Below are 144,179 nucleotides of genomic sequence, written 5' to 3'. Positions count from 1 at the left end.
GAAACCCGCAAATACACGAAAAAGTGCCGTTCGAGGCGCTTTGCGTGCATTCGCGGGCTTCTTTCACGCTCGGAAAAACACTTCTATGTAGCACGTATTGAGCAATCGAAAGTTGTATGGGGAGTTTCTCATGTCGCTCTAGAATTTTCTCATTGACACTTTTCATCTAATTGTAATATTTGAGAGCGAGCGAGCGAGAGAGAGAGAGAGAGAGAGTAAATGATAAATGAAAGGCAGGGAGGTTAACCAGGACTGATCCCGGTTGGCTCCACTACACTGGAGAAAGGGAAAAGGTGAGGGAATGATTAAAAGTAGAAGAGAAAGTCCACTGGAAGTATCAATCGGTCACTCAGTCCGGATCACAGACGGTGACTCAATCCGGTACCTTTCAAATATCGCAACAGCGCTTTTGTGGCCTTTGATAGCTGCGATATGCGACGCCATGGTCCCAAGATCTTGTTCAAGGTGAACGGTTTTCTGACTGACTTAGAGCGGTGCAGAGGTCATGTCTTTCATTTTCAAAAGATGGGCAGCAGCACAGTAGATGTTCTATAGTCTCCTCGACACCGCAGTCATTGCATTCGGCACTATCAGCCATTCCAATCAAACACGTATATGCATTGGTGAATGCGGCGCCCAAGCGTAAGCGACACAGCATTGTTTCCTCATTTCGCGGAAACCCAGGTAACAGCCACAGTTGCATAGATGGGGCGAGGGAATGCAATCGATGTTGGGTGAATTCAGGTGTGTGCCACTTCTCCAATGTCATACGTACTGTGCGCTAGCTTGCTTAAGTGTTGCGCTACGTCAGTCCGCGATAAAGGTACAGAAGCAAGGTTTGCTCCTTCGTGTGCTTTCCTAGTAGCTTCGTCAGCGAGATCGTTGCCGGAGAGACCGCAATGGCCCAGCAGCCACTGAAACACGACGTCGTGTCCTTTCGCGATCATATGATGGTGCATAAGTTGAATAATTAAGTAAGGCTAATTATCTAACTAGTCGGAATGGAAAACAAAATCATTTGAGCATCTCCAAGCGACGGCAGACAAGGTTACCTTGGATCTGTCCAGCTACGTGACATTCGCATATGTTTAAACCCTGGCTAAAGTTGGCTGGGATGGCGATACTTCATTAGCCGTGGAACAACTTTCACTTGTCTCAAGGCGCTTTTCACGACAAATGTTTTGTACACCGTGCCATTTTTCATCCCTTTCATTCTATTCCAAAATTTCTGCTATATTTTGCAGTAAATAAGCGTATTCACTGATTCCGTTCGACTATCAGCCAACTTTCCCACACTGTGTATGTCCCCCCCCCTCTCCCCCGAATCAGTTAAAAGAAGAAAGAACCGAGCCAAACCAAACCAAAGCGTTGCGAGAACCAACAAAAGTTGCCCGAAGAGGACAGCTTTCCTCCACTGCACTTAACACCGAATGGTATACAGAGGGCCTCCGAGCATGGTTGTATACGGTGCTCACCATAACTCGCTTCTTCTCTATTACATAATGAAGTCTGACCTGGATTTCGCATTGTAAAATATGGAGTCGAAAGCCTGTCCTGAGGCACGCGGTATTTGAATAAAGGAAATTGCTTCGCACCAAGAGTATTGCAATAAATAAAACAAATATGTGTCTCTGCGGTGAAACAGACTTCGTCTCCGTGCTCCCCTCTACTTCTGCATTGCTCAGCAGGAGAAAACGATGAGCAATACACCTAACTAAATAAAGAGCTTCGAGCGATCGGAGCAGCAGGAGTGATGGTTAGACGAAAAAAAGAAAAAATAAACACTCAACTGGTGAAATCGGTGCTCTTTATATCTGTTCCTGCACGCCTTTTGTAGTTTGAAACAATGCCGGCGCTGGTTACTTTCCGACCGCATGAAGATGTCATCCAATTTTCGGGCTTGTAATCTCTGAAATGCGGAAGCTCGAGTGAGAAGGATTTCGGCGTAAACAGCGCGCACGAGAACCGAAACCGTCTCTGCTGGCCTTCGCAATTTTCGTGCACACTGCTTCCAAGTGAGGCTCGGATACACGCGAAATTGTTGCGCGACTGGCTGCTCGAAGCACTTTGCGTCCATTCGCAGGCTTCTTTCACGCTCGAAAAAACACTTTTATGTAGCACGCACTGAGCAACAGAGAGCTATGTCGTGAGTTTTTCATGTTGCTCTACAATTTTCTAATTGACAGTTGATTAATGAATTAAGACTAATTATGTAACTAGGCGGAATGCAACAAATAATCCGTGTATCTCCAAGCGACGGCAAACGACCTTACCTTGGTTCTGTCGAGCTACGTGGCATTTGCATCTTTTTTTTTTAAATCTTGGTGCGTGACAGTTGGGACACCCTGTATATATATAGCAGCGTGAAGTCGGCGTTTGGAACTTTTTAACGAAGACCGCGTTTGACATTTAGTTTCTCGCTCAGGTTGGCAGCATTATACAAAGCACGGGGGATCGATGGGACCATTCTTCTATGATGATGACGATAATCGTCAGTTTAATTACACACACACGAAGTAAAAATGAATCTCTTGACGCTGCGTTATGCCCTGTAACTCACGCATGTGCACACGCAATTAGTAAGATGTTTGGATGCATGCGATGGTCTCAATCTTGCAAGGGGGATCAGTTCATAATTTAATCTTCTTCATTACGTGTGCGTACTGGTTTTGGTGGGTTTCTTACATTCTGCGTTATCAGTCTTCAACTTTTACCACAGTTTCCTGTTTCTCAGCTCTTCCTCTACACTGTCCTAGCTCCTTTTTTTTTTAGGTCAACTCCGTTTCTTCTTGTCGACGGAGTCAATTTCTAGGGCTTTCTTTTCGGCATGACTGTCGTCTCTGCTCTTGAACCCTTGGCGAAGTTTCCGGCAGTTCGACCTTTCCCGTTCCAAGCTGTCTCTGCCTTCGTTGCTCTATACGCGCATCCATCTCAGCGTCCTCGTTTCGACCACTTCTGACCGACGCAAACCCGTTTATAATTTATGGAACACACCCAGGTAGGAACATCGGCCAGTCCATTGGCGATTTTCTTTTGATTTCATGACGCCATGTTTGTCCTGTCACACGAGGAATTTCTCAGTTTAAGTGGCAGCGGCATCAAATAATCACGGTCGTGAACCAGCCAGCGCATTCGCACAACCGTTTTCATACATTCGAATTGACTGTAAGTACCGCACACATTGGTGGTTACAGATAGAAAACGGCAGCGTTCGAATTCCAAGATGGCGACACACAAACGTTTGCGTAGTCTATATACAGCTGAGCAGCCGACTGAAGAGTTATGTACGTCTGCAAGCGTGCTGTCTGAAAGTTAAAGAAAGGTCACCCTAGAAAACCTTGGATATTCATCATGCATCCTTCCTTGTCTTGTCCTGCTTCGCAGCGCACTGTTCCACGGTGTCTCGGGTATACAACAGGAACACGAGAAGACATTATTGCTTCCTTTCTTTTTGTTGTCCTTGAGAAACGTTTTCCAGTCGAAAATTCCTCCGAGTCTGGAACAAAAGCCCTCCGACGGTGCGCGTTTCAACCGACGACCTGGTACTTTCGCTGCCCATCGCGCACGGCATCTCTCGAAGGCAGCGCAGACGCCAACGTTGACATGCACGAGTTCCCGTTGCGCGCTCTCGCTCGGCTGCCCATCACGGGGCTGAAAACTGCAGTGGCATGTGTTCTTCCCACGGTCGCCCTGTCACGAACCGTGCATTCGGGGGGAGCAGCGTCGCCGTTTTCGTATGCACCGAGTTGGCGTGCACAAAGGCTTCTTAACCTTTAGAGCTGACCGTCCATTCGCTGTCGTTTTCGAATGACCGACATATATGAAGAATTCGCTTCTTGACAAAATTATTCAGAACATAACTTTCTTTTTTGCTGCGATATTTGCATTTCGGTTCAGATGCAATATCTGAGGAAGAGTAAGTCCTATTTGCTGTCGCTTTACTTAGGTTCTGATGACAGCTTGTAAGTTCCAGGGGATCCGTATTCACAAAAAGACGTTACAATAAGATTATTCGCAAGATTAAATTTCAGTGAATCCTGCTTCCGGACATATCATCATCAAAGGCGGCCGACAAATAGCAAATAGCACTTACGAACGAAAATATATCTGAATTCGGGCCCAGTTTTCTGATGCAAACGTGCAAGGAGCGTGTTCATTATTCCTGCTTACTCGTTCATCAAGAGAGGCATGAGCAAGGGCAGTGTGACATCTTTGGCAAGAGCCCTAACATTGACGGTGGCTCGCGCAGCGATGACCGCCGAGCCAGGGTGTGTACTGCATCCGTACTCTCTTGAATATTTTGTGCGTATTTTATTTTCTGGTTGCCACGACGGTGACGATGATACATTTCTTTGGCACGGCGTATAAACGGTCAGAGAGTGAAATAAGCTATAGCAGCCGCCCTTGTGATGCGAAAAAAGAAAGGATAAAGGAGAAACAGTTATTATTTGAGAACTATAACGTTCAAGAGGAGAAAGAGCACCACTTGGAAATGGAAACAAAGATTAAACAAGTTAACGGCTCAGCACGTAAGAATTTATATTTGTTTACGTTAAACAGTTGCACTGTACAACGCTTAAGAATTTACAAAGCTTACTTCCCAATTTGTTCCTCAATAAAAAGAAAAAGGAAGAAATTTACTGAAGCACACGAACGCCTGTCTGCGGCAGGAACCTAGTACCACTCGCTCACTGTAAAATAATTTACACCCTAAAAAGTGAAAAAGGGTGTAAATGTGTGTATAACTCACACCCTTAGGGTGTCCGTCATATAGATAACACCCATAGGGTGTGAGTTATAGACACATTTACACCCTTTTTCACTTTTTAGGGTGTAAATTATTTTACAGTGCTCAGGGATGTCACCTCCTTGCTCGGCCCATCGTCTGCTTAATTTTCTGCATTTCGCTGCTAGACAAAATGTGAAAGTAGTGCTGTGACAACAAAGACGCAGGCAGAATAATGAAACGTGCTTTAGTGACAATAATTTCTTCCTGAGATTCGGTGAACGATGAAAAGTCTGTTTCAAAGCGCGTAGGGGCGATGGTCAAAATGAAACTGCGTACTTCGGCGTCCTTCTCAATTTTCTTTTTTTTTTTTTAGTTTTGTCGTAGACGTTCGCTGGCTAGAACGTGGCCTTGACTTCGTCACGGTCGTCTCACTTCTCTGAGACTTTTATTCTCTCAACTATCTTTATCCCCCATCCCTTCATTTTTTTCCCCTCTCCACGAAGGTCCTGTGAAATAGACAAGGCCTTCTCACTAATGAACAACTTAAACGAGCGGTCTGCCCAAACAGAGGCGTATCTCTGCGCTGGGGTTCTCAGCCAAAAGGACCCGAGCGTCTTACATGAGAAGAAGCGAGACTCACGACACAAATCGCAAAAGAAAAAACACAAGTCACGCGCAACAAAACAAGAGGAGCCATCAAGAGACGGCTTATACATGCGCTCAGTCTCTTAGAGTCCCGATGCACCGCAGCGCTTTCTCCCCTGCAGACGTCCAGCAATGGATCTACAGGGGGTCACAAAGCATTGCCCGGTTGGGCGTGCAGGGCTGAACCGTTGTAACTCTCGGACGCACGCGCATCTCTGCAGAGTGGGGGCACCCCGCCCGCGATGTTATTTTAAATAGAGACATTTGTTCGGTGGTAAAGGAATGGGTGTAGCTGTTGGGGTAGTCTCGGGCGGGAAGGGGTAGATGCGGCTGCTCGCAGGTACTCTCGGGCACTCGGTGTAGTTCGTATACGCGCAGAGTCTACCTGCGTGTACGCCTCGCAGGGCGATCGGCTCGCGCGGACGATCTCGCCGGAGGAGCGGGATGGCTAGCGAGTGGCCGAAATGGGACGGCGATCGCCGTCGTCGCCGTCAGCGGCGGGGGAAGGGTAGAGCAGCCGGGCCCCTGACCCAGATGAAGCGGCCCGCGCGCGGCTGACGCGTATAAAGAGCGTCGTCCGCGCCCGGCCACCCCCAAAAAGCGGCAAAGCAGCCGGCTGGCTTTCTCCCCTCGCTCCGGACTCGCACTGTGCGCCGCGCGCCAGCATGGGCCACGTGAGTATATGAGCGCCGCCAGCCTCTGCGAGCTCTGCTTCACCGCAGCATTCGTCGTCGCGCACTCTGGATATGTCTTCGGTGGACACGCGCGCGACTCTCGGGAGGCGTCGTGTTTGTCAGAGCGGGGAAAGTGTTCGATGGCGAAAGTGGCTCCGAGCTTGAGAGTGAGCTCCGTGGATCGTGGTTCCCGTCTCCGTGATGTGTGCGCGCGCGCATGCACACGCACACACACGCGCACACACACGCGCACACACACGCGCACACACACGCGCACACACACGCACACACACACACGCACACACCTACTTTCCAGCGATCCCCTTACGCTGAATACGCCGGCTCTCGATCGTCAGATCAATGAAACTAAACAGCGTCAAACTGTGATCGGTACTTCGGAAGGAAGGTCACCTATACATGAACTTGGAAGACGGATGGCTCCTCGTTTTGAGGCGGCCGAATAGTTCAGATGTCCGCACTGAGAGAGGAAGTTAACAGTTTCCTTGGCAGCTAAGAATTCCTCCTCCAACTCTTCTCGCTTTGTCCCACACTAAACCGCGATCGGTGATATCGTGCAGCTGTTATTGAATGTGGTGCTGGTGGGATAAACCGATGCGGAGGAGCAAGATGGAAACTGAACCTGGCGATGGCAATAACTGCGACAGACCACAGCGTACAGTGTCTGGAGAAAGTGTGCCTGTCACTTCACTTCCCATCGGCCGAAGCTGTCGCGTGGTGCACAGAGCTGGTGCTTTGGTGCCGCTATCGGCAATTTGGAGCAGTATCAGCGAGAAATGCTGTAATTTTAATGCCTGTTAGTGCAAGAGGTCGAGCGCACGTCCCGCTGGATTCTATACATCTGTGCTGCTCAGTTTTAACGAAAGGATGCAGCTTTCTAAACTGACCGTCCATTCGGTGTCGTTTTCGAATGACTGACCAATAATTCACCTCTTGACCAAATTGTACAGAACATCACTTTCTTTTCTGCGATATTTGCATTTCGCTTAAGATGCAATGTTTGAGGAAGAATAAGTCCTATTTGCTGTCGCTTTACTTAGGCTCTGATGACAGCTTGTAAATTCCAGGGGATCCGCCCGATACACAAAAAGACATCGCAATAAAATTCTTCGTAAGATTAAATTCCAGTCAGTCCTGCTTCCGGTCTTATTATCATCAAAGGTGGCCGGCAAATAGCGACAAGCACTTACGAACGATGATATTTGCGAATTCGGGCCCAGTTATATGGCGCAAATGTACAAAGCGCGTGCTCATTATTCCTGCTTATTCGATCATCAAGAGAGGCCTGAGCAATGACAGTGTGACATCTTTGGCAGGAGCGCTAACTTTGACGGTGCTTCGCGCAGCGTTACAGCCGTACTCTCTTGAATATTTTGTACTTATTCTATTTTCTGGTTGCCCCGACTGTGATGATGATATATTTCTTTGGCACGGTGTATAAAAGTCCACAAAGAGTGAAATAAGCTAGAGCAGCTGCCCTTGTGAAGCGAAAAAAAGTATAAAGGATAAATAACAATTATTTGAGAACCATAACGTTCAAGAGCGGAAAGAGCACCACTTCGACATGAAAACAAATATTCAACAATTAACTGCTCAGCACGTAAGAATTTATATTTCTTTACGTTAAACAGACGCACTGTCCAGCACGTAAGAATTTACAAGGCTTAATTTCCCAATTTGTTCCCCAATAAAAAGATAAAGGAAGAAATTTACTGAAGCACACGAACGCCATGTCTGCGGCAGGAACCTAGTACCACTCGCTCAGGGATGTCACCTAATTGCTCGGCCCATCGCCTGCCTAATTTTCTATATTTCCCTGCTAGACAAAATGTGAAAGTAGTGCTGTGACAACAAAGACGCAGGCAGAATAATGAAACGTGCTTTAGTGACAATAATTTCTTCCTGAGATTCGGTGAACGATGAAAAGTCTGTTTCAAAGCGCGTAGGGGCGATGGTCAAGATGAAACTGCGTACTTCGGCGTCCTTGCCAATTTTCTTTTCTTTTCTTTAGTTTTGTCATAGACGTTCGCTGGCTAGAACGTAGCCTTGACTTCGTCACGGTCGTCTCACTTCTCCGAGACTTTTATTCTCTCAACAATCATTATCCCCCATCCCTTTATTTTTTTTGGAGCAGTATCAGCGAGAAATGCTGTAATTTTAATGCCTGTTAGTGCAAGAGGTCGAGCGCACGCCCCGCTGGATTCTATACATCTGTGCTGATCAGTTTTAACGAAAGGATGCAGCTTTCTAAACTGCGGCCTTTCAACGCCGTAGCTTTTTTTTTTTCGGTTTAATTGAACGACAGCGGTGTTTTTCGAGTTATTGCCTTACACGCTTTAGTGCCTGGGATTAGTCTGGATTGTCAAATTTAATCGAAGCGTTCGTCTATGGCTGAAAGGATTAGCCAACGACGGCCTTCAACTTGGCCGTCAACGCACAGCTTGCTAGTTCCGCGCTTCGCCCTTTGCTTAAACAACGCCGTCGGGAACGGCAATCGAACTTTTATGAACTTAGACTTTTGATGCAGGCCATCTAGCCCTTATCACCATCGCCCCTGCGTTTTTCGAATGATGAAGTCGCTGAAGACGCAGCTAAGAACAGAGCAAGGCGTCGGGACACCTCGAAGCTATTCTCTCCGTTCGCCGTCGCCAGAACCGTGGAGTGAACGCGGGCAACTTCAGGCAGGCACGTGCTTCCTCTACACGCCGATCGGGGCAGAGCGTGGTGAACGGGTATGGCGCCCGCTACAATCAAGTACTGCGAGTCGTCCTTGCCCGTTAATAATGTATGCGCTGCCCACCGCATCTGGACAATCCAGCTTTAGGAGCATGCGCAGCGCAGTCACTTCGACGATGCTGCCCCTCGGTCCGTCTACAAAAGCGACTTCAGCGCATTGGCTGTGCTGGAAAAGATGCAGCCGCGTTTCGTTGACCCGTCTTGGATGAACGCGCTCGATGCTCTCGTTTTCGACGTCAGTTCGCGTTCCGCGATCAGTTCAGCATCGAGTAGGCATTTCTTAACGACGTCGCCAGCGGCCTTGCCTTGCTTCGCCTTGTCTTCTTCTTTTCTTCTTCTTATTTTTTTTTTAGTTGCTCAGGTGTCACTGACCGAGCTCCACCTATATGCAGACGTATCCTCTGGCAAGCGCGTGTTTGTAGCAAAGCGGGGAACCTATAATTAAGATGGTTTGCTGGAAGAGTCGAAAAAAAAAATAAATAAAGAGACCACCATTTGCAGTTGAGAAAAAATGCGGGGATGTTTGCGCTGTAACGAAAAATAATTACCCAAATGAGCTCTTTCACATTACGAATGCTCCAAATGCGTAAAACTTAATTTTTTCGACTCTGGTAGGGCGGCAGAACTTTTCCGTTGAGGGAGGGATTTAGTTCTCATTGTTTACCGTGGGACAGCGCGTAACTTACCAAACTATTATGAGGAAAACTAGAGCTGATTAACGCTATGCGGCGGTTTATCTAGTTAAAGGAAAACAGACGTGAAGAACTATCCGTGGTAGATACCGCGGTTCTGTCACGTCAGCATGCATTACTTCAGCAGGTGGACTTTACTTGCCAGACAAGTTCCAGAGTGATTATCGATCTAATTACCTATTTTTTCACTAATGAACTTTGTAATTAATCGATTAAGAGGGCATGTACCAAGTGCGACATTAAAGCCAAACATTAATGAAGCAAAATAATGTAGTAGAAAAGCTATCTTTAGCACAAATTTCGAGAACCACGCTCTCAGCGAAATGCACTGATGTTCCTGTTAACACTTAGCGGCACACAATCTTACACAGTGCCGGCGAGTGTTAGCTGGAACGCCAGTGCATTTCGCCGGAGACTTTGAGAGTCGCATTTCTTCAAACTAGCGCTGAGCACAGAATTTGTGCTAAATGAATATTATACTTCATTACCGCCCGATCTTCAATCCCCCAATAAGGACATGTGCTTTGAAGTGATTAATTACAAGGTTACTTTCTGAAATTTTGTTCATCAGCTAATCTCACTCTGCGATTTGTCTTGCAAGTGGCGTGCAACTCTTCAACCGCCGCGGTTGCCCAGCTGCTATGGCGTAATATTCTGCTACCACGCTCGAGGTCGTGGCTTCGACTCCCGGCTGTCGCGCCGCACGCTCATGTACTTGCTCGTTTAGACGCACGTTAAAGAACCCGAGGTGGTCGAAATTGTTGTGGAGTCCCCCGCAACGGCGTCCCTCACAGTACCAGAGTTGCTTTGCATGGGACATTAATCACCGTGAATCGATGAATAAGTACCCACCCCTTCAAGTAATCCAGGTGACGTGGCAGAATAGCGATATCTACCACCAGCAGACATTTCATTATTAGTTTCCATTAATCTAGGTAACCCGGTATATGGAAAATCTGACGAGAGAGACGCCACAAAGATGCGGCGACGCTGTCGCCACCTTTCGACAGCAAAAAAAAAAAAAAAAAAGAAAGAAAGAGAGAGAGAAAAAAACCATTCAAGACACCGATTAGCGAAAAAGGAGAAGAATCGAAGTTTCTGTGTATAGTCACCTGTTCGTTACTAATGCGTTATGCTTCGTCACGCCTCATTGTTCAAACACACGCATCCCGTCCGGCGACGTAAACCAAATCAACGATCTAAGCGAAACCTGCCACTCTCAGGCTGCGCCAGTCTGAGGAAGTTGAATTTCGCGCCTGCCCAGCCACTAGCGCATGTCACATCGACTGGCGAGTCTCATCTCGACCAGCCAGTGAAATCTCGCACATCTCGCATCTGAATGCGCACCGCAGGGTACGAACTCAAATCGGCGCTAAAAGCAGCGGTCGAGTGGCAGCTTTATAAAGCAGCACGAATAGAATGAGCCACACTTACGCACGATGGAACGGATAGAGTGCGACGCGTTCGACGCCCGCCTAGCCGCGACAATCGCGTAGCGTCGCTCTAGGTCACCACGCTCGTGTCCACTCCCCCCGCCCTCCTTTCTATTCTTTCGATTTTTTATTTTTTTTTACGGGAGCAGATTCTCCTAAATGGGCGACGGACGAGACGCACTGTCGACTATTGCCTCGTTGAGAGGGAAAAGCATTGCGCGGTGGCCGTGCGATGCGAGATAGGAGTGCAGGGGCTGCTGCTGCAGCTACTGGCGTACGCTCTTGCGCGTGACGCACGCTTTCGCCTTTCGCTTTCCGCGCTTTCCATATCGCGCGTCCGCGTCTTTTTTTTTCCGCGTGCCAGCTTTTCGAAGCCCGAGTCGCTGGCCGCCTACGGCGGCAGCCCTTGTCGTACTCGTCGTGCGTGCTCCCGTATACAGTGCGCGCAGCGGGTGTTTCGGTGTGAATTTAACTAACTGAGTTTAACTAACCAGTTATTAAATTAATTGCTTTGGTTAGCGGACAGTCCTCACTCACGGAGTAAGCCGGTCAGACGCGCATCTATATACTTGATAGGCATCTCTAGTTCGGCACAAGCATTGAAATGTCTGTTATTGCGCATAATGCACTAGTGTTACTGTTAATAACTTCTAGCCCTCTCCCCCCTCCTCATCCAAACAAAAAACAGCAGAGAGAGAGAAAGAAGAAAAGAGAAAGCTTTCCTTGCTTACTGCTGAAGTCAAAGGAAAAGAACGCTTTAAAAACGCCATTGTGTATCGTGGCCGATTTTGCTGTCGAATATTTCGATGCAGGTGCCATGGTCTCCGCATAGCTATGCGAACCTGCTTTAAATATTTGCAGAATTCTACTCCGCACTTGTAACATGCTCTCCGAAGTATTCAATTACAAAAGGTAATTAGCGATTTTTCTTAACTTACAATGTTAGGCAGTGATCATTGCACCGTTTCAGATTGCCCCTGGTTCGAATGATGTGTCAGCGAAATTAACTTCCATATCAGAAGAGAGAGAATAGAGAAACGAAAGTTGTAGAGGTCAACCTCACGCGCGTCCGGTTTGATATCCTATACGTATATAGTGAAGATGGTTAAGAGATGGTAAGAAAGAAGGGAAAGGGAGCACCCAGAGGGCCGCTTCATCAGGAGAGGTACATGCAGCTTACAATTAGTTAAAAATTAATGAAACAAATTCTGGCGTTTTACGTGCCAAAACCATGATCAGATTATGAGGCGCGCCGTAGTGGGGAACTCCGGATGAATTTGGACAACTTAGGGTTTTAACGCTTGGGGCATTAGCTCTCAACTTTAACGTGCGCCTAAATCTTATTAAATGAGTGATTTCGCCTTCGGCCACATCGAAACGAGGCGTCGGTATTGAAATGCGGTATCGAGCTAGCGGCTTCCGAGCAATCTGGCTCGATATGCCGCGTCGCCCCGTGCCCACATTCTTCACCCGAAGCACTGAAATAAATCTGCTAATATTTACCTTATCCACATGAAGTCCACATCGCCTAAGGAATTCAGGAACAGCCGAGACATCCTCCTCCCGAATGTCCCCTGTTCTCGCGGGAATACTATACGTTATAACATTTTTATGTGCTCTATGCTGATTTAGGGGATCAGTCCTTAAAGAAAAATAGTGTAATAAGTATTCGCGTACGTGCGGGCGTGCGTGGGCAACGTTAGTATTCAATGCGCTGACAGAAACAACGTTAATCTAAGCGCGCTCCGTGTCCACATACCTGAATCAGTGCAACTTGGCGTCTGCGAGTGGCTCTTAATTCTCATAATACGCGTCTGCATTCTGCTCACAGTTATTTGGAAAAACGCGCGCGAAGTCCGTTGGCCACGCGTTAACGGAAGATAGGAAGTTTGACGATTACCTATATGACAATAAAGGGCCCTATAACGTAAAACTATTCCAATTTGTTTTTATTCCACTCTCCTGACGTCAAATTTGCGTAACCGCCGACGCAAGCATCGGGCGGTCACCCGCAGGGTTGTCTGAACAGACCAATCAAACGCTCTCCTCGTTCATGGGAGGTCACTTTTGTTTGCTTGAAAAACGAGTAACATAGCCTACATTTAGCGGTTTTTCTTATCTAAGTGGCTGACAAGAGGCGAGGAGCATGATCAAGCGGAGAGGGATTCAATGAGGCGGAGCCACTGCACTGAAAATCGATAACCTCATGAAGAGGGTGGAGCCGGCGTCTGCGATCGGTCTGCTTTCCCTTACTTAGCTTGCGGTGGCTGGTCAAAAATCGCGGCGGCATGCAACGGAAGCATAAGAATGACGCTAAAACGGATCCTCAGCAAACAATAATTGGCAGAACGAGGTCGTGAACGTGCCGAAAGTGCTCAAAAATGTTGCACGGCCACGCAAAAAGCTTTATTATACGCAAATAAGCCCATGCTTTCCGGCCGATGCGAGTAGCCTGTACCTGAGCGATCGGTGGCAGCCATCTTTTATTCCTTTCGGAACGGGGCAACCTGCGGCTATTCAGAAGAAATTTCTGTTTTCTTTTTCAGCATATTAATGCATCGTTAAAGTGTACACGTCACCCTGACGCGGTGAATTTTTGAGGTTTTGTGATGTAGCGTGACAGGCAAGTGAAGTGGGTGCACCCCGAAAACTTTTGACCAATAGCCGAGGGCTAATGGCGAAAAGGTGTCGAATCAGAAATAACTATTTTTGTTTTATTTGGTCAAATAACGCATAATCAGTGTGTACACGTCATATCAGTAAGGGAGCTATCGCGGTTTTTATGACGTTGCGTGACCGACAGGTGAAGTGGGGGTGGTCCAAAAAAGTGTTTGACCAATAGCGGAGGGCTGATTGCAGAATTGGAATCGAAAAGTTTAGAATAGCTTTACGTTATAACGCCCCAACTTGATGGTTTCACCCGAAACAACGTGCACACAGGTACAATCGACATCAAAAAACCATCCTCGCGTTCTTGATTTTTCTTCCATGATAAGAAAAAAAAAAGAAGAAAAAAGAAAAACACTGCAACGCGACATTGACATTTGCTGAGTTTACCTAGTTCCGTCTCTCGTGGCGTCACGGTAGAAGCTTTCACGCACCTAGTTCAGCCCAAGCCTAAGTAACTTCTAAATGAGTGTCGCTGCTGTCAGACCCCGTTAACATGGTAGGCCTGCCTATGCGCTAGCCTGTCATGCCAGAGGGTGGTGCCCCTTTAACCGCTGCCATTTCCAGTACTTTTATGAGGAAACGACGCCAGCCTATAGCTGCATGCGGAACATTCCCTAATCTTGGTGGGCGAGGTTTGCAAACTTCGGCTGGAGGCGTGCAAGTGGAGAATTTGGAACGTATATGCACACCGCGGCGTCAAAGCAGTAAACAAATGAACATTGAGAGAGAGAGAGAGAGAGAGAGAGAGAGAGAGAGAGAGAGTGAGACGGCGGAGGTTATGAGTACGTTTACAGCGTGAACAAAAATGTGAATGCGATGCGCTACAGAATCATTGTTAAGCCGCTGTTTATGAAACGGTGGTCCACGGATGCACAGTGATCCTACGTTGAACGAGGAGAGAAGGGAAAAATGAAAGGGAAGGACTCCGCCACGCCCGCGTCCGGTTTGTTACCCTACGTGGGGGAAGGGGGCTAAAGGATGAAAAGAAAGAGGGGAAAAAAGGGGAAAGCAGTAGCACTGCGATCACGAGGGGTTCTTCATCACGGCAACAGTCTATCACTGAGGCTGGTAGGTTTCATAAGCTGTAGTAATGTCCGCGTATAGCTTTGTAACCCTACGACGCATGAGGTGACGATCCTAGAATCGTTGTCTCGCAAAATGGTCTGTGATCTAGCTGGTTTAATACATCCCGAAGAACACCGCTCTCGATGCCATAACAATGACAAAAGCACAATAAGTGTTCGGTCATCTCTTCACAGTTGAGCGAGTCGCACATAGGTGTCTCTGCCGCTTTAATAAATAATGAGTAGGCTTTCGTAATTGTCACCTCTAACAAGATGTGACACAGTATAAAGGGCCATCTGGGCAGGAAAGCTGTCATGGCATTTGCAGCTTCAATGAAGGGTCAGTCTGTAGAGTCGACAGTTCGAGACACTCGAGGTGTTCCAAGAAGTTTGGGTATTGATGCAAGCAAGTGAACGAAGACCCTTCGAAGAGTATGGGAACTGTCTGGGTTCCTTTATGGGCTGACCGGGCTGCATCATCAGCAAGGTCGTTACCGCCGATGCCGCAGTTACCCAGCAGCTATTGGAAGATGATGTCACGTCTAGAGACGGTTTGGTAGATAACTCCTTTCAGATACCAATTAGTCGTGAATCCTGCGTCGTAGAGCTGATTGCAAACATTGAAAGATAGCCTTAGACTCACAAAAATAAAAATAACAAAATAAAACACCTGCTTTCGAGGTTGTAGTTGCACGATGCAATTAATGGTAGCACGTAGGTCGGCAAGCTCCCTTGCTGCATACGTCATCATGTGGGACAATTTGAACTTGATTGTTACTAGTAAGGCCGGCATGACGGCAACACCTGTGTAGCTGGTACCGATCCGTCGGTGCATATGTGCATTATATGTCTATACGCCACGTTCGGTACTAACAATGTACCACAGGGGTAACAGAGGTCTTGCTATCGGTGTAAAAACCGACGGAAGGCAGTCTTGCTGACTTGCAAGAAGTTCTAAAAGAATGTTACTCGAAGTGTCGGTGATAGCAAAGCAGCAATGTAGTGAGTAGAGACTCGAGGAGTAGAACGTGTGCTCCGAGGCTGCCAATTTTGGCATATCTTGGGATGGGATGACGTCTATATCGCGATCAAGGTTGTTGCATGAGTTGACGTGCACAATGGTACTCCTGCACATACCCTAGCATGTCCTTGTAAACTCTCAAGGGTGAAAATATTCGTTTCGCATGTGTTTGCCGAAAGCAGCAAGGTGTAACGTAAGAAGCCTAGAAACACAGCTATGCAGAGCTGCAGCATGGACCACACCTATGCGCCCCAAATTTTCTCCGCACAGGAACTTCAGTATGGGAATAATCGAAGTTAGTCTCTTCTTGAGGTAGACGTAGTGAAGGCTCCACGAAAGATGCCTGTCAATGATCACACTTAAGGAGTGGTGAGTCTTCTGGCATGAAACAGCCTGGCCGCTGAAAAAGAGGGATTACGTTGTTTCGGGATTGCACGCAAACGCTATTAACGCGCATTTTCAGTGGATACATTAGGGCCTTGTCTGCGGAGAAAGAAACGTGTTAGGGTGGCTGCCCACTGAATCCTTACGCGCACTTTAAGACGGGTCACCGCAGAAGGCCAAAGAACGATATCGTCAGCTTATATTGATAAATGAACGGTCTCTAGGTTCCACGGGACAGTCACAGAGTCACACCTTTAACTTACAGTATCTGACGAAAGTCCGAGGGATAATACAGGTGGTATACTTTCGAATTACCCAGCCTATCTGTGTAGAAATGCGGTTTCTACAACCAGCCAAACCAAGTACGGAACACTAAACAAAATTTATATTGAACGAGATCCGCGTGTCTTACATGACGTGATGCTTAGCACCCTTGTTTTTGATATGCTAAATACTGTTAGTAATAGATCGCAGACTGCGAGTGAAAGCGTGTGAGTCGTAATGCTGCCCGCAGCCTAATTCCAATAAGACACTCTTCTACTGTGCACCTTTGACACTGTTATTTTCATTAGTCTTTTCTTTCCTAAGCATCGCCGTGCACTGCGTTTTTGTTTTGTGTTCACACAATAGAAGAGCGTCTCTCTTCTTGGGTTCATCTGCGCATGCTGCCTGGTGAGTGCGGATGACTTCGCCTGGGTGACCCACGAGCCGTTCGCCACGGAGAACCTGGTGTCCATCGCGCCGTCAGGGCCGCAGCAAGTGACCGCGGTGGCGCCCTGGCCACAGCAGTGGCACTCCTCTCCGATGCAGCAGCAGCAGCAACAGCAGCAGCAGCAAAACTTCAATCCAGTGAGGATGCTGTTCCATTCTTCCGGTCCGTGGAATAATCACGGCGGAGGTGGAGGTGGCGGCGGCAACGGAGGCGGAGTGAACGACATCACCACGGTTCACCTCCAAGGTCCGGGACCCGGTTCGTGGCAAGGAGGCAACGCTCCTTGGCAAACCAACAGTGTCGCATTCCCTTGGCAAATGCAGCAGCACCAACAGCAGTCTCAAAACCACCATCAAAACCACAATCAAAACCACGGCGGTCCGCCCGGAGATATCTCACTCCCGTGGTCCACCCAGCAACAGGGTCATATCGCCACTTTCACTTCCCTGCCAAGCCCTCCCGTTCAGCACCCACCCAACCCGTGGCAGAACACTGCTCCCATGGGCGGTGCTCCCTGGCAGTACCAGCAGAACCAGAACAACCACAACAACAATAACAATAACAACCATCCTCATCAACCGCACCAACAGCAGCAAAATCAGCAGCAGTCTAATCAGCAACACCATCCGCAACAGCCACAGCAGCCGCCGCCTCCTGAACCATCGCTGCCGAGGACCCAAGTGAAGCTCATCTACGTGCCGATACCCATCGTGAGGTCCGTGACGCAGCAGGCCGTGTCGTCGCAGCAGGGACAGTGGCAGCAGCAAGGTGGCGGCGGAAGTGGTGGCGGTGGAGGGGCTTCCGTGCAGGTCATCTGGCCGCAACAGCAGCAGCAGGGTGGCTCCCAGAGCGCGTGGCAGCCAGGCGTCAAGACAAGGGCATTCTCGGTGCCGGCCAAGACGATGGGCAGCGCGGGCGCTGTTATACCGATCGTCATCTCGCTCCAGACCACGAGTTCGCGGCCTTCACCTCCGGCCAAGTCCGAATTTTCACCTCGGGTGGCTACATCTCGCGCGGACACGCCCAGAAGTGCATGGTGGTGATGAACCGTTCGTTTGCAGGGTGTCACAAGTTTGGTCGATAGCCACCGACAGGCTCGAAATCGAAGGTGCGTTCATAAGTGACGATCGGCCACTGATTGGTGCAAGCGGCCCTTGCCACTGACAGAATGGTACTCCTAAATAAGGCTTATATGTACCTGTTTATTGTATTTCATCGCGAATCACTATGAGCGAATTGCGTGTGCCGATCTTTCACTGACGCTTCGCTTTGTAGATATACTTGCGGAAATTGGAGCGATATACGGTAGTCACACTTCGAGTGTGGAGGCCAAACATCCACAGACGTCATCAGAAAAAGAAGGGAAGTTATACATATTGCCCATGGTATATACGTTTGCTCAGCCAGCGCGCTTTTCGAAACACTCTAGGTGTAAAGGAAGAGACGTATTGTACCCGCGAGCCTTCTACCGTATCCCTACTTCCTATGTTCATTACCATAGACTACATGCAAAAATCTGAGATTATTGGGCGCTTCGGCACTACAAGACCTGAGTATTTGCATGAACAATCATTCTGCACGATGTATAGGGTTTCTGTCTTTTCCTCCCCCGACCTTACAGCCGTTTCGAAGCCATTGCATTTCCTTAATGCGCCAATTGCGACCAGTACGAAAGTTTACTTTCTGCCATGTCAGTGCATATGGGATAAAATGGTTGTCCTCATGCCTGCTGAATTCGTGACGTCGCAAAAACAAATGATGTGGCTGAGTGCCAGCTAAAATGAGCAGTGAGTACTAGTCAATGACGAATTTCTAAAAATACAATTTTTTTTTATCTAGAAAAAAAAAAGAACCTAGCGTGCATTGCCCACGAATTTATTAGCGTTCACTATATCTGCAAGAGGTAGTTGAGTTTCTGGTTGACCATCGAATCGACCCGTGCTACGCACAAAATAAAGCTACTCATCGTGATATCACGCTGGCATATGAAACCGTCGCCAAGGGACTGCCATGTTCCTACCCGGGTCAAATGCACGTCTCTGTGGCATCTCAGCTTTAGCCTTGGACAGCTTCTTTGTAGCCAAGAAGTACGGGAGGACGACACCACAGAATAAGTTTAAAAACAGCAGCTCGTTTGTATTATCCTGGCATTCTAAGAACGAAAGAAGTCGCGCGATTTCTTTCTTTTTTTGAGCAAGGGCGGTTGGGGGGGGGGGGGGGGGCAAGTAGATGTTTGTCCGAGAGCTGTCGCACTCGAGTGACCAGAGGAGTACATTTCCTCTGACCGGATAGAAGCGGAGTAAACTAACGTGATCTACTGAGGCGCATGAGGACGATCTAAAATGGAGTTCAATATGGAACGAGCACTTTCTCCCACATAAAGGAGCTGTCGACGCTCCATTGTTCTTAAAGTGTAGCGAGATAAAAAAAGCAGGACTGAAAGGCAGGGAGGTTAAGAAGGACTTGGACTGAATCCACTCGGCTACGCTACCATGGGGGGAAGGAGAAAGGGGAGGAAAATATTTAGGCAAGAAGAGACAGTCAACAGCAGTTAATGTTCATTGGAGTCACCGGCATAATGGAATACTCAGCGCTGCGTCGCAGACAGTTGACAGCAGCACTGAGGTCACGGGCTTCAGACTGTCTGTGTCTGACTTTATTGAGAGTAATCACAATCTCAGCGGAAGTTCACTGCGCACAATTAATATATTTGTCGAAAGGAATGAGACAACGCCACCGTAAGGGCCCCGAGAGAAGTTTCCGCGCAACTTTCATGCTTCGCACATAAAACGAATCGTTCTTGAAACTTTATGCTTGCAATGCAAGGCATTCACTTTGTTTTTGCACTTCTTTCGGGTATGCACATGGTGTACAGAGGTACTTTATAAAGAACGAAACCTATTTATATGTGACTATTTCTTTTTCATTCAAGCATCGCTTTTCGTTCATCCTCTTGAGGACGCCTTCATGAGCAAGTTTAGTTTGACTGTTACCAAATAAGCCCGCAAAAAAAAAAAAAAAAGATCGCACCGTAACAGAAACCTCCTAGGCTCTACTATGCAGAATTAAGTATTGCGTGCGCACGCCATGTATTGAAGCTCGTTTCTGCGTTTCTGCGTGAAAAATATGCTTTCGGGGTCAGATTGTGTTCTAGTGCGACCTTGGGAACTGAAGAGCCGTCTAGGTGTGCCTGCGTGAGTGCCGCGACACCGCATCAGCTTGCCCGGCGGCATTTGCCAGTTGGCTGCAGTTGGCCGCAGGGAAGCGTCGTTCTCTTTCTTGGTTAGTGAAGCTCCTATAAGCGCAGCCTCTGTCAACAAAATTTTGAAGCCATTGCGCGTGTGACGCGAGCTCTATCTCCGTTGCAAGGCTTCTGTAATGGACTTGGCACAGCGAACCTCAGTACTAGAACGAGAAGCGCAGTACATTTCATCATGTGGGTCTTCAGAGCCAGTTCAAATGGTGATACCAGCGTGCCCCTGAACGCCATGTCCGGTCACACATGAAGTTGTTCCCAAATATTTGACGAAGGCTCCACAACACAGCGTTGTCGTTTCTTTCTCTTCCGGGATATCGCATATTATTGCTCTCAATAAATTCGTGTGGCGGAACTGTCGGCAAGTATTTGCAATGCTAGCTGTGTCTGAAGCATATAATTTCCCGTTCTTCCTTCTCCCTTTGCTCTCGAACATTCATTTCAACCTCAATCCGACATACCCAGCATGTCGTAGACACTGCAGTATATTAAAGAAATTCAAGGTGCCGAAATAAGCAAGCCACGACATTTAATTTGCGTTTCTGTCGTTGACAGCACACCAAATTGAAAATTTATAAGGCTTGTTTTGAATTGAGAATGTCGTCTAATGTTACGCGACAGAAAGTTACTCTGGGTGTGGCAGAGATAAGGCGAAATAACCTCCTCGAAAAAATTCCGCTTATAGTTGCACTGACATAGAAAGTTACTGGTCCTGTGAAATGCATATATGTCAACTTCTTCCCCCTATTTGCTCACAGAAAACTAAATGACGTCCTCCTCTTTTGTAACAACATAAAAGCTCATCGACTTGCAACACCTGGCTATGTAAATAAGCGCTTATGCAAAAATTGTAATAAAGCACTTCATCCTGCATCACAACCGCCAACAAAACTACACAACAGTTGTATTACTTGGTCATCAGCATGAAGACTGTTGGTTAAAGTGTCCAGGTAAGTTCAGTGACGGAACGTAAATAGGAGTAGTTGCTGGTTAGTCGACGCGTTATTTTTCATCAAGGGTCTCTGGAGCGAACGACTTGTAAGCATTATAGTTAGCACACACTATTAAAGAAGTGGCGTTTATTTTCTGTACGGTTATTACTCTACCAAACGAGATACTTTTCCCATGAAGAAAGGAAAATAAAAGAACTGACTAATAAATGTACCAACTACACAAAAGTACCAACCACTAAATGTTTAACACTTCGGAAATACTGGTACCAGTTTCATGTGTCGTCAAGTATACTTGATTACATGGTACAGGCGATGCGGATCAGTCGCAAAGGTGAGTACTTCTTAAGCATATTTACATGACAGTGAAATTTGTAACACCACTGGTTGGACGCCGTGGTTTAAAGCTAACAAGCAGTGAGCTTTTGCTGGAACCTTTATGTTTGCACTAGTATACGTCACCGAAGAAACATGGAGAAGTTTTTAATAAGCAGTTACTTAGTTTTTCCTTTGGCCACTGAACTTGGCGAAAGTCCCAATTTATGCAGTGCTCCAATAATTTTACTTCATTAAAAGCGCAGCTTTGAAAAGTGTTACATTTACCGCCTGCTGCAGAATTCGCCTAACTGTGGATGATGGCGTGTCACATGGTCCAGGTGTCTACAAGCTGGGGCAACCATTACACTTCTTAGACAGTGTCAGCACTTTCTACCACACGTTCATTAAAGGTCAACTGCTTTGATGCCGGGAATTTAGAACCGAGACATTGTTCGCTGTGAACAAGACCCCCGTAGCAGGGCCGAAACGTCTTTCGTATTGAGCGATTGGGCGGCGCTCGATATTTGTCGTTAAGAAGTTTCCTGACCAGACGGATTTCCGTCGAACCCTGGATTTTGAATTCGATATTGTGATAGAGAAATTTTAGTCTGAACCTAAAAAAAATTGAAGAGATAACGCACTGATAGACAAAATCTGACTGTGCACAGCACTGTCGAAATAACCGATAACTTCTTTTCTCTCCTTGGTTTATTCTACAGTTGCAGTGGTACCTTTGTTATTACTGTTTGGCGCTAGCTAGTTCTATAGCCACGACAACCTAGGCCGTATGCAGCACCAAGCAAAGGCGGCCTTGCCAAAATAAAAATATAGAGCAACCTCCGGCGGAGCTTTCAGCACGGTACCGCGGCCATCAGTGAAAGCAATTTCATACGCACTGAGCCATCCTTCATTTCTATTGTCACATCAGTACCTCGAAGTCAGTATCAAAAAGAAAGGAAGAAGAAAGAAAGAAAAGATTGAGGATGCTTGAGATCAAGATGGAGCGAGTTTTGTCAGGAAACAGATTTTTTTTTTTGTTTTAGCGCATCAATGGCTTTAGAAATACTACGCTGAGACTCGGAAGATATCCGACGGTTGCTTCAGCCCGCGCAAGTGCAAGAACTTCTGACGGCAGGCGAGGATTATTGATGTAGGGGGTTTCAAGATCATAAACGTAGCTTTGATAACTAAACTTTGCCTTCAACAATATCAGGAAACGGTGCATAATCGCAGTCTCGGTGTGTGTTTCTTAGTACTTTTACACTGCAAAAGCGTACACAGCATATCCATTTAATCGACGAAGGCTGCGGGTCATTTTATCGACAGCTGTCACGGCGCTGCTCCGTCTCTAATGCGAACGGCCGTCGCCAAGTATACACGTAGTTTCGCTTTCGCCGTGCGTTGAACGGCCGATGTCAGAATGTTGCAGCTCATCCGCTTCGCACAAGATTGACGGAGAATGGTACAACCGAACCTTCTGATGCAGTCGTTCTTGTTCGTGACAGTTCACGGCGTAACAGTAGCGTCAACGACGGCGTCAATTGCGTCGCAGGGCGCGTCGCAGCAGCGCTCGTCTTTCGCTTTCTACGCGGGTCTGGCGAATGAGGCGATTAAATGTTCGAGGACGGTCTTGCGGGGCCTCTGACCAAGGAGACAAGTTGTTAGCTCGCCTTCTAAGTGCTACAGACGCAATAAACACGAAATACGCGCCAGGGACAAGTGAAATAGGGGCTTCGTGTTCGGTAGCTATACGCAGCCAACTGAGGCAGGGAGTCAGACCAGTCAGACTCCGCATACGACTCGATTCAGCGCCTCGCGCCTGCAGGAGGCGCCACGCTTCTTTCAAAGCTCCAGCGCAGGGGGCCTATACCCATCGTTCCCATGGTAACTGAACGATCGAAGCACCAGAGTCCCCTCTGGAATTTTTTTTAATAAACTTCATGGGTGGGAGAAATTCGTGCTGTAACTCTGGTTGTCCAGTTACGTGGTTCGATGTCGGAACTCTTGTATGTTAGCGTCCTGGGTCACGCGACCCCAACGGGACCGACCATTGTTTACCGGATGACGCAGGCAACGGCGATACTGGAGCACACAGAACAAACCTATCGTGGTCATTGGTACTGCGAGGAATATGAAATAATATCATGAGATATTGGTACACAAATTCTACGCTGAATCTAAAAAAATATTGACGACCCTGACTGTGCACTGCGCTAGCAAAATAACCGACAACATCTTTCTCTGCTTTGTTTGCTTCCCAGTTGCAGCGGCACCTTCGTTATATTATTGTTTAGCGCTGGCTAGTGCTAGCCACGCTTATCTAGATCATAAGTTCAGGTTGGGGCTCATGCGCACCAACCTGAACCCGTTGCGCCAGCGTCCTTTCAGAGTCAGAAGTAGACACGCTATTCAGATTTCACTGCAAGTCTAACGTTTTAGATAGAGATCAGTGCTTTGTAGGAAATTCTAGGGACAACGGTATATAAAGGGGAAGGGGGGGGGGGGGAGGGCCGGAGCACGGAGTTGACTTCCACTTATTATTCCAGTTAAACTTACCGGGGCTCGCGGCGGAACAAAGTCTTTGACTCGTCTGCTTAGGTCAGACGTGAGATACACGGGCAGCTTCTTTGAACGGACACGTCAAGCAGCACTGCATCGCTGTAAGTGCGGCCATTTACGTTCTTGTGAACTGGCCTTCTTCATCGGTAACAAAGAACTGATTTGAGATCAACGCCATGTCGTCTTGATTATCGTCTTTTAAGGAAAATGCACTTCGGTCTTGGAGGTGTATCCAGAAGCGCAGAAGAAGGTCCCGGCAATTTTCGTATCCACTGTTAAATGATAATCACTGACAATAACTAACATTTGACAATAACAGTGGATATGTCAATTTTTATATCCGCTTTCATTAATAGTCACTAACAATAACTTTGCTGTGTGCATTTCCTCGGCTTATTGTAGTGCTTATTATTTCTTCAATTCTTCGCGGTGCATATTGTTGTGCTCTTTCAGTCGCAATTACACACTTCAATTAAAGTGCTAGTTTTTTTTTCATGTTGTGTTTTAACACGTATGGATAGTGCAAGTTTAAGCGCTTCTTTTTGAGGCTCTCGTTAGACCACTTACAGCGAATTCTTCGTTGTTGTAGGGTGTGCTTGTTAAAATTGTTTGCCCCTGGAGGATGCGTAAAGGAACTCAGCAATGTATAGGATCAGCCCTTGGATCTTCGACATCAACGCGCGTGGCATTTGTTGACTGCAATCGCAAAATAAAGTGTGCTTCGTACGGACTGAATGACCAGCCCCGGTTTGTCATATTCTCTGCATTTTCGCTGTATAGCGCAATGAATATGCTGTGGTGCGGCGCGTAAATGTTGCCGCCTCATACTTAATTGTACAACTTCGCTCCGTGAATTGCAGGCCAATAGTCGAGACCAAGTAGAGCATTCTAAACCTAATGCGAATTTCTTGGGCACCGTGAATGCTGAAGGTTACAATGAAAAGACGTCCTGGGCTTCTAATCCCCGGATTAAAGAAACGAAATCGCCTGAAGTTACTTTGGAGCAGTTTCTCAAACTGTGAGTTCTGACCCCCGAATGGGTCATGAGGCTTTAACGCGATAGTGCTAAGAGCCTCGTGTAGCAGAAAATCCGGTGTCAGTGTCGGCGTCGGTGGAGTTGTCCGTGAGCGAAAATTTCCGCATATATTTAGGTATATGTATATGCCACACCTTGCTATATGACATGCGGTATATTTGCGAGTTATATTGCCACGCTATTCTATCGTTAAAATTGCTCAGACTTTGTCTTACATTCTTGACAAAGTTATTCCTCTAAATTTTGAGAATGACAGCCCACAAACAAATATCATGAAACAAAACACCGACAGCGCATGCCTTTTATGCTAAATCTTCCCATAGTTAAATACTTAAAGTGCGAAACAATAACAGAAATCTGAAAAATTAAGTTTTTTTTTGGCGCGGCTGTGCACTCCCTCCGGGATCGGTCCACGCAGGAGGCCGCATTTCTACTAGAAAGCTCGCCTTGGTGCATAGCGTTCGCCGCCAGTGTTCCCCGTAAGCATTACGGTTACATAAGCTGCAGTTTTCGGAATGCGTGAGAACCAGTCAGGGATACTTGAATGCTATTGCGTTCCACTCTTAAAGGCGAAGCTTAACCGTCCTCCATATTATTTTTCTGGAGGTCATGAAGGGTCAAACTATCACTATTACCAATGACATCAATGCATCTTTTAAACCTTTGAGGTGAAGCTTTGAACTATCCACTTCTCTCTTTGCATACTTTTGATTATCAGTGCGAGACGATGAAATGTTGCTTGGGAGGTAGCCAAAGAAATAATGTCGCATTTAAGGTCGAGGCTTCAAGGGCTAAAGTGCATCCTTCTCATTAAAGTACACGATTAAACCAATCCTTGTTAAAAATCATAACTAAGCATTTCGGTGGTTCTCTGATGTGGTTAATGTCTTTTAAATAAAATAGAATGTATATGTATACGTGTCACCTAACTTTTTTTTTCAGAAGGATTGCGCAGATGGCCATATATACAATCGCTCTGGAGACACTCTCTGCTGGAATGTCCGGTGTGCAAGATAGGTCACATTGAAATTTGAAACAGACCTGAAGATAGCTTCTATATATAGTTTCTTTGATAATACAACATTCCATACAGGTAGCTTCCGGGTGCAGCTGAACCTTCAAATCGGTAACCATCGCCTGTTGCTGCTATACAAAAAGCAACAAAACAGACAAGGACGGGCGCTACTATCAATTGTTTATTCACAGGCCTAATCTGTGAATAAACCGTTTGCATGTACAAACAATTTGCCCGATATATGCATGTGCTATTTGGTGCCTATGTACACAGTCACGTCGTCGCGTCGCAGAGAGAATAAGCCCTGACGTAAGTTCGCAGTTTCATCAAGAAGAATGCTGCTATTTGTATCAGCGAAGCTTCCATAAGCCTGCACTCTTCCGAGTACGATTTTATGCAATCCGCTCTGTGGCATGCGCGAACTTTATTTCTGTCCCGGTTTCTTCACCCGACGATGCTACGACGTGAAGGTGGTCATTTGCACCAAATAGTACATATATCGGGGGATGCTATGAATAAACAGTACTTTGCGTTAAGCTACCAAACTTTGTATGCGAGACAAGCTATAAGCCCAACAGTTAAAAATTAAATTGAATTATGGGGTTTTACGTGCCAAAACCACGATCTGATCATGAGGCACGCCGCAGTGGGAGACTCCGGAAATTTGGACCACCTGGGGTTCGCTAGCGTGCACCTAAATCTAAGTACACAAGTGTTTTCGCATTTCGCCCCCATGGAAATTAGGCTACCGAGGCGGGGATTCGATCCCGCGATCTCGCGCTTAGCAACCCACCACCATAGCCGCTATACGCAACCACGGCGGGTTAGCGTAACAGTCAGCGCTTCTGGACGATTCTCGTAGCCACGTAATGACGGGCGCAAATGAGCAGTCCGAACAGTGGATTCATGCTGCTGAGGATAATAGTAATGTAACTACAAATGGGAAGGGGGGGGGGGGGGGGCTACTGACTTGACGTTTCATACTTCAAACAATCTTCCTAGCAACAAGCATCCGCTTCCAGTGGTCGAAAAATGCTAGACATTGTTAAAGAGAGCAAGTTATTCCTCAACAATGGCTCCGCATCAGTAGCGTCCGCGTACTGTTTAGCAGCTGATAATCGAATTGATACCTTTTTCTCTGTCTGCACGCTCAATAATTTAGAAGCGAAAACTGCTCCAGCCATGGTTAACAAGTTCCTGACGTTTCGGGACCGGCTTGGTCCCTACTTCAGGGGGTGACTGAAGAGGCCGAAGAAACAGCGTTGGTGACGCCTCCACCTGTGTACGCACATGGCGCTCGTGATGTTACGGAGAGGAGGAAACACAACCCAAGGAAGACAGAAGTTTAAAGAGCGTTGTTTCTTCGACCGCTTCAGTCACCCCCTGAAGAAGGGACAGCGCCAGTCCCGAAACGGCGGGAACTTCTTAGCCTCCGCTGCAGCATTCCTTGCTTCTGTAGTATTTCTCACACAGCCAGACAGATCCCTGTCGTAAATGTTAACTTTTAATGCCCAATTGTTTAGTTATCGGCGCCAAAAAAAGAAAAAGGTGTAGTTGCACTTTTTTCATGTAACCGCTTTTGTACAAGGACACGAATAAATAAATCACCGCGAATACGTGCAACGACGATGATGAGTCATTGCTATCATAATCATTATTTTCTTCATCATGACGATGATTATCGTCATCATCTCCATCATCGCGGGGATCGTATTTTAATATGCAATGCCCCAGGGGACAAAGGCTTCCCCCCAAAATCTTGAATTACCTCTATCCTGTCTCAGCAGGATAGACGTAATTGGAGATTTAACACTCTAAACGAGGTACCACTCAAAACGGCAAACAGGCCACGTCCAGAGTAACAAGCTTTATTTGCGCAAGATTAGCACTGCAAGAAACGTTGCAAAAATCTCAGAATGCTTTATTTATGCAGCGTTCATTCCCTGCGAAAGACGGTGGGGAAAACTTGGCGCACGTAATTCTTCAGCAAAGTCCATGATCTCAACACATCCACATATATTTATATTCAAAGCTGTGGTATTGTGTACCTGAGATGTAGATGTACAAAAAGATACATATAATGCCGAAGTGATCCGCCGGATGGCAGATGTCACGTTACAAGCGACATCCGCGTTTCAGCTTGCTCGAGTATTATACATGCACGTGTAAAAAACACAGTTCCTCCACTTAAAATTTCTTAATAATGTGCTTGATGTTAAGAACGTGCAGTATTTATGAAGCCTTAAAAACGTGTTTATTAAAATGTGGCCCATACAAAAACAATATGGCTCATTTATGAAGCTAACTTAAAGAATGGTTCTCGTCTTCACGATTAAATTATTTGGAGAGCACAGCTGTGATTATTTAGTACTCTTGTATGGGGAGCCAGGTCTCCCCTTAAGTAAAAAGAAAGTGTTAGGAAAAAAATGCATAACAAGATTTTTTTAGAATTTTAAGTGTAGAAACATCAGCAGATTGGCTCGAATGCATTTTAGCTATCCCTAAACATTTCCTGATCCGTTGCTTCACTTTGACAGCACGTATATCTGCGCGCCTTGTGGCAGGTGCTGATTTGTTCGTTATACGTATCCCCTTCAGTCACGAATCATGATGTACTATCGATGAGAGTCCTTTTTTGTGTAAAGAGTAATTAAATTTCGATTAGTGTAAAGTAAGTCGCGTCGCGTCTTTTTTCATCTTTTTTTTTATCTTGTAAATATAGCTAAATTATTGGCACAAAACACACTCGCAAATCAACGATTGGCTGCAGACATTCTGCGAAAGGTTAAAAAAAATTATCTCTTTAGGCCAGCGTTGATAGAGGACGACACGAAGAATTTCCCGTAAAACATGCGTAGTGCCACAGAGAAGTTGTCGCATGTAGGAGCCCTTTGTTCACTGAACTGAAATGAATCCATGTTAGGTAAATAAAGGGTCCAGTTTACACGGAGCTCAATGTCTGTGTGTTTTTTTTTCGCTTGCCGGCAATGCGCGGAACTCCAAGAACAAGTCGCTTGAAATGATCACGGAAGACGGAAGAACTAAGAGTACGCGGTCAGCCTCCACTAGTCAACTCTCCACGAAGCTGTCTCCATAACTTCTGTTCTTTCCCATGCCTCCAAAACAAGGAGTTCTTTCTTTCCCTCCATGCTCTAAAAGTTGGCCAACACGTGACTCTGCGCTTGGCAGATTCGGGCGAGTGTTCTTGGTACACGGTAGGTTTTAATCTGTGCGCACTTGTTCCGATATGCTTGTGTAACTTCGTTCGCTTATTACAACGTATATATTTATTATCCTCCTTAGCAACGTGAGGCAGCTGCACGTTGCTGTCGCACTCGTTCTCTTTTTGAAAAGAGCATGCGCTGAGTGCCGTGGTGGAAGATGCTAAAACCTACCGCAACATGATGACATGCTGGGCCGACTTCCGTTTTCAGTTTTGTCGCGTGACACTGCCTCGTAGGTTATTCAGCCTCCGTGTAGGCAAATACGTACACCGCGACTGAAGGGGATATTGTTTGCATACGCATTTAAAGGAACGTTGCAGAGAAATTATGCTAACTTGGTTGAGTGATTTCTACAGTTGCAAATTGGTTAACCTTTTTTGGAGCATCGGTTTGGCACGCCAGAGAGGAAGCGAAATCAAAATACGCGTGACGACACCACCTCAATATTCTCGCTGAAGCGTCCCACGCCGTGACAGACTTCAGTAGGATTTGTTCGTATATATATATATATATAACAGCTTCCCAATGATGAAAAGAAAAAAAAAACTGAACAAAAGCTCAACTCAATAGTTCCTGCACAGTAAGGACACATATATGCGAAAGACATCGCAGTCACGCAGTAACAGCGTGGTTTCGGGAGAGAAATTCGAAATGTTTGTTTTTCTCTGGTGTTATGGGAACCATTCTTCCATAAAATAATTGTCGATAAGGTTCTGTCACAGACAACCTAGCAGCCCACTCTTTCACTCTATCTCTTTGGCGTCCTTAAAAAATATAAGAAAAGAAGGAAAGGGTGGGGCGCGTTCATGTCTTTAATGGTTCGCATTGTGGTGGAGGAGAAGGGTGAATGAAGAGTGTGTAAACCGACGCTGCTGCTCGAAAGGCTCCGCCTACCTCCACGGACTCCAGGCCGTGGGCCCGCGCACCGGCGGGGGCGCTGCGGGCACGTTGTAACCTCCGGAGTGATTCTGATGATGCGAGTGCTGCTGTCGACCGGCAGTCTGTAGTGTCTTCTGGATTATGATGACTGGGATCACTGCTCCCGCCCCTCCATGAGTGTTGCGAGTTGTCGAGTCGTGGCTGTGGTCGGTTGGGCGCTGGGCCACCTGTTGCTGATGTTGTTGCGGAGTCACTTGCTGCTGCTGCTGCTGCTGTTGCTGGTGGTGGTTTTGCTGCTCTTGGCGGTGGTGAGTTTGCTGGCGCTGGTGGTGTTCCTGGTGAATTCGTGGCTGATGTTGTTGTGTCTCTGTAGGCGCCCTGTTGCTTAGGCCATAACTCGGCTTGGGAAAGTCTCCGTTCGACGTCAAGCCCTGCTGGCTCTGGGAGCCCTGCTGGCTCTGAGAGCCCTGCGATGTCTGTGTCTGGAAGGAACCTGGCTGCACGCTCTTCGCGCCATGGTGGTGCTCCTTTTGAATGATTATAATTGGTATCGTGGCGTGGCCGCCATTCGTGTGACCATGGGGCTTGCCCGTTCCCACTGATTTGGCTCCGTAGGACCCAGTACCGGTGGCATACGACGATGGCTTGGTGACCTCTTGCTGAGACAGTCCCGACTGCCCGCCGCTGCCTGTGAAGTAGGAGCTGGTGCCGTCCTTCCCGTGAGCATTTTCACCAGTCAGTTTGCTGAGGCTAGAAGCCTTGATGCTTGTAGAGACCACAGGCACGTACACCACTTTCACACTCGCCGGCTGAATTGACACATGTGGGGCCTCGGGAGTGCGCGGAGGAGGAGAAGGACCTAACTGGCTGCGGAGTCCCAAGGCTCCACCGAGTCCGCCCTGAAAGCCTCGCTGAGCACCGGTAAAGCTGCCCTGGGGACCGCCAACTCCACCTTGTGGTTGGAAGTTGCCTTGTCCCTGGAAGTTAGACTGTCCCTGAAAGCTAGACTGCCTAGATTGCCCCTGGAAGTTGGACTGTCCCGGAAAGTTAGAGTGTCCCTGGAAGTTGGACTGTCCCGGGAAGTTGGACTGTCCCGGGAAGTTGGAGTGTCCCTGGAAGCTGGACTGTCCATGGAAGTTAGAGTGTCCTTGGAAGCCAGTTGGCCCTTGAAAGTTTCCGGGGCTTTGAAAATTTCCGGAGCCCTGGAAGTTTCCGGAGCCCTGGAAGTTTCCGGGGCTCTGGAAGTTCCCTAGCCCCTGAAAACTCCGAGGGCCCTGGAAGCTGTCAGCGTTCCTGGGGTAGTTTCCATTTCCGTGGAAACCACCTCCTGAGTCTCCGAACTTTCCATTGTTTCCTTCCTGGTTTCTGTTTCCGTTAAATCCTCCCTGGCCACCCTGGAAAGGCGTAGGTCCCGGAAAAGAGCCCGAAGGCATCTGGAACGGTGTCGCCGAAACCTGGTAAGGGCCGGACACTCGGAATCCGCCGCTTTCCTGGAGAGCTTCCATCAAGCTGTGGGGAGGCGCACCCGGGCCTGCAATCTGATTGCCATTGTTGTTGCCTCGATCGATGCCTCCACTCAGGAACCCTTGGTGGCTGCGCTGGACCAGGGTTCCAAGAAGGATTAAGAGAGCCGTTGTGAACTGCAAGAGATGCAAGGAACTTGCATAAGAACATTGCCACTTATTCCGAATTGACTATGTGGATCATTTTGTTAGAAGGTTCTTTAATTCTCAGGTTCCATACCTAAATAAAGAAATGGTGCTTGGTCTCCGCACCGAATCCTCGGAGAAAAACGTCGCGTTCTCGAAACTCAATTTCATACAAAGCGCTGATTGCAACGAATTGACCGAAGCACGGTGAAGAACAGGGGGATACAATTTTTCGTTGTCATTAGGAAACATTAAGTGGGGTAATATAACATTTTTGCCTTTTCTACTGTGTTTTCATATCCCACGTTAAATTTTCAGCGATCAAATACTCAAAGACATTGAACGACTTGACGAGATCAGGCCATCCTGAGCTGTGTGGTTACGATGATATGTCTTTATAATGTAAACTACTACTTCGCGAGTGGAATTCACGATTGGAAGCATACAGTACTGAACGTTTCCCGTTCAGTAGCATATGCGGAATGAAAGTGGCATTGCTGAAAGAGCTACAGGTACTTTACCACAAGAATGTGGGTCGGGAATATGAAACAGGCCACCTTTGTGCAGAACTTATTAGACACAGTATAGATAAAAATTAGTTCAGGCATAGCTTTGCAGCATTCAACCTAATCTATTATTCGCACTGCTCATAAACTATCGTGTACCAACAAGTATTATCAGCTAGACCACCGGCGGCATCTTCTAGCTATTACATTTCGCGAGCTTCGTTGTCGCTCATAAGTAAACTTATGAGTAGTAGGTGTGATGTGCCATTACGTGCGTATAATATGCAGAAAGGGTTTTTTGGGCACGCTTAAGGAAGTTCATCTGCACGGCTTACTTGAAAATAATTTATCAATGTTGCTATAGACGTGCACCTTACATTGAAATTTATGTGAGTTGTTTACAGGAAACAAAACTTAAGTACCAAATCAATAATGTCAGCCATAATAAATTAGGGCAAGATTGGCGTGGCGGTCTCCCGTAGTCCACAGAACGGCCTGCGTCTGCATTTTTTTAAAGTGATAGCGTTCTTTAGCTATACTTATGCCACATTGAATGGTTGGACGATCTTGGGAAATAATCAGCGCCACATACCTAGTGACTCAAATTGTGTACTACCTTGAGCCACTAGGTATGGGCTGGCTGCTGTCTGGCCTTGTAGACAACTTGGGTCAGTGGGTATGTACGCGTGCCTCCTTGTATGTGCCTGAACCGACAACGCCGGCACTGCATATGCGATGTTGGTATGTGCACATATTCTTGGTGAATCCTCCAGCGTGGAAGTGCCAAGGTGACACGAGGGGTATGTAGCCTTAAACGCATTAAGGCGATAGCGCGCCATCCGCAATAGAGACTTCGGTGTCAGGCATGACCGCTCGATGGCTATAGCCATCGCAAATGCACCAGGATATACCACGGATATGGTGGGGATTGTTACGAAGTTCCAATTGAGGTGCTCTTATTATTGCAAGGTATACTCCGTCGTAGTATCATTCGGCATTGTGGTTTGCAGCGACATTGCCACTTGTGTTTGCTGACGTGGCCATAACGTTTTGTGATTCACGGATGAAATGGCGATATGCAGCAGGTTACACGAGAAAGCTATCGCTGCCTTTGACGATCACCTTCGGTCGTTTCTGCCACGATTCCTTCGCTCTTTATTTAGCGATCACATTTTCGTACAATTGCAAAATGAGTTTCATCCGTGGTCCTGCAATCTATTGGCGTAGTTATGAGTTTAAGGCAAACTTAGCGCAGGGAGCGTGATGGCGGATAACCTCAGGACGCAGCCGCACAAACGAAGGACGCAGCCAAGCCCAGCTCGAACCGGAAGTTTTCCGAAGATCACGAGCGAGCGCTGCTCGCTTTGAGCATAGACATCTTTATGTGGGAAACGAACGTGGATATTTCGACCTCTATAGAAAAATGTTTTAGCCACTAAAACAGCCACAGTAAATGCGCTCCGCTGACGTAAAGATTATTAAACGCATCGGCAATTGCTTTATAGGCTATGAGGGAACGAGGAAGAAAAAGAAAACGCAAGGTCGCGTGTTGCCATCATAAACATTCAAAGAATGTTGCTGCCGTCAAGATTCGCGGCGTGGTTTGCCTCAGAAGGAAAGTGCGAGTTGGTCTTTGACTCGTAAGTATCTCGGGTTATTTTCGATCGGAACGCCGTTCGCGCGCGCTGCCTTTTTTAAAACTGCGCGAGAAGCCGTTGCCGACGGCACCTCGAGGCTGCATCGGGGTCCCGCTCTGCGCACCGAACGTATCTCTCTTCCTGGGCCAGCCGCTCCGGTGACCGGGTGGCGGGTGATCGCAGCGCGCGCTTTTTCATTCTAAATAAAGACGCGCGCTTCCTCCGTCTCTTCCTTCACGCGTCCCCGCGCGCCTCGTTCCTGCTTGGGCGGCGGACGTTCCTTCGTACTTCCGTTCCCGCTCGCCACGGGCCCGTTGTGTTTACTAACCGCAAACAAAGGGGGAAATGGGCTGCTATAGGAGTCGACTATCCTGACGCGTATAGTTATGAAGGTATAACACAACCTACGCCCCTTTACTAAATAATGAAACAAAATATGTCGGGAAGATAGCATGCCGAATAAGCCACTGAGGGATAAGAAGGGTAGCTTCAGGCTAGACCCGCTGTTCCTGACGAAAGCAAGTTCGCTGGTCGGAGCATTCCTGACGTAAACCAGTTTTCTTCTCGAAACATTCCTGAGAAAAACAAGTCCAAGTGTCGAAATATTCTTGACGAAAGCAAATCGCCTTGTCGAAACCTTGCTTACAGCTTGAGGCTCTGCTTGCTCACCCACTGTCGATCACGTCAATGTGTCGATCTTCCTGAGAACCTTTTATATTGTTTCAATAAACACCAAGTAGGCATTACAACCATATGCGGCATACACCGTATTTACCAAACACTCTATAAGAAGAAAGCTAGTGCAAGCATATCTTTTCGCTATAATAGCACTGCATTTCCCGCATTTGACTCCATATTCTACGAACTCGCATACTCCACGATCTAGGACATCTAAACTTCCGATTAAATATATTTACTCAGCCTGTGGCCAAGAAAACTTGTGGCTAAAGGGAGATGCTGATTTCAACGACGTTGTGTGCGTCAAACGCCCCACATGCTACACAGGATATATGATGAGGGTATAAACATGACACACAGTGAAAACAAATACCCAACGTACAAACGCGTTCACACCCATGCAGTTAAAGCTCGCTTGCAACGTTTCTTCATCTCCTGTACACTTTATTAAAAGGCAAAGACGCTTTTTTTTTTAGCCCGCGAAATGTTTCTCTCTATAGCTGGTAACTTCGAGGCACCACATGTGATGCAAATGTCGTGCAACTCTTAGAAATTAACTGTGTGCTATGCAGCGGTTGTCACGGATTGACACGCGTCAGGTTTCACTGCTCGCGACGACGTTCGCGTTCGCGGGAAAGCACGTGCCTGGGGGATGGGAAAGGAAGCTGTAGTGCCTTCACTAGTACTGCACATTTCTCACTCTGCGAACTTTGAAAGTTCACAAGACACAATTCATTACGCCTAAAAGCAGGTAGGGCAAGTGTGCATCCGCCTATATTTTATGTTTTCGTTATCTCTCACAGCTGACAGACCATAGGAAGTGGTTGCATCGTCATCAGTTGTCGACGTCGAAAGCACCACATCGTGACGCCAGCCTCTTGAATGCGGGCAGATTTGTCGCAAGGGCTGCCTTCGCAGTACGTCTGAGATGACAAGTCAGACGCTGTAAACTCTCAGTATGGCTCAAACAGGGTGTAATACCTAACCGATGTAGTGCTTTGCACTGGCCAAGTTCCTCCGAATACGTCGCACAGGGACCGAGAATAGGGAAGATTGATTAGTAGGGAAGATTGAGTTAGATTTTTTGTTAGGCACAATTCTACGAGGTCTACTTACAAGGAAGTCAAAAGATGGGACGCATCCGCCGCCATGGCTTTGAGTGGCGGCAGATGTGGCACATCCAGTGCCACGCACCCATGGCCAGGTTGAACAGATACACGAATGCCCAAGAAAGGGTACGGGACGGGAGCATAGCCGCCCCTTCGCACCCGCTAAATGCGGGAGATTTGGATTCTGCTACCAACGGCGGCAAGCTCTCATTTCGACCACTTTCATTTCCCTTATTACTTTTCCACGTCAGTGAAACTACAGTTAATTACCCCAATGCTTTCCTTGGCTTCGTTGTCCGTTGGCTTCATATGGTCGTACATAGTGCGAGTCATTTTTTCTGCCAGTTCTCCCTGCATACGCAACGGTACAGCGAAGCGCATCTTACCAAGCGTGATTTGTTATCTAAATGTCTACTTGTTAGCAGTGCAACATTCTCATGACTGCGGTCGCTAATATACTTTGCCAAAGCGCAGTGCATTGCAAGCTGTTTCGCTATCGCGTCTTGCACCATTTCTCCCCCTGATGGCCGGAGAGAGGCAGTACTTCCTACCCCCGAAGCGACCGCACGCTGTTCCTCTTGCTTTCGTTGGTCCCGTCCGCCTCTCCAATGGACCCGCAAATAGACCACCATCTCGCTCAAGCGCGCGCGCGTCGCGCGCATCGTTAATAAAGCACGCCGCGGTCACTGGGGCCCGCGTGAAAGAAGGCGTTCGCTTTCACCCGAAAAAAGAAGCGGCCACCGTGAAACGACGGTGACGGGAAGAGGACTGTCGCCGCAGCGTTTACATACGCGGACTCAACTTCCCCGTCTCCATCGCGAAGGAAGCGGTCTCCGCGAGCAAACTCTTCATCGCCGTCTTTCGTCTAGCCGCGCGCCGACGAGGAAGAAAAAAAAGAAAAGGGAAATAAAGACGGAGCTCGGCGAAAGCGAGCCCGCCGATCGCCACGGCACCGTGTGCAGCGCGCAGCGACGCCTTTCTCTCGTTCCCGCCTGTACGCACCAGCGAGTGCGCGCCGCGTACGCGCGCGCATACACGCTCGTGGAACACGCACACGCTTCTTGTCGAGACGTCGGGTGCGAAGACTCCGCCGCCACAGACAATGGCCTGGACTCCCTCTTCCCACCCCCACCGTTCTTTCTCGAAATAGCCGCGCCGTCCATGTTCGTGCGTACGCGCGCGCGTACGCGCGGGCGCGGACCGCCGTAGTTGAGGCGACGCGCCGGCGACCTTTGGAGGCGACCCTGACTGGAGCGGCGGCGGCGTGGACCACCAAGAGCCTCCCTCGGCGCCTCGAGAAGCGTAGCAGCGGCGGCGAGCGCCAGAGAACCGTCACTTGTCGTGTTTCGTCGTCGGCGGTGGTGCGCGCGCGGCGTTATGTGGAGAAGCGGTCCGGTTTTCCCCCGGCCTCGCGGTGGTGCCCCGCTCTTTGCTTCCGAAGCGCTGAATAGAGCGAGCTGCCGCCGCCGGTGTTCCTCTTTTCTTTTTATGTTATCACCTCCGCGAAGCACCAGAACGTTTTGTCCTCTGCCCCCCTTCCTTCGCTCTCTACTCGTTATTTCGGTCGCCGGCAGCTCCTTGATACGAACAACTCCATTCGCAGCGCCCGCCGCATTGAATTTACTCCTCGTTCGCACGTTATCATACTCGCTTGATTATTCTAATTGCCGAGGCAGCACCGCCCGCCGCCTCGTGGTGCTTCGCGTGCTGAGCTCGCATTCGCGCTATCCTTGCGTGTGGCTTTGGTGATTATGCCCCTCTCTTATCCACCACCCCGTTTCCTTCCTCACTTGGGCTTTTCAGCTCTTCGCGTTGTGTTCCTCATGGTTATCACATCTTCTTTATACTTTCCCGGATGTTGTATCGCTCTCTGCACCTCCATAGACCGTTGCTTTTCCTCTCTTTCTCTTTCCCTTGCGGGCTCGGCCCCATAGAAGCTTTCACGAGCAACCTGGTGTATTTCGACGCTCGCCTTTCCTGCAGCGCATAGGCCATCAGTCATTTTCCTGGCTTATACAAAGGAGAGCGTGATGACTGTGACAGAAGCGGCTGCGATCGCACGCACACACGCACGCCATACTGTAGCGGTCGTGAGAACTCCAGCGTCAGTGGAGTCCTCGTACAAATGTATGAGCTGCTTATAAATAAGAATTACGACAGCCACGACGTGTGCTTACTGTGTTCGCACTGCAGAAGATGGTGCTGCCAACAAGCGAGGATTCGCGACGCACCCATCAAGCGCACTCGGCGATGACGCGAAAATGACGGGGAGCGAGTCAGTCCTGTCGTCCGCTGTGATTTGAGCTTTGCTGCTCATCGTTATGCTGCCCCGATGAAGACGCTTAGCGCAGTAGAGCAATAGAGGATGAGCGTAGCGATCATGCCATGTTTGTGGTGTCTTTACGGATGATTACTATAGGGATTACGCATGCTTGGAGATGTAATTGGCAGGCCGTTTTTGACCGTAGCTAATGGCCCGCACTGCACGATGGAACGTACGCTTAATGGTGACTGCATAACTGGGGCGAATGCTCGCGCATCACTTGCCTCGCAGTTTGCTAAATGGTGCTGATCTTGACGGTAACATCTCCCTCATTGCCTCTCACGGATACTCTCAGGAGGAATGGTGTATAGTGCTTGTCTGCGTAGAGATAAACGTGTGCTCTGAAGATTATGCGAAGAGTACACACAACACAGAAGCGAGCTCGTAATCGCTCGCATACCTACCTCAAGGGGTCCGTTGTAAACAACCACCGCGTCGCCGGTCAACGTAAACATATTATCGGGGAGGGGTTGTGTGAATAGTCAACGTTTTAAATATGAATCGAATAGTATTGGCTACTTGCTTCGTGTTCGATTCGACAGGCCACTGTTCTAAGTTGTCAAATATTTGTTTCTGTTCGAATGGAAGGAGTAACAACACTTCATTTGGAGCTTCAAGAGAGAGAGAGAGAGAGAGAGAGAGATGCAAGTGCTGACTGCTTCGAATGATTCTGCGGCACGAAAGTCTCACTGGTTTTGGAGCGAGCGCCAATTCAATAGGAATATTTCGTTTTTAGGCAGCCAAATAATTCTTCGTCTCGATTCACGCAAATTATTATCTCTCATTTCACCATGTTTGTATCCATTTAAAGCAAGGTGCGATGCTGCTGTATTGCACTATGGCCTCCTTCTGCTAGCACATCATGCACTGGGTGCATTTGGTTTGGTGCTGTCTCCTCGTTCCATTACTGTATAATGCAATGTCTCCTCTAATTTAAACTAAAAGCAGCTGTTTGTCCTGCTCATCGATAGACCGTACGTCGAGTTGTGAACGACATTATACTTGCATGTGCTGAACAATGAAAATAAAAATAACAATGCCAAACGGCCTCCATGCCAGTTTAAATATTTCACAATTGGTTTAGAAATGAGGAAATTTTAGGTATTAGAGTCGATAAGCGAAGGCCGTTTTTTTTCCTTTTCTGGAATATTCGTATTCGATTCCATTCGAAAGCATCCCCACTCGAACACCCTTGCAAAAATACAAACGAGACAAAACCAAACGCAAAATACGCGGGACTTGCGGTCACAGCAGCAGCCGTGAGTTGCGAAGCGCAAGCCTCTTTCAAAGTAAATAGCTTCGCAGTGTTGCAGCCAACACATTCAAATAGCGCAGCAACAACGTAAGGATTAGCGATCGATACACATGTTTGTCGAGAACGTTATTAAAGTGCTGTTGAAACTTGAAAACCTGTGGCTGACTGTATTTTATGTTTTACTGCACGTCCGTCTGCCGACTTTGCCGGGCCAAGTCCCTCAAGCCACTAGAGGCTTTGACAGGCCCGTTTCATTGCCCTGTATACGTTATGTGCAATAAAAGATTTATTATTTATTATTATTATTATTATTATTAAATACATGTTTAAGAGCAGTTGGCCTGTTTATCGATGCTAGATGCTTCTCTACTGCTAGCTTTATGTACAAACGTTATAAACATGCTGCCTTTATTGTTTCCTGTGCAGATTTTGCCCAAATATATTCCTTCAGTAGCTGAGAGAAGGATGTAGTATTCGCAGCACTAGCCATGATATCCGCCTCTGGCGTAGGTCATTCGACCTAGTTTCGCTAGCACAGTGCACCTTAAAGCGTACATAGATAAAGGCTCGCGTTGACAGCCGGAATGAACGGCAAGGACGATGGTGTCAACAAGATTGTTCTAACTGGAATTCCTGTGACACTAAATGTGTCGCAGTTGGAAATATATAGTTAGGTCTGGCTACGTGCCCTCGACTAGCGCAGGTGAAGGGCGTGGAGATGGTGGGCCCGGGATGAGTGTGACAGTTCGTGACCAATAGGCAGTAGTAAAGTATACTGGTGGCGCCATTAATAAATATATTTAGATGAATGATATTGTTACGGTGTGGTGAAGGAGGAAGAGAACGTCGACCGCTACAAAGACGACGAAAAATCAACAGAGCCTGCCGGGCTGTATTCCGTCTTCGTTTCCATCAACGTTCTCATGTTGTATATACGTGATTTTGTACTTTAAAAAGATGTTTTGTAACTAGCATTTCTATCATTGAATATTTCGTGAGGAGTCCTTACAGAAAAGAACGGACTATATACGTGGACTTCCTTCACTCTCTTGTCAAGCTCCTATATTTTATTTTCTCTACTGTCAAACTTCGCTCTGAATTTCCCGAACATATAACAGCGTTATACTTCTTATTTTACAATATTTTTATTATTTATTATTATTGTTACGTTAAAGGGCGTAGCCTTCACCATTATGGGTGACTGAATCTATTTCTTTTAGTGGGTTTACAAAAACTCAACCGCCCTCAAAACGATAGAAGAGTGATGTATTAGCACCCCGTGGTCTTGTCCACCTCAGTCAAAGCCTGACCACAACAATACGGCTTGCTTCGGCGGCAAAGTTCGTGCATTTCTATCTATAAAACTTAATCCGCATTTACTTGGCGTAAATGCTTTTTCTTGTGTAGGATTCCTTTTTTTTTTCTTGATCAACTAAGCAATATAGACTAAACAACGTTAGAACTAAATAAAAAGACGAATTCTACAGTGCTCGGCGCCACTTAGGGAACCGCTTTTCGCGGCTTCTGAGATGTTTCAGCCATTTGGCCAGCCCGAGAAATTGGACTACGCCTTTACCTTCCGCGTACAAAGAGAACCGCTTCCGTCATAGCTGTCTTCGGTGAATGTCAGACCCCTCCTTCTCTGCTTTCTTTTAGTCCGTCTGAAAGCGCTCAGTACTCATTTTGGTCAAAACAAGCCCTGCTTTCAACTAAGATAACAGCTTTAAAATGCCATGCGCATTTTTGAACGCGCTCTGAAAATGCTTGCGTTCGTGTGCCGATGTACATAAAGCATAGCATGCCGCACAAAAAAAAAAAAAAACATAGAAGCACTCAACAAATGAAAAAAAAAAGATAAGTAGGCCAGTAATTGTCCCAAGAGGGACATCACGCCCACCCGTTCGAAGAAGGAAATGTAAGAAAAAGTTAGTTGCCACTGGCACTGGTCAGTTTCGCGTAAACAAGATCAGCACCTGGATACAAGTTTCCATTCGCTGCCTGTCAGGTATTGTTTGAGAACAGCGCGCAGTGAAGAAGAAACAGCAACAACTATTGCACTTCTTTCTCCTTCGGCCTACGCACCTGACTGTGCACATTTCTCCACCACGCAGCTCTGCGAGCACACAGCTGCCCGGCTCACTCGTTTTCACCGGGCTTCCCGCACACTCGTTCTTCTTTCCTTAGCCGAAGCCGGCCGCGAACATTAAACTGTCGCTCTGTTTCGGTTTTTCTTTCTCTCTCTCTCTCTCTTTCGTCGAGTATACTGTGGAACTGGTTACTCGGCTGCTCTTCGGCCCGTCTCCCTCTTCGCCGCCGTCCTTTCCTTCCGCACGCTCTGTCTTCTCTCGTTCCGCTTTGTTGATCTGGAGAAAGATTGCCTGTCCGAACAACTGACCGGCGGTCAGTAACACTATACAGCGGCGGTCAGGTAACAGCTGCCGGCCGTCTTCGCCGCTGCTATCTGTCTGCTTCTAAGCAGCACTCGTATATCAGATGAAACGAATTGTCTCTCGAAGCAGGCGTCGCCTCAGTGTCTGCCGTCGTGGCTATGGAATATCCCGCCACAAACGCTTCCGCCGCAGCGCGCGCTTTGCAACGTGCGTATCTCGTTAGCTCACAAAAATACGTCGTTAGCCTCTGTCCGCGTAGCAAGTGTTCCTATTGCGCTCGTGCTCTTTCCTTTCACTGTTCTTTGTCTTACGCTCCGGTTTGGTCGCCGCGACGACATTGCATAGGTCGCCACCGGCATCTGTGCCCGCGGCAGGCCTCGCTTGTTAAAGCTGGTGGCCCGTATCCAATACCCGGCGCGGCGTTGGCTGAGAATTCCGGGTGACGTACTAAATATGCGCTTGTAGTGCGCACAACACAGACTGAGTGCCGCGCTCCGTTTATGAGCTGCTGCTTCCTCGGAAGTTTATCCACGCATGTACAAGGGAGACCAGTGACGTCACGGCTGTTCACATTGGCGACCGCTACGCCAACGTGAGCGCTATGCATCCGCAGGCGGACCTTGGACCCGGATTCGCAACGCTTCCAATACGTAAGTGCGATTAGGAGTTGGCTGGCCTCATTCGTGGCTGAGGCCAGTGGCGTCGCCTTAATGGCTACCATACCGGACGGCACCTGCTCCCCGTTCAATTACAAAACGAACTTCAGCAAACGAAGTTGGGTAAACTCGAGCCTTCATTCAGCGCGGAGCCGTGCTATTGACTGCAATCGTCAACTGTCGCCCGCAGGGTGCGTTCTCCGAATAAAAACGGACTTTGGCTCAGTTCGCGGTTGAGACTCTTGATGTAGGACGGCGACCTACGGCTCTAGCTCCTCTGGTGTTTTTACACGCAGCAGCCGTCTGTTTAGAAAATTAATTGACACATATATCAGTAATCCTCCGATGTAAAATAGAAACAAGAAAAAAAGATGCTGCCATTCGTTCCTCCACACAAGCTGCATAAAATCGCGCTTGAAGCCACACACAGTCGACTTTTTTCTTAATTTACTCGGAATTATGTTTTTCCCTTGTGTTCTGAAGTTTTGCGGCTATGTTAACATACACATCCTTACAAACCAAAAGCAGTGCCAGATAACAGGTAGCCTAGAACGGCGTCCCCGTTATAAAGGAGAACACACGCGCACGCAAAAAAAAAAAGAAAGGAAGAAGCCAACTTTTATCCTTTCTCATATATCCACGGAGGTGGCTGAATGTACACACAGCTTCGACCTGTTCGCTTCCGGCATGCCCCATCGGGTAGTCTCGGGCCACTCAAGATCACCGAGAATCGTCAGATTGAGCAGGCGAAGTGAAGTGGATGATCATCGAACAAACGCGCTGCCTCGCACCACACACTCTGAAGAAGCCTCGAGGTGGCCGACTATAAGGGCAGCATTCACCGCCGGTTCGCTCAACGGGGCTCTCTGTTCGCTCCGAAAATAAGCGGGGCCAACCTTTTGTCCGAAAGGCTGACCGCTCTTCATCTCGGCGTTTTCGGACTGCAGGCCTTTCAAAGCAGATCGAGCGAGGCCTCGCTCAGGCCAGGAGCCTCTCAGTTTCTCGGGCCCATCTGCATACGCCTTTTCTACGGTGCTGCTTCGTTGTTGCCCTTATTGTTCTGGGCTGAGGCAACCCCCCTCTACGCACATCTATACAATGCACCTTCCCTGCCCGACCTGCTGCTGAGCTGACTTCCCTTCGCTGTTAATAATAAGCAGCGTGCGTGGATCTGCATTATATTCCGCCGCTCTTCCTGCTTAAGTGGGCGTCTGCTGCAGGAGTTAGGACTACGGATGAGCTTGGGATTATACAGTCCTTAAGTTAGGGCAAGAGATAGCGAAGCCCACCTCGTTCCACGTGAGTGTAGTGGGGCGAGGCTTGCTTACAATTAGAATCGGTGCAATGGCACTCTTGCTGTTGGAAAAAGCTGCCTCCTGAGTTACAGAAAAACAGCAATTATTAATGTTGAACTACAGAGAGAGAGAGAGAGAGAGAGAGAGAGAGAGAGAGAGAGAGAGAGAGAGAGAAGCTATTATAGCGAGGATCGTGTTATAATCGACAGGATGCGTGGCGAGGAAGCCGTTTCAGAGATGCGTTAGTTTGCCACGTCATCTTTTTTTTTTTTTTTTTTCGATGGTAGCATATTAAGTTCCGATAGTCGAGGGGGGACACGTTTGGAAGTCAGGTGTCTTTTCGGATGGCTTTAATGGCATCGAGCCAAGCTTCGTTGTGACTGCACACTTAAGAATATTCGCGCGGCAAGGGAAACAGTTCATGAGTTCAACTATTTATATGTGAACGTAAGAAAACTGAACGTCGCTAAGCACTTTAATAGCCGCAGATGATTCTGACAGCAGTACAGCAACACTGGCAAGGCATTAAGCCCCGCCGACGCTTCGATGAATTGGAATTGAGTGAGGCAGGACCGTTTCGACCGGAGTCTGGCCTTCTTCACTCTTAATGAAGGCCGGACCCTGGCCGAAGCGTCGGTTATGTCCTGTTATTCTTCCTACGTGTTTCTATTCCTTGAACTCTCTCTCTCTCTCTCTCTCTCTCTATATATATATATATATATATATATATATATATATATATATATATATATATATATATATATATATATATATATATATATATATATATACACACAATGGGTATTTGCGCGCTGAATGAAAGTACCCTCGAACAGGCGGATATTGTATGCTGACCAAGTATGCGCACCTTTGTTCTGCGTAACAACAACAACAACAACAAAAAAGCCTTCCTGTGTTAAACCAGAACACGTAATGTCCGCCTACAGGCATCTCTAAGCACACCGATCTTCTAGTGGAACGGTGAATTATGTTTTAACAGCCTCTTTGATTTACTCTATTTTCTCCGCTTTAGCCACTAAGTATGTGCCCCTGGGTGTGTGCCCGTTCTTGGCCAATCCTCTATAATGGTCATGTACCACTGTACGTTTCCTACATAAAACAGGAACACATAATGTCGGCTCACAGATAGCTATAAAACGCGCCGATCTGTTAATATAATGGTGATCGATTTATATTTTACGGATTATTTTATTTACTTCATTATCTGTGATTTAGCCTTTCGGCATGTGCCACTGGGGGTGTGCTTGTTCTTGGCCAATCCTCCAGGATGCGCCTGTCCTGCTGCGACACGAGAGGTACAGAATCCTTAAATGTTCCCTGATACGTGTCGCACTTTTCTGCGCATAGATCTGCCATCACCATTCTTCCCTCAACGAACCTCATACGTCGCCTTCGTCCACGTGACATCGCTGCGTATACGTCTCACAATGCGCATGTGCGGTATTTGGAGTTTGTATTTCGGCATGGCTCGTGATCAATGCAGTGCATAGACATAAAAAATTTGCACGACAGTGATGTTGTGACCTTTGTCGTGGATAAACATAAACATCCCACGAGATTACACCTCGCACAGCGTGAAAACACACAAAATTGTATGCATCGTTGATAGCTGCGAAGCATTTAATTAATCGCTTCACCGGAGCTTAGCTTCACATAGATTCCAACATGTGTCTTGAATCTGCATGCTTTTTAATGGAATGCGGATGATTCTGCTGGCGTCTGTGTAGCCACCTACCGGCTACTCGTCATTGTGTTGAAGTATGAAAAAAAAAAAGTTAAGCAACTGAGAGGCTGCGATGGGAGGCAGCTGGGATAAAGCATAGTCGTTGGACACTTCTGTCGTCATTATATTCTTTCCTGGTGCTTGAAGGTGAAACTACACGTGTGCCATCCAGCAAGCTAATGACATCGTGATAATAACTACGAGAGGAATTGTGTGTATTTTTACATCAAGCTGATCCCGCCGGCTTTACTGTCGTTCGTTCGTTTGTTTCCTTGCCTTTATGTTTGTATGTTTGGCGTGTTTGTGCGGACAAATTAAATTAAATACGTTACGGCAAGGTGTTCGTTTTTTGGGCTGGTTCCAGTGTTTTGGAAATGTCAGTGGCGACAATCTGCATAGGGCGATATTTGCTGATCAATACGTAAACCGACTCCTCGGAAACATGTTTACAACGGCAATAAATGCTCCCACCTGCTTCGAAATTGGGGCTACTTGAATCGCGAAATGAAAACAAACTTAGTAGAATAAAGATACGGGAAAACTCGCAGTGACTATTACTTCGAACCAACATAAAAGCGAAAAAGAAAACGGTCATACAACGATAAAAAATGGAAAGAAAAAAAACATTCAAAAAAGCCTAGTTGGCACGCATGCATTGGAAAGCACGCCGCTGATCCAAATACAGTCCCAGAAAAAGCGCTTTGACCATGAGGAACTGGAACAGTGTCTTCACCGTCTTATTGCCCAAGGAACTGTGAAGCCGGTCTTCCAAGGTCATTGGTAGTTACCGCGACCAACCGCGCAAACGATCGGGTGCGATATACGCCGGGCATCTACGCGTATAGTGCCCGAAGGGGAGCCGCGAATAGTCCGCCAGGGAAAACGCCACAGCGGAGAGTAATATCGGACTTACTGATTTCCTTATGGCTCGCCGAAGCACAGCGCGCCGGCATACCTTTTCATTTCGCATCCTCCAAAATGCGTTCCGTCCTAATCGGTATGGAGTCGTGCCTGCATACGTCCTCGTACTAATCTCCTTTCCCTTTCCGTCTTTCTGTCCACCTACTATGTTCTAGTCAGAGGCCGTGGCCAAGACTCACGCTCTTCTGCCCTTTCACATGATTAGAGCATGCCTCAGGCCACTTTCGTTCGTTGTGGTCTTCACCGCACCACCCTGGTGTCACTATCAGAGGCTACGCACAGAATCGAAGCCACCCTCCTCTATTGCATGTCTGCACGGGCTCAGTGCAAACTACAGTGTGGCAGTGCACGTCATCGCCGCGCGTGCGTCGTCAAGCTTTTGGTGACACCGAGCATTATTCGTTAGAGCATCTTGAATTTGGTGCAGAACGTAAAGTGTCAGTAGATGGACTCGAGCGCAGAATGGCTCCGCACGCAAGCGCAAGGGACGTTTTGTTCTCGCGAAGGCAGTAAATGTATTTAGCAATAAGGCGGTTTGGCTACTGATCAAATTCTTTCGCGATACAGAGGATGCAGGGTGAATGACAAGCTCTGTGGGGAGGCTAGCAGTGCGAGATGGAATGAATGGCGCGCAGCATGTTTCGCCCCGTGGATCACATTTGCCTTCGCCTTTAGTTTAACCTGCAAGCGTTATGATAAGCGTTATGATGACACTGCACTCCATAAATGGTGCTATGACGGAGCAGTTGCTGGCCGCTTTTGAAGGCTGCAGATCCACCTGCAGCTAGCATTCCCCTGCCATTCGCGACTTCTGGTTCGCTCCCACATATAGTGGCCTTTACGTAGCTTCGTGTTTTTCTGCCGCAATATGAGTCGCGTAACATCCAGCAAATCTAACAATGCCCTGATAATTTCACCCAAAGCACTTCGCTGGGTGCTATTGTCCCTTCGACGGGTCCTAGCGAAATCGAACTGCGTGTTTCGTGTAAGGCTTGGCGGTTGCAAAAAAAAAAAAGAACTTGGAGGGCGCTTAAGCTTCGCCTTCAAGAGTGGAAGGCGACAGCATTCAGAGATTCCTGACTTTTTCTCAAGCTTCCCAGAAACTGCAGCTTATGTAACCGTAATGTTTATCCGGAAACGCTAGCGGCGAACGCTATGCACGAAGGCGAGCTTTTAGGTAGAAATGTGGCCTCTATATAGCACGGGCTGATCGCGGATGCAGTACACAGCCGCGCCAAAAAATTACATCATTTTCAGTTTTCTGTTATTGTTTCGCTGTTTTAATATTTAAGTCTGAGAAGATTTAACATAAATGGCATGCGCTGTCGGTGTTTTGTTTAATGACATTTGTTTGCGAGCTGTCATTCTCAAAATTCCGAGGAATAACTTTGTCAAGAATATAAGACAAGGTGTCACCAACTTTAGGGATAGAATGGCGTAACAATATAACCCGCATATACCGCATGTGATATAGCAAGACGTGGCATGTACATATGCATAAATATATACGGAAATTTTCGGTCATGGACAACTCCGCCGACGCCGGCGCAGACTTCGTATTTTCTTCGACACGGGACCCTTAACGATGTCGCGTTAAAAACTCGGGCATCTGTTTAAACATTCCCTAGGAACAACTTCGTCTTCACTAAATTTGTCATTCAGGGCGCCTGTCAGCTCAAAGCTGACGCACATAGACGAAGGGCTTCAGAGTTTAACCGCTCCCCGCGTGTCTCCTTTGGCGATACAGCTGTAAAGGTCCAGGCGAAAGTTCACGATCAAGGTAACAGCAACCAGATTCCGACTTTGGATTTGGCACCTACGAATAGGCGACAGGGAAGGAGAATGTTTCACCGTTCAAAGAAGGCAGCCAAACTTACCAGTTTTGCATCTTACTCTTGGCAATGAATGCCGCTATCGCTTGTCAGAGCCGTCGCCCCGGTTTATACGTTATCGACACGCTGAACGCGTTACGCAGCGGGGTGCCGTTGCGGCCGACCGCCAGTGAAACGAAATGCGCGGTCGCTGTCCGGTGGCGCTATTTTCGCGGTCGGTTCTATAGTGTACGGTTCCGTATGGGTACGTGCGCCTGCGTTGCTTTATGTACGCATTCCCTAGTCTAAGCGCTGTGCATTCGTTCGATATCGAATATTACCTTCCCGAGTAGATTTCTAAATTTACATCTCAGCGCCTCTGCCGGTCCCCCTTTCACTCAAGAGGAAATGATGAAGTTAATTAAAGCCCAGGATCACACCTCTCAAATCCTGGCAGTCCAGAGGGCTCGCGAGAGGGCCGTCAGGTTTCACCTGATGGTCCCCGAGTGGGCCTAGCCAGGTGACGTGGAGCTTGCTTACGTCTATAGTGGACAGAATAAAGTTGTTTCTCTCTCTCTCTCTCTCTCTCAACGTCGCCCGCACTAAACACGGGTACCTTCTTGAACTCTGATCTAATTATGTGCAGTTGAATGCCCGTAATCAAATGCTTCATCCTGTTCTTCTTTATATATATACTCCCGACCTACTTTTAAAGGAGGTAGCCGACTGAAGTGGACTCTGCGCCTGGGCTCTCGATCAACCGTAAACGGGGATGTATTCCCTCTCGCATGACGTCATATGTAGTGAGATGCCTCGCCGAAGCGACGCGTATCCTGTCAATGCATTCGATAAGATATCGACGTGAAGCTGTCCTAAACAGCGTTTTTCATGGTCACCCGCAGAATTTCCTTTGTTGGTGTTTGCTGCAAAATAAATTCAAATTCAAAATTCGAAATAATAGCAGTGGAAAGTGTAACGGGGGGGGGGGGGGGTTCCCTTCGTCACATCTACTTCTGTTGGCTTAGCCAATCAGCGCGCGCTGGAACATAGGTCACCGAAAGTTACTGATAAGCAACGAAGCCGACAAACGGTGAGGAATTATGACGCAGGCGGTTACGTTGCTTTTCGCGGAATCTGCTTCGCAACTCGGGTCGAGAACTAATGAAGGTATTTCATTCCAGTGAAGGACGACTTCGAAGTTCAACACTCGGGCAAAGAATTTCGCCTTGGAGTAATCGGGGATTAAAATGACGGCACACGCAAGACATAGATACTGGAGTCAGCTGGCGAGGGTGCAAAATTAAAATTGGAGTGCCTGGAATTCTACGCGTGGTAAGCTGGAGCAAAATATAAAAAGGCAAATAAAGAGAGCAAACCGATTTGCGCGAAGATTTGCCCTGACACAAAAAATTGATAAAAACAACTGGGCAAAGGTTTGCACCAGCTACCAGGGCACAATAGAAGATGTCTATTTTGCCCGTCTACGAAAGAGAGAAAGAAAAAAAGAAGGAGAGGTTTCAATGTTTCTTTCAACGAAATGAGAGCGAAACATCGTGTTAGGCAACTCTGACAAAAAGATTAGATGAGTGATTGGAGGTGTTAGATAAGCATATGTATAGCCGTCATGCGATAGACACGGATCACCTGTGGGCTGGCTGGTCGCAGTATAGTCATATAACTAGACGGATAAGGCGAGTTCGGCAGGACTAGCCTCCGTTCATGAGTAGCGCTCACTTATGGATAATGCGATCCGTTGTATAAACAATAGAAATTCACTGTAGGGTACTTCCTGGGCTACATGATGATACTATAGACGTTGAAAAAGAAAGTGTCTCAACGTGTAAACGCAAATAAAAAGAAAAAAAAAAGAAAGAAAGAGAAGTGATGGTCGAATGGACTGGTCGTTCTGTACAAGTGCCACAACATCATCACAGTCAGTCACATATCGGCCAGACGAGCTACAAGCAAGAAACAGAACGCCAACTGTCGGTCACGAGATGGCTCCTCGTCTTATTCAGACCACCGCGCAGGCTTCCAAATGCATAATGTGATGTCGTATACACAGCGCGATCACATTGTGCTGACCGTCCCCGTCATCACGACCACCGCCTCACTCTCGGATCGCGCCGTGTGAATGCACTACAGAAGGGGGCAGCGCCGGAGGTCATGCGCCAGCCAGCTGTTGGCCGCCAGTGGAATTGCACCCGGTGAATCACGAACCGGAGTGCGAAGGCCATTTATAGCTAAGCCATTTCATTCGGAGCACTTCGTGTGTATAGGGCTACCTGGATAATATATATACACAAACCCCTGCCAGCTTCCTCGTCACGTCAAATTGCGGGTCAGCCCTCAGGCCAAAGCCAAAGCCAGTCGCACGCAAGACAGCCGCACTCAACTCATCTACCCGCGGGCCCACGCCAGGCGAGTCGTTACGGGGATATTTGACTTCGCCGTAATTGGATGCCGCCACAGGTATTCACGATCCAAGCTTCGAAGAGTCACGTGTACGTGTCTCGCTCATCGGAGCGATGCGAATGGTGAGCGTGCCAAACAAAGATGTCTTGCGTCACTTCCTTGCTGAAAACACCAGAAGGCTGTTCCTCATTGGCTTGCACAACAAGGTATTTATCCTGCGCGCACGTGCTGAAGAAAATAAGCTAGCGTACTTCCCCTAGAGCAGTTTCAAGATGGAGAAGGACAGTTAAGGTATAGTGTACCACGAGAAGAGGTGAACAGTGGTGGAACAAGAGTAAAACATCTTTATTAACAATAGAGATCTCTTACTCTTGTTCCACCACTGTTCACCTCTTCTAGTGATACACTATTCGCTCTAGTCAACGTTTCGACAACGGCACTTGTCTTCGTCGGGCCCTGTCGAAACGTTGACCACCACGACATCCTTTGTTCGACCACTGTTCACCACTTCATGCCTCCACCTTGTGAATTTCCGTCTCTTTTTGGATTTTGTACCGCGGGGAGGTAGGACGATAAGATACCCAGCTGAATCGGCTCCCAGCGCAATCTAAGGAAGTTTTCTGAACGAAGTCCCTGCAAGGGGGCAATCGCGTCAGGTGGATGAGGCGATGTACGCAAACCAGTGTATCGTTACATTCACGAGTGTCCACTGCGAGTTGCTCGTGATGGCGCGGATACTCCTGACTAATAACGACGCCTTATTTTTTAATCAGTCGGAAGTATCTCTATCTTTCCGCCTCAACTGGATGTATACTAGATACTCAATTCCTCTTTACGAGCGCTGCTATAGTTCTGTCGTCCCAAACTTAAGTGATTTAATTACTTCGTAAGTACAACAGAAATAGGGGACTTTATAAAAAAATTTGAACTTACACTTAGCAAAAACAAGAAAAGATATTGGTACTCGTTGTCTTTTTCAATCATCGTCAATTCCGTAATATTTTAATGTTGTCACATTGCATCGATCCTGTTTTTTTTTTCAAATGCTTAGACACTGCCTCCTATCTTGTTCAGTTTCGTAAAGTTTTTCACCCTAGTAATATGCCCCTAATCGTTGCCTCTTCGATATTCCGGACCAGCGCAAGTTTACTTTAAGAACGATTCGACTTGCCTTGCTGGGCCTGTATTAAGGAAGCAGTCCTTCAGAGATGAGTGGTTCTACGAGAGAGATGCCGGTCATCAAACGATAGCTAACATGCCATAAGAGAAGAGACGAAACCTCCACTGATTCTTAGCTGGAGATTCATTCTCACATTCTCCCTTCGTGAAGCTCAGCCCGTACAGGAATCCTCATCAATATCAACGCGAGAAGCGGTGGGAATTCTCCTCTAAACAATATTCTCTGCATGACCGCTCAGAGAAGGAATCCTGGCTGGACGTACGACTTCCTGGCCATCTTCTCACGTGAGAAGCACGTTCGGTAGCCAACCTGCACTTCGTGACCGACCTCAGCTTCACGGGCAGCGGCGGTCCTCCGATAAGCCCTCATTTTCTTTCACGACTTCGAAGCACGCGCTTAATCCATCACGCTTGTCGAAGCGATCGTTCGGCCGCCTGCAAGCGTTGGCCACGAGCTCCCGGTTCATTCCCAGCTCCGTCGGTGAGGCGAAGGTGACAAGGGTCAAAGGTCAACCCTTACGGCCGTAACTACGTGCAGTCGGAGCGCCATTTCCTCGTCGCTCGTCCACCACCAGAAGGAGCACGGAGGCACGCGACACTCTACTGCAAGCGCGGTCTCCCGCGTATAATCCTCGTGGTACGGTCTTCCTTTGGGATTGTGCAGCCCCGCTGTCCTCCAGGTCTGACTCACCTGAGCCATGATGGTCCGCAGGAGTCGTGTCTCTCGTGTCCTGTGTACTGGAAGGGAGGAGGACTTGTGCCGGTGGTCTGGCGCGCGTCCAGCTTCTTATGGCGCACAGCGCGGCGGAGGCGGAGCCCCCCGGCGTCGTTGTCGAACGGACGCCTCAGCTCGCCCCCCCCCCCCCCCGCCACCATCACCTCACCCCCGCTCCCCCCCCCCCTCCGCCCCCCTTCCTCGGCGACGGAGCTAGGGGTTTGCTCTTGAACCGAAGGGTCGCGTAGAACGATGACCTCCGGCCGCCGGATTGAGGTCGGCCGAGGAGAGAGTGAACGCATAGCGCTCGCACGCGCCCGTACAGCGCCGTCGTCGCCGGCGCGTTTGTTCAGCGCACGCCGTTTCTTCATCTTCTTCCTCCCGCGCCGAAGCGGCCAGCGCCTCTTCGAGAGCACGAGCATCATCTTCCGCTTCCCGCGCCCGTCCGCCAATTATCGCCCGCCCGCCCGCCCGCTACGGCCGCGCGCTACTGCTGCGCCGATGCTCGTTGTGATGCGTGCTTGAGGAGAGAAGGGGGTATACACCGGTAGCTCGCCATCCATTCTGCGTCACGAATGCAGGCATGCGGGATCCACCGAAAGGCGGCAGCTTCGGAAGGAAGCGCGCCGTCAGTGTGTGCGCACCTCTGTTTAGACGAGCAACTATGCGAAAGAATGTGTACAAGTGGAGGGCTTTCTTTTTTCCTTATCATGAAATCGGGAACAGCAAGTGGACACAAAAGAAGATTCCGTTTTTGGGAACTCGGCCCTGTTCTGCATTTCCGAAGGCGTGGTAATTTTGCCGGTGGGATTTTACAAACATGCTTCGAACGTGCGTACCTTCCATGGGGAAGAGATTTTTTAAAGATAAACACAGAGAATTACGCCTCGTCCTGGAAGACAGCTTCGCCATATTTTGATAAGATAAGATGCAGTGAAGTGTGTAACCGTGGGAACGAGGTAGAGATTAAAAGGAACAGGTCATAAAGAAAACAGCTGAGCTTCAACGAGAACACGTATTACGCCAAGGGTCATTACTTCCTAATCGTCCAAGTTTTGACTAAGTATGCAACCTAGAAACATATGTGTTGATGAACTGCACTATTCGCATGGTATTAAGGCAACTCAGCAGCCTAATGCAACGTCACATTGCACATGACTGCTATAGACGGAAACGAGAGAATGCAAAGAATGATAGTCGACAGCGCAGGCTGATGGTCTGCACCCGCCTGCGCTTTTCGGCTATCACATGTGAGGGCTTGACTGGCTGCGGTGGATGAGGGCACGAGCGTGGTGGGTGATCCACAGTTCACTTTCTTCTTTTTTAAATCGTAAGCTTCTCCGTGTAATTTCAGTGGGTATATAGGCTTCAAACGATGCAGAGATCACCGGATCAAACATTGATCGCTTAAGAGCGGCGAACTCTGATCTGTAGGCGGTCATTTCGAATTCATTTGGCGCAAGGCTGGTTGGTGTTTGAACTTCACGCCGTATGCATCCTCTTGTTCGTACTGATTGCGTTTTAATATAAACGGCCACTCAAAAGTCCATACAATCAAATGAGTGATTCGGACTTCACTTTTTTTTCTCGTGAAGTCACCAGTTCGTTGTACGGGCCGTTGCTCTTGTGTGACTTGTACTGTTGGAGCAGAAAAAATCTTGTGATATCGAAGTGGCCTTGTACCAGGCTGTGTTGGCTTCGTAGTGGCGCCGCCTTTAAGAGACGCCTGATGATGCGTGGACAGTCTGGTCAATTCTCGATCGCGCCTTTTAGCAAAGAGCGTCCATAGTCTCAAAATGTACGAAATACTATATGTCGTCTCTTCCTTTCCACAACGTCATTGCCCGCACATCCGTTTGGCCATATATACCCGCCCTTTGCTGCCTCTCTGTTTCTGCGCGTTTCCTTATCGTGTGCACTTTGCCTGAAACGGCGACGACCTTCTATTACACAGCGGCTGACCAATCTGCCGGCCGCTGCTTCAGGCCTGCAGCCAGCTCGTTCCTCTCTCTTCCTTTCTTTTCTTTTTTTCGAATCCTTCGAACACACTCGGTGCATCTAGGTCGCCTGCAGACGTGTCATCAAGGTGCTATATTCTATGTGTGTTCGCACGCAACTCTCCTCTCGCGCTATCGCCAATAGCGGAAGAAGCCAGGCGCGCATACGAATCTCCCTTCGACGTGAATTCGACGCTGTTTTTTGTTGCGCAACCCCGATTGCACGCGCAATCGCCGCCATACATGTGCAACGCACGGCAAGCGTGACGGATGGCCAGAGGCGGCGGCGGCGCAGGCGGCTCCCGCTTCTTTCCGCAGGGCATCACTTTCTCGCCGGAAGCAGTTTCGGTATGGCGGTTATTCTGCGGCGGGGCTGCTTTGAATGGGCCGAAGCGCGCGCAATGCTTGTCGGAGAAGCGCTTTCTTTTTCTTGCGCACACTCCCTCGACCAAAGATGAGTGCGAGCGCCTTCGGCGCACGCGTTGAGGCGATGCCGGTTGATCGAAAGCCACCTCTCACCGCGACAGGTTCTGAGGGGGGAGGCGATATATAGCGTATATACGGTCGGTTGACAGACGCGGCGCGGGAGTGGTAGGACAGGACCGCCGCGATGCCGATATCTGGGACGACGGCACAGCAGGGGTGGTCGCGAGGACCTAGAGTGGCCTTTACACTCTTGGTCTACACTCCCGGAGACCCGTTGAATGCTGACGCGAGGTGTTGAGTACGATCACTGGAGAGGACGCGAGAGGCTGCCGCAACGCTTTGGCGCCCTGATTGGTGTTATTTCGCGTAATCGGCCGCAGCCTTCGTATATTTTTCTACCACCTGTTCAGATGGGCAGTCGCGAAGATGCGCTTCAGAGCAGTAAAGCTCAAGGGGTATAATGCTAAAAGTAACGCATAACTTCTGAATCACGAGGGCATAGCGGCCGCCACAATATACACGATGGTTTAATTTTGTTGGAGTGCGTTGCCACGAATTCTCTTTTACTTGGGAATCGTCGATGCAGGCAGCAATGTTTGTAAAACTGCGTTGAATGACGCTAATTCAGCACCGATGCTATTAATAGGGACTCGCGATACCGAAACGTCACCGCTGAAGACCGTTTGAAGGCCGCTATTGGAGCTGTAGCGTTAATTAAGATGCACGTAGTGTTTAATTTCTTGCGGTGCTTCTTACACGTCTGCTGTGCGCACAAATAATCCCCAACTGCTTGGGAGTTACGATTCAAACGCTTTAATTTGCTCTGTAGAAACGACCTTGCTCGCTGAATTTACTTACCAAAGAAACAAGAGCATTCGGTACACTTCTCTTGCCGATGGCAACGGTTAATTGCGGGCCTTATAACGGCTTCACCTGTGCAGATCACAGGCATAGACATATCGAACGGAATTTATTTAACTCAGCGATCGTACAAAATTTCAACCCATCTCGAAAATAGGCATAAGGGCCAGAGAGGCTGCTCCCTGCAATTTATTGTCTTAAGGTGCAATGCGACTGCCACTCGTAGGTACGGCCTCCGAGATTTGGTGGGACGCTGTTTTTAGCGCGAGATCTGGAAGGAAAATCCGCAATGGCGGAGGTCGTTGCCTGAAATTAAATAAAGACTCGCAGCAGCTGGCCACTTGCAGCCGCACGAGACACGTGAAGCCAAAGATGGCAAGTTGGAACAACATTGTTGGATATAGCCCCAGCTGCTACAACCAATGGACCGGTGTAAGCGTAAGACATGTAGCACCGGCCCTTTATTACAAACCTTCAATTTCAAAGGCACACTACGAAAAGGTCTCAGCCACTCTGTATCTGCGCTTCGAAGAGAGTGCCAGTTGCTGTGCGCAAACGGTCGCACGTTGCTTGCCGAACGTTGGGTGCGCGATAGAAAAGCCGGGTGGCCAAAAATTTTGATCCCAGAGTCCATTATTATCTCCAATAGTTCCCGTGTTGCTTTGCGAGCATCAAGTACCGTCAGTCACAGAATGAGTCCTCATGTTTACTGGGCCCTTCCATGTTTTACCGTGTTCCTGTGCTCACAAACTATGCCTCTCGCAAACTCGCGCGGTGAAAGCGACGAAGCTTCTGCTCCGTGACGCTCCGCGCTCTGCTCACAACACACTGCGGATTCACGGATTAGGCAGGACAGGATGCACAGCGGTGTAAACCACGGCTTCCTGTCATCGTTATTTTTCTCCTCCTCCTCCTCCTCCTCCTCGTCTTTTGTCTTCTCCTAACGTCGAGCGGGCGCCGTGATGGACGGCAGACGGACGCTTCTCTGCTCCCACACCTGCTTGGGCACCGCGGGCAGGAGAATGGCCGCTGACCGCGCTTGACGTGAGCTGGGTCAGCAGGCGCCGCAGAGTACGTGCAAGCGCTCGCATTTAGAGATGCCGCCGCGCGATGACCGCTCCCAGGGACCCGGGAGCCGCCTCCGAAATAGGAAGTGCTTCGGGCCGAGAGCATCACTCGAGAATACGCAGGTAGGCATGTCATGCACGCACCCGGCGGTGTGGTCGCTGGCTGAGGGAATGTGTCACTCCCGTTGAGCGGGTCTTTCTCTGCTCTCTCTCTCTCTCTCTCTTTAGAGCAGACGCGTGCAACGAAGCGAAAGTCGAAAGTTTCCCGGCACAGAGGCAAAGATCACATCTCAAGCTGTCACTGCAGAAGTGGGCCGTTAAAGGTCGTTGTGCGGTACTTTTTAAAGAGGCTAGGACCGCCTATGGGTCAGCAGCGAACAACTTTGTTCTTCCATATAGAAAAGGTCGGTATAGAAGGAGTTATTTGGCTGACCGATTAAGGCACCTGGGCGAATAACGCAGCTAACACGAGGAGAAGGGGGTAAAAACGAAAGAAAAAAAGAAAGAAGGAAGAAAGAAAGGCACAGAGGTCCTATAAAGAGCGATTTTCAACTTAAGGATGAGGAAATCGTAGGCTACAGAATATTCTCGCGGACTTCGGCAAGTGAGCGGTAGCGTGCAACGTACAAATACTAAGCGGTTCTTGTCTCGTCTGAACCCTTCACTACAGAGCAGAACTCACATTCTTCGAGCCTCAGATCTGACTGTGGCTAACACAAGGCCTCATGACCAGGGGCCGTATCCACAAATGTTCTCGCTCATAAGTGCACTTATATAGCTATAGTGCCCGATCGCCTTTGCTAAGGATATGCCCTGCGTCAGGATTGGCCAGAATTGGCTCTTACGAATAATTCTGGTGTAAGAGCTTTCTTGGGAGGGCGGTTCCAGTTCTATAGTGCCTGTCAGTGTTCGTGTCTTGCCGCTTTGAAGGTCCATTTTCAGAAACTGAGCAGGGGCGTTTGTGATCAGAAATTGGAGAAAAGCCTGGCTACGTGCTGCTTAATATGCGATCAGCGTCTCATACAAGCGTCTAATAAGTGAACGCCACGTCAACAATTCGGCTCGGATAAAACAATATTTTCATGTAGGATACGGCTTGCTGTTGTGCCCTCCTGATAAACCACATCATAAGTACTGCACTGACGGAAGAGTTGAGAATAAAAATTGTTTCTCCTTTCCGGGACATAGGAGCGTTCACATTGCTCGTTTATCGGCATACCATAAACTTGGAACAGGAATACAGGATATGCATCAAAATCAGCGCACATATCTCTCTAGATTTAGCGGAATATAAAGATTCTGTTCTATCTATAGTAGCACGGAACGCCACTAGTGCAACAAAACAAAAATATATGATCATCCATCCGCAAAGTTGGTAGAAGCAGGAGCAGTGATCCTCTTCTTCCATTTAAAAAAAAAACGCAATTTAATCGAAGGATATTCATGCCGAGCTGGTGGCGCCGTACGGTGATGGTCACTATATGTATACTTTTTATTAGTGGATTTAGCGCAGCATTTGCTATTGCAATTAGTAGGCGTTGGTTAGACATATACTACAAGCTGGCAAAAGTAAAAGCAGATGTATTTGAAGTCACCGATGTCATTCTGACAACGATGACAGACAGGCAGAGATGACTGCACCAGTGGAATGAATAAGATGGGAGAAAAAAATAACGATGAAAGATCAAACTGCTTCCAACAGAATATTGATTATATATAATAAAACAGAAGTTAAACATTATTACCCATAAAAAAAGCAGATGCGCAGGCATCGCTTTATGTCAGATCAAGTGGCTTCGAAGTGCTAAGTAATTGCGTCCTCCACATATAATTTTGCGTTTGACAGGACCGCTGGCAGTTGAGGACGCAAAAGGAGGCGTTCATACGTGTATTGGTGGCACTTCTTAAGGCAGCGGCAAGTTGCTTCACTGCAACAAGTGCGTAAACGAGATCAAAGCGCAGCGGGGTGAGAGAGAAAATGCGCAAACAGGAAAGGCATGCACCGACGGGGAGCTTGTGCCTCTCGAACAAGTTAGTAACGCGTTCGTTGCGCACAACGAACTTACCAGCGCTGCTCCAAGTTCCGAGTACATGGTGCAACTCCGTAAGGAGCTACGCAACGTAAATATAAGGCAGATTTTAGAGCATACCTTCTGAGGCCGCATAGAGCGCACAGACAAGTCAAACATGAGTTAAGTCATCGCGCACACATTTCACGTATTGCACTGATGGCGAAAGCGTCAGTTGCAGTTTGCACGCGAAGCATTCGGTGTAAGCACGTGTACGGTCACGTCAATCTTGTAAGACCACCCGGCAAGTGGAAGTCGCATGAAAGACACTTTATTTGACCTAATTATTGTGTGGGATTGCGTATGTTGTATACGTTGTATTACGTATACGAACGCGTCATTTCATTTGCCACTCGCCCCACCTGGCTTAGACAAACACGCCCAGCATCCATTGAAGAGTTTTTGTCTATTTCTTCAACAGGTTAATTAACACGCGGGGAATAGTGAAAACCCGATCACCATTCTGACCGAGCCTACAGTGCCTCGAAAAATCACCGGACCGCGTGTCGCTTGACATCGAATGTCAAATCTAAGTCGAATTGGCCACGGCCCATTCGGCTAACTGTATCTTTCACCTGCAGTATCTATCTGGTCAAACAGGACCGCACAGTTATTTGACTGCCGTTCATTCGTGAACGTTGGTCACACCCGTGTACTTTCGTTCTCAACAGGCAAGAAATAGACCGTACAGGACGTAAATTGCGTGACACACGTGTTTGCACAATATTCCCCCCTTCAAATCACGCGAGTTGACTCCAAGAAAAGATTTCGGCTCTGCAAAACGATCGGAAGAATAGCTGTCAGTTCCCGAGGGGAAAAAAAAAAAAAAAAAACAGAGACATTCCCCGCATGTGTTCCGGGTCAGAAGAAGCGGCAGCAGCAGCAGCAGCCGGTGTGTCTTTGGCAGCCGGCGATCGCCGTCGTAAGCGCATGCGCCGGGCACACGAACACAATGTCCACACAAAAGCGCCACAAAAGAGCGCGCACAGGCGATAAGCGAACCGTTATGTTTCTTTGCGCTCTCAGTCTACAACACGGCAGTGTTCCTGAATATGGATACCGCGGCCGCTACTGCAAGCGAGAAGGAGGGAGAGGAGTCGATAGCGATGAGCTGCCGTTCTGCACGCTTCCTATACACGGGACCATGAAGAACGGCTCTATTTTCGGGCCACCGGGCGGCCACCGACTGTCTCTCTCTGTGCGCGTTGCAGTGTCCGGCTGTGCCTTGCTTGACCAAACCGAAGCATGCCGGCGAGTAGCGGTCGCTTTCAGTGTCGCGTGCGGCCGTTGTGTCGCATGTCGCCGCGGCGCTTTTACAACGCGCATATAGCAGCCCTCGACCGCGGCTAAAACTGTCAGTTTGCCGGTGACTGCCCGTCTGCCTGCCCATTAGGGGATCGCCAAAAGAGGACTCAGGTGCCGCGTGGCGTGGACAACAATGTAGCCCTTTTGTTCTGTCGCCGTCTCTTCGGGGCAAAATTTGCTTTAGCTTTTTTTCGACGTCGCTGTCTTGTTTTCGCCACGGCATGGGACGCCGCGGGAAAGCGGGGTGTGGGGGGACTTGTTATTGGCGCAAAACGCGACGTATAGACGACACGCTATCCTTGTCTCGATGCCCGAGGGAATAACGGCCCGTGTTGGCTGCGAATAATGCTCGGGCATTGTGTGAGCGAGTCTCACCTTTCGGACGCGTGGGGGAACGTTCGCCCATTATTCCGAGCCTGCGAGCCAGCTTTTGTGATTGGTCGCGCGCTTAGAACACATACAAAGCGGCGGTCGTCGCGTCTTCGCGCATGAACTTTCTTTTTTTCTTCTTCTCCCTCTCTCTCATATCGCATAAATTTTTAGGCGCCTTTGTGTAAACTACACCAGAACGTCGTTTCTGTATCTGGGCCAGCTGTCTAGAATAGCAGCAAGCTGTACACGAACACTGTGATAATCACCTTGCTAGCGAATAAAATTAGCCTGACATCGAAACGTCATTAGATGAGACACTATATGAGTTCGATCGTCAGTGTGCGGCAGCGGCTACGGTGTTGTCTTGCTAAATTAGGCAATAGGTCGCAGGTTGGAATTTCGTTAGCGGACGCCTCAGCGACGGTATGCGAAAATGTCTGTCTACTGCCATTTCAATACGCGTTAAAGGGACTGTGCACAAGTATATAGATGACCTTACTTCTGTGCCCTCATTGCACTCCGTCTCCTTCCACACCGCAAAAGACACGACACACGCGGTACGCGAGTTTGGAAACAACAGCCTCCTCCCTTGCAGCTCTTTATATCTCTCTATCCGCACAGTGCTACACGAGCCTTATCGAAGTGCGACAAGTGACCCATCTATCCGCATGCCACGACTGCACACGGGTTGTCCGCTTATAAGATAGGCTTGCATTCACTTCAACTTCACCTTAGCGTTCCTGGCAACAAGCAAGCTGAAACGCCACCCATGTCCCTCCTATGCGTCAAGCGGCGCACAGCAGAAGCATCGCGGGTGGACCGGTTTCACCCACAACCTCAGCGAATACCTAGTCGTTCCAGTAACGACCGCCGTTATCTCATCCAAGAAATCTCATCTGACGTCAGCGACGGCAAAAGGAATCGCAGCCGGTCATATATGCTATTCTGCAACGCATTACTCAGAGAGTAGCCGCTGTCACGCTCCCCCTTAAGTAAGCCCTCCAGTGTCTATTGTCACGGCGCTCTCTCACGTATCCAAAGAACTATAGTGTCTCTATTTCTTCAACAAGGGATATAGCGTCGGTATGCTGTTTATGGGAAAGTCATTGTAACTTTACTGATACAGAACACGTGGGCTATGTCACACACCCTGCCGCGGTTGTTGTTCACTAGTTGTTCCACTTGCTTGCGAATTCTTGTTCTCCGAAAAAGCGCCACTTGCTGGTGGGCGAGCTTACAATGACGGAATGGAAATAAGCATAGATTGATTACATCGCATCGCATAGAATCGTCTCCTGAAGCTCGGTTTTTCTCCCAGCATGCCACGAGCTGAACCAACGCTACTGTGTCGCACGTGATTCCGATTATGAGGGCTCATTCTTTTCGTATTGTAATTGCGGACAGCCCCTTTTGTGATCCCCGAGGATGGCGATGGGACAATCTGGCATCTCCTTTGTGAATGCTCTCGCTACAGCGCGCAAAAAACAACTCGCTCTACCGCGCTAGACAGCCGTCTCTTACCAGAGGAAAGTATTCTGGGACCCTGCATGGTCCTGACTGACATCAGCACAGGCAGCTCTAAGAGAGTAGCTGCTTTCAACGCGGTAGCGTTAAGGAACCCGTGTCGCAGGAAATGCGGTGTCGCCGAAGTTTTATGTGAGCGAAAAGTTCCGCATATATTTAGATATATGTGTGAGCCATGCCTTGCTCTATTACATGCGGTATGTGCGGGTTATATTGCCGCATCATTCTACCACTAAAGCTGCTCATACCTTGTCTTACATTCTTGACAAAGTTATTCCTCGAATTTATGAGAATGGCAGCCCACAAACAAATGTCGTGAAACAAAACACCAACAGCGCATACCTTTTATGTTAAATCTTCTCAGACTTAAATATTAAATGTGCGAAACAATAACAGAAGCCTAAAAATTGTGTAATTTTCATGGCGTGACTGCGCACTACCTCCGGGATCGGTCCACGCAAGAGGCCGCATTTATACCAGAAAGGTCGCCTTCGTGCATAGCGTTCGTTGCCAGCGTTTCCCGGTAAACAGTACGGTTACATAAACTGCAGTTGTCGGGAACCCTTCCTCCAGTTCAGTTTAGCCAACCGAACCATATACTCTATTTAATCCACCTGTTTTTGTTTAAATATCCCACTCTCTCGTCGAAGGCTATGTGAAAGGCTATCGATCAAGCTATGTGAAACGCGGCCAAATACATTCCTAATTTCGGTGGTGCGATAGAGGCATATATATGGGTGATTAGGGACGCCAGTGTTCGTGTTCCGCTTCTCTCGATTTGCTCAGCTGTTTCGGTCAATGAACAAAAATCCGAGGACACCTAAGCACTTCTTATGAGCTGTGAATGCGAAAGCATTAATGCCCAGTTGAAAGCCGCTGGGCGCTTCTTCGAGTTACAGCTTCTCAGGGGCAAGCGAGCGCTTTGGGATGCTTAGCGCGTTTTGATTTGGCCTTACCGAGGCGCAGTTAGAACGCAGGATAGAGCTTGCGCGATCAAGGAAAGCGCTGATAACACAGGCTTCCAAATGTGGGAGCAAGGGTGACGTGGCGTCGCGGCGATGCCCTCTCCCCTCACGCATCACCTCCTGGCTGCCTAACGAGGCAGCAGGTGTCCCCTTTCGCCCACTCTGCTTCCAATCATCAGCTTGTTCGTTGATGATTGCGTTATTTATCGTTCGGTAACTAACCCTTCTGACCAAGAATCCCTTTAGGCAAACCTAAACCACGTGCTAAACTAGTGTTCGCAGTGGATGATGACACTCAACCCTAACAAATGTAAGTACGTACCTTTTCACCGGCGTCGCAACCCTTTTGTTTTTGAATATACCGTTTCTAACTCCCCTGTTGACCTCGTCCAGTCTTACAAATACTTAGGTATCACCATTTCTGATTACTTATCTTGGCGACTGCACGTGACTAACCTAATATCATCAGCTAATAAAACATTAGGTTTCTTAAAACGTCGCCTGCGGGAAGCCCCTCAACAGGTCAGACTACAAGCATACATCTCCCTTATCAGAACTAAACTGGACTACGCATCGCCCATCTGGAACCCTCATCAAGCATATTTAACATATGCCATCGAAGCTGTACAAAACCGGGCTACCAGATTTATTCACTCTTCATACTCATACGACGTTAACATGTTATCTCTAAAATTGTAATCAGGTTTGTGTGATCTTTCTGCTCGCCGTCACATTGCCAGTATTGTTTTGTATCACAAGTTCTTTTGTTCGCCCCTAAGACAAGAACCATACATCTGCGCACCCCCCCCCCCCCCCCCGCACACACACAGATCCCATCACATCGGTCACCCTCTTCAAGTTTTGCGTCCACGAGCCCGTACTACACCTTCATGAACTCATTTTTTTCACGAACGGCAACTGACTGGAACGGCCTTCCCCACCATATCGTTGCCATAACCTGCCCATCCACATTTTCGACTTCTGTAAACGCCTGCACCTTGTAAACCCCACACCTTATGTGACACCCCAAAGGGGGTCTTTAAGGAAAATAAAGTGATGTGATGTGATGTGATGTGATGTGTGATGTGATGTGATAAAGGCGTGCTCATGACGTGACGTCGCAGCCAATGGGATTTTAGGTGCCGTTTCTCATTTGTCCAGACGACAGGCGCCGGCTTTTTCGTTCAATGGGCCATTTAATGCTTTCGCATCAATATTGCGACACGCTGACGAAGAATACGTTTTAAGCTTGGTCCGAAGAAGACGACACTCAGAACATCGCGCGCTGTCTACCATCTTGTCGGCTGCTAGAGTTATGGTAAATATCCTGTAAATATATTTATGTCTTCTTTTACCCACGTAACAATATGCAAGCCACTGAAAGGAATGTAATCCGACGTTCTAACGACGCTACTAAGACTTTCAGATACTGAAACCTGAGTTATTTGCTCAAAGATTAGTAGGGTTCCCCCCCATCCCCCTCCGAACTTTCATTTTTTTACCAGAAACTAGGAAGCACGCTTATTTCGTTCGGAAATCGAAAGAAGTCGAGAAAGAGAAGAGGAACCGGGAGCCACCTACTTCCGAGTGATTTTCTAACCTCCATTCTTCTACCTTGGTACCTTGACAGCAACTGCGGTCGCCTATTGAAAGTATTTTTGCCTGCCTTTTATTTCTCCTCTTCTGAAAAATATGATTGCAAACTCTGGATATAGGGTACACGCCGTATTCTACGCTTGCAATGTGAACTTCAAGAGAGAACCATCCCACATAAATTAGGCCTAAATTAATTCTGTCACCCCGTTTCTGTGTTTAGGCATAAAGTTAGCTGAGGAGACGAGATAAAGACATCGGAAGCTAAATGTTTCCGGCTGATCCACTTGACTTTTCAAGATAGGAAGAAAACGTTACCACGTATCGACACAAACACCTGAGTAATTTAACACTTTTAAAAGTATCAAAGGACTCTGCTAACACTTAACGGTCACAAAAAGGAATATACAACGGACGTGTTCCTCTTTGAAAATAGTTGCTAGTACTTTTGGCAAATCTCCTTAGCTGACGAAACGTCTTCGATGTCAATGAACGAAGAGAGAGAGAGATGGAAAGAGATAACAAGGAGATGCAGCACGGTTCACCAAGGTCGCGCTTGCTTTCCTATTCTACACTTGCGGAACGGTAAGGGGGGAACGATAGATGAGTAAAAGATTAAATAGGAAAATTAATGAAGAAGATGTGGTAAAAGTATATAGTCCCAAGGGATGCAGGTTATTTTTCCAGCACTCGCACTTTGTCGCGTAGCCACCACCTTTGCTGTGAATAGACCATGCAGATACTCCATCGACGTATAAGCTACACCTTCACAACTCCAGAAGCACGCGCAATATTATTTCACTGCAGCCAAGTGTTGCCACCCTGCGGTTCCATGGCAGGGCACTACGCAGGTAACCGTACCACGCAGTTCGGTTTCAACGAACGAGAGCAGAGGCAAAGCCCAGCGCCTAAAGACGTTTCCAACGTTTGTCCACGATTAGGTCGGCGAAAGCGAACACGGCAAGCGCAGCATGGTTAAGCGTGGCTAGCCGGAAACCGCAGGCACCGCCGCATGTGCTCGCAGCCGCGTACAGATCACTCACTGTACCACGCGGCACGGTCGCACCCGAGCCGCAGACGCGAGAACAGCACCTCGAACAAGCACGCGTATACCGCCGCGAGATCGCGCGCACGCACCCGCCCCGCCTGTCAAGGCGCACCCGGTGTTTCGGCCCGGCCCCGCAGCCGCGGGCCGGGGCGCTGCGGCCTACGTCGTACGAGATCGATCTCCTGGCGCCCTGCGCTCGGGGAGCCCCTGCGGCCACTCCGGCGAACGAGACCGGCCGTCATCGCTGTCGCCTCCAACGACTGCCCGACCCCCGGACCGTCTCGGCGACAACTCGGCTGCCGTGCATCGCCATGGTGAGATCGCCGCAACCGTCCGCAGATATATATAACCGTCTCGCGGGGTGTTCGCGCCGTTCGTTGAAACACGGGCGCGGTGTGGCGAAAGCCACCCCCATCATCGGTGTCTGAGACTGCTGAAGAAGTGGTTTACATCCTCGTGCATGTATATAGTGCCGAAGCGCGCGCGCTATGGGGAGCCAGCTACTTGCACCGCAGCAGGTTGCTTTGTTTAGCCGCCCGCGCAGCGAGCGAACGCGGAGCTCATCTACAGCCGCACTGATACTTTCTTTTCGTTTCGTCATCCGATCGGCTCTGTGCCCCTTTCGCGCCGCTTCTGAGTGACAGGAGGCGTCGAGATGATTTTTTTTTTTTTTGCTTTTTTGGGTTTCAGCACGAGCGTTAGGGGAGGTAAAAATATAGGCGCGATATAATGTATATCCTTTCCCGATGCCTCGCGCGAAGTTCAAAGAGGCGTCCGGGAGAAACATTTCATCTGGCAGCCCACAGAGTTAAGAGCGAGACTCCCATCCACCCCGCCTTCCTCGAAAGGGATATTATATGCGTGAATGTACGTAATGCGTCGCGGCTGGTTGTATTGTCTATTCCGTCACTGAGCCGGCCATGAGCCGAGTGGATTTCGATGAAACTCAGAATCATGCGATAATCCCTCGAAACCTGCCCCAAGCGGTAGGCAGTTACGAACACGATGGCACCTTCTCACTGCATTTATATTCACGATTGGAGATGTTCACGTACGCATTGATTCCGTGGTTTGAGCTCGCACGCCGACATGAAACCTTGCGCTGTGGCGCGTGGGCGAATTTCGCCTTCTTGACGTCGTAACGAAAATTTCCCGCTCGACGTTTTCGCTTCAAATGGACACAAAGTAACGCGACAGTTTTGTTGAGCCCGTTTTGAAGTTGGTGACGATATGGGTTGCGGACAACAGTGCCAACTATCAGGGAATCCAGGAAACGACATTCGTATTCGAGTAAATCGTAACTGTTCGCCGTCAGAAAACTAGGAAACAATATCGATTTTGATGCATAGAGGACTTTCACTTTTCGAGCGTCGTGAAAATGAAATTTATGTGCGCACGAGGACATATGTGTGCTGCAGCCAACGAATAGTAATTTCTCGCAGTAGCTGTAGCGTTAACTGGTTGCAAACTGGAGAGGGTAGAAGCAGTACGCCTCCGACTATGCCATTTCACTTATGTGGAAAATAATATATTGCTTTAGGAAGTGCATAACTTAAACTTAAAGAGAAGATAATAAATTTGAGCCTTCAGCACGTTCAGTGCTCTTTCGCGTAAGACAGGAGAGTACGCGCTTAGTTTCCAGACTTCCGGATGACTGCGCAATAAATCATCACAATTTAGAACTACTGCCTTGTTTATTATGTGTTCGTTTTTCTTCCGAAAAAGAATAAAACATATATAATTTATACTATATCTGCAGCTCGTCGTCTTTGTTGTGCGTAAGCAACTGCGTTTAATAATGAACGAGAAGAAAGGGGGTTCACCGAGGGGCCCGATTTTTATTAACCATATCATGAAAAGCCAACAAACAAAGACACCAAGAAAAACATAGGCGAAATTACTTGTACTTACTAATTGAAATAAAGAAACGATAAGTCAGTGGAAATAAAAGTGAATGAAAAAACAACTTGCCGCATGTGGGGAACGATCCCGCGTCTTCGATCCCACGTCTTCGCATTAGCATCGCACGCGTAATGCGAAAACCTGTGGATCGTTCCCCACCTGCGGCAAGTTGTTTTTTCAACCACTTGCACTGTCATTAATTTATCATCTATTTAATTCAATTAGTAAGTGCAAGTTTTCTCCCCTATGTTTTCCTTGGTGTCCTTGTTTGTTGGCTTTTCATGACACGTTTAATAATCGTAGTATAAATGATGTTTTCGGCTTAAAACGGAATTGCTTTAGTTGTGCGAAGGGCTGCGCGAACATGTCCTTGCTTCTTGATGTGTCGCCTCGATGTGCCGCCTCGACAAATGTGCTTAAAACGTGAATTCATAGTGGTGAACTTGGAGACAACGAAGACTAACAAGAAAAACAACGAAACATTAAAGAAAAAAGGACGTATACTTGTGCGTGTAGAAGTGACAGTATTGACAGATGTGAGAGACGGCAGTAGCGCTTATAGCGTGATGTATAGTGTTTGAGGGGAGTGAAATTTGTAGGAAGGAGAAACTTTCTTTGAAAGAAAGATGGAAACATCAGCCAGTGTATAAGAGAGACGGGCTCCAAACAGAGCCGGATAGGTTATCCGTATGCATACTCCAGGCGTTGAGGATGAAAAACGGCATAGGGGGTATAGGGGGAAGAAAAAAAAAAGTCAGAAAAAAAAGTGACAAGCATACATGCTCACGTACACATACACGGACGACGAAGAATACGCTTCAAAAACGTGTACTGCCATAAAATGTTCAAACGCGAAAAATTCCTTAACTACTACAACGAGGTATTTCGTTTCCAGGTTCACCTGCGTTTGTAACATCGGCCTAATTCAGACTTCAAAACGTACACCGAGGACTACTCCGTGCTTATAAACCAGTTACATAGAGATTACGCGTCGAACTTCCACGTGCTTTCGCGTAACAGGCGTTCGTTGTTGTTCTCAATTCAATTTCTGCCGGTAGTGCATACACGTTAATCTGGGAACTCCAGAGTGAGTGGTAAAGGGCTGTTTCTCCCAAGTGTGTTGAAATCCAAAAGAGATTAAAGGTTCACCGAAAGGTGGAGACTCGAAGCGTTCAACAGGTGAACGAAGAAGCCTCAGGCCATGGAGTCAACGTTAATTGCTTCAACGGAATATGTTAAAATTGTCATACCATATATAGAATGAATGAAAGAGGTTCCACTGACAGCGTAACATAAGCGCTACATTTAATCTCGAATAAAAATTCCGTATCACTGAAATTATATGTACGGAATGCGTCGCTTTAATTTAAAGCAGTCAGAAAGCAGTACACGCTAGCTGCATTAAAATGAAAGGTAAATTGCTTTTTTTTTTCTTTTTGCGTTTGCAAGAACGACGTTTAGAGGTTTAGAAGCGGTGCTTCGCAGCTTTAATGGTTGTTCCAGAATGATTGAGTGTGCCATACACGATACCTGACCGCAGCTTGCAAGATACATAATGAAGAAAAGTCATAAGATTGGATAACTAGATACACACGTCGATCAACAATTGGGGATAAAGAAAGAAATGATAACAGACAAACAAGGAGGAATTCCAGCGAATATCAGTGTTGCAAGCGCGCCGAGATAGCATATCTGCTTGCCATCGTCCCGAGGGCAGCTTGCTTCGTTGAGTCAGGTGCACTTGATGGTGTTGCAGCAGGTAATACATAAGTTCCACGCTCCGTGTTCATAAAAGATTATTTTACATGAGTGAAATTCTGAGATCGTCCATTGCTACGGCGGCCCTCCCTCCATATCACTACGTCCCGGTCGCTGTCTTGGGGGAAATATGAGTTTTGTGAATCGGTTTTGTTTATTAGTTTATGAGCATTGGCTAACGATTTACCTGCTGCGTTTGTACTTACGCTGAAGCTGCTTCCCCTTCGTGGTGGCAGGTTGTACTGCAAGGCACACATCGTCTCCCTTGCATGCTGCTTGTTCAAGAAATGCACACTTCTTTCACAGGTTTCACCAAAGTGAGGGAAAATCAGTGACAGCAGTAAATAGCTCAAGCAATTCCGCAGTAGTACCCACCTCTGTTATTCTCCCTTTTCCCAGTTGTATCACGCACCTCAACAGTATTCGGAATAGTCGGTAGGTAAAGATTTCAACGTGTATAGCACAGCGCTATGTTGGTGCGTCATTTGTAGGCCGCATGCATGGCGCAATTATATTGCTTTCGTTCATTGTGATGTTAGCGACGTTTCTAAATAATATTCTCAGAAAACAATAACAGTTTTTGCTTCTTTCTTTTTCCTGTTGATCTGGGGGTAAAAGATAAAGGTTTGACAATGGTTGGCAGATATTTCGTTCTTCTTCGCAAGTACCCCTCTCATTCATCGTTAGAAGCGCCTTGGAAAGGTGGCTAATCTCGGTTGAAGTTTTCGACATGGCATCCTTGCTCCTCTCAACAGGGAGGCCTTCTGACACCCTCACACTGACGTCATTAGTACACACATTTTCTTCCTATTTTATTCACTTATCTTGGAATTGAATTAGCTGATTGAATCGCACCCCTGTAAGCATTTGTCTCGTCTCTCGTCGTGTCACGTGATAACCCTGCATCACCGCTTGGTGTCCATCCGCTTGAGTTTTATTATTTGCTAGTTTAACAACAACAGCTGCCGCATACTCTTGACTCGTTTGAGTCTGTCTGGAGTTGTCGTCATCAGCGGCTGACATAATGCGTGCGACATACCTTAACGTTCGTACCGGGTGCCTATTGGAGAACTGCCATTGTTGGTTAGTTGCGTACACATTACGTGTATCTTAACGATGAATCGCCTCGGAATATTTGGGGCAGATACTTTGAGAATGTGTGCTACAAGAGTCATCATTTGGAAAAAGCGTGTGATTTAGGACGTTTCGCGCGACCGGCGCAGTCGCCCCCGAGCGATTAGATAGTATTGCGAGCGTTATATTCATCCCCCATCTTCCTCAACAGTATATACTCATCATCTTCGTCAGCGTCATCCTCTTCAGTGCGTCGAGCTCTCACAGTTGTCTTAGAAAAGGCGGAGATAAGTAGTACCGATCCCCGTACCTCTCGCTTAAATAAGATAGAGGTATACATTTAATTAAACGTTTTGTGATGAGCATTTTGTACATATATATCATAAGAAGCCAGCAAACAAAGACGCCAAGGACAACAAAGGGATCTTACTTGTACTTACTAGTTGAATTAAAGAAACGATAAATCAGTGGGAATGAAAGTGGACGAAAAAACAACTTGCCGCAGGTGGGGAACGATCCCACGCCTTCGCATAATTACGCGTGCGATGCTCTAACAATTGAGCTACGACGGCGCCACTTTCCCATCCACTTTCTGAGGTATTTATGTGTTACTGAACGCGAACCCGACGCTACCAACGACGACACCATCTGCACCCTTTAGTTGGATTCCTTTACCTGGACTTTACCACGGGACTTTACTTCAATCGCGCTTCGCACTAGGAGGGGTTCCCTGTAGCGGCGCGACTATATAGTCTCCAAAGCACGCAAAGAAGAAGATGGGCTCACGTGCAGGTAGCGCGAGAATAGAAGAGGCTAGCACGCTCGACATGAGGGGCCGCGGTGTCGGCCACTCCTGAGATCCCGCTGCACCAAGGCTGGTCGGGCTAAACAAATCGTGGCTACTCCCACCATATCATAAGAAGCCAACAAAGACTCCTGGGACAACACAGTGGAAATTACTTGTGCTTACTAATTCAATTAAAGAAATTATTAAACAGCGGAAATGAAAGCGGATGAAAAAAACAACTTGCCGCAGTTGAGGAACGATCCCACGTAATAATACTTGGTATCCGTCCCGTTGTCATCTCTTGTGTGCTGTGCGTTCTTTTGGAGCCTTAAATATAGGGATAATGAGTAATAATACGCCAAGGTTTGTGACTGGTGGCGCTGGCTAACATTTCCAGGGTTAGTTCTAGTATAGTAACACATAAATACCCCAGAAAGTGAATGGGAATATACGGCGACGCGGTAGCTCAATTGGTAGAGCATCGCACGCGTAATGCGAAGGCATGGAATTGTTCCCCACCTGCGGCAAGTTGTTTTTTCATCCACTTTCATTTCCATTGAGTTATCATTTCTCTAATTCATTTAGTAAGTACTAGTAATTTCCCCTGCGTTGTCCTTGGTGTCTTTGTTTGTTGGCTTCCTATGATATGATTAATTAAAATCGGGACCCTCGATAAACCCCCTTTCTTCGCGTTCATTATATATATATATATATATATATATATATATATATATATATATATATATATATATATATATCCGAATGCTATACTTTCGGGATAACAAAGACAATGTCGTATATTATGGTTATCCCACAGTGTACGAGAAACGGGCTTTTTTCAGTTTTTATTTTTTTCATACCGTCTTTTAGTGAAATGTGGTGACTGCGGCTTGGGATCAAATCCGTTACCTCCTGCTCAGCAACTGAACGCAATAACCACAGGGCCAACGCGACGGGAAGGCACCACATATGTGATTCACCGTTTAAGAGCACTTAGGACGACGACGCTCAGCGCCATAACCGAGGCTGCTGACCCCGGCTTCTGCTGAAATGACCCGTAGTTCATATAAATCCCATTGGTTTGGTATTTGATCCGTGCCGATGTTGAGGATGCGGCTTCGTACTGCATAGTGACTTTTTGCTGGCTTCGTTATGCACTTTACGTATGTGCAGTTACGCTTGTAGAGTTGCGCGCAGGCTCTTTCCCATTTTAGTAGTATCCCACGTGTTGTATATCCGATATAAACGTTGGCAAGACGTCAGTTCAGTGAAAAATATTGACTTCCACAAAGCTCTGCATGGCATGGGGAGTGAAATTCGTATGTCCAGCCCTGTTACATCGTTACGGCACACGGGCGTGCCTTACTGAATACGACAGCACGCAGTTCGAAGGTTGGAACATGAATGCTTATTGCTTCCGTCTCGGAGCATATATATACCAAACGGAGAGGGGGGGGGGGGGGGGAAGGGAGAACAAGGGAAAGATATCAAACGGTAAACGCACGCGCCGTCAGCGCTTTCAAGGCGGTCTGATTGCCGCTGACGTCACTTTACAACAATACAATACAATACACTACAATACAGCGTTGCATACAGTCGCGAGCAACAGTCTGGAGACCACAAGCTGAAATGTGGTTGGGTGAGAATGCGTGGCTATCTCGGGGCAGAGCCATCGTTTGAGTAAACACATTAATGCCTCCTTTACGGCAGCCTGGACAACTGTGGGCTACTTACGTTCTTTTTTTGTATTTTGAGCGAACTATAACTATATATACTGTAACTATATAACTAGAACACCCTCCACCTGGTCCGGACATCCAAGAAACATTATTCGAGAGCTTGCTTGTGCATGTACGCACGAGTTAACTTAGCTCACAGTTTCTAAAACTCCTAATCCATTCAGCTCACCCTCTTCCCCTTTCATACATATATGCACAGTCAATACCAAAGGTTGCTCGTGTCCAGAGGGAGACGCAAATAAATTAAGCAAGCAAGCAAGAACACCGATATAAGTAATCGTTATTGTCTCGCCAGATACCTGTATAAGCTCCCTCCTTCCATACGCAAAGCTGGTCTCGTGCCGCGTCTCTATCGTAGAGCGGGCCTCGTGCATCGCTTCGAACTGCAATTTCGTATCGAGGGCTTCTGGGAGTGCACCGACCGCAGATTGAGAAACACTGCCTCAGGACACCGAATCTGTTACATAAATGTCGCGGGCACACGAGCGCCGCTCTCTCGCGCGTACGCTTCTCGCGGTCCACTCGAGCACGCACGCACGCACACGGTGAATTCTCGCGCGTGCGCATCTCATTAGCGCGGTGCCTACGCGAGCACTTGGGGGGAAGCGAGCGAGCGCACCTTCTCGGCCGCCGGGGATAAACATAGTCCGGAGAAGGACGGACCGCAGCAGCGCGGCACCGATCGACCGCGCTGACGAGGCGGACGCCGCGGTCCTCCGGAGATGAGGCCGCTTCCCGTCGCTCTGTGGAGGCTCGCGCGAGGCGCACGCGATCGCGCTTGTTCGCGGGGGCGGCCGGAGCCCGAGGAGGGGGAGAGAGAACCCGCTCTGCGAACGAAGTGACAGGCAGTACCTATACTACTAGTTACCGTGTCTGAAATCGCTGTGCTGCGATTTGCTGCGCCCCACGGGAAACAACTACCGTGTGGCCCAAGGCGGGCCAAGCTGTTAAGGAAAAAGAAAGAGTGGGCTTCACGATACGGCGGTGGGAGCAACGGTGTTCGGTTAGTTCAGTCGCTTTGCGCACGCCGATGGATTTTGACACAGAAGCGTTGACGGCGGCCCCATGTCGCAGAAAATCCGGCATCGGCGTCCGGCGCCGGCTTGCCCGTGAGCGAAAAATCCATGCATATATTTCGTATATATATATTCCCGTACATAAAAAAAAAAATCCCGTGTATACAGGGTGTTCCAGCTAATTTTAGCCAGAGTTTTAAAAGCGTGCAAATACCACGTAGCTGGACAGAACCAAGGTAATGTTGCTTGCTGTCGCTTGGAGATGCTTAGGTTATCTTTTTTAATTCTACCTAAATACATAATTAGTCCTAACTAATTAATCAATTTCCGAAATAATATAGATGAAAAGTGTCAATGAGAAAATTGTAGACGAACATGAAAAAGTCCGGGCACGGGTTTATGTTGCTCAATACGTGCTACATAAAAGTGTTTTTCCGAGCCTGAAAGAAGCCCGCAAAGGCACGTAAAATTGCCGCGCAACTGGCCGCTCGAGGCACCTTTATTTATTTATTTATTTATTTATTTATTTATTTATTTATTTATTCAGGTACCCTAAGGGGCCTTGAAGGGCATACATAGGGGGTGGGGGAGTGCAATACAAAATCATTGTGTCAAGTATAGAAACATCTGAACAATACTTATCATCATCATCATCATCATGTTCCATGTCCGCTGCCAGGACGAAGGCATCTACCTGCAATCTCCAATCACCCCTGTCCTGCGCCAACGGATTCCAACTACCACCCGCAAATTTCCTAATTTCGTCGCACCACGTAGTCTTCTGCCGTCCTCTACTGCGCTTCCCTTCTCTTGGTACCCATTCTGTAATCCTAACGGTCCAACGGTTATCTAACCGGCGTATTACATGACCTGCTCAGCTCCATTTTTTCCTCTTGGTGTCAATTAGAATATCGTGTATACCCGTTTGCTCTCTGGTCTAAACCGTTCTCTTTCTGTCTCATAACGCTATGCCTAGCAATCTTCGTTCCGTCGCCCTTTGCGCTGTCCGTAACTTGTTCTCAAGCTGCTTTGTCAGTTTACAAGTTTCTCCCCCATATGTCAGCACTGGTAAAATGCACTGATTGTACACTTTCCTTTTCAATGATAATGGTAAGCTTACAGTAAGGAGGTGGCAATGTCTGCCGTATGCGATCGAACCCATTTATATTTTGTGAGTTTCCTTCTCAAGATCAGGGTTACCTGCGATTAATTGACCTAGGTAAACGTACTCCTTCACAGACTCTAGAGGACGACTGTCGATGCTGATCGAACTCTTGTTCCTTTGTCCAGCTATTCATAATTATCTTTGTCTTCTGCATATTAATCTTCAACCCCACTCTTACACTCTCTCTCTTAAGGTCCTCAATCATTTTTTGTAACCCGTCTACATAGTTGCTGAATATAACGATGTCATCGGCGAACAGAAGGCTGCTGAGATATTCGCCGTCGATCTTTACTCCTAAGCCTTCCCAGTTTAATAGCTTGAATACTTCTAAGCACGCAGTGAATAGCACTGGAGAGATTGTGTCTCCCTGTCTGACCCCTTTCTTTATAGGTATCTTCCTGCTTTTCTTATGTAGAATTAAGGTAGCTGTGGAATCTGTGCAGATATTTTCTAAGGTATTTACGTAAGCGGTCTGTACTCCTCGATTACGTAATGCCCCTATGACTGCTGATATCTATACTGAATCAAATGCCTTTTCGTAATCTATGAAATCCATATAGAGAGGCTTATTGTACTCTGCGGATTTCTCGATTACCTGATTGATGACATGGATGTGGTCCATCGTAGAGTATCCCTTCCTGAAGTAAGCCTGTTCCCTTGGTTGACTAAAGTCCAGTGTTGCCCTTATTCTATTGGAGATTATTTTGGTAAATATTCTATATAATACTGGGAGTAAGCTAATGAGCCTATAATTTTTCAATTCTTTAACGTCTCCCTTTTTGTGGATTAGTATAATGTTTGCATTCTTCCAGTTTTCTGGTACCCTTGCAGTCGATAGACACTCATACTTAATATAACTGAACCTTAATAATAATAATAATAATAATAATAATAATAATAATAATAATAATAATAATAATAATAATAATAATAATAATAATATGCCCTATGGCCAACCGTGCGGTTAAAAAAAAAGTCACCAACTGGCAGAAAAGCATTGTTTCCTTTTATTCAATGTACATCGAGTCGAACGCCTTTACAACGAACGCCTGTATGCAACGAAACGACCTGTGTAACGAAGGATTGAATATGTCCCGGCCAAATTCCTATCTTATACAGGTGTCCTCGGAACAGCTCTATAACAAAGACCACTACAACGAACTCGCCTGTATAACGAAGAAATTTAGCCGCCCCGACGGTGGAGGTGCTGCTTTACAACGAATGCCACGTTAATTCTCTACCCTCCGCAGATGCCAATTATAGCTGCGCTCTCGGCTACTTCTATACCGCAGCGCCAGCGATGCACTCGATCGTGCTGATATCAGCGAGTGTTACCTTCCTGCTGTACGGCGTCAGGAATCGGTCGACGCGTACGCTCCTCGTTGTAAACCACCAGGTGGGTGCAGCGGCTGGCGAATAAGTCGCAGTCGTCGAAGACGTGATGATGCTATCGTAACTGACGACCTAAGAAGTCTTGAAAGCCATCTAGGGCGGGGAAAAAAAGTGAATGTCAACGAAGGCAACAGTGATGAGAGACTGCGAACAGATGCACAATTTTGACTGCAAGGAAGGCGTAGGCTGCATTCGACAACCTTCAACTTTACCTGGCGTCACTCCCAAGTTTCGTGGCTATGAGGTCAGCTGTAGTCGCACATTCGGCCAGACAAAGTGTGCACAAGAAATAGCGACTTGTTTGGCTAAGTCCCTCTTTGTCGTAAACATTGCACGCCGTACAGCTCACATAAAGCATGCAGACTATAAGCACAATCAACAAGCGAAGACCTTCAGTTATTACAAATTAAGGGATACTTAGCGAAATAAGTCGTTAATATTTTGTGACACTATCTGGCGGAATATATGCGATTGCAGCCAAACCTATTACACCGAGATTCACGGAACGCTCCGCGGCTAAACATGGAAGCGGCGCGAGGTAAACCTGCACAACCTCGAGTCCTGCCATCGCCTCCCTTTCCTTCGCGTTTTTTGGTTCATTTGCAAGCTCTTGATCACTGTTGCTTTCATTGACATTCGCATTCTTTGCGCCTTAGATAGCTTTGAAGACGTCGTCGTTCGCCGGTCACGACTGCGTCGTCACGTCACGATCAACCCCGACGTATTCGCGAGCCGTCGCACCCGCTGCTGTATTACGAGAAAAAGCAGCGCACGACTTGAGCGATTCTTGGAGCCCTCCAGCAGGACTACATGTATAGCGCTCGCTGATATCACGCCGAGTGCATCGCTATAACGCTGCTCTTAGCGCTGGCGCAGAGCCGCAGCTCACACGTTGCGTTGCACGTACATTTGGTATCGACCACGACGTCGCACGTCTGCCTTCACCACCGCACGAAAACCGTTGCGGAACTACCCTAAACAACTAAGCTGTAAAAACAAACAAACAAATAAATAAAAAGATCGCTGGACAACGCCAAATCAGGTTGATCTACACTGTGAGACGTCCACGCGGCGACCTCACGATGACTAAGGCGATATTTGATGTTTTACGAGGGAAAGATGGTGACGAGCGGCACAGAGAAGCAGGGCACACACGTAAACATAATAAAGGACTCTATGCCCATTCCGTTACAATGACACATACCATTCACGACACAAGAGAGATTACCTTTATTTCACAAAGAGCTTTTTGTCCCAGTCCTCATTGCTGGTAACACATCGTGTGTTGCTCTGGGATCGGGAAATTCCCTGGATGTGCTGGAGGGCTGACCGAGTGGAACATACCATCCAGTGGCACATACCCAGTCACTGGGTCAAGAACGGGCAGTCCAAATATCAACAAGTTAGGAAAGTCCAAGAAACCGTTGAACATGATGCGCTATTATAGTGTGTGGTGTTGAGAGTCGCAAGGAAAGCTGCGCTTTATGTTAAGAAATTATGCGGATCCCGTGCGCTGTGGGAATCGATGGATGCAAAGGTTCTCTTATATATATATATATATATATATATATATATATACCGCAGATTTTTGCTCAGCAGAAATCATTATATTCATTTATGCTGGTAAAATAAGTAATTTAAACGAAGTATTTGCCGGAACAGATCCAGTTGTAGTGGTTGTTTCTACAATGTACCATCTGCGAAGTAATAACCCCCCCACCCCAATACAATGGCCTCCAAAATTCTGGACGTTGCGTAGGGATTAAAAAAAATCCGCAGCGTACAGAGAACCTCGAACGCCATAACTCTTCAAGCGACGCTTTGTTCCAACCTTCAAACCGTTTTTGGAAGGGTCTCAGAGGACATCTGGTCTTTGAAGTCTGATGTATTCAGTGTGTTTCCGACTATGCTTGGGACCCCACCGCCCACCCCCACCCTTTCGCCCCCTTGAAAAAATAATCAATAAAAAGAAAGTTAGAAGGTGATTGAAAGTAAGTCAATGAAAGACAATGCCTTGCTAGGCAAGTTGGGCGTTAGACTACCTGTATGAGCCATGTGATAGTGTGAGAGCCACGCTGGATCGACAGCGTTTGATCGACGTCAGCTATAGATGTGGAAAATTGCCTTCTATATTTGTCATAATCATCGTCACCACCATCACCATCATAGTAATCACATACCCAGTGTCTTGACCCCAGTGTCTTGACCCCTGTTGCACATAGCCATTAGCCCCAGGGGTGTATACCCAGTGATACATACCGAGTGGTACACACACGGTGAACCCTTCGCGGTTGCTTAGTGGCTTTGGCGTTACGCTGCTAAGCACGAGGTCGCGAGATCAAATCCCGGCCGCGGCTGACGCATTTCGATGGGGGCACGAAGTGCAGAAAAGCCCCTGTGCCGTGCATTTGGTGCTCGTTAAAGTACCTCAGGTGGTCAAAATTACGTGCCTCGTAATGATGTATTATTTTTTGGCACGATAAACCGCACAATACCTTTTTTTTAAATTAACCAGTGGCACTTATATTTAGGCTGCATTATCTTCGGGATCAGCCTACGAGAAACGACAGAAACTGGTTACAAACAGCCGTACATACCCGATACGGAAAAGTGGCAGTAACTCGCCAAGGAAAACATTATCTTCAATAAGGCACATATCGCTGGTTGCTCGTGCGCAGTAAATGTTTGTCGCGCTTTGGCAGTTATGTACTGAAAGCGTAACAGCAAATGCGGTAGGAAAATTGTTTTAAAGAAAGTAGTAAATTTCGCTCTCACTTTCCTGGAAGACGCAAGAAATGAGTAGATGCCGAAGCTAGTTACCAAAAATTTGGAAAAACCCAGTACACTTACTACTATACGCGACCCGTGTTCCACGGCCAGTGTGAACTTGATAGGCAAAGTGATTGCGGCTCGCCTATGCGCTTTCAGCAAGTCCCTAAGATGTACACTCGTGCCAGCGTACGGAATGGCACAAGCGGCAATGGTATTTTCTCCCAACATGCCGGACAATAACCGTAGCCAAGCTAACACCGTAGTCACGCGATTGCGTATAAACGCACTGTGCGTGAGCCCGTTACCTGTGCTGGTCAGGTATACCGATGGACATTTGCAAGTTGACCATTACTTCGTCTATACCACTTTCTCTGCATTTTCCCCTCTTGTCAGAAACAGTCGTAGCCGTGAACATGTAGTGTGGCCTTACCCACTTCCCTGTCACTAATTGCTACCGCGAGTGCCCCTCAATCGGTCACAGCTAAATAACAGACGGACAACAGACGGCAATCGTAAGACGGTTTCTTTGTGGGGCCGCCTATACCAGACGATAACACAATTGACCCTCACAAGAGGGCTAACGCACGTAATGCACAGCGCGCTCCGATCGTTTGATGATGGTGGTACTGCGACTGCGCAGTGGCCGGGACGGCATACAAAGAACGCTTGTTTTCTGTTCTCCTTGTGTGCGCAGTACGGGTTCGTGAACCACGCCTTGGAGCTGCTGGTCCTGAGAAAGTTTGGCGCCGAAACATGGGAACAGATCAAGTGAGTAGCGCGGCCCGTCACTCCAGAGGGCCGGTGCAGAGGGCTGAACTGCACCTATTGCCCGCCCTACCAGCGCCGTGTACACTTTCGCGGGTACCGCCCACTGACCCCGCAACACTCTTTGAAGCAGAGTCGCTAATGGAACCCACTTGCACGGGCACCGGCGCGACCTTGAACCGCTAAGTGGAAGTTGACAGGTACTCAGCAGAGCGAATGTGTTTGGCAGAAAACACTTGCGGGCGCGCATGGCGGTGCCATCGATCCTGGGACGAATCCGCCCGCGATTGAACAAAGGGACGAGCAAGAGCATGTCGGTTCGTCATCCAACGCTGCCTTGCATGGCGCAGCCGCTTGTTCTCCGTAGGAGTGAGAGTAATGATTTTCTCGTTACGGGGCTACGCGTTGACCCGTATATGTAGTATTCACCGGGGGTCGATATTGCGCGGGCTTAAAACAAACTGCCGTAAGCCGAACAATGGCCGGTTCGAACGCGTGATGCAACGGTTTGTGTTGCTTTGTTTGTGGCCTCGCGATGGGCATCATTCGCGCCCTTTGTTCGACGTTCAAGTTCACGTACACGAGATCGCCCTCGCATTTCATGCCTGTGCGGCTTCGCTACCTTCGGGAGGTGCATACGTAAAAACAAGAATGCGTTCACGTTGCTATTCTCGTATACCCCAATGATGAATGAGGACTTGCCTCGGCAGCCATTGCGTTAGATATAGGACTACAAGGCCGATTGAGTAAGCCTATATGCACGTATATTTATAATACGTCTCTCTTTCTTTTTCCACCCGCCGTGGTTGCTCAGTGGCTATGGTGTTAGGCTGCTGAGCACGACGTCGCGGGATCGAATCCCGGCCACGGCGGCCGCATTTAGGTGCTGGCGAAATGCGAAAACACCCGTGTACTTAGATTTAGGTGCACGTTAAAGAACCCCAGGTGGTCGAAATTTCCGGAGTCATCCACTACGGCGTGCCTCATAATCAGAAAGCGGTTTTGGCATGTAAAACCCCATAATTTAATTTTTTTCTTTCTTTTTCCTTTGCCAGTACCTCTCTTGCCCTGTCCTTTTGATGGTTGTTTCATCCATTCATATGCTTTTTTTCGGGAGTTCTTCGGAAGACTTTCTGGTAATCTAAGACCGCCGTTATTAAAACAGTTCAGTGATAAAAGTAAAATCTCTTCAGGTACCTGTAGTGATCCATTCTTAGCCATCGATCAATCGTTGCAGCATCAACCCCAATAATGCTTTGAACAGCATACAAATTAGCAGTAAGTGCAAGGTCACCCCGGAAACAAAATCAAGAGTTTGACGGAAACCCGTCTGGTGAGGAGACTGTGAACAAGGCTCCCATGCGGAAGCCGAAACGTCTTTTTATTTCTAATTCTTATGTTCGGCGTCCAACTTTCAACTACTTACAAGATAACCCCTATTCGTGTGTTCCTGGCGCTCCGGCAGAGTAGAACAAATTAGTCGTATCGATATGAGCAGAGAGAGCTCGACTTCCTGTCGTACTATAATGTAAATCTGTATAATGTAATTCACCATACCACCACCCTCCTTCCTCTTCCCATCCTATCTCTCTTATTCCCCCAAACCCCTTCCCTAGCGTGGAGTAGCAGGCTAGAGACACTTCATTCAGGCCGACCTCTCCACCTTTCTGTCATTCAATTCTCTCTCTCTCTCTTAAAGTAAATCTGAAAGCGACAGCAAAAGGAGTCAGACTAGCCACTAACTACAACATCTCACACTACGATGCAAGGGCATATCTTATAACGTCGCACGCCAATAAAGGTTATCAATTTCAATGCAGCCAGAAAAGCTAGACATCCTATGATAGACCGGCGTGAGCTACAATGCAAAGGTTATTTGCTGCTCACTACCACTCGGTAACGCACAAACAAAATGTTTTTGGCAGCGTAAATATTCTTCCACTCATAGCAAGTGGGTCTTGCCTGAATAATACGGCTTCGGAAATACTGGTCAGCGACCATGCGATTACTTATTTGCCTCATTCAGTCTTTACTGCTCGTACTGTCCGGCTGTGTATATTCAGCCATAAACGATTTATAACGCGCTGAGAGCCGGTTGCTCGAATAGCGTTCCTGTTCGCAATCTGCAATATTTGCAAACACATACGTAGTTAGCTGCGGTGTTATATACTGTCAGAAGGCAGCATTTATAAGCTGCATAGCCGCTTCGAACATGTATGTCAGGGTTTTACGTCCTAAAACCGTTCCAACAATGGGCAATGAAGGGCGCCGTGCTGTAATGAGTTTTATATATATATATATATATATATATATATATATATATATATATATATATATATAATGTGTGTGTGCGTGTATTCACGATCATAAAAGTGAACAGGCAATGAAGCCAAGGAAAGCTGTGGTCACGAGCTGCGGTTGAAAATTAAACGTAGAAAATAATGAGGAAAAGGGAAAATGAAAGTGAAGAAACGATGACTTGTCGCCGGTGGGAGATGAACCCACAACCTCCGAATTACGCGTGCGCGGCGCTGCCAATTGTGCTACGGCGGCGGACATCAATCCGTCCACTATATTGGGTTGCTATGCGTACTAGATCAAACCCTGGGAGTGTTAGCCTGCAGCGCTGCTCAAGGTCATGGTGGGCGGATGCAGAACATACTTTTTAGTTGCACGAGCATGGAGTGACACTCTTGTTTCTTGCGCAGCGCTTCTGGTTCACCTCCTGAGACGACCGGGGAGTAAAATCAAAATAAATGAGAAAAGAAAAGTAGCACAGTAGAAAATTCACGGGTTTCATTATGGATATATGATATCAGAGCGTAAGGTTAGTTACAAGTTGAGTGACTGAAGTGTCTGGAATAATTATAATTAGAAATGCACTTAGACTACCGGGGACTAAATTCAAAATAAGTTAGAAAAAGATAGAAAGAAAATAGTACAGTACAAAATTGATGGGTTTCATTACAGATATGATATCAGGCATAGGTTTACTTAAAGGTTGAGTTACTGAAGCGTCTGGAATAATTAGAATTGATTAGAAATAACTGATTACCACACACCAAAGCACGTAATCGTAGACTTTAAGACTTTATAGAGACCCACCACGTGAGCACGACCTCGGCGAAATTCCTGGAAACCCGGAAGTTGAAAGCGGAAGTAATGACGCCGCTAATGACGGCCATTAATGACGTCACACACAAGAAGGCATCATATTTAACCGGCTAATTAATGGAAAACAGTTGCCTCCGTGTTCGGTTCGTGGGTTGCGTTCGCCTAAAGTTAACTTGAGACCAACGCTGAGGTTGGTCTCAAGTTAGACACCTAAGTCAACGATTAGGGTCGCCTATAATTTTTTTTTTGTCCTATGGAGTCACATAACACGTGAACTTAGAAGAACAGGTACTTCGCTAATAAACCCTCGTATGCTACCTATAATGGCGTCAGTAGATTCGAGACCCTCGCTACGAGTGAACGAGGAGAAGGGAAACAGAGGGCTCTATATTTTATAAATCACGACCGCAAAAGCTAACAGGCAATGAAAGCAAGGAAAGCATAGGCGTAATTAGCTGTTGTTGAACATGAAATGAACTGATATACTTTTATATAATCTCGAAGCACTGCGGGTTGCCATTGAATTGAAAGAAAGAGGCTGAAGATGCATCGGTGGCAGCTATTTCTATAATTAACATGTCTGTTTATCAACCATGCATGGTTGGACCACTACAAAGGACCGGTAAATTGTGCTTTATTCGGACCTGTCCCTGTGGCCTTAGGTTAAAAATAGCAACGTGTCTTTGCATTTCATGTTCTCTAAGACGGTTAGACGGCAACAAGGAACTCACAATTTCGGAAGCACCGAATGGTGGAGTAAAAAATAAGTTTTTTTTTCTCTCTCTCACAATTTCGGCTAATAGACCAATGTACCATCATCTTTTCCACGTAAAGCGCAAATGATCTCCCTGCGAAGCTCGAAAAACAATCCTCGGCACAGAAGCAGGGAATAAGTAATAAAAAAAAATAAAAGAAGAAGAACCCGTTACTGGCCTCGGCTGTTTTGTTTTATTTGACAGTGCGCTTTGAAAAGTGGAGGGACAGAGGGGAGGGTTCAAATATCGTACTTCGTGACCCTCCCTCACTTTTCACAGAGGAGGGTGCAAGTGCCTCCGTAGCCACCCTTGAACGAGATCGATTGACTGACTATACGGGTCTCTAGACACTCTCAATATGTATATGATATATTTTCTCCTAAAGGGACGTCAGACTTGACGTTAAAAATAAGCCCTGATGGGCGATTCCACGTCAATCGTCCCATACGTGTCGCTCAAGCATCTGCAAGATTGTTTTAAAAAATCATTTCTATTTGCTTCTTCTCTCGGCGTAATTTCCGAGGACATTTTTGCCTAGAATTAGTTTTTGTCATGCGATGTGCTTTCTAGGTTTGAAGTACGCGAGACATTGTTCTGCAAGAAACGTAATATAAAAAGGCACTTCAGTGCCCCCCTAACGCATCACCACTTCACCTACTACAGCCACAATATTTCGTCTTCATTAGTAAAGGTCCTTACTGACAACTTCCCTCAGAAGAAGTCCCGAATTCTGACAAGAATCAACCAAATTGAAGATTTTTAAAGGCAAAAGTACTATTCGTCTTCTTATTATTTTAATTTGCATTTATGTGCTGTCCCAATGTTATACATTAGACCTTTATAAAAGTATTTACGCGCCAACGCAGTGCCATAATTACCGCACTTTCAAAAAAAAAATTTTTTTTAATTGCCTGCGGCAGATACCACAATTCTAGTCCATGAGCTGGTGTACTCGATGAGGTGGACATCACTTTTAGAATTAATTCTCAGCATGACGCCAGCTTCGAGATAATAATTCCCGAACTTTGTGGAGAAATGCATTGGCGTTCCAGTTACTTTTGCGCTTCAATGAAGAAAACGACGTTTCGTTAGAAAAGTAAGTGGAACGACAGTGCATCTTTACCGCAATTTTGACGGCGCATATCTCGTAAATGGTGTCATCCACACACTTCCTTTCGAGTGGATTTGCATTGCTAGTATTCGTGAATTGCAATACGTGCCACAATGCAATTAGTTAAGAACTTAATTAGTGATTTTCTGTTAATTAGTCGAATATGGATTTCAATTATTTTGTGCAAGTAATATTCGCCTCTTCGAGTAGACCAGCTCATGGACTAGAAACGTGCTTCCTGCCACAGGCAATTAAAAAAAAAACATATTTAAAGTGTTCGCTGAAACACCCTGTATGTGAAAAAATATGCCAGTTAAAGGTACATACATTTCGGTTTTGGTCCACTTTCGCCCACAATTCTCGCAATGAGGTACTTCTTGTAAAAAATGTGATACAAAGGGCATCATATAGGCCAGCTTATTTTCGTTCATTTCCATCATTATCTCGTTTCGAGTTTTGTTTTAGGCGAGATACGAAGTATTGAATTGGATCTCCGCGCTACTTACTCTCGACATAGTTCCGTGCTACCACTTCACCGCAAAGCACAGTGTTTGTCTCGCGTCAGGCAGTCGGCGCGCACAGTTCTGTAGTGCGACGCGACATTACTGAGGCCGTGAGGGCTCAACTGTGGTGCTCTGTTTCATTGACTATTATAATATTTTCATCGGTGTTGTGTTTTTGTCGTAGCTGCCAGTGCGTAAGGAGCTGAGAGGTCGGGCGAGAGCTTTGAGTTCGTTTCTTTTACCTTGTCCTGCCTTTTTTTTGTTGTTTTTGTTTTCTTACGTTACGATTTACACACCTGCCTGAGAAGTTTGAAAACACACATGTAGGAGCGCATGACCGAGAAACACTAAAGGGTATATCTCGGATGACCGAGAAACCATGTTTCGTGTATTTGAGCAAGTTTTCCTAGCACGCCAGGTGACAGGAATCTTTCTTTTTTTTTTTTTTTAGGAAAAATGTCTCCGGAAATCACTCTGAGGTACGTAGTAAATAGCCGTGATTTTTTAAAGCAATACCTCAGATGACCTAGCGACACGTCTGGGACACTTCGCGCGGAAATGACCCTGACATAACTGACTCACATGTGGCCCTAACAAGTTGTTCGACCTACGATGAAACAAGAACGAAAACGCGTTAACAACAATCAAAACGCGTTGCTGCATTTTGGCTGAGCACCAGTGTGCAGTAGTATATGATATGCAAAATGGAAAGCTGGGGGGGGGTGGAGTGAGCAGAGGGGGGGTGGTTGTAGTTCTGAAGACGACCCCTCCTTCACAAGAGAGCGAGACAGGCCCTACCCCCTCCCCGTATGTTCAGCATAGTTAGAATAACGCGCAGCGGGCGGGGCATTTGCTCGGAGCTTCATCACTTCTTTACTCCGGCCTTGAGCAGCGAGCAGTCGTACAGCGAAAGCGACCGGCGAAAGTCAACAAACCCACGTCGCGCGCGCGCGCAGAACGGCACCGTTTGGCTCGGAATGACCGCGCCGCTCCTCGGACCGGGTCGCACGCAGGAGAAACCGTGAAAACGGGCTTCGTAACAAAAGCGAATGGGGATGGATATACTCGGCCGGCGGCACGGTCTCGTTGGCGCTTCGGCGGCGTTGCTGTCGCGATTAATGAGTCACGCGACGAGCGCGAGCGCGCACACACACACACACAGGCAGGCGAGCTCGAACTGGAGCGGCGGCCGATGGCAGCGAGGACGGCGCGGTAATTACGGGGCGCACCGTTGCTTCTCTTGTGCCTGCGCACCGCGCGCGGAGACATTAGCCCACGGCGAGCGTGGTCATCGTCCACGCGCTTGCCCGACAAGCGTGTATATACTATGTGCGTGTGTGTGTTGTGTGTGCATATATATATATATATATATATATATATATATATATATATATGCAAGAGGAAAGTATTTGGAAGCGTGGTGCTTCGGTCCACGCGAATGCTGCGCTTCCCCTGAGTCTTTCTGCGCGCCCCGGCAAAGGAACGAGCGATAAGCGAGAGCGAACGCGCTGTTCGTACACGACGAGCTCCGGGATGTTCTGGGTGCGGTCGTTGCGCGTGGCGTGACACTTTGCGGAGCGTCCCGTGGATGAAGCCAATGTGCGAATTATCTAAGAGCCCGGCCCTCCCTTTCGTGCAGCGCGAGCGAGGCTTCGAAACGGCTATCGTTGGTGGGCGCGCGATCAATTCGTGCTCGTTTTTGTTGACACTCTTTGCTTCTCGTTTCGTACGCACGAGTGGGGAAGAGGGGGAGGGGGAGAGAAGGAACGGGCGGGAAGTCTTGCACGGCGCGCGCTTCTTCAGTGACCGGTTAGCTAGGCCACTCTCGCTGTTGATCGCGAATCCGAGATAAGCCTCGAAGCGATCAGTAGACGGCGGCCGGCCGTTTATGCGCCTTTAATCACAGCCGGCGTTGTGTGTATAGTTTAGTTCCTCCGCTCTTGTTCGACTGATAGCCCCAGTGGAGATGACAGTGAAGAAGTGCGCAGTTCTTGAGCGGGTGAGGAAGAACACGCAGTTAGGTGGTCAACAAGTGTGAGATCAATAGAAATAAGCCAGGGATAAAACCCGGAGGATGCACGTACAGCCTCCGATGACGTTTGGTGGTCCAAAGAGCGAGCGATCGTGACAGGACCGGTTTCGCGTGGCCGTACATTCAGCGGAAAAAAAGAAATCATAGCAACCATTTTTTTTTTTTGTCCCATTCTAGGATGTAGCTTTTTTTATCTTGTTCACAAAAATGCCCGCCCCCCCCCCCCCCCCCCCCAACACACACTTATTCTTCTGAAAAAACAAGTGCATGGCGCCTTTGTTTTTGTCCTGATCCGTCGCTCCTAACGGTCATGTATCTAGTGGAAAAAAAAAAAACGCACCCTCGTAATTAATCTAAGGCTTGAACGTGTGGAGGGCGAGTCGTTTTCCCATGGAGCGAGGACCAGTGCAACGCGAAGTGAGCGGCACCGCCACGACGGTAATCGCAGGACATCATCCGCGAAATTGATTCGGTGAAAAACTTAAACCGTAAATTCCATATCCAGCAAGTGGGGGCGAAAAAAAGAAGGGTACAGTCTGAACGTTTTATCTGGGGAGTTCAAACGAAAAGACAAAGAAGGGTGTGTTTCTTTCTGTAATTGAACAATTTAAAGTACAATAACTAATTCTGCGCCTGAACCAGCCCTAACAGTGCAAACACTTTGTTCAGTAAGATGTTGTCTCTGATGCTCGATGGCGACTCCGAACATGAATCCGACCCAGCCTCTCCCAGATCCCTCCTTTCTTTTTTTCGGGGCACTTAAGCCCTCTTTAATTTCTTGCGTACTGTCGTATAGCACAGTTCGAGCTATAACAGGGAGTGTGACACAGCTGCTTGGCTTTGTGTGGTTCTCCACTTGGTCCTTGCAGACGGGAAGCCGAGATCGAGATGGAGGGCCAGTTCCTGGTTCGACTCGTGTACGACGACGAGATCACCTACAGCCTCGTGCTGGCGGCGGAGAAGGTCCTCGGTCAGTCTTGAATTGAATTGAACTGAATGTCACTGTTAGCAGTACGACACGTACGCACACATATATGTATAACTGCAGACACTTCTCGTGACCCAACGGAATTGTTAATAATTGCGACTGACAGTATACAAACATTTTCTCTTTCAGTTTGTCTTTCTTTTTATGCACTTGGTAGTCTAACACGTATAATAATCCAGAAGAAGCGCATCTTAGTGTTCTTGTTTGTTTGTTTTTGCCGAGGAATTAGGATGACGTATTGCGCAATACGTACGCAAGAATGACACACAACAAAAGCGCGTCGTGTGTGCCCGTTCCCATGTGATGCCATACATTTATCCCAATTAAATATGAATTGCCAACGAGTCACCAATAGCATGCCAAACCCATACGGGTTCAACGAAGGTGCACCTTGGTGACCTGTTTCTTTATTACGTGGTAATTTCATGACATCAGCTTTGAGACAACACCGCAGCAACAAAAGCATCCATATGCACTAGTTGAGCGTTGTATGTGGAGTAATGAACTTTGTACGACCGAACACAAAGGAAGTGTACGCGACGATCAGTACGGAAGTGACTATACAGTACAGTGTAATTATGCCGCGCACTAAAGAACACTTATTGAAAGATGCAGTTGCTTGCTTGGAATTTGACAGAAGACGTGGGCAAGGAGAGTAGGTGTTTCTAGAACAGCGATTAACATATACTTACCATACTCTTGTTTCAACGCACTGTTTTGAAAAAGGAATGAGGATTTGGACGAAACTCTTTGGGATGGGTAATCGCCCGTTGCCCTGATAGCAGAATAATCAAACTCTTTTGGTCTGAAATGGCACGCCATGTGTTGCATACCTGTAGTACTGCATGCTTAGCAATTATATTGAACTATTCTACACGCAAAATCACTTAAAAAAAGGTATCAGACCAAAGTAGCAATAAAGGGGTTGTTTCAGCAGATCTCTTTTTTTCCATGACCGGAGCTTATGACGAAAAAGTCGCATGGAAAGACGGGTCCTAGAGGTCACCACGCTGATCGCTTCAGCAGGGATCGTTTCAGTAATATTCACCTATAGGTGATAATTAAGCGGAAGTGAAAGACTCCACCCTAACTCAGGCATGTGACTTGTTCGGAAGTTTGCAAAACATGCCCTGAAGAATTGAAGTACATGCACTGCGACGATATGTGACACATGCCATATCCTGAAAATTTGAAGAGTACTACACACTCGAAGCGAAGAAAAATACCCAAGTTGGGCGAAAAAAAATATACTAAACATTGTTTCATTATTCTACACATTCACTGCCTATTAATATTATTATTACTATTTTTCTTAATTCGTAGACTTTGATTTGCAGTTAGGCCCTGAACAGGCGCGCCGCTCTATAGTTAGATAGGATGACCTGAGCCACAAAATGAAATATTCGTGAAGTATATTTCTGAAATATCCATATAACTACGGCATTTCTCGGGCGCTACACGTGGATGAAAAAAAATCTATTTGTTCATAAGAGTGTTCTTCGTTTGTCCCCTTGTATGTATGGCTATGCCATATTGTCGTATTTTGTTCGCATTGTTGCTTTGATGTAACGCCGCTCCGTTGCTTTCGTAGTACTGTTGGGATGTCACTGTGTAAGCAGTAACTGTGCTTCTACTCGTTGTTTTACGCAAACGATGTATACACGTATGCAAAGGCATATGTGTAACTATATATACCATCTGATCATGGGACACGGAGCATGTAGTCGGCGCTCAGCTCTGTTTCCCAACACCTCCTTCTTCTCCCATGTCAACGAAAGCAAAAAAAATAAAAGAAAAATAATATCAAACCCCATTTTCGTGGCGCCTTCGGCCGCAGGCATACCGGCTGACGAGATCCTGGAGATGTTCGGGCGCATGTTCTTCGACTTCTGCCAGGAGTCCGGCTACGACAAGATCCTGCAGGTGCTGGGCGCCACTCCCAGGGACTTCCTGCAGAACCTGGACGCCCTGCACGACCACCTGGCCACCATCTACCCGGGCATGCGCGCCCCTTCCTTCCGCTGCACCGAGAGGCCCGGCGACGGGGCGCTGCTCCTGCACTACTACTCCGAGCGGGAGGGACTCGAACCCATCGTCATCGGCATCGTCAAGGTGCGCTCGCGTACGCTGTGCTGCTGCGCAGTGTCGGTCCGAGCTTTGCACGAAGTCTCTGCAGACGACGCGACACATCCCGTCGCGATGTTATTCGCACTGGTCTCTCAACACGAACGCCGGTCTTAGGTGTCTTTTTTCTTTTTTTTGCCCCACAGCAATGAAAACAACAGCTTCTGCGTATTTGGAAAGTACAGGAAAACGAAGGCATAGCGCAGTGTCTGTGTGTTCGTGCGCTCTTCTTGCTGCCTCGTCTTGTTCACGCTACACTATTCCACGGTGGCATTTCCAAACAGACCGCATTGCAACACGGTGGCCCCTGCGTACGCCTCGTCAGTGAATATTCGTTTTCTTGTTATCTTTGTAAAGTCCTTCTTCGTATGCGAAGATATCGGTTCCTAATCAAGCTGATGTTAAAGCGAGTGACTGTATGACGAGTCAATGCAAAAAGGAACGAAAAAAATTTTTGGAGTATGACAATACAAATGATCGAACCAATTTGTTCCTATACAGGTTACATTGGTCCAGATAGTCAACGTGGTCTCTTAAATCACATACACCTCGCTTTGCCTCTGCATGAAACTCAGGTCTGTTGAGTCTAAAGCAAACCTGCCATAAAAGCCGCGCCGAGTTCACATGCGTGTTCGCATTGCGCCCATGCAGTGGAGCGGAATGACCTTCAACGTCAGCTCCTCTGAGATTTTCTTCCGAATAAACTCGATCTCCTCCTCCTATAGCTCACCCCGATTCCATTCCGAGGGTCTTGTTCATAGCGATGCATATAACGAGCGAATAACGTGGAAAACTATATATGCGCGCCTTCGCGAACTTGCTAAGTTTTGCCCACAATCTATACCGTCCGGTAAATGTATTTCCATTTACCGGACACGAGAAAACATTTGGTCTCCGCAACAGCCCCCCACAATCTGAATACTCCGCAACAACGGGACCCGTCCGTATTTCACTCTGCGCAGATTGGCCGCGTTGTGATCCGCTCTTGCACGGGCGAGTATAGGGGTCGTTGCCTGCCTGACAACACACAGAGGGTATACAGTTGTCTGGTTTCGCCGCTTGCCTTACTTCAGCGACGGGCTGCAGGGCAGGGCAGAGCAACAACCACTCAGGCCCACTTCGTCTTCATTTTTCTGTCCCCCGAAATGAGACTCGATACCGAGCGGCCTTTCCTTCGCTGGCGCTTCAAACGCGAAAGTGGCACCCGTTTCTATATTCGAGGCTTGCAAACATCATTTCTCTAGGCGGCGGCTGCTGCTGCTGCCGCTTCTCCAGCGGTCCCGGTACACTGAACCAGTTTCGCACGCAGCGCCCTCCGAAGGTTCGTGAAAAGAAAAAAAATGAACAAGCAATGACCGCGACTTCCCCTTCGCTGCGTGGCTTTCGGACGCGTCCAACGGCACTGTGGACACACGCTCACGCACACATGCTCGCACTCTTACCGCGGAACTTGGGAGGATATTGCATCGCCAGCTCAATTTTCTTTTGCCAGACTCACTCGGTTTTGCTGTAGCGGCAACAGCAGAAGCAGTACGTTGTACGTCGTTGTAGTGGCTCTGGCACATCGACGCTCTCGCACGAGCGCACAGGGAAAGGGGCCGGGGGGGGGGGGGGGGGGGGGGGCAGAGGCTCAATGAAAGCAGGAGAGGTTGCCTGGCCGTAGGATTAGCATGTTGCCCTAATAGAAGGCGGTGGTAAATCAAATGAGACACACAGGACATACTACACTTAACATACAGACATGACACGCACGTATGCACCACATCTGCAGATATAAAGTATCTCGTTGCGACCAGTGTCTCCTAAAGCCCCTCCATCCACGCGCCAGTGCCGATCGGCGAAAACGTGTGTGGAGGAGCTTTAGTAGTGTTCCCACTGAAAAGCTAAAAGCGCCTTCGTAACGTGGGACGTAGGAGCTGCACTATAGTACATTGTCCAAGTACATGTTCAAGGTGCGAACCCTGAGGCAGGGTTAGTGCGGTAGTTATGACGATCCTTTAGAATGCGAAGTGGCTGTAACTGCAGATTAAGTGTGCTATGTCCCCTCATATTTACATTGCACGCAGGGCACAATGCCAAATCTACTGGCTTAGCTTTCCACAAGTAGTATCTTGCATGGCCAAAGTTCAGGGCGAATCCGGTGCAGAAACGTGTTTGTCAAGCGATAGCACGGTTTTTCTCGCTTTGGGAAAGGACACAGACGCTGTTCGGCGACAACACACAGACGCTGCTCGGCACGGCAGCAGCAGCGAGTGAACTGACCTTCATGCGTCTCGCTTCAACGCGAACTAAGCGTCGAGAGCACAACGCATACGAAGCTATACCAGCACTCGGCGCTTTGTGCACATCGCAGATCGCTTTCAAGATATGGGCGCCCACGTGGCGTATGCGCTGCAGTCGCCGGTAGTAGCAGGCTAAGTCCCAGTTTGACCTCGGCTCAACTTGAAGGTCAGATTTACGGAACCAGGCGTTTTCTGGGTTTGCACTTGGGGTATAATATAGCTATCGCTCTAAAATGTACGATGACGCCTGTCAAAGTGCACACGTATGGCATGCGAAAATCATGCATTGGGTCCCAAGCGCGATAAGTGTTCTAGATCGGTTCAGATGGCGCACTGTGAGAGCCACGCAAAACACACAGTTGAATCTCGGCAATAGTTCTCCGGTGTCTGTATGAGCGTACACAGACACCGAACGCGTAGCTCATACAGACACCTGCCGGACGCTGAGCCGTGTTTGTTAGAGATTCCAGTGCTGTTTTCCCAGTTTGGAGGTGTGACAAATATGAGCGCTGTGTCCTGTTGTTCCTCACTCTGTCCCCATTTGTGTGCGCTGCTAATCCTTTAAGATGCTTTACCAACTAGCCCACCGAGCCATCCATGAGGATTAAGCTTGGCAAACTTTTGCGTCGTTGAATTGTCGTTCAGCTACAGTCGGCCTGTTGAAATTCGGAGAGGTGTCTTTTGTAAACAACAACGACGACGACAACAACAACTACGACAAGAACAACAACAGTGATAATAATAATAATAATAATAATAATAATAATAATAATAATAATAATAATAATAATAATAATAATAATAATAATAATAGCAAGAAAAGTAACGAGCGTTATTTAGCGATGAGAAAAGTCTGAAACGCTGTGGAGGTGCAATTGTTGCAGACATGTTAAATATATTGAATTTTTCCTAGGATACCGAGTGTGCTCCTAGTAAGTCTTAAGAATTTGCCTCCACAAAATAAGTGCCAGCTATTTTGCCACCTGACAATACGCAGTCGCTTTCGTGCACGTGTTATTCAGAAGTGCTGATGCCATGCTTGGAAGCTGCAGGTACACCGACAGTCTACAGATGATACATACGCCGCTTCAGAGGTGGCACGAACGCCAACCTACTGCTATGCAGTATACCACGAGGCAATCTATATGCACAAAAGGTCTGCAAAGCCGACTCGCGAAGTCTGAAAAGGTAGGAGAACGATTTATATAACCTGCGCTGGCAGATGTCCCAGACATAATTCAACAGATTACAATGTAACTAAAGAGATGCGAAGAACAAATTATACATACAAGGTATTCCACGTAACTTGAGCCAAACTTTAAAAATATGCAAATGCCACGTAAAAAATTATGGGGTTTTACGTGCCAAAACCACTTTCTGATTATGAGGCACGCCGTAGTGGAGGACTCCGGAAACTGTGACCACCTGGAGTTCTTTAACGTGCACTTAAATCTAAGTACACAGGTGTTTTCGCCCCCATCGAAATGCGGCCGCCGTGGCCGGGATTCGATTCCGCGACCTCGTGCTCAGCAGCCCAACACCATAGCCACCGAGCAACCACGGCGGGTAAATAGCTAGACTGAACCAAGGTAATGTTATTTGCCGTCGCTTGGAGACACTCCGATTATATTTTTTTTATTCTGCCTAATTACATTTGTAGTCTTGATCAATTAATCAACTTTTCAAATGTTATAATTAGATAATCATAACATTCGCGGGCTTCTTTCATGCTTGGAAAAACACTTTTATGTAGCATGTATTCAGAAACAGAAAGCTATATCAGGTGTTTTTCAAGTTGCTCTACAATTGTCTCATTGACACTTTACATCTAACTATAATATTTGAGAAGGTGATTAATTAATTAAGACTAATTATGTAAGTAGGCGGAATGCAAAATATAATCGGAGTATCGCCAAGCGACGGCAAATAATATTGCACTGGTTCGGTCAAGCTACGTGGCTTTCCCATATTTTTAAAGTTTGGCTCAACTTAAACGAAACGTCCTGTATAGGTGCAAAGAACAGGCGCGCATTCAAATCACGGTTCGCGTGAGTCCGCACTGCAAACAAATGCCTGCGCTTCTACTGATCTTTTGCGAATGTCACTTCTTCCTTTCTTTCTTTCCTTCTTTCTTTCTTTCTTTCTCACCATAACGAGCACTTGTATCCATTTCTCGGGCCCGCTTTTTCCACGCCCCATCTTTCAAGGTGAAACATGCTTTCCCCCTTTCTTTCCTTCCTTACTTATCCCGTTCTTTCTTCCCTTCTTTCCTTCTATCTTTTTCTCTCGCTTTCGAAACAGGATTGTAGCCGTTTCTCTATAGCGATATTCGCTGGCCTTTTGCCATTGCCTCCCGCTCGCATTACGTACCACTACGTACCGCGGAAGCGTTATAAGCGAGCGAGAGACCGTGCGCTCCTTAACTTGCTCGCAGGCATTAGGCTGGCTGCGCGCATATTTTTGGACAATGCGACGGCGCGATGGCGGGGGCAACACGTATTTAACCCGCTGTCATAGCCAAATGATCCGGCCTCTCTGAATTGCCTACACGGTCCCTATTCAAACTTGCCTCCGCGCGCCCGCGCAAATGTTTCGTTCAACGGTTCGCTGACCCCCGAGGTACACAGCGCGGTAACTCTGTTGAACGAACGTCAAAGCAGTCGCACAAACAAATAAAAAGAAATAAATAAAATAATGCGTTCCTTTCTTTCTTTTTTTTTTTTCGAGGTTACACGGGTATTTGCGGTCGTCATTCGAACTGGAGGTTGCTTTCCTTTGCTTTTTTTTTTAAATCATTATCTTCTTGCGTGGCTGTTGACCCTGTGGCTGCGCGGAAGGTCGCTGCTTGTGATTTGAGCGAACTTCCCCGTTGACAGAAGTGACACGCTCGAAACACTGTGATGGTGAACGTCGTGCTCGTTTTATTCGGGACGAGGATTTCAACTTAACAGGTGAACAAGAAAGAGGAAGATGTCGACATGTGCAAGGCTGGTGAGAGAGGGGGCCTAATTCGTCATGTCTGTTGAGCGACATTTTTTTTTTTTTTTTTTTTTGTTTCTCTTGTTGCCTTCGCGGCAATAAAAAGGGCTGAAGCTGGCTTCAACCCATTTATGAAAACGCGGAACCAGAGTCCAGTGTCAGTATTTCAACGTATTCAATGCGCTAAGTTTCAGTATACGGGTGGCCATTGATTGGAGTGATATTGGCAAGAAGTGCAATGTCACGAAAATGAAGCGGCACTGCCATCAATTTTCGTGCAGGCAAAAAAAAAAAAAAAAAGACATATACCCCTTTTTGCGAAACCATATTGTTGCGAATATACTGGAAGACAGCACTAAGTTTCAAAAGTTACTTGGCAAAGGTTATTGTTCAAAGCGGTGAACAGAGAATAAAAAAGAAAAAAAAGGCCCACCTGGTTAACAGTGTTTTCTTTTTCCTTCAGTATCCCTGTTGGTTAACACACATGAAGCTTGTCTACAAGAATGAGCTGCTGTTTAGTCAAATTGAGTCATTCGAAGTATCTCGACAAAGAAAAAAAGGAAGAAAAGCAGCATATGAAATATATGCGTGGTGAGTTGCAAACGAGGGCAAAACAATAAGCAACAGGACACACTTATTTCTCGTCCGCGGCGCGCTATGTCCAGAGTTGTGAATCATCAACAAGGCTGAATTTACGCTTAAGTGAAGCTTATGAAACTCTCATTGAATGTTCGTGTGTGGACACACTTCTAAATAGTGAAATGATCTTTATACTCCTAAACTATAAAATGAAGTGAGGGTCCAAACGGGAATTACCAATTACCATTTTATTACACCAGAAAGGTTACAGACGTCGCAGTTTTTTTTATTCATTACTCGAAACGAGAGCAGGATCTGTGATTGACGACCGACCAACCTACCGATCGAACGATAAATCGATCGCGTGCTCAGGCCGTGGCGAGCAAGCTGCACCACACCGAGGTGCAAGTGGAGCAGCTCCAGGGCAAGGAGGACGGGCTGGACCACGTGCAGTTCGCCATCCGGGAGACGGGTCAGCGGCCGCGCACGCCGGAGCCCGAGCTCGAGGACTTCCTGGACGCCGAGTCGCTGCAGGAGAAGAAGATCAGTCCGGCCACGTTCTGCCGCGCCTTTCCCTTCCATGTCATGTTCGACCGGAACCTGAACGTCGTGCAGGCCGGCACCTCGGTCACTCGAGTGCTGCCCACGCTCGCCCAGGTGGGTGTACCGATCACCTCGTCGATGATTATAGAGAGTGTTAGATTATAGGAGACGCAAGCGTTTGGAGCCCCCTAATCTAAAACTCTCGTTAAGTTCTCATCGCCATCGCTGTTGTTAACAGGCTTATCATACGACAACAACTGCGCTGGTAGAAAAGCCTTCGCAAAAGATATACAATCTTCTATTTCCTGCCTACAAATTTGAGGGACTGAGCCGTACTCCCTAAAAGGTTGCGGAATATGGTGCATCTTCCTTACCGCAATCGCACACTTCCTCTCTCTCTCTCTCTCTCTGCCTGAAAACTGCAGCAGATATGCGGGGGCTTATATAGATCCAAACAACACATTGTTTTACAGGAAGATGATTACCCAGTGGTCGAATAAGCGATGCATCAAGCTGAAGCCAGCGTTCGACAAGGATACTTGTTTTGGTGAAGACCTTTGTGAAGGTCTCGCCCGGGCACATTCTCGGAGGCTACCGTAATCACAAAGTGGTGTGCAAGTAGCACGTGGCTGGCGACACAACGACTATAGCATGACAGCCTCGTTGATTCTGAAAACTCGCGAACGCCATCAGAGAGAAAAGAATGAGAAGCAAACATAAGGGTCGAGCCTCATTATCTGCCCTACATTTGGAGAAAGAGGAAATGTACGAAAAAGCTGAAAGTTGCGACGAAAAGGAAAGATGTCGCGCGAAGTCTGTGCTTGTATTCCAGTCACCGCCGTACATTCGTCCGAAGAGCGGAACTGTTCCTTTACGTTATGGAGTCAAGCAACGAGCGGACATTTTTGTGACGTTGCAATATGCATAAATAGGAGCTATAGGAGGCGCTCTGCATGAGGAACGGCCAAGGTGCTGTGGGCGCGCCGCTTGATATACTATACAGACGCACGCCGGGGTCTGCTCTCTCTCTCTCGCAGGAGAACAGCCGCATCTCGGACTTCATGGAGCTCGTGCGACCTCACATGGAGCTGACCTTCGACAACATCCTGGCGCACATAAACACGGTGTACGTGCTTCGCACGCGCGCCACAGCGGGCCAGACCGGCGAGCGCGCAACGCGCATGCGCCTCAAGGGCCAGATGCTGTACGTGCCCGAGACGGAGCTCATGCTGTTCCTGTGCTCTCCGAGCGTCCTCAACCTGGACGACTTGAACCGGAGGGGCCTCTACCTCAGCGACATACCGCTGCACGACGCCACGCGCGACCTGGTGCTCCTCTCCGAGCAGTTCGAGGCCGAGTACAAGCTGACCAAGAACCTCGAGATACTCACCGACAAGCTCCAGCAGACGTACCGGGAGCTCGAGGACGAGAAGAAAAAGACCGACAGGTGAGCTCCGGCTGTGGGGTCTGCGCCCCGTAGTGAAACAATGAGAGGTCTGTACAGCGCTCAGTGAAGAGGGTGAACCTGCGTATGCATGCTGCGTATTGTAAACAGCGCGGTCTGGCACATACAGGACAGAACAGGAAAACGTCCGTTGCGTATTCGACCTTTGCCTTTTCTGCCCTGAATACCAAAAGGCATTACAGTCGAGCGGCTTTATGACGAAGTACTTGGGGCCTCCAATATTATTCGCTATACAGGTCAGTTCGTTGTAAAGGTCGCGGACCACACAGCTTACTAAAGTACCGGGACATAATTATTCCTTCTTTATACAGATAATTTCGTTGTACAGGTCTTCGTTGTAGCGGTGCGCGAATGTATAGCGCGAATAGTGCGCTGAATGTGCGCGAATGTAGAAGAAAGGCGTAGTGCCGCGCAACACGGGCTTCGCTTTTGCGGCGACGATGGTTACGAGATGGCACCAGAGTAGCGCGCGTCGTCTGTTCACCAAAGCACTGCATAAGTGGAGGTCCGTCTGCGGCGCTTGCTGTGGATCTCGCCCACGCGTCACCCACGCGCCGCTTGTCAGCAGCATGTCATGCGAACAGCGAGGCTAACATCTGCAGCAGATCATTAAAGCAAGTTTGTGTATCTCTCTGTCTCAAGTTCTCAAATTTCATTTGACGTATACAGGCTGAATTTAACACCGACACACACGCGACCTAACTGTATGCACGGGGAGGGCCACAACCTTGAGCACTGTTGCCACAACATCTTTGTTTCCTCTCGCAGGCTCCTGTACTCCATCCTGCCGCCGTCGGTCGCCAACGAGCTCCGCCACCACCGGCCCGTGGCTGCCAAGAAGTACGACTGCGTCACCATACTATTCAGCGGCATTGTCGGCTTCAGCGCGTACTGCGCCCAGCACTCAGACTCCAAGGGGGCCATGAAGATAGTCAAGCTGCTCAACGACATTTACACGACCTTCGACGTGCTCACCGATCCCAAGAAGAACCCGAACGTGTACAAGGTGCCAAATTGATTTGCGCAACTATATATACCCGCCGCGGTGTGTATATATCTTACAATATGATGGCGTTGCGCTGCTGAGTTCGAGACTGCGGGTTCGACCCCGGCCGCTGCTGCGGCCGCATTTCGATGGGGTGATATGCAAAACAACGTTCGTGTACTTAGATTTATTGGGCAAGCTAAAGACGCCCAAGTGGTCAAAATTAATTTGGAGCCTCGCACTATACGGCGTGCCTCATAATTCGGTGGTGGCTTTGGCGCATAAAATCCTAGAATATAATTGATTCGCACAACTCTCGTGTGCTCATTCGCGTAACTTCGCGCCATGCACCCCCCCCCCCTTTTTTTTTTACCTTGGGCAATTTTTTTATTGCGCAGAGCATACAGGGTGTTATGTTTAAAAATAACCGCGTTTTTTAAATAAATGGACGGTTCTTCGGAGATCTGCCGTCAGTGGTGGCGACCACGGGGTGACGGGTTGATTAGGAGTGATTCGCCGCTAATTGAGAAGAATACATTAATTACTTCTTAAACAATTAGTTTATTCAGAGGGCGGCTCATCGTATTTTGTAGATTGAAGCGAGATCTGCGTACAAGCCATATCATCTTTAGGACCTGGAAAAATGCGATTACCCGCGGAGCTGTGGCCCGACGAATTTTGGCTATCAGGGCGTACGCAACCGAAACTGGAAGGCTGGAGCCAACGCAAAGCCGCGCCCCTCTAGGCAACGTTCTGATTGCGCCACCCAGCAGCGGGTGATTGAATTTTGCCAGATCCAAAATTTGATATAGCTTCTACGGAGAGCCCGTTTCAACTTCCCAATTACGACAAGCACGCTGAAAGAAACAATTGAAAAGTTAATTTATGGATTTTTGTTAATCAGCGACTAATATCCCATACCACATTTCACCTCGAGGTCGTCATCCACTGACGGTATGCCTCCGAAGGAACCGTCCTTTTGTTTCAAAACTGCTATTTTTATATATTACCTAAATTCTTCGTAGATACACCCGGTATAACGCAATTACCTTCCGTCGGATTACCTGAAGAGGCGCGTATGACTTGCACACAAAAAAAAATCGTAATACCCAAGTAGCTAACCAAATATGTTCACTAATTAACTTTTTTTTATAGGATACGCGTTGAAAGATTGTCATTGAATCTAGGCAGTATAGGGGAGCCATGTGTATCCTAAGTAGCAACACTTCCGAGATTCGTGTTGCAGTCAGAACTGCAGTTTCCAGAAAGCCTTCCTCTGGCATTTCGGTATGATGTCAACTGCAACCTCAACGCACTTCCCAAGCATCGAAACATTTGGTACGAAAACATGCGTCGAAATTTCGTTATTCATTCGGGTCATTATAGAAGAACACACTGTACCAGTTTTTTTACACCTGAGGTTCGCATGCTTCCAATCTCCTGAATAGGGAATGTACTTTGCAGGAAAAGGCATTCAAGCTTACGTTTGCAAGGCTATGTTGTGCGACGAGCAAGCTATAGTGTGCACGCGAGAACACCAACACACGTCCTGCGCTCCCACAGATCGCATAATCCTTGACGATGGTGGCGGGAAGCCAACGCTTCCTCGTGTGCACAGGATTGTTTGCATTACGCAAAAGCTTTATTACTATATACGCTACATCCTCAATGTTTCTTTTTTTCTTATTTGTAACAAGAGCAAACGATGAATGAAACTATTGTGTTCCGTGCACGCAGGTGGAGACTATCGGTGACAAGTACATGGCAGTGAGCGGTCTGCCGGAGCCCTGTGAGAGCCACGCGCGATGCATCGGCCGCCTGGCGCTCGACATCATGGACCTCTGCAAGCAGGTCAAGATGAACGACGACCAGAGCGTGGTAAGCACTTGACGGCGCGGCTGATAACGTTGCCTCGTGGCGTGCCGTGTTCACGAGGAATGCGCCATCGCCGGTCGAGTTTTTTTCTTGAGTCCCTAGACGTTAACGTTTACGTAGAACCACGCATTCTTTGCCAATTCTGGCATATCTTCTTTTCCTTGTAGCCAGCTGCACAAACATTAACGGTTACGTATGGGACGACCCCGTGAGCCATTTCTCGTTCGATTTGATCAGCGCTGGGACTTGCTGTCGTGCGTGTTGCGCAGCAAGTGACGATCGGCATCCACTCCGGGGAGGTGGTGACTGGAGTGATCGGGAAGCGGATGCCGCGCTACTGCCTCTTCGGCAACACCGTCAACCTGACCAGCCGGACGGAGACCACGGGAGAAAAGGGGCGCATCAACGTCTCCGAAGACGCATACCGGTACGCACACAAATGCGCCGCCTTTGCGCTATCTCGAGGATGTTCTTTGAACCTGCGGTCTATATAGTTTAACCTGCATGTTCACAAACTTGCTGCGGCTTAGTGTTCCAGATACCCTGTCAAAGCTCTTCTATTTCATCGAATAGAGTAGTGTTGCTGTGTACAAAGGCACTGGAACTTGAGTGTGGTGGATATGGTGCTGTCACTCTGCCGAATTAGTAAGAACTCTTCCATAACGTGAGCTTCCATGCGATGAGACGTTGCTTGAGAACACCATTTCGCTGAATTGCCATCGATTAGACGCTAAAAGTGCCTCATAATAGCACCGTATCCTCGGAACTTCAGCATGTACTTAAGGTAAAGCGTAGTACTAGAACTTAGAGACGAAGTATACTTCGCTTCCAAGTTATCAAAGTAAACCGAGTCACTGAGTTTCCCTGAGTAATTGTCGTTTTGCTAACATGGAATATAGCCAAAGTCGCTGCTTATATACCAACACTGGAAGTGCCTGTATACGCCAAGATGGAACGGCCTGGCACTATAACAGGGGTATTAGGCACGTCCGTAGACAGCAATAACAATTAGGGAACGTCGACAACTTTTGGCAACTCCTTTGCGTGGGTGTAATTGGTGTAAATGCTTACTCCATATTTGTCTCCAATTTCTTGTGCTTCCTTATTGGAGAGCGTTCACTTCGATGGGGTGCATGCAGAGTAGACATACTCCCTCAGGAGAGTATAAGATGCACTAGAGAATGAAGTTCAAGGATTTACTGCCGCTCACGAACGACTGCAAATCAACTCCTATGCATAGGAGTTGCTAGCACTTCATTGTTTTCCAGAGTGTATACTATAGCGGCGTCGTCGTCGAACCCCAGGCGCTTCAGCCCTATTAAGGGAGTAGAAACTCTACCAAGTCTACCTCAAGTAGACAGGTCTTGGCAGTCGTGTGTAGACTCGGTGCGAACCTGCAAATGTGCGCGAAACTGTGCTCTATCACGAAGGCTGGGAAATCAGATATATCAATTTGATGCTAAAGTAGGGTATCCAAATGCGGGACCTCACAATCATCGGCATTCTCGTGATGTCATGACACAGAGCAAGATTTGCTGGCGTTATGTTGCCATAAGGCTCATAAGTTGCTCATAAAAAAATAATAATATTAATGCTACGCACACTTTTGTCTGGTTACGCTCGCGTGTTGAAACCGCGGCCATCACAAGCGTATATATATGATGTTATGATGACGCGTCTACTTCTTTGGTACCGAAACTAAAAATGGTTCATGGAAACAAGTAGCATAATAAATTGTTTTGGGGCGCCATGATGCTTGTACGTACTTTTTCGCGAAGTCTAGATGGCCTGAACCTTCATCTGAAACAAGGTTACTGCTTCTAATAATAATGCAATTAGAGATGACAAATATAATGTCAGCATTCCTTTAATAGCCCACATATGGCCCGTTCCACGCGCAGGTGTCTGCAGCAACCACAGAACGAGGACCCGACGTTCAAGTTCGACTACCGGGGACCCGTCACGATGAAGGGCAAGAAGGAGCCGATGAAGGTCTGGTTTCTCTCCAGGAACCTCGACGCCAAGCCAGCCGCGTAACACGGGTGTCATCGCCCGCCGTGGGACCACGCGCGGGACCACGCAGTGCCGGAGAACGACGCATTCGGACGCCACGCCGCAGCAGATGTCGCGCGATGCGTCTCCCGAAGTGACTGTCGCGAAGCGAACAGCTGGAACCAAGGAGGCTAAAGAAAAACTTCAACCTCCTTGGCTGGAACCGACAAATTTTCCCTCTGTTGCATGTTTGCAGCCGTAGATTCGATATGCCGCGCGCGGGCTCCCTTTTATTCAAATGCTGCCGTCATGTGGCATATTACCAGCGCAAACAATGGACACGGAACACAATGTATAGATATAAGACTTCTCAGTTATGCTTCGCGTCCGTAATTTGCGCTGGCACTGATAAGTCACGTAATTCGAGCGAGTGTAACTATAGCCCAGCTTTGTGCGCTAAGTCCAGAGCTGCATTCGTTGTTGTTGGTCAGTGTTCTGGCAAAGAGCTTGTCTTATTTTGTATATGTGTGCCATCGATGGAATACCGCCTCAGCGAAAGCACATTTCGTGGCCTATATCAAATGTCCAGATTCCTTTTTTTTATGTTGTTCTCTAAATTGGCTTGCACATGGCTGACATAGTTTACAGCATATCTTTTTTTAAGCCCTTAACGTTTCCCTTCCCGTCGCATCAAGTGAAGGCTCTATGCGCTTCTCTTTGGTAAAGGACGGCAAAGCAGCGGCTGTCTGGCTTTCGCAGCTTGACTGGTTGCAACGACAGCAATATACTAGCCAAGAATATGTATATTGTTAACCTACAAAAATAACCAACAGTCCCGTCCTGCTTAAGCATCCGACCAATACCGTTCGTCTATTGTGATGTGTGGTTTCTGTGATGTGTGCAAACTCACAATGAAGCTTTATTTTGAATTTTCTTGCATCCATACACAAGTCTGAAATCACGATTTTGTCTTTAAAGGCGAGAGAGAAGGCGGTGTCAATCTGTCATATTGTATTAATTGTTACAAAAGAAAAAAAATGAAAGGGTGTCCACAGTGGAGGATAATTTCTTGTAAAGGGAGGTTCGTCTTCTATCCGTTTGAACGGCGAAGGTATGCATACGTTTTGTATCTGAAACAAATATAGCGGATTACTTTTGCTCGTTCCGAACAGCTCTCTGAGATAGACATAGCATCTTAGTCAGTGCGAGCGAGACAAATGGTCGACACTTGATGGAGTCATCACGGCTGCTATTAAAATTTCGAGGCGTCGGTTCACGCATTGCATTCTCGTAAAAAAAAGGGTATATATATATATATATATATATATATATATATATATATATATATATATATATATATATATAATATGGTGTACGCCGTTCTGCTAGGCTGGTGTGGATTCCCTACGTTCATTGGAGAAGGGAAAACATATCTGCATTGCGGGGTAGACTGCGAATTCGTTCGACACTCTCTCAATGGGCTATTCGGGCTTGTCTGCGGCATACGGTTGTTTGTAGCTCGAGTCTTATATTTGGCAAAGACTGACAAATGCTTGATCGCGCCGCTATCATACATTGAAGTCGTCTGCAGCGAGACAATAAAGTATATGCAACAAATTCTTATTTTTTGCGGAATCTTGGAACACAAGAAACTCCACTGATTGGTTTCTAATTGGTCTGTTTGCTTCTTTTTTTTATTCCTTTTTTTGTGTGTGGATTTGTTGAGTCTGTTGAAATAAAAGTGGCGAGCCACCATGTTATTCTCGTCGTTGGAAGTTCAAAGAGCCGCATGAACCGTCGTGACAAAAGTTGAGAATATCGGTCACTTACGACACGCTCCCTGCTGGGGACCTGCGAACTGGAGCTTCATGCTGTATATAGAAGTACTTAAGAAAGAAAGAGCCTGCCTTCTTGTGCCATGCTCCACATCTGTGTGCTGTTGGCATTTCGTTTCATTTGCTGCACTTGCACGCCGCATATCTAATTTAACGGACATTAGCAGGCTTTACATAAAGAAAACACCCGATTTCCTCTGTGTGCACATTCATTTTGTAAGATTACCGCACAGCCACTCAGAACTGTACATACACTTGAATGACAAGAAAATAAAATGTTGACAAACTAACGTGGTTGTGTTCTGAAAATGTTTCAATGGTCAGCAGTCGTTGAAAAAAAAATTGCCAAAGTGTGTTTAATGAAGTGTCAATAAAAACAAAATGAAACCAGTAAGGAAGAAAGCAGTGGTAATTAGATAGTTCCTTCTTTCATTCGCGTGGGTTGCCACGTGGCATAATGTAAAAAGAAAAATACACATGTGTAAGCATATAAGCATATTTTACGCAGATACTGTTCTAACGGTCTTGCTTTCTTGTCCCGTTCCTTCAGCTGTTTTGTTTTTTTAGAATAGTGCCCCACCAACGTAGAGGAGAAAGAGAGAGAAAAAAAAAAAAGAAGTGAAGCCCTTATCTGTCATTTGAAAACAATAACCTTGAAAAAGTAAGTGACTTTAGCCCTAGAACAATCCTATTATGGACAGCTGAAATACACAAGAACGAGAAATCAAACGAAACTCAGAAAAGCGTTCTGGAATTCAAATGACGCGCCACATTGATGGCACTGTTCTACTATATGCGCTCGTGCTAATTTAGGATTTTAACATTATAAAATTACTCTAAAGTACACGAGCAATAATGTGTATAGTTATCACTATGTAGTTTTTATGTAAATATTATTGTTATAAAAGGTTTAAAATTTTTGTTCGGATAGTGGTTGAAAAGCCCAATCGACATCAGCAGCAGCATTTTGCGTCTGCTTGTAAAAATGGCCGCCTCCAAGCTTACCGCATGCGTTGTGCGCAGCACCACAGTTTAGTTCTTCTGCTATAGGTTTGTTGAGGATTACTGGCTGTATAAACGTTTGCGACAAGTTATGTGCAGCTAGTCCTCCTTTCACCATAGTCATTTTACTGCAGCCACCATCATGAGTCGCATCGTGAAGATCTTCAAGACTTTGCGAAATCACTGGAAAAAGTCCACTTTCGCCGCTTGTTTGCTGACTTACGGAGGATGGTACCTCAACGAAAGGCACAAGTAAGCGATGTTACGTATACAAGTTTAGTAAAGTTGTCGCTAATGTAATCTTCATAACACGGTATTGTTTACGATCATCACCGCAGGACTACCCTCATGATGAGAGCTCTTTGCCTGCGAGCAAAGGTATGTCGCATTGCTGTTTGGAGCACCTTCGTAAATTTCGCATCATTTTTGGGCTTTAATCTTTCCAGACCTACGGCGACGAGCCTCTTCCTTCGGGAGCCAAGCCCAGACACGTCACTGTTATCCTTAACCCGACGTCCAAGGATGGGCAAGTTTACTTCCTTGGCCAAGTTCCCGCGTGGAGTCGAGCTGTGTATCCTGCGACCTGCAATCTGTGTAGCCAAGTTCCCGCGAGGAGTCAATCTCAGCGGCACCAAGCAATCCATTTCATAGCTACAAAATTTGAACTTGTGATCCTGTCCGAATTGTTCTACAATAAGACTCTATTCCTCATAGCATCATTAATGAATTATCATTGCACTCAACAGCACAATTCGTTAGGTGCTCCCTGCTAGCATGTCCATTAGTTCAGGAAAAGACAAGGCGAAAAAAAAGTTACCGGAGTGCTATGAATACACACATTGTTCATATGTGTGATCCCGGCGCTCTGGTAAATATTAAATAGTGTCTTGCTACAAAGGAAGACAATAACATAATAATAAAACTTTAGCGTTCAGAAGAAGTTCCAACTGGAATTCTCACGAGTCGTTTTTCTCTGCACTCATCTGTTAATCACTATATCCACCTGATTCTATCTGTAAGATACCCTGATTTTAAAGAAAGTAAAAGACATGCTGCTGCTGCAACAAAAAATAGCATTTGTGAAAAATAAGTGTTCATAGTAAGCAATGCAGCAAGTCATTGTGTGCTCTGGCCCCAGGTTGCACAAAGTTAAAAGAGAACTTTCCACCTTTCGCGATTAACAGGTCTCGCTGCAAATTCTGGGTGGCACTGTTTTTATTATGATTTCTTCTTAGTGCTTTCCGCTCTATATTTATTAACATTTGCCTTGCATTAGGTAGGATGGAATAGCTTTTGCTATAGTTTCTGTCCCTTGGCCAAGTGTATTAGTTATTGTCGTATGTCACTGTACGCCCCATCAGAGTTGTCACGTTAGGGTGCCACAACCTCCTGGCAATGCTGCCTCACCTCCTTAGCATGCTTTCTCCACTTCACTGTCACTTCACCGAAACTTGCTACAAAGCAACAAAGCCTTTCAGATAGAGCCACTATATGTAGAATTATTGATCAAAACCAAAATGTTCGCTACTTGATGTCATTATATTCACTAGCATGTGCCGCACCACTGTGGGCAAATATATATTACCCACTTCCGACCTTCAATGGTATATATGAGGGGGCTCAGGTCACAACCTTTGCTTGACCTCGACATATTCATGTATCACGATGGTTCCAATGATCTATGGGTCCCTGATATTTTGACATATTGTTGCGCTAATAATGTGGAACCACTTTAATACTTACTGTTGGATAAATATGTTAATAGCTTTACATAATTGAGCATAAACAAGGTCGAACAAAAGCTGTCACTTTTCTTGTAGCTGTCTTGTTCACGCTACATTTGCATTTAGTTGCAGACTCGCATGCTGATGGTTTGTCATGTCACTTGCATTTTTCTCCTTCCCTAGGAAAGGAAAAATTCTTTATGAGAAGTATGCTGCCCCACTCTTTCATCTTGCTGGCATCCGTGTCAGCTTCTTCCAGGTAAATGCAAGCTCTCGAGTAGTGTTGTGTAGGTGTTCAAGGCTTTCCTCACACCATTTGCACATCTTTTCATTCAAAATATAAAGACTGAGTATGAGGGCCAAGCCAAAAGTTTGATGGAAGTGCTGGACAACACCGATGCCGTGGTCATAGCCGGAGGAGATGGCACATTACATGAGGTACCAGCTGTCTTTCTTAATCTAATGTAGCATGCTGTTCAAGTATTTACATGAATGTGTGATTTTTGTTATTTTTTCTTCTAGGCCATCACTGGTCTCATGTCAAGGGATGACTTTGTAAGTCCTTTCTTCTTGTATGTGTTTGTGCAGTGCATGCATGTGTGCGTGCACCAAAACGTAAACAGATTAACGTCAGCCTGAAGTGCCTTTTTTCAAGATAGTGCAACTTGCTCTGAAGGTGTAGCACATTCAGCTGCTTTTCCATGCGTGTAGCAACCTTACAGTGTTGTGCATTGTATAGTGTCAAGCTTTTTACACGGTTCAGCAATGCAGTGTTAGTTCATGCATGTTTTGAAATATGAAAGCTTCACTGTGGCTTAGAAATGCGGTTGAGCCTCGATATTGCAAATGATAATGATGCCACTCTAAAGTGTTCCTTACTGATATCAGCATATAACAGATATATAATTTAACAAATATTAGAAATAAAGGTATTCTTGTGTTGGATGTGACTTAGAGCAACGTTTGGCTTTATACAGAAAGAATAAAAAGCAATTAATCCTCTTGCCTTTTTGTGTACTTTCACATCACACTTAAGCTTTCACGTTGTGGGAGATTCATCTTGATTTGGGGAATACAAATGGCATTATGCACTTTTTGTAGGTAACAGCTAGCATACGATTAATGCACTTGGAGTAAACTCAAGTGTTTGCATATTGGCCCTCTTATTCTTACCTGTTTACTCAATGTGTGTTCAATCAAATGTGTTAAATAAGGATTGAAAATGTTCACTTAATCGAATTCAGATTTCATCTTTGTAGACCCTCTGAGCAGATGGTGTACTGTAATGCTGACTTTCTTGCTACATAACTTATGAATGGTGTTCCTGTGTATATCATAAACCTTTGGCACTCTTGCATATTTTCATATTTCTTGTTATATGTGTCTACAGAGTCGTTATGAAGTGCGAACGATTAATGTGGACCACAACTCCCAGTCTTTCACTCACAATGTTTCTGTGCTGACCTGTTTTGCAGGATTGATGTAATTCATACTTCAGCGAGGGAGGTGAACTTGTTTGTGCATTAACCAACTGCTTACATATAAATGTTGCATCACACACTCAAGTAACAAACGACTAAGTGACACAAGTTTGATTCTGGTTATGTAGTGATGAAATGCCCTTTGTTTACTGTAAGGTTAACTGTAGTCAATTACCAAGTGGTAGTTCACAGATCACGTGGTCTTTTGGCAAGCACTGAATTTCACACAGTTTGCCATGAGTACTTCGTGCTTACAGCCTACCTAGAGCGATATAGTGCTGATTCAAAGTTGTTCATGATCAACATCAAATGCATTGCAGGCAACCGCATGCAAGCGATTTCCAGTGGGTGTCATCCCAGCAGGAAAAACCAACTCACTTGCCAAGCTTTTGTTCTGGGAGCCAGGCATCACCGAAGCCCGGTAACAATACCTCGAACAGTTGAATTTCCATGGCCTTTTAGCTAACTGGATGACACAAGATCACATTTGACGAATTGACATAGAAGCAAATTTGTACAGGTGGATTGCACTATCTGCAATGGCTGTCGTCTCAGAGCAGCTCTCTAAGATGGACGTCATAAGAGCCGAGGTCAGTTGCACTGCATGTTGGCAAGGAAAGCCTCAAATTTTAGTTTTCAGTCTCATTCTGCATTGTGTCATGGGAATATTAGTGCAAGTTATAAAGCAGTGTTCACTTTCTCGTTGCACTCAGGACTTCTTTATCACCAGGATTTTCTACTGAGTGGGTTACATTCTAGACAGGCATAATGTTGTAAGCTGGTGGCAACAACATACAACATTAAGTGTGGAGCTTTAATGAAGGAACACATTTTGCTGTAAACTTCCCACTGCCCTGCAACTCATAACACCTACATTATTGATTTTCATAATACATAACTTCATGCAACGCATAGCATTTGTACAGATTGTAGTTTCAAGTAATTATTGAATGCATGCGATAAAAAAAGAATATGAACTATTCTCTTATAATCAATTATTGCATGTTAAAAGATTTTACATTACGATTCATGGTGATTTATTCTATGTAAAGTTTCATTTCAAATAAGCATGCGTAGTCATTTTTATTGTTGTACCTTTCAATCTGGCAATGCCGATAAAGTGATAGATCACTTTAGGTGTGGAAACAATAGCACATTGTAGAAAATTTAGTTTAAAATATTTCATTGCATGATAATTTATTGCACTTTCTCAATTCATTATTATTGATCGCCTACACATTGTATGAAAAGAGAAAATGCACTTAAGGTAGATGAAGAGGTACTTAGATTGAAATATGCATTGAAAAACTGCATGAACAAGGGACTTATCTCCCCATAGTTTAATGTTGGAACTGCACTAGCACATCCTCCCTCCTTTGTTTGCACATAGTTTCTTGTTTCACCTCTGAGGTTTCTCGTCCATCATCTTTGCTTCTTATTGCATGTGTACAGCTTCAAAGCGAAGAAGGTGAGGAGAAGGAAGTGAAGACTGTGTACTCCCTTGGTCAACTGGAACAGGGTGTATACCACAGCCTGCTCACTACAATACCAAAGTATGTGTACCATGTGACCTTCAGCTGGCATTGAGTGCTGTTATAAAATGCAATCATCTTCTGTGATAACTCATATTCAGAAGGTTCGTAACATTTGCTAAGTCAAACAGGTTTGGAGATTTTGATTGTCATGATGTGCTCTCAGATATATTGAAACTACCTGATAGGGGTGTTTCACTATGTCACCACTGCTGTAAGGATGCTGATACTATACAGTGGTAATTACAGCAGTTCTAGGTGGGATAAAAGGCACATAGGGCTTGCAGTGCAGGCTCTGATGTTAATTCAGTTCATTTTTTCTCCTCCCTTGTACTTTCTTTAAAGATGACGAACTGGTTTAACCTTTGAGATGGAGGTGCATGGAGGTTATTCTTGGTTGTGCAGAAAACAGTGTGTTTTTTCTGTCCATGATTTGGGTATGTGTTCAACATGTAACTTTACCTTAAGTCCAATTTTAGAGAATTCAATATTAGGTTCTTCATTCAGACTCAAATTTGTGGTCATGATTAGTTGCAATTATTACAAGCCGACAGTATGCAACTTTTGCCTTGCATTGCAGTGAAAGTGACTTAGAAAGTGTTTGTAGTAATACGAATGGCCAGTTTGCCATTGCTAATGAAGAAAAGCTGCTCTCTCATTGCTATTTTTAAAAAATCCTTTTCTTGAAGTACCTCTTACGTGCTGTGTTTGACTGGCCCCAGTGACGAAAGCATTCCTTTCTGTTTTTTTAGGTATTGGTACCTTGGCCCGCTGAAGGCAAGGGCTGCACTGTTCTTCGGAGCCCTCAAGGTACATCTTTGTGCAGTAGCACCATCTCAGATTCTGTCTTTCGGTGCTATTTCATTGTTATTGATGCGTTAACATTCATATTGCACTTCACACGCTTTTCGAGGGCAATGCGTGTGTGTTTATATATATATACACACACATGCTCGCTTGTATCCAACCGTTTTCCCGCCTACCTGGCTCACTGCATAGTTTGTGGTCAAATCGGTAATGCATGAGGCTGGTGTGCTGAGGGAAGAGGGTTCGAAACCAACCATCGGACCAATTTGGGTCACTAAGTATATGCCAATGTGTACATACATGCCGCTCTTCACTGAACCTCTTTCATGATGACATGGGTCACTGCAGACATGGGACTAGGTAAATTCTGCGGTTTTAAAAAATTCTTTGATGCTGAATTGGAGCACCGGTTATGTGCCACTCTGCCTGTGCTGGTCTCCAGTGAATCTCTTTGATGCCAGTTTAGGTTACTGGGTACGTGCCAGTAGGTGTGTGCCGCTCTTCAATGAACATCCCTTATGCGAACTTGGTTAACTAGGTATATGCCTTTGGGAATTTGCCACTTTACAGTGATGTAAAAGATCTCTTAAATTTCTCTGATGCTGAGTGGAATCAAGCCCACATCACAAGGGTTCCTCAAGGACAGCAACCTGACTCATTACCGGGCTGTGCCACAAATGCAATGGGTATTTGCCACTTTTCAATGAATGGCTTTCATGCCAACGCTTTAGTGAGCTGTGCCATGAATGCACTAGTTATGTGCCGCGCTTCAGTGAACCTGTCACCGACTTGGGTCACTGAGTATGGGCCACTGAGTGTGCAACAAGTTAGGAAACAATTCTCAGCAATTGCAGGCACTGGCGCACCACACTTCTTGTCTTGGAGGTCATGCGCAGACTTCTCGGCAGTGCCACTAAATGGTGAAGCGTGTCCAAAAGGATGCGCAACAGAGGAGCTTGGTTGCCACGTGACGCGTTTTTCAGCGTTCGCACACACCGGTGCACCGTGCATTTTGAAGGCCACGCACAGGCTTCGTGGTGGCGGTGCTAGATGATGCCAAGTATTTTTATTTGAGTGTGAAACAGGAGTTCCACTGCAGTACGCGCCTCGATGGTGGAAATACAATGTGTAGTTATATTTATTTAATGCTCACACATTACTGTCAACAATCATTGCCAGATTGGTTCTGCTGCAATTTTTAATAATGCAATTAGTATTCTTTGGTACTTGATACACTTTCCTGGTCGTACTGTTTGTCTGTCTGTGTATTGATACCTCTATTTCCCTGCAACTTGGGTCACTGGGTGGTCCATGGGCTAATAGGCAGTGCATCGGTCCGCTGTGCTCAGAGAACAGAGTTCGAAACCAACTGTTGGACCAACTTAGGTCACTGGGTATTGTCATGTTTGGAGTCGGGCATGAATTAGATGGTAGCTGGCCCATGCCGTCGTCCAACTCATTCATGCTGAGGACGTTGTTGAAGTGAGAGACTTGTTCTCATCAAGAACGAAGAATATGGGTTTATTTACAGTATCTACATAAGGACGTTGCAGTTCATCAGTCTAGCATGACTGAGAGTGAAAGCACACTCAGCAGCCACACAACAGCTGCTTTAAACACTCTGTCCTCCCTAGATTCCTAGGTGAGGGAAAAATGTTTGACCAGAGTCATCGTAGCCGAGCCGCCTATGAGCGGGAGGGCTTATACACACACTTCCGCACAGGTTTCACTGCCCCCACTGAGGTGAGACAGTCTTCGCAAAACTGGGTCTTGCGTCTTGAAAGGCGCGTGGGACGGTGCCGCTAAATACATTCCCTCGGGAACTCCGCCGCTCCCAAAAGACCGGGTCGGTGGTGACGAGTTCACTAACAAAGCCTGGCTCGTCGACCTCGTCTCGGCATTCCGGCGACGAAGAGTTGCTGACTCGGCGCATTGTCCTCCTCACACAGTCGGTTGCCGCAGCAGACATCGTGACGCCAAGAGGCTGCGGAACGACGCCTTGTCGTCCTTTCAGAGCAAGCCAACACAGTAGACCTAGGGGCTCCGTTCGGCTGGAGAAGGACGGTTGGTTCCTAGAAAACGCCAATCCCGCTGCCGTCGCCGACTCTCCAAAGAAGGCACATGGTGGATTAACGTTGCCGTAGTCTCCAGTTCTCCAAAGGAAGTTCATGGTCGGTTAGTGCTGTCGTCTTCGCTGGTTCTCTGAAGGGTGCCACCACCGCTGATCGATCGAAGCACCTGCAGCGGGCTGAGATAGCTTGGCAGAGCAGTACCCCTGCAGGCCGATCGTAACAGTATGTGGCACAGGGTATGTGCTGCTGTTCAATGAACCTCGTAAATGCCAACTACCGGCACTGGGTATGTGTCACTTGACCTGTGCAGCTCTTCAAAGAACCTCTTTGGCACCAACTGTGGTAAGTGGACATGTGCCGCTGCAAATGTGCTGTTCTTCAATGACAAAAAAACATTCATTAAAAATTTATGTGGTGCTTGGTGCAATTGAACCAGTGCCATGCGGGAACTGCATGGCGGCACTGCTAGAAGGCACAGCTTGTGTAGTGGGAAGTACGAGAGAGCAGCCCCGCTGTATACACATTTCGGCATCGGCAATACGGTGTGTCGCTACATTGCCTCAATGTTCTCTCCATAAGCTCTCCATGATAAGCATATAGAAAAGCTGATAGTTATTATTGATTACTAAAAAATTTTGTTAGAAACCATCAGTAACGATTGTCAAAGACAGCGGCAGCTTTTTTAACACCCACTGAAATTCACTGACTGTTTGTGACAGGCTTTTTTTTAAAATCATGATGACAGTCATTAGTGATGGTTTCTACTGGAATTTTCTTTAAACTACCTGATGGAAGAAACAAGGACGAGTGTGCAAAACATTTGGATCGGCATGATATGCAGTGACTCATACGCTAGCACAACAGGAATTGCACTGGGGCCGCCAATGCCCACTGAACGTGCACCTCAGCAGGGATTGAGGCACGTGCTTACGGCAGCAGGCACTGGCAATGGGAGACAACTTTAAAGATTAAATCATCGCCAAGGAGCGAAGAACTGCACTGCATTAAAAAATATACAAACATTTTATCCGGAAACCATCCTGGGCTTTTTCTGTGCAGAACGATATCCAAATAAGCAACTTTACTGTGTGAATGTATGATGTCACCATGATGTCAGCAGTCATGGCCTTGCCATAAAATTTAAAGTTTTTCCTTCATTTCTCTCAGATAAACTAAGTTATTTTCTGCTGCAGAAATTTAACAGGAGTCTTGAAAGATTGTTAATCTAATGGTCATATTTGGTGTCTCTCTTGAGTGCCTCCCTTTCATGCCAAAGAAACCTGTAAAATTTCCTCAACTTGCATTGATTTGTTATTTTGTAAACAGTGACATACAGATTTTGACATTTAACTGATGAGCAAAATTGGTGAGATCAGTGGAACCATATGGGATTAGTGTGACTGCAATATCTTAACTGAAAGCTTGTTGACAATGCCTATAAGCATGTTATGCATGAAAATAAATAAAAAAGCTAAGAAGTGTCTGGTTTGGGCAAGCTTGTAGTGATTCATAATAAGTAGTTGCTCACAAACTGAATGACAAAGGACATGGATTCAACGAACACAAGTACAAATAAAACTGCTTTGGTATCACAATATTTCACTGTTGTGTATCATTCCTCAAACTGGCAAGGGATTCACAACTTTTGCCTTGTTAGGAGTGAGGAAATGAAACAGTGGCTCAGTGGTAATGAAGGCAACATTTGCTGTAACATAGCTTTGCTGAAGGAAAATACTTTGAAATGTCTTAAACATTTCTGCATGAAATCACTTGTACAGTGGCACCCAATTGTACCCAAAATAATTTGCAACTTTATGAAGGATTACCAGATCAGGCATCCTATAAAAAATGGTACACTCCATAAAAACTGGTCTAGTTAACTGTTCCCTTGAACCGCATTGTGCCATGATGTGAAACAGTCTGTGAGTGCTGACGCGTAAGAAATAACACATCACAATGAATGAGGTGGACTTTTCCTTTATTTGGCAACATTTTCGGGTTTATTTTTTTTGCAGCTCAATAGAAAAGTACATTAAGATATATTTTTTGCTGCAAGTTAAAACACACGCAAAAGGAAAACACATAGATGACGGCATGGGCGGTTTATTGTCTTCGTCTATGTGTCTTCCTTTTGTGTGTGTTTTAATTTGTGGCAAAAAACATCTTTAAGCGAGCACAAACTAGGCCAGTGAACAGTTCTGTTGAAAAAAGCACAGATAGCCATTCATCAGTGACCCATCACAAAATCTTTATTAAGATGTTATTGCCTTTGTTAATTACACTGTTTTTGCATCATTCTGTAGCATGGTAACAAGTTTAAAATATATAATGCCATTGTTTTATTGTTTTTCACTAGATGTAGCTTGTATTTTTTAATGCTGCGTGTGAATGCTTACTAGTGTACTGATTGTGTATTATGATTTTCAAGCATATCTTTATTTATTACCTTTGTAATCTATGCTATGTTCCAGTGTTGTGAATTTCACTGTGAAGCTTTAAGGCAACATGGTTCAAATAAAAGCATAGCCATTAGTCCTTGCCATCTTTACATTTCTGAGCCTTTATAACAGTATTGAGTGATAAGTTACGTTAAAAACGAGTTCTGTTCATCTTAGTTTATGTAAGACTTGTTCTCTTGTTTTTATGCTTTGTTATTCTTTCTTTTCTAGGGTGTTCCAGAGACAACTGTTGCTAGACTTTCTTACTGCGAACCATGTAGTGGTTGCTCACGGTGTTTCAATCAAAATGCATTGGGTGAAGTACAGCCACCCCCCAGGCGTCATTGGTGGTCTTCACTAATCCATAGGGCAGCTCCGCAAAGTAGGTGTACCAAAAATTCAATTTAATTGCAGAGGATCAATTTGCTTACTGTAACCACATTTGCAGAACTTTAGATGTCTGATCATCTTATCCAGTTGCCTTTGTATCTAGAATAAGTTTAAAACTGCTACCAAACAATGTTCATGCACAGTGTTGAAAGAATGCACCCTTTAACGTAACTCCGTCTGATAACAATCTTCATGCACTGTCCACTTTGCTTTGAATAAACCGTGCAAACCATCACATAATCCTTATTAAAAGAGTACGAGCACATATTTTCTAAGTTGTATGTAGTTGTAAAACTACATTAGCAAGCATGAAGGTAGGTTAAAAGCACTTCCTATTGGGTTAATTGGTAGCTGTTCGTTCTAAAACATAAATACGGCAAATAAATGGACACACACAAGAGAAGAGAACGGGACAGGGCGCCACTCGCAACTGCTTTATTCACAGAATGCAGGCACATATATACCGTCGGTCAGCACATGCACACAGAGCAAACTTTCATTCACGTGTATCATGAATGTTTGATTAGATGCGTGAATGAAAGTTTGCTCTGTGCACATGTGTTGACTGACGGTATATACCATATTTACTCGCATAATGATAGCACTTTTTTGTAAAAAAAATTGACTCAGATTCAGGGGTACAATCATTACGCGGGTTAAATTTCCCGCAAGAAGAAAAAAAAATATCATCTGGCATTTGCTACGGGATGACAACAGGCCAACAAATAGGCGGCTGCCGCTGTATGTAGTGCGGGACACAAAAAAGAAATGGCGTCCGGCAGAGCAAGCCCAACGCGCCGAACGCGATTTTTTTCTTCTCGTGAGTACATTACGTGTATCCAAACAGTTTCTTCCGTATCAGTAATGAATAATATCAGCAAGTTTGCGGCAATAAGATAACCATGTCCACTTTGAGGGGACAGAAACAGATGGGCGCGCTTAGCTGCCAGTGGCATAGGAACACATGGCGGGCATGCTGCGGAAACTGCGGCATTTGTCTTCACCACTATCCTAATATGGCACGTTTCCGCTAAGGGTGGGCGAATATCTTAGCTGTGTTACAAACGTCGGCGTATGAATAGGGTACATTTCTAACGTATCAGTGTAAACGTGGCCGCTATCGTTGCCGCTCGCGATTTGTTGCATGCCCATGAGTGCAGACGAGAAGAATCGAAAGGCGCCTTTTTTGTTTTTGTTAACCACAACCATTATAAAGCCTACACATAATAAAGGCAAGTTTGGTTGTAGCTTTTTTTTTTGTCATAGAAGTGCGGAAAGTGATGAAAGGGATGAAATTGGGCATCTGTTTAAGAATGTTTGGTGCGTGCAGACCGCTTGGTTTGTCTTGAAGAGTCGTTCGCATAGCAGTCGACAGATGGTGAGCGCGATCATTATTAGCTAGACTTGGCACATGACATATCGCTGCGGCAAGTTCGGGGTGCAATCATTACACAGGAAATAAAAAAAACCGAATTTTGACGACAAAATTTAGGGGTGCGATTATTATGCGAGTGTGATCATTATGCGAGTAAATACGGTATGTGCCTGCATTCTGTGAATAAAGCAGTTGCGAGTGGCGCCCTGTCCCGTTTTCTTTTCTTGTGTGTGTCCGCTTATTTGGTGTCCTTATATTTTATAATGAAGGTGGGTAAACACTCATAAGGCATTTTATTGTAATACATGTAGGGCTAAAGTTGAACTTGAAATGCTGGACCTGGTGTCATTAACATTATGATGTTATGACCCAGGAATATTTGTTGTCGTCATGCAGCATGAAGACTAAGTATGATGGCATTGTGCATTTAAAAATAAACAAGAGTGCTGCATGTGTTTTTTCTGTCTGCACTTGCCTGTGGCAGCTGTGGCGATCACAGAAATTGTGCCAGTGTATCGTGCACCCATACTGGGTGATGATGCACCTATATATTGGGTGCTGAAACCAAAGCGGGTGCATAGAAACAAGTATCATAGCAAATTATTTAGGGTTATCTGGCACTTGCTAGTATAAATATTTTTGTGAGGTTTAGAGAGTTTGGACATTCTTTTAACATGCGCCAAGAAAAAAAAATTATGAGTAGTAAATGTGATGTCAGTGGTTCTTTAAGATGTTACTTCTCCTGTTGATCACATCAATGTTGCTGATATGTAATTTCATTACACAGGGAGACAGCACAGCACAGCACAAGTTTAGTTAGAAGTGGTGGAATGAGAACTGTTGTTAGGGGGGGAAAAAATGAAACTTAGCCTGTACAGAAGTCATGGCTGTTCTGGCCTTGTTACAATGGAGTTGGTAATTCGTCATCTCTAACAGGCGAATCTCAGGTTGACTACAGCAAGCTCATCAATGAGGACTGCGGAGTTTGGCAGGAGGAAGTCACCGAGCACAGCCAGCTTGATGTTTCGGCAAATGCACAAAAGGTGATATGGCTGCTTGGTGTTTTGTGTCCTCACATGGTGGCGTTTTCGTAGCAGTAAAATAAAAGTGATGCTAATTACAAGAATGAAGAACAGCCAATGCCTTGCACTACAGCATTCCACTAAGGTGTTGCGCAGCTGCCCACTTCAATCTTGATGCTTCTGTTCCCGTCTGCGCTCAGCAGGGTCGGTTCCCTTAGTCCAGGGCTCCGTTGGCCTTAGCCGCTTTGTGAGTTCGCTGCACTAGACTGATTTGGTCATCATGCCATCGTCGTCATTATGTTGTCATCATACAGTCGTTATCATGCATTCATTGATATACTGTTATGATGCTGTCACGGTTGTTCCATCGTCGTCATTGAAACTGCGTCATCCAACTTCCGCCATGACGTCCTCTTCAAGTCATCCTCGTCACACAGCCATCGTCATACCATTGTCGACATGCCGTTGTCGTTGTACCACCTTCAAAGTGCCATTGACGTCAATCCTGCCTCACCATTCTATCGTAATCAAGGTGTCGTCATTCAACTGTGATTATGCGATCATTGTCATACCATAGTAATCATTGTGTCATCATACAGTTGCTATCATGCTTCCATGTCATACCGTCATCGTCATGCTGTCGTAGTTGTGCCATCATTGTCACTCCAACTTCATTATCTGACATTCATCATGCTGTCGTAATCACGCCATCGTCGCCATACAGGCTTTGTAATACATTTTCCATCATGCAGTTGTCGTGATGACATTGTCTTAAGTATGTTGTCATTCCATCATCGTCATTGTGTCATGGCCACACAGTCGTCGTCACACTTTCGTTGTCATACCATCCTTGTGATACCCTTGCAGTCATTCCATCGTCGTTATTCGAGCTTCGTCATCCGTTGGCGTCGTCGTCACATCATCCTTGTCATACTTTTGTTGCCATCTTGTTGTCTTCATCTCATAGTCGTCACACTGTTGTCGTTATACCATTGTAATCATTTAAGAATCGTCATCTCATTGTCATCATGCGGTCGCCATCATACTGCCTCTGTCGTTCCATCAACTTCATTCATTCTTTTTCACTGTGTTGGCACCATACCATTGTCGTCATCCTGCTATGATTATGGGTGACCTTGGCAAGCTAGTGCCCTTGCAGAGTGGGACGATACCAGTGTGTGTCACATCTAGCTGAAGCAATGAAATCCTCAGAGTGACCACAATAGATTGTAAATAAAAATGTGACTTCAGATGTATGACATGTCACTACACGGCACAAATGCTAATCACATTACTGTCGACAGTCATCGTGAGAGGAGTTGTACCATAATTTTTTATAGCTTTTCGTCATTCATTGAATCATATCTCAAATATAAAATTTTTATGGGAGCCTGCTCTGTATCCATGCTACCAGAAGCTAGGCTTTTTAAGAAACATGAACCAAAATTTTGTTGCAACTTTTAAGGAATTCATGTTTCTTTAAGGAATATGAATTCATTAGTTAAAGTATATGAAAAGGAGGTATTATTAAATGGGGTTCATATTCCTGAAAAGGGTCCTGAACCACTTTTCTTTGAAGCCTGAGAAATGCCTTGTGACGAGTATTGCGCCTCCCAGGATTATATTATCCAAAGAATTTTTCAATAAGACCTAATACGAGCATAGATATTACAAGTGCAATATTTATCTTTCTCATACCTGCTCAGTGTTTTTTGTTCCGAAAAAGTGGGGCGGCACTAGTTGTGTTGGGGCGGCACCATTTTTGTTTACTTTGCCTGTTAAGTTAACTGCATCAATTAATCTACAGAGTAACAAAAGGAAGAAGCGCACTGATCCAAACATCCTTCTTGATTAATGTCAGGTATCGGCCAGTAGCAGTCGTCTAGGGAATCTTAAATATGATGAAATATGCAAGTTGCCGGCAGCTTCAAAACGGGTGAGGAGCAGGCCTCTGTTTGAGGAAAAGGTAACTTGACGCTGCATGTGTGAACACCATGCGCTGCACACAACTGCAAATTTGGCAGAGATGTTAACAACAATAGTGTATGCTATCCACTGAATGTTTTTCATTAAGCCTGAGGATCGGTTCAGGAACCCTTTAAGTAGGAAATATGATTCCTTTCAGAAACAGGCATTCCTTTGAGGGATATGAAGGCAAATTTCAATTTTGGACATAAATGTTGCGGAATATGTCATATGCATCACTACTTGACTATTTGCTCTGTTTGTGGAGATCTAGTCTGTTGATACAGAGTAGGAATAGAGCAGATGTATGTTGACTGCAGCAACTCAGTTAGCAAATGCATCAATTGCTGCATGCCAGAAGTTAATTAATTGAGGTAGTAAAGCTAATAGTTTTCTTTGTCTCTTGTGCACATTTTCGTGGTCGGTGGTTAGCCTGTTACTGCTGGTACAGAGGCGCCAACACAAAGGGGCCGTGCGCTTGTGCAACTGAGTTGCGGGACAAGTTCGTTGCCAAACGCTAACTATTATAGCCTGTTAAAGCACATATGCTGTCCGTCTATATTACTGCTAAAGATGTAGTTAATGGATCTGTTCTCTACAGAATTATATGGTGAAACAGCAAGCGCTACCTAAATATCCTCACTGCGACAAATATACACCATCAAGAGCACCATTTCTTTAGTATAACTAGTAGCTTTCTTAAAGTGTTTGACTTTTTGCTTACATTGACAACCATCATCGATAATACCTGCACAATTTTTTTATCTATGAATATTCATTGTTCCCTCTGCATGCAAGGAGCACTTGCTAGATTTCTGAAACTTTGTAAATTCACGATAATCTAATTCCATTCATGTTAGTGTGCAGAAAGCTTAGCAGTACGGAAGTTTGGGCTAATGGGTGTTGATCCCTTTGTGAGTTTCTAGCACCAGAAAGCAGGCAATGAATAGGGAACAGGGACATCAGCACAGGGAGGGCTGTTTCCAACTGACTTATTTAGCTGATTGATTATGTTGTGCTAAATTTGTATGGTAAGCAAGGGCAACTGTTTAAGCTCTGTCAACTCACTAAATAAATCTGTTGACAGTAATGCTTATGCTGTTGTTGCAGTCTCCTGTAGTGCTTCATTACCGGTGCTACTAAACCACAAACATGTTGAACGCATTAAGAGCCCAAGTGCAGCAGTGAACCAAAACAGTTACTTACAAAATTTTCTAACTTTATGAAGCATAATTGGCTGGTGCCAGCCAAGCTACTGCTCGATGCAGTAAATCAAGTTTGTTACATACATAACTAGTAGCTTGAACTTGAGAACTGTAGTTGTCTGAAATTGGTGTTCAGCATTTCTTGAGTTTAACTTTTATGCCCATTGTTCTTTAGTAATATTTAGAACATATTGAAAGAGCTAAAAAAATTACAAGGAACACGCGTAAGATGACACATTACGATCATGCAATTGTAGTGTGGTTGTCCATCCATGCCTTTCGTAAGTATAGTATAGATTGAATGCAACAATGCACCGGCTAATCTCAAATGTGCTAATGCAAGGGTCTGTTGGTATGTCCGTTGCCCTTTCAGGATCTTCACACACTGCACTTGAAGGCCAGTCCACCACTCTCTGGAAGGTACCAACTGTTCTCTGAATGGTAGGTTGATGACTGTGTGCTCTATGAACCTGAAACATTTCTGTAGGAGAAAAAACAGTGTTATAAGAGGCCACCAAAGCAGCACCTCAATGTTGCCGTTAGCTGCAGCAGTTGTTTTCCCTCTTAATTTATGCACCAACTTGTTTTATGCTTCAATGCTATGATTTCTCTATGTAATTTTATGGTAACTTTTTGCATAGCTTGAGGTCAGCTGGCAAAGCAGCTTCCACCACTAACTGGGATTAGGTACTGCTTCCACGACCCTTTATGTAAATCATACTTTTTTCAGGCTAGGTTCAAATAGTGTATGTATTTAGTGCAGTTAGTCTGCACTGTTACTTTACCATCTTTCACTTGTCACTGTTCTCTCTCTTTTCCTTTCTATTCACTTCTTTGATTTTCATGTCTGGAATAGCCAACCTGATGCTTTCTCGCATAACTTCCTTCTGTTTTCATTCTTTCGCTTCATCTATTTAGTTCACTAAAGTAAAGTCGCTTTGTTTACTAGATGGGCATACATATTTGATTTCATTGAAAGCTGTTCCTGGGTCTTGTTTTAAGGCCATCAAAGAGGGCCCGCTTGGGGCTCTCTTATTATGACAATGCTGCTGACAGTGTTTAACACAAAACACAGATTTGAAATTATAGCAATAGGATAAGACATATGTGTGAACTATAGTTCTTTATTACCACCATTATTGTTTTATAATTGTTACGAGCATTAAAGAAATGTTTAAAGGACCTCCATGAAACTGTGGAGATTGTATGAGGTAGTTAGCTTTGTGCCATGGCTTCTGAATAGAGAGGTTAAGGGCTATAGAACCTGCAACACTTTCTGCAGTAAAACATGTAATATCGTATGCATGACCCATTTGCATGTGTGTTGCAAGTCACATACATTGTGTACTGTTCCCATCTTTTTTTCTGCATCTGCTTTCATTATATAATGCATAGTCTCAAGCAGAACCAATCAGCCCAACTTTTTTACCGCTACTATGACATTGTTTCTTTTATTATTTTTTTCATCTACAAAAAAGCCTTCAGAGGTACTCAGGCAAGACAAGAGAAGTACACACAACCCCACACCAAATCTTGGCTCGCGAAGCCATTGTGGACTACTCCAGTGGGTCGCAAGTGAGTATAGAAAAGTTTGTTGTTGCAGTCAGCAGAATGCAAAAACACTGGTTGACCTATTTAATCAGGCAGAGAGTGTGCATGCTTGTGGGTAAACTTCCGGAGTTTTAACTTACTGCATTCTGTCATGGTGAATGTTACTTTTTTACTCTCGTTGCTGCTCTGCTTTGCATTGCCGCTCCCTAATTACACTTAATTACTACATGCTGGAAAACTGCAGCCTTGCAACTTGTTGGAAATATGCAGACCAACACTTGCTGAGGCTCTCTTAGCACGTAGGTTGCTTTAGTGCAGATGTGCTTGTCCGTGCATGTGGTATTACATAATATAATATCTTGAGTGCGCAGTAGTGAAGAGAAGAACAAAATTTGTTTTTATTTCGTTGATTTGCTGTCATTATTGAGATGTTTAACCACACCTTAACGTAAAAAAAAAAACAATATCACTGTATAACTTACTGAATGCAGTTTAGTCTAAATATTCTGAGCACTATGTGAATGTAAATTTCTCTTCAAAAATAAAACTTTAGTGACTCAGATTGTGTGCTCATATGCTTCAGCATTTAGAAAGTTGAACAACTAATTAGTGAGCGCAGCTGAGTATAATAATCACCATTTTAATATTTCTTATGGGTTCACAGACAGTCGCCACATGTTTCCTCTATAGAACCATGAAGAAGCTAATGGCAGCTTTTATACATGTATAATTCTTTTAACACAAGAAAAAAAAATATGAATGGTTTATGCCATATACTTAGGATTGTTAGCTTTCGGGTAAAACCCGATTTTACCCGATTTTTACATCCTGAACACGTTGCAGGAGAATCTGGTTAAACCAGATTTGTCCCTGAATGGATCTTCCCAGTAGGGATCTGCACAATCGTGTGCTGACGGTTTGCCATTCTCTCCAGATGCCCTGTGCAATATAAACGAATGGGTGCAATTTCACATGGCTGCTTGGAGAGTAGGTATTGCTTTCTAGCGCTGCACTTCTTTATCCCCACTTTCTCAACAGATCGCCATGAGTTCGTACGTGCACACACCCAAAAAAAAAGGCTTGCAAAAGAAAGGGGCAAGCACGTTTGAGGCTGACAACACTGCGAGCACATGGCTGCCAGTCAGGGAGTTACAGTTACGACAAAAATAAAAACAGCAAACCAAACGGCACTTTGCCTACTGCACATTAGTCTCGGGTATGTGCACCTGCTTCCATGGCTTTCATGCGAAAGGGACGGGTGACGAGTCGACGGGGGAGGGATTGAGTGACATAGATGTCTTGTGCACTGGTTTATGTATTGCCAGTGAGGGCCCCAATGCCTATTATCACTTTTCTTCAGCCAGCTTTCGTCACGGTGAGTCAGACACGCTTGTCGGTCGGCCTTGTTGAGAGCTATGTAGTGTTCTGCATCCTCCGCTCTCCACGGAGCTTGTCATACCTCCTTTGACTGCCCACAAAAGAAGGGAAAGAAGTCACTGCACTCAAAATACTGTTTTGACAGGAACAGCAAGATTCCGAGAATGGTGGCATTGTTTCAATTCAAAGGACTTCAAAAAAGGGTCAAGTCTTAGCGATGGGGTGAGAAAGACAAACGAGAGAATGTGACCAGCAAGCGATAGGAGGTTGGTCTTTTAGGTTTTCCTACAGGTTTTCTCGACAAATTCAAAGCACTGCTAAAAAGAACTCATCAGCCACCTGGAGAGAAGGAACTGGCGATGAAGCGAATCATGCATCTGATTGGTTTAGAGTGCGAACTCTAACCAATGAGACGCGTGATCGCCATCGTCACTTCCCATTACCAGGGCCGACTGGTGAGTGCAAAGCCACCGTCGCAAACATAAATCTCCAGTATGCGGCACGGGAAATTTCAGCACGGAAATGGGAAGAAACTGAAAGACACTGTATGACTGGTGTAAAGGGCATGAAGATCTCCAGATCGAACGAAAGACAGTGAAGGCAGCCGTGCATTAGTGTGCAAATAGTGCAACACCGAGATGGTCACTGATCCAGCGAAGAAGCCCTACGACCGAATTCGCGAGCATCTAGCATCATCTCATCATAAGAAGTTCAAGATGTTGACCAAGGAAGCTGAGAAGGCGGGAACATCTCAGCAGACGCTCTTTGATATGTCCTGTAGACAACACGTGAGCGAAAGAAACTTAAGCGGACGGTGTAATCCATGACTTCGTTTGTGCCCTAGCTTACAGTGGAATCAGCATGCACCAGGTGGACGAACCTCTGGGGGACTTCGTACGCAAATATTGAAAGGCCGCAAATATCATGCTAACAGGACAAACACTTTGGCTGAAATACTTTAAAAATGCTTTCGACAAGGACATGGTGACAATCCGTGATGACATGCGAGATGTGAAAGTGAGTGTCATCGTCTACAAATCCTCAGACATCACTGGAGTGTCTACCATCAACACTCTCCTGTGCTACTATAGCCAAAAAACCATGAACAAGCAGGTTGTTTTGGTTGACTTCAACAGAGTAAATGCTTCGAACAGCTACACGGTGGCCAGCTTACTCAGCAAGGCTCTCCTGACTGTAGGCAAGATGTGGAAATATGTTGCGGCTGTAGCCACAGACTCAATGGAGTACATACAAGAAATGGTACGAGAAATCTGTCAAGCTGAAGGGATCCAAATGTTGCACGTGAAAGATTTAGCACACCTGATTCATGTGAGTGTTGACCGTGCCATTTCTTTACCATGCATGTCAACAGTTCGACCCGTGGTGATCAAATGTGGAGCGTTATTTAGGCACGCTAAATAGCTCTACCAAAAGTACACCGAAATTTATGCTTCTAATGGCCTCTCTGGACCTGATAAGAAGCCACCTTCTGTTGTCCCGAATAGATGGCAAAGCTTCTACAAAGCTCTTGTGATTGTCATAGAAATGTGGAGCTCGTTAATGCAACTTGCTGAAAGCTCGCATGATAGCAGCAAAGCGGAAGCTAGTCGAGTGATACTTTCTGAAAAAGAAGTTTCTTATGCGACAGCGATCCTGATGAGAGACGCACTCGGCCCCCTTTTAGATGCCCAGAAAACACTTGAAAGCAGAAAACTTCTGATGCCCAGCTTTGATCACCTGGTAAATGTCAAGCTGCAGCAGACTGTCAGCGAGCTTTCAACGATGATCTATAAAAGCAATCAGGCCAGAGCTGTTTTCTCTATGTTACCCAAGAGCAGTGCCACATTAGTAAAAACATGTGAAGAGTTCTGCACGAAACTCGCCACAAAATGGCGCTACACTGTTGAACGGAACGTCTCAGACAAAGGCAAAAACAAGCTAACTTTGGGGAAGTTGGGAACTGTACGGGATCCATTTCAGAAGTTTCTGAAACATTTGTTACATCAGTTGAAGTGAAATATCGTTTAGTGAATTTCACTATGTTCACACTGAAGGGCTGGGCATGTCTGTGCATGTGAATATGTGCGTTTTTTGTAAACGAAATATTTTTTGTTTTATTTATTCAACAGTAGTTTAGACGCAGTGAAGGTCCTGAATGGCAACACTAAAAAGTATTCCGCCTGGCGCAGGGCCTGTCACATGTACATTGCTCATGAGTACGGTACACTCTAAAACAAAATTACACCCTTTGGGTCGTATCTTGCCCTACAACAATAAACGTCATCTGTCTCGTCCGCATTTCCTTTCTTTAACGCTGCGAGCCCGGTACTTCCCAGTAACGAACTGCATGCGCGTTATCAGCATGGCATAGCATTCCCGATAGGAAAGTAGCGGGCGCGGTGTTTTGAATAAAGGAAACGCAAGCAAGGCAGATAACGATTGTTGTTGTGTGGCATATATGCACCCCAAAGGGTGTACCTTTGTCTAAGAGTGTAGCATACATTACAATCGCTGACCGATAATTCGGACTCGACGGAGTCCGCCGAAAAGTCAGAATAACTGGGAGTCCGGAATGCCGGATTTGCCCGAAAATAAGTGACTTGTTATTTCGATATCAGTTATATGGACACTTAAGGCGGATTTCCGCCGTCATCGTCGTCGTGATGTTCCGTATTGATTCCAAGTGTGATAAGGTCGCGGCCGCGCGCCGTGTGTTGCAGGCACGAGGGTGAGCCGATAAGGATGGTGGCTTGGTCTCGCACGTTCAAGGGAGGTGGACGGGGAGGAATCGCGCCGTGTTCTCGCGCGCACAGGTGGTGGGGGTGAGGCAGGTTACCGCGTTTTTCCTCTTCTACTCCGGCTGCGCATGGCGCGGCCGCGCACGCCCTATCTTGATGGTAATCTGCGGTGAGTGCAAAGGTTGGGTAACTCGATATAGCTGATGGCTTTGTGTGCGCTGTGTTCTCGCGCGCCTCGTTTGCGTTGACGCGAGAGGCAGCAGGAAGGACAATTTGCTCGCCGCTTCTGCCACTCTGTATCATGTCAGCGTCCTGATAGCGGATGTTCGCGGTCATCGAGTGAGATGTCTTCATGTTTGCCTGCGTGCGTTGCCGCCATGCTTGTTAATTTAGTCAGCGAATGTGCACAGCAGTTTATACGGCCGATAAAACCATCAAATAATTTGTATAGCTGTATAATAACTTGATATCGCAATCAATGCTTCGGTTTTCGAGCAAAACTGCTGCTCGTACTCCTTCCAATGCTCCTTCCGCAAGTGGTCAAAAAAGGTGTGCTGTATTTTGGGAACGTCACTTCCGGGATACCTTCAATATCGCGTGACTAGCACAATACGCGTCGTCTACGAGCGACGGCGTTCTCGGCACAGTGCCAAGCACGCTATCTTATAGTGCAGAAGCGTTGCCGCCCGTCGACGCCTCTGTTGTAATAGTCACGAGAAATATCGCGAAAATCGAAGCATATTCAACGAACGTTTAAGAGTATGCATGGTCTAAGTTTGTCAACGGGGGTGGGGGGGGGGGGGGGGGCATTGCTGCGAGCACATACGCTTGCCTTTGTCCTAGACTAGGCTGCGCTTTTCTAGCGATGCCTTTTACGCTATGTCTTTTCGCGCTTCGTCAGTGGTCAGAGCAACGCTCCGCAAGTGTTGTCAACGGATGTCGATCTGCCGGCCATGAACGGTGGGTGATCAGAGGAGCATGAAATCGAGCGGAAAGTATCGCTGCAAAATCGTGGAATCGTGGCTTGTATCTCGACCACTGTCATGCTGTCGCAACAGATATACCGAAGTACAGTCAACGCATGCACCGGATGTTCATCGGCGACTTCTAGGTCGACCAGGCTTCGCTGGTTTCGGTTTAGAGGAAGCGCCGGCGGCGAATTAAAACGAAAATATCTCCTTTTCTGCTCGACTCCGTGGCTAAATTATCACACGGTCGTGCTGTCGGAGCTAGAATTGTCGCTTGGCGCGCTTTAAGGTGTACGAAATTTTGGTCGTCCTTATCCATTAAGTTTATGAGGCTAATGGCGGTACCGCGGAGGGAGGAGGAGGAGGAAATAAAGAGAGAAGGCAGGGATGTTAACCAGAAATGCGAGCTGTCCAAGTAATCAAGTGTTCGAATTATCAGTCAGCGACTGTACATACATACATACATACATACATACATACATACATACATACATACATACATACGTACATACATACATACATACATACATACATACATACATACATACATACATACATACATACATACATACATACATACATACATTGTGCAGTTTCTAATATAGGCAGTATAGGTCAATACAGTAGGATATATTAACAATATGGACCAGGTTATGCAAGTACAAGATGAATCTGACTTAACAAGAAATAACTATAATAAAGCATACAAAGGACCACAGAAATGTAATAACAATACTTACCGGCATAATCTCACTCAGAAAAAGAACGCAATTATAGGCCGCGATATTGTAGCGATGTCTTTTCCAATGCTATACCTTTTTGTACGTTTAGCGCTTCGCCTGTGGTCAAAGCGGCAATCCACCCGCATTATCAGTGGGTTCAGCTGGCCACGAACTGTGGATGATAAACGCAGCGTAGAATCGAGTGGAAGGCATCGCTACAAAATGACACCTATGCTATCATCAGATTTTTAAAGCAATTCAGTGATCTGGAGTTTTGCACAAGCCGCTGTAGTTGCTTGGTGTTTATGTTGGGCTGCTAAGGGGCCGCGGGATCGAATCCCGGCCACGGCGGCTGCAATTTCAATGGAGGCGAAATGCGAAAACACCCGTGTACTTAAATTTATGTGCACGTTAAAGAGCCCCAGATGGTCCAAATTATTCCTGAGTCTGCCACTGTGGCGTGCCTCATGATCAGATTGTGGTTTTGGCACGTAAAGCCTCATACTTTCTTTGAGTTTTACACAAAAGTGATCATGCTTGGATCTCCACTAAGGAACGTTGGGATTAAATACGGTAATTGTTTTGTAACATCGCTCGTCCTGCGAAAACTGTGTTTCCTACATTCGTTATTCAATTTGATAATTCAAGACAAGATTTTCCTAATATTCACGTTTGATTTTATTTGAAAATTCCACTATCCGAACACCTCTATTTGCTAGCCTTGGTGATAGATGCATCACCTTGGTTTCAGTGTCAATCTCTGAGGAGGGGCTTGACTTGATTTTGGGGTCACATGTCACATAAACATTTGTCATGTTCCAGCACACCAAGTTGCCCTTCCATATGTGCGCATTTTTTACATCCCTCATCAGATTTTCGAATTCTTGCAGATGTGCTGTGCAAAAGCAAACCCTAAAATTTAGCTGATGGTGCCTTGTTCTGTCTCTATACTTTCCTGTCAACCCATCTTCTGCACTAAGAGCATCAGTATGAACTACCAACATGCTTATCAGTACTGTATTTTTCTGCAATAGCATCTGTGTCACTGCATTCAATTGAACTATGTCTTATCTAACAGAAGTAAGGTTGCAAAACATAGTAGCAGCAGAGCGCTTAGTGCACTTGCCCTGCATTGTTTTTGAAGAACTCACATAGAGGGACATTTTCTGATGCTCAGATGCCTGCAACTCTGTTGTCCACCTTCAGTAAACATTTCTATATCTACAGTAACAGCTCCTATCTTATTCTGTAAAACATTGTTTTTGGGAATGCCTTGGGCAATTATTGATTCAAAACTATTTCTTCTTTTTCAGCATGGCACTGAAGAGAGCAAGAAGATGGTGTACATAGATTCTGTCGAGTACAAGGCAGACCGCATGCATCTGAAGCTTGTTCCTAGTATTTTGAATGTGTACCGATACATGAATAGCTAACAGACAGGCTAGGTTGCCCGAGCTTTACTTGTGTTTCCTTTCTTTCTCCACTTCAAATGTAATTTCTACATTGAAGTCGATGTTGCGCATTTCAAGTGCGTATACTTCATTGAAGGGGGCTGTTACGAGTGGGGTCAGTGCCATTTCCTACAGCCTTGCACCAAAGAAACAACATGTTGCTTCAGCGCACTGCGCTTCTTACATAGCGTCCAAGAAAACTTTCTGTGAAAAAAAAAAAAACAGAAGTCTTCCTGTAACTGTGTTTTGAGCATGCTGGAGAAATTCATACCAACAATACATGTAAATTTTATGCATATCTGTCAGGGGTGTGCGAATACTCGAATATTTGATTCCGAATCGAGTAGTGAGCGTTTGAATAATTCGATTCGCGGATGAAATATCTGATGTCCGATTTTTCGAATGTCGGTACCTTCGGGGAATGACCCTGCCGTGGTCGGTGCCTTGACGTGCCCAGCGTCCTCACGGCGCGCGATCTTTATCGGTACAAGGTTTGACAGGTAGACAGGACCGATCTAAACGATTAACGCTACGCGAACAGAGGACACAACAAAAGCAGCAGCTCGTGTGGAAAGCACAGAAGCATGTGTGAAGCTCAGGCTGATTAGCCACCGGAATTAGGTACGCTGATCGCGTCGAATACGCAAGTTCAGTGTTCACGCACGCAGATATGTCGGAACTTTCACGCCACATGCGAGCACACAGACGAACTTAGCACGCGTGCTCGCGGTAATGGCCGGCTCGTCGACCGCAGACCCGAACGCCGGTTCAGCGGCTGCCAATCTCGCGACCGATCACTAATGAGCCACCCGTACACAAACATATTAGCGACGAGCTTTCCGCGACTGTTTGCGGCCCGTTATCGCATCGCCCGGCGGCGAATTTTAGTCACGGCCACACCATTGTCCACACTGATCTTGCCCGTTAGGCCTAATCGGAGCTGGGTTGTTGGGTATCGACGACAAAAGTTATGGTTACCGAATCAACGCACGTCTATTGGCAGCGGTCACACGACTCTCAGAAAGCCGACTAACCGCCTCGCCAACGAAAGCGAGTGCGCGGAATGACAGTTGCGTTTTCACGGCCGCCATATTTGCGAAATACCGTAAGACACGGCCCCTCGCTCCGAACGCCGTTCGTAGGCGCATAACGGTATCTTTTCGTAGCTCTGAGTGACCCTTCACAAGGCTAGCTTTGTATTTACATGGCGGGGTTGAAAATGTCACGTTACAGCGTGCTGACCCCCGGCTGCTGATGCATTTACACAGACGGCAGATGGACGTCGACCAAAAAGAAATTCACCCAGAAACGCCCCAGGAAGTTGTCTAAGTACGCGTGGGTTACTTGCTCATTTACATGCAGCCCGATGTCATTATCAATTTTATGAAACTTGATCCGGTCAGTATAAACCCTTATCGGTAGTTATCAAGCTTATCGGACTTGATCTGACCGTTATCAGTTATACCAACCTTATCGGACTCGGTCTGATCCTTATCAACCATTATAGGTCTATATAAACCTTATCGCAATCGATCCGATCATTCTCAACCATTTTCTGTCCTTATTGGACATGATCTGGTCCTTATCAACTCTTATCGGAATTGATCCGACCCCTATCAACCCATATCGCCTCTTATTACCCTTATCAGAACTGTTCCGACCATTATAAGATATCCTTCTTTAGCACCTGATCTGTCCGCGTCGAACCAATATCAACAGCGATGAAACCCATATAACCCCTCGTCACTCCTTATAAATTCATTGACTGCTTATCAGTGTTGCGCGACGCCAAGCGCATGAGCTTTTAGAGATCGGTAGCACTTCGGTCGGGGAAGGAAAGCCCCAACGGAAGGCGCATATCCCGCGACCACCGAAACGCATTGGGAATGTGGCGTGTTTGCCATCAAGTTTTCCCATAGCTGGAATTTTCCTGTGTGCACAATGCTAACTCAGCTCTACATATGGCCCTATAGATGGCTTTTATTCCACCATCACCAAATCTTTCAACGAAGGCTTCATAGAAACTGCTCTCCTTTGACATTTGTTTTGCATCGTCGGTACAACATTCATATTGCTCAGATAGTTTCAGCTTCTGCAAGGGTGTGTGCTTAGCCCACAGGGTAAGGCACTCGGCTTGTGAGCGTGGGGTTATGGGTTGGAAATTCACCACCGCCAACATTTTACGCGCAAGTGTACATGCCCCTTCTGTGAAACCGGCGAGGTTATGTGTGTCGCCGCGAGGGAAGCCAGCGCCGGAGGAGGAAGGCGCCTGAAGTGAAGAGAGTCGCGCGCCGGCGAAAGTACGGAGGAGCGATGACAGGAGCGAGTCAGAGAGGAAAGGCGACGGGAGAAACTCCTTTTCACCCCACCGCGTCGAATGTGCACAATACCCTCGAGCTCCCTGGCCGTTGCCACATTAGCCGCTTGACAGCTTCCCCCTGGAGCAGTGCAGAAATTGCGGCGCTTCCCTTTCTACTAACCTGCCAGGCCAGAGGGGACGCAGATATAGAACGGTAGAGAGGAGGAGAGAAGAAGGAGAGGGAGGAGAAGAGGCAGTTCCCTTATAAGAGGGGCGTGAGGCGACGTGAGAAGGCAAGGAAACCCCACTACTATACGACAGTGGTTGCGTGGAAACAGGATAAGCTTAAGTTCAAGGTACGGTACAGTAGGTTGCTGCTATTTCTGAAAAATAAACGCCATGCAAATATGTCAAGCGCACAACTTACGCAGGGCGTGCCGAAGCGGAGCTACATTAATTAAAGCGCACCGCAGGGTCCAGAATGCACTACGGATGCGGTCGACCGTCAAATCAACACTTCTGTGTCCGCCGCGTTAGCGTTGCGGCTATGGCATTGCTAGAGGTCGTGGATTTTATCCCGAGCGCGGCAGCCGCATTTCGACGGTGGCGAAATATAAAACGCACGTGCACTTTGATTTTCGTACACGTTAAAGCACATCACGGTGTCAAAATTAACCCGGAGTTCGCCACTACGGCTTGCCTCATAATCCGAGTGTGGTTTTGACACTTACAGCCCCATAATCCAATTCAAGTTTAATACTTCTGCCACAATGCGATATGCCATGTGAGGAAATGACAACGCTTAACCCTCTCAGAGGTTATAAAATATGCGCACAACACCTCAACACCTCTCCTTCTGAGTTATGTGTACTAAGCAAACAAACAGCAGTGGTGCACGCAAGGTAACGTTTAACATCAACTCGCCACTCTTGTATTAGCCTAAACGTTGAAGAAATTAAGCTTTAGCCGTCAACATCACCCCTAATTATCGTCAATAAACGGACCCAGCACGGAAAACTTCGCTTACATCGATTCCCACAGCGCGTGGTATCTGCATATCTTTTCTTTCTTTTTTCTTTCTTCCTTTCTTTTGGTGTGCATTCAAAGCTCGGCGGGCAAGTGCTTTTGCATTCCGCCTCCATCGCAGTGGGCCGCCGCGCGGCTTTGAATATCCTGCACGCGTTCTAAACGTATGCGTGCGTCATCTACTCTGGACGTGAACGCCCTGTGACAAAGACTGCCCGTGGAAAAGCACGTAGAATTAACCAACCCGATGACTATAGGAGCTATGTGACTAATGTATCGTGCAGTTCATGAGTAACTCTTCCGGTATGTCTGAGTAAAACAGGCCACCGTTCTTTTGCCTGAAAGTATTTCCACATTATACCGCGTGACAACCTACGCAAAAAGAAAGAAAGACTACACGTTAATTACTTATGTCGCAAGGGGGTCAAAATACGCCAGGTGAATTTTTGTTTATCTGCACTATATTTTTTTTTTGCACGTCTACAGCTACAAAACCTAAATGCCGGTCATTTGTGCCGCTTGGGCAAGCGTAATGTTAAAGCCTCCGATTTCTACCGCATTTAAAGTGGGTATTCCGCAGTAGAAGCGTTCTACCAAAGAGAAGTTTCGTGACCGATTACTAATTAGTCAACTTAAATATGATAATTACATTATAGTAATTATAACACCATTACAGACCAAGGAAAAGAAAGAGAACTTATGGGCCTTTATTTCAGGCCAAAGAGAGGACATTAGTAGATAAACACAATGAAATGTTTTCGAGTAGAAATTATTACTAAAACATTTTTTACGAATATTCTCTCCGCGGACAAAAATAAAAGCAATTAAGTTCTTTTAATCTTACTTCGCGTGTAATTGTGTTTAAAACGATCAATCAGTCCATCAATCAACCAATCAGTCAATCGATTACTACATTAACGAGCCAATCAGCAACAACTCAACGGTTTTTTGCAGAGTTTAGATGGAATTCAGAAATCTCCTTTTGCGGAGAGCAGGTTCTGGTGGTTTTCTCGCAGGTCGTGCTAGCTTCGATTTACCGGTAAACCGGTTCGTATACTCCCCTAATGATTAATGGTGCTGCAGATGTAGCGAGGACGTCGTCTATGCGCATCCTTTTTAATGTACACGGATTAAAGGGAATTATAATCGTAATTCTGAACGGATAACTTGCTTCACATTACCTAATTTTGATATACGTCCGCGTATTCCTTGAACAGCTCCGAAAGTTTCTATATTTTAGGATTTTGATTGCAGCCGCCTCGCTTCGCTGATATCTTCAAAGACACCCGCCAGTTTTAACGTAATGATACTGATACACACAACATTCTTGAAAGAAAGACTTAAATAGCATGCGCTTGAAAACTGTTGTTGCCAGCTCCAGCTTGCAGGACGAGTGAAGTGTTAATTGGTTCCTGCAAAATTGTCTGGAAGTCGCGAGCACTCTTTCGTTTTCTTCAATACATGGGTTAATAGACTTCCATAGTTCGTTGTCGCACGAGAAATAACACTTACTATTGTTTAATAATCTCTATCGTTTGCTGCTTTGCGCTACGAAGAGAAAGCTGGATTTCTCTCCAGTGCCATTTCTTCAGCGTGTTATGCGCGTGTACCAAAATATCCACATCGCCTATATTCGCTGCCTTAAATAGCCAGAGTTCAGCTATAGGTTTAGCGGTTATTGAGGCATCTGCTTGCAGTTTTCATTATTTTTAGTTGTTAGCACTGTAATCAATCAATCAATCAATCAATCAATCAATCAATCAATCAATCAATCAATCAATCAAATTCCGCTTTATGTATTTTGAATTCCCTCCAACATCAGTGCTTCCTTGAAGCGGAATTCGAAGTCAGTGCCAGAGGCGTGAACACCGCCTCTGTGCTGCTTGTCAAAGACGGCATTACGCGATACGCATGCTTCCACAAACTTCGCGAATGTGCATCTGTTTAAACGTATGCGCATGTCAAGCTGATAATGCGTGTCGAGTGGCCCTAATCGGTCATGAGAGGTGTCCTGCAACCGGAATTCCAGCGTCTTCTCGGCTAGCCAATGTTGCAGCTACAGTGACAAGCGAGGTATGCTGGCTTTTTTTTTTTCGTTTTTCATTTGTGACATACATTCAAATCATCCGAGCCATAACGCGACCTGGGCCACCGCTACTCCTCCACGCGCTCTAATCTGCCACGCACAGTTTTCCATTGTTTGTTATCCACGTTAACCCGTCAGAATTCAACGCCGGACAAGCAGAGCGAGCGGACGCACTATGCGCGTGTCCACATGGTTCGAGTCTGCAGGTTGCGCCGTCACTTATCTCCCTTGAGAGCAGACAGCACGACCCGTCGAGATGAGCAGAGTCGTGACAACATTATCGCCCGATTACATTTAGCCTTGTTTCGATAGTCTGGGCGCAGCAACTATGCGGGGCCGGTGGTTTTCTCCGTGCACCCCCCCCCTTGTGCCTGTCACATGTCGCTGCGTTATCTGCTGTGCGCTGAACGGTGCGCTATCTGTTTTTGTTGGCTAACTTAGCGCCGTGGAAAGAAGGAAAATAAAAGAGAAACAAGAATATAAGCGGTGCAGGTGTCGTCACGTGTATAGCGGAACAAAGAGGCAAGCAATTCCGACGGCTTATACTCTAGAGGAGGAGGGGAGGGAGATGACTGAAGCGGCCGACATACCAGCCCGACAAACATTCCCTTGCAACCGTTACTTCCACACTGGCGTGAAGTTATAACTTTTTCGTATTTTTAATGATTTCACCAGACACGTCTGTCAAACACGCGCGATGCAGTCTGTGGCACGCCATATAAGGTTAGCTCGCGCTGTCCGATTGTTTCTTCATTCTTTTTTTGCAGTGGCAACTGTACGACAGGCTCTCGGCAGGGATACGCGGTGACGTGATGTCGGCCGGGTGTAACGTAGACCGTCATGCCGCCTGCTTCAAAAAAGAGAGAAGAAAGAAAGAAAAAGAAAGGAAAAGAAACGCAACGAATTTGTCTGGGAAACCATGGAATTCTGATAATCCGCCTTGGTGGCGAATGGCGAAGAGGCGAGGGCGATGGTTCGAAACCCGGCCGCGGCGGCCGCATTTCGATAGGAGCGACATGAAAGGAAAAAAAGCTAAAGAAAGAGCGCCCGTGTACCACGCATTGGGTGCACGTTAAAGAACCCCAGGTGGTCAAATTAATTCCGAGTCCCCCACTGCGGCGTGCCCCAGAATCATATCTTGGTTTTGGCTCGTAAAGCGCCAGAATTTAATGTAAAATTCGAATAGGAGATCGGTGCACGGGTTCGACTGACAACGTCTCACCCGCTACCCAGCAACATTCCCTATTTTTTTCTTTTTCATGACATTAACATTACAATGAAGAAAGTTGATGCATTTCTAAAGGCGCTGCATACACAGGGATGATAGCAACATATCCAATGATATAGGGGCTTTTTCGTGTGCAGAGAATGTAGTGGAAACGCGTCGTCAAACCTAGCAGTCGTTTCAACAAAGCTCGCATGTGCGCGCGAGAAAGCAAACATTGATTGTATGCATTTTTCAGTCGCGCTATGCGGAAAGATTCACGTAGAAAACATAGAAGAAGGAAAATACACTGGGGAATATATAGCAAGAGCATATATAGCAAGAGCAAAGAATATATAGCACGAGGATGAAAGTCAAGCAGACAGCTATATATAGCCGGGCCATTGTCATCGTACTTGACTGCGTTTAGATTCCGTACGCCTACAGTTACACGAGCGTTTTCTAATGCCGTTTTAATTGTTTCACCTCTTATATCTCTCGCGCAGTGATTGTTTCAGTACACGCAGGCTTGCAATATCACTCACGGAATTATGTTGTCGAATTTCTTTTCTGAATTTTGACCTACACGTGTCTGGTTCGGTGAATATCTCCCTATAGTCGATGACAAGCAAGGAAGTTAGTGTCAACCTAAGGATAAAATGTTATATGTGCGTTACCCAACTCAAACACAATATGCATAGATCGCAAGAAATATTTATTCACCCGCAGGCACACGTCCAACTGTGCTACGAACATTGAGTGTAATGTATATAGCGTATCTCGCAAGTAATACATTGTACTTGATATAAGCAAAACAGTAAATTGTGTCTGCTTGACATTGGTTTGTCACTTTTACTTCAAAAACGCTATAACAGTTCACATGAAAAAAAAAAACACATTATCGTTAGTATAAATGAGCAAGCCAAGTAGATTCGCTTATTTCCTCGATGTCAAGAGGTTTTTAAGTGTTTACAACAGCTGTCTTCTCCGTCTGGTTATTGTGTCACTGGTGTTGGCACCTGTAAATCAGGGCAAATATTATGGGTAACGCTGACATCAGCGCTCAGCCAAAGGTTATATTTTAGCTTGAAACAATTAGCTTTTATTTTCCAATTGGCTTAATATCACTTAGATTGCCAGAGCAAAGTCATCAAGCTGTGAGCTGACTCTAGCTAGCTGGCTCGACTCTCTTTCAGGGGAGAAGGGGAGGCACACCTTGTGTGGGTGGAGCTTGTACTGTATTCTTACAGGATATCGCCAATACAGGCATTTTCTGTAAAGAGGAAGAAACAATAGATCGCTTCCTTCTGTTATGCCGCCACTTCAATATATATTGAGTAGAGGAATCTCTGGAATTACCTTTCGCAATATTGGCCTGGATCTGACGATTCCCGTTATCCTTTCATTTGGAGCCTCATATTGCGGGGACAGTCGCAGGGATGTTTTCGCCGCCATCCGGGACTTTTTTACCGATCCCAAGTGATCGCACAGTTAAAGCCTTTTTTTATTATTAATATTTTAGTGCATTTCAATTCAGGCCACTTAATTCATTTTCTTCCATCTGTCACATTGAATTTGAAAGGATGTGAGTTAAAGAATGCAAGACAGACGTGGAGCGCTCCACCACCAGCGCCTTGTCTACGTCTGTCTAGAATGTTCATGTGTATTTCGTGCGCGAAAGGCTAAAAACATGTAGTTATCGTTTTTCGTACATTTGAAAGCGGAAATTAATTTCTATAATCTATTATCTTCACCCACATTTGTCTTGACCAATCTCCCCGATAGTGGGTATGAACCACGAGTCAACAGACAGACAGACAGACAGACAGACAGACAGACAGACAGACAGACAGACAGACAGACAGACAGACAGACAGACAGACAGACAGACAGACAGACAGACAGACAGACAGACAGACAGACAGACAGACAGACAGACAGACAGACAGACAGACAGACAGACAGACAGACAGACGGACGGACGGACGGACGGACGGACGGACGGACGGACGGACGGACGGACGGACGGACGGACGGACGGACGGACGGACGGACGGACGGACGGACGGACGGACGGACGGACGGACGGACGGACGGACGGACGAACGAACAAACGAACGAACGAACGAACGAACGAACAGCTATAGCGCCTCTGGAGACACAAAGTGAAATCGAGGAAAAGAGAACGATCACAAGCGGTGCTTCTCCGGAGATACGTACTGGCCATTGCTGTCACCCCAGTCAGTGCTTCGCAACTTAGGCGAAAACTGGTCAATTTCGTTTTTTGATATCTCTCCCATTCCCAGCAGCTGCGCCGAGGCCATCGCGTCAGCGCTTGCGTTCGCTGGAATTCCACCTGCACGTCGGGTCGGCATTCAGCCAATGTTGCTCCGTCCCACGGAAGCTGCAGCCTTCCGTGCATGCGCGCGCGGTGACCTTGCGTGGAGCCCCACCTGCGGCTGTTGTGTTGTGTCGAGGAAAAAAACACCGCCCAAGCATTCCGTACAGATGGTTAACCAGCGAAGCTGAAACACAGGGCCCGGGCGTTTATCACTGGGTTAATCTCGACGGCTCGTTAAACGACGGCTTGGTAGTGTTGGAATCGCACCGCTGGCACGAGTTGTTGGGGTCTCGGTGCTGACGCCCGTTATTGCCAATGGGTCGCAAGCCCCAAGGGTAGCGTTGGCCTGGCGGCCTGGGGCACTGGAAGCATCCGAAGGTCCCGGCAAAGCAAGAGAAGATTGGTAACAGAACAACTTGTTTATTCTAACATAGCAAAAGAGCGGCCGGTCAGTTCGACCGAAGTGGAGAGACGGGAGAGCACGTAACTCAACAGTACAAATCGGAGCCTCTCTCCTGGCGTCCGGGGGCAGCTGCTCTTATACTCTCGGCGTCGCGGTCCAAAAGGGAAGGTCACGGGAAGAGCCCACGCGACGGCGGAGCATGAGCCCACGACGGCGCGCACGGTCGAGCCGAGAGACATGTTGAGCCGAGAGACATGGTGAACCGAGTGTAGTGACGCATCGCCAACCTGCCCACACGACGGCGCGCACGGTCGAGCCGAGAGACCTCCTGGCTCCTCATTTGGGGAACTCCGCTCCCCGGCTGCCGCGCTTTGACAAGCGAGGGCACACACACACACACGCACACACGAAGACACGTGGCACTGAAACACGCCTGGACACGCTTGGCGGGGAAGCGTTGCGGCGGCGTCGCGCGGGCCAAAATGTCCGCCGCTTTGAACGAAGCCCCGGCGTCCGTTGCATCCGCGCCGGCATTACCGCGCGTTGTAGGCGAAACGTAACAGACCGCCCCGCCGGGGGAAGGAGATCCCGATGGTCAGGGGACTGCATCCGCTGTCCGGAGGGATGTCGCTCGATGATGCTTATAACCGAAGTCGGGCGTCCTTTGGCGTTTCTTGAGCGCAGCGCACAGAGAAGGCCTCGTTCTCACGTTCAGGTGCACACAGGACACTGCAAAGTGACTTCGGGAGAGTTGACATTTTTGTTCTCGTTTCCGGCAAGCGTTAGAACTACGCCGAAAGTCAACCGCTCAGTCAGCAAGCACGGCACAACCCTCACTAAGCCCTGCCAGGCTCTTTCCCTTTTCATACTGCTGCCTAGTTCCTTACAGTAGTTTAGCAGCACTCAGAACGCGTCCACAAATCGGAAAATTGCACTAGAAAGCACATCATCACTTTGAAACACTACACAAAAGCAATAAGTTAAAAAAAATCCTGCCTCAGGAAGAAAAACATCAGTAACAAGCAATTTTGAGGCTGATTCCCACGTTAGGGGCTTCGACTTAAGCCATCGGCGTTACCGTTGAGACTCCCCTTTTTGTAACGCACCTCAAAGGAATATTGTTGCAAAGCGAGGCTCCAGCGCAGGAGGCGGCCACCTTTATTTCAGAGGGGCGGCGTCGACCCCGACCAATCACGTGTCCGAGGTAGACAACCTCGGCCTGTGCTAACTGGCACTTGGGAGCCTTGACTGTCAAGCCCGCATCGCGCAGGCGGGTTAGCACTGCCCGCAAGTGGGCCATATGCTCAGGCCAGGATGCGGAGAATATCGCTACGTCGTCTAGATACGGTAAAGCGAATTCTTGCTGTCCCCGCAACACTTTATCCATGAGGCTTGAAAAGCAGTATGGCGCGTTCTTCAAACCAAAACTCAAAACTTTAGGACGGAATGTCCCCATTGGTGAAATGAACGCCGCATACCTACTAGCCTCTTCTGTAAGTGGAACCTGCCAATAACCCCTGACAAGATCTAGGGTGGAAATAAAGTGAGCGCTACTCACTCTCTCAAGGCGCTCCTCGATGTTAGGGATCGGATAAATTTGATCCTTAGTGATGGAATTAAGCCTGCGGTAGTCGACGCAAGGACGAGGTTCCTTGCCCGGTACCTCAACTAAAATCAAAGGGGAGGTATAATCACTCTCACCCGCTTCAATAACACCGAGCTGTAGCATTTTCTTTACCTCAGCCTCCATAATATCGCTCTGGCGGGGTGACACCCGGTACGCCTTGGATCGTACTGGCTCTGGGGAGGTAAGTTCTATGTCATGAGTAAGGACAGAAGTCCTACCAGGCCTCTCAGAGAACAGACCTTGAAACTCTTGTAAGAGCTGGTGTAGTTCGGTTTTCTGCTCAGGCGACAGCGATGCTTTACTTATTAAGTCACTAATGACTTGATCGGTGTCTTTCCTGTTCGTCACTGAGCCTAGTCCCGGAAGCTCGACCGGAAGCCCTTCTAACTTTCCCGCATCGGGAATTTCCTCTCCAGTATCTGGTGCCTTTAACGCTACAGGCTCAATTTTATCCCGTTCGGGCGTGCTCTGAATACCAGCTTGCTGCGCCTCTGACCCTTTTTCATTGTTTGACAACGTCGGTCCCGCAACTACCGCCTTTGCAGCGAGCTCCCGAACCTTCGATCTGGTTAAGGCCTGAACGCTAGCCTCACCAAACGAAAGCCCCTTCTCGCGCAGGAGGTGATCGGACCTGTTCGAAAATAGGTACGGGTACTGGGGGGGCAGCATAGATGACACTGCGGCCTCCGTCTCAAGTGCTCCGAAAGGTCCTTCAATAAGCACTTTTGCTACCGGCAGACACACGCTATCAGCTTCCACTGCTTGCTTGATCCATGCGCACTCGCCCGTGAACATATCGGGTTCTACGTAAGAGGGGTGGACTACATCCATTGTAGCTGCGGAATCGCGAAGCACTCGGCACTCTTTCCCGTTCACGAGGAGGTCTCGCATGTAAGGCTCGAGAAGCTTCATGTTCTCGTCAGTGCTGCATAAAGACAAAAACACGACTTTTGGTTTTGTTTCTGGACACTGCGCCGAAAAGTGACCCGGCTTCCGACACGTATAACACACGCGCACTTGCCTCATCTCGAACCGCTTTCTGCGTTCGGCTTCGGCTGCCGCCGTCTCCTCACGTTCGGTCGGACACTGCGCCGAAAAGTGACCCGGCTTCTGGCACGTATAACACACGCGCGCTTGCCTCGTCTCGAACCGCTTTCTCATGGGCGTGAACTTCGGCCTCTCAAACTTGGAGCCAAATTCACCCTTTTGACCGTCCTTAGCTCCGCGAGCCCGACGCGTCACAAACTCCTCGGCTAGCTCAGCGGCTCGAGCCACCGTACTAACGTCTGGCCTATCCAAGACCCAGTACCGCACGTTCTCAGGTAACCGACTATAAAACTGTTCTAGCCCGAAACACTGCAGAACTTTCTCGTGGTCACCAAACGCTTTCTCTTCTTTGAGCCACTCCTGCATGTTTGACATAAGCCTGTAGGCAAACTCTGTATATGACTCACTCTTGCCTTTCTCATTTTCCCGAAACTTCCGACGGAACGCCTCCGCTGACAGCCGGTACTTTTTTAGCAGACTCGATTTCACTTTGTCGAAATCCTCTGCCTCCTCTCTCTCCAAGCGAGCGACTACGTCGGCCGCCTCGCCGGGTAGCAAAGTGAGCAAGCGCTGTGGCCACGTTTCCCGAGAGAACCCCTGCTTCTCGCACGTTCGCTCAAAGTTAACCAGGAACAAACCAATGTCCTCTCCAAGCTTAAACGGCCGCATCAGGTCAGTCATTTTGAACAATACTCGTTCTCCTGCACCGTGTGCCTGACTTCCATTACGAGCGCGTTCCATCTCTAACTCGAGACGCTTCATTTCCAAAGCGTGTTGACGGTCGCGCTCTTCTTTTTCTTTCTCTTTTTGTTCTTTAAGTTCGCGCTCATCTTTCTCTTTCTGTTCTTTAAGTTCGCGCTCCTGTTTCTCTTTTTGCTCCTCCCTCTCCTCAATGGTCTCAAGGCATTCCGACAGCTCGTCATCCTCAGCTTCTAACTCAAGAATAGCCCTTAGCAGTTCTGGTTTTCTGAGTTTGTCTGAGACATCCAGACCCAACTCTCTCGCAAGCTCCAGCAATTTCGGTTTGCGCAACGACTTCAAATCCATGGCTGCTCTGAATGCTGCTTTCTCTACTGCCTACTATTGTCTTGCCGCAAACTAACCCGGCAGCAACGACAACCCCAATTACCAGTTCTGTTTCTAACACTAACAAAAGCCTGGCAAAACTCAGAAGAAGAAAGTCCCGCACTCACCAAACCTCGCAGCCAAGACTTCATCGCAGTCGTTCCGCTGCAGGCAACCAGTCATCACACAGGGCTCGTTGCGCTG

General features: G+C 46.7%; 4 protein-coding genes across 5 annotated transcripts; 3 read left to right on the top strand and 1 right to left on the bottom strand.

Annotated features, from left to right (window-relative positions):
• Window positions 1-4,839: 4,839 nt before the first annotated feature.
• On the top strand, window positions 4,840-21,116 carry LOC126536400 (uncharacterized). Its single transcript, XM_050183334.2, has 2 exons — window positions 4,840-6,048; window positions 16,697-21,116. Exons 1-2 carry the CDS (start codon window positions 6,040-6,042, stop codon window positions 17,819-17,821), a joined length of 1,134 nt encoding a protein of 377 aa, XP_050039291.2. The 5' UTR covers window positions 4,840-6,039; the 3' UTR covers window positions 17,822-21,116.
• Window positions 21,117-27,764: 6,648 nt separating this feature from the next.
• On the bottom strand, window positions 27,765-52,360 carry LOC126536799 (uncharacterized). Its single transcript, XM_050183802.2, has 2 exons — window positions 52,275-52,360; window positions 27,765-31,655 (listed from the first exon to the last, which is right to left on the bottom strand). The coding sequence occupies exons 1-2, from the start codon at window positions 52,281-52,283 to the stop codon at window positions 30,027-30,029; spliced, it is 1,638 nt and encodes a 545-aa protein (XP_050039759.1). The 5' UTR covers window positions 52,284-52,360; the 3' UTR covers window positions 27,765-30,026.
• Window positions 52,361-65,669: 13,309 nt separating this feature from the next.
• On the top strand, window positions 65,670-105,347 carry Gycbeta100B (guanylate cyclase soluble subunit beta-1-like). Its single transcript, XM_050183333.3, has 10 exons — window positions 65,670-65,839; window positions 79,825-79,898; window positions 88,280-88,380; window positions 90,236-90,510; window positions 96,735-97,019; window positions 97,943-98,352; window positions 99,139-99,376; window positions 101,093-101,233; window positions 101,500-101,657; window positions 103,132-105,347. Exons 1-10 carry the CDS (start codon window positions 65,837-65,839, stop codon window positions 103,265-103,267), a joined length of 1,821 nt encoding a protein of 606 aa, XP_050039290.1. The 5' UTR covers window positions 65,670-65,836; the 3' UTR covers window positions 103,268-105,347.
• A 654-nt stretch (window positions 105,348-106,001) lies between these two features.
• Window positions 106,002-130,886, top strand: Mulk (acylglycerol kinase-like protein Mulk). Of its 2 annotated transcripts, XM_055073971.2 has the most exons (16): window positions 106,002-106,107; window positions 106,194-106,311; window positions 106,398-106,437; window positions 106,506-106,585; window positions 107,967-108,042; window positions 108,129-108,221; window positions 108,306-108,338; window positions 109,585-109,685; window positions 109,785-109,854; window positions 110,717-110,817; window positions 111,549-111,606; window positions 116,345-116,495; window positions 118,815-118,921; window positions 122,444-122,511; window positions 123,549-123,645; window positions 130,740-130,886. In XM_055073971.2, exons 2-16 carry the CDS (start codon window positions 106,202-106,204, stop codon window positions 130,857-130,859), a joined length of 1,305 nt encoding a protein of 434 aa, XP_054929946.1. In that variant the 5' UTR covers window positions 106,002-106,107; window positions 106,194-106,201; the 3' UTR covers window positions 130,860-130,886. The 2 variants fall into 2 exon arrangements, with proteins under 2 accessions (XP_054929946.1, XP_050039280.1); XM_050183323.3 differs by having other exon boundaries at window positions 106,020-106,311.
• The last annotated feature ends 13,293 nt before the right edge of the window (window positions 130,887-144,179 follow it).

Source organism: Dermacentor andersoni, chromosome 4 (genome assembly GCF_023375885.2).
Source record: "Dermacentor andersoni chromosome 4, qqDerAnde1_hic_scaffold, whole genome shotgun sequence".
Classification (NCBI taxonomy): Eukaryota; Metazoa; Arthropoda; class Arachnida; order Ixodida; family Ixodidae; genus Dermacentor; species Dermacentor andersoni.
The sequence above is the reverse complement of the archived record's forward strand: the minus strand, read 5'-3'. Positions and strand labels throughout refer to the sequence as shown.

Bases quoted from the DNA above. Each gene is read 5' to 3' on its own strand.
- Gycbeta100B (XM_050183333.3), top strand. The intron at 90,511-96,734 runs GTGCGCTCGCGT...TCGCGTGCTCAG, and splicing joins TCGTCATCGGCATCGTCAAG to GCCGTGGCGAGCAAGCTGCA. The intron at 98,353-99,138 runs GTGAGCTCCGGC...TTCCTCTCGCAG, and splicing joins GAGAAGAAAAAGACCGACAG to GCTCCTGTACTCCATCCTGC.
- Mulk (XM_055073971.2), top strand. From the start codon at position 106,202: ATGAGTCGCATCGTGAAGATCTTCAAGACTTTGCGAAATCACTGGAAA. The intron at 116,496-118,814 runs GTAGGTGTACCA...CATCTCTAACAG, and splicing joins CCATAGGGCAGCTCCGCAAA to GCGAATCTCAGGTTGACTAC. The intron at 123,646-130,739 runs GTGAGTATAGAA...CTTCTTTTTCAG, and splicing joins ACTACTCCAGTGGGTCGCAA to CATGGCACTGAAGAGAGCAA.